This window comes from Rhipicephalus microplus, chromosome 6 (genome assembly GCF_043290135.1).
Source record: "Rhipicephalus microplus isolate Deutch F79 chromosome 6, USDA_Rmic, whole genome shotgun sequence".
NCBI classification, from domain to species: Eukaryota; Metazoa; Arthropoda; class Arachnida; order Ixodida; family Ixodidae; genus Rhipicephalus; species Rhipicephalus microplus.
The window spans coordinates 45,107,762-45,251,940 of NC_134705.1; positions in this window are offsets into that span (position 1 = coordinate 45,107,762).

The window sequence follows — 144,179 nt, forward strand, 5'->3', positions numbered from 1 at the left end:
AGCCTACGACCTTCGAGTAACGCGTTCGATGCTCTAATCTCTGAGCTAACACAACAGCCTTCCCTCCATCCACTTTTTGGGTTTATATGTGAATTTAGATGCACGAGTGTCAGTCAGCGCCATCTATAAGCCAAGCGGCGAGTGTGAAACACTCTTTTATGCGCATGTGTGGCGTCACGTAGCAGGTGAAATTATTACGAGCGGGCAGCTGATTAACACTCCCTCGCATACAACCTAATGACACCAAGTCTGCCAGTACGAGACCCTCGTTAATGAATAAGGGAAAGAAGCGTATACCTAAGGGTTCGTGTTTCCGTATTTTGTCACGATATTAATGATACCTAACAGACAGTTGTGCCATAGAATGTACAGGGGAAGTTATTAGAACCAATGGAATATAAATAGGTAGAAAGAAAGGTGGGTGAAAAAAACTAGCCGCGAGCTGGAATCGAACCTACGACCTTCGAATAACGCGTTCGATGCTCTACCCACTGAGCTACCACAGCGTCCTTCCCTCCATTCACTTCTTTGGGTGTATATGTGAATTTAGAAGTTGGAGTGTCAGTCAGCACCATCTATAAACCAAGCGATGAGTGTGAAACACGCTTTCATGCGCGTGTGTGGCGTCACGTAGCAGGCGAATTTATTACGAGCGGGCATCTGATTAGTTGTTCCTCGTATACAACCTAATGACACCAAGTCTGCCAGTATGACACCCTCGTTAATGAATAAGGGAAAGAAATGTATACCAAAGGGCTCGTTTTTCCGTGATATGACACAATAATTTTGAGATCTAACAGACAGTATTGCCAAGGAATGTACAGGGAATGTTATTAAAACCAATGGAATGTAAATAAGAAGAAAGAAAGGTGGGTGAAAAAATAACCAGCCGTGAGCAGGAATAGAGCCTGCGACCTTCGAAAAACGCGTTCGATGCTCTAATCACTGAGCTATCACAGCGGCTTTCCCTCCATCCACTTTTTTGGGTTTATATGGGAATTTAGAAGTAGGAGGGTCAGTCAGCGCCATCTATAAGCCAAGCGATGAGTGTGAAACACTCTTTATTGCGCAAATGTGGCGTCACGTAGTACGCGAACTTATTACGAGCGGGCAGCTGATTAATAGTCCCTCATTTACAACCTAATGACACCAAGCTTGCGAGTACGAGACCCTCATTATTGAATAAGGGAAAGGAGTGTATACCTAAGGACTCGTTTTTCTGAGTTTTGACACAATAATTATGAGATCTAACAGACAGGAACGTCAAGGAATGTACAGGGGCAGTTATTAGAACCAATGAAAATAAATAGGAAGAAAGAAAGGTGGGTGAAACAATATCCAGCCGTGAGCTGGAATCGTACCTAACGACCTTCGAATAACGCGTTCGATGCTGTACCCACTGAGCTATCAAAGCGGCCTTCCCTCCATTCACTTTTTTGGGTTTATATGCGAATTTAAAAGCCGAAGTGTCAGTCAGCGCCATCTATAAGCCAAGCGACGAGTGTGAAACACTCTTTTATGCGGATTTGTGGCGTCACGTAGCACGTAAAATTATTACGAGTGGGCAGCTGATTATTAGTCTCTCGCATACAACCTAATGACACCAAGTCTGCCAGTATGACACCCTCGTTAATGAATAAGGGAAAGAGGTGTATACCTCAGGGCTTGTTTTTCCATTTTTGACACAATATAAATGAGATCTAACAGACAGTAATGCCAAGGAATGTACAGGGGAAGTTATTAGAACCAATGGAATGTAAATGAGAAGAAAGAAAGGTGGGTGAAAAAATAACCTGCCGTTAGCAGGAATTGAGCCTACGACCTTCGAATAACGCATTCGATGCTCTAATCACTGAGCTAACACAGCAGCCTTCCCTCCATCCACTTTTTGGGCTTATATGTTAATTTAGAAGCACGAGTGTCAGTCAGCGCCAGCTATAAGCCAAGCGACGAGTGTGAAACACCCTTTATTGCGCATATGTTGCGTCACGTAGCACGCGAACTTATTACGAGCGGGCAGCTGAATAATAGTCCCTCATATACAACCTAATGACACCAAGTCTGCCAGTATGACACCCTCGTTAATGAATAAGGGAAAGAGGTGTATACCTAAGGACTCGTTTTTTCGTTTCTTTGACACAATATAAATGAGATCTAACAGACAGTAATCCAATAGAATGTACAGGGGAAGTTATGAGTACCAATGAAATATAAATAAGAAGAAAGAAAGGTGGGTGAACAAAACTAGCCGTGAGCTGGAATCGAACCTACGACCTTCGAATAACGCGTTCGATGCTCTACACACTGAGCTATCACAGCGGCCTTCCCTCTATTCACTTTTTGTGTTTACATGTAAATTTAGAAGTGGGAGTGTCAGTCAGCGCCATCTTTAAGCCAAGTGACGAGTGTGAAACACTCTTTTATGCGCAAATGTGGCGTCACGTAGCACGCGAACTTATTACTGCAGGCAGCTGATTAATAGTCCCTCATTTACAACCTAATGACACCAAGTCTGCCAGTACGAGACCCTCATTAATGAATAAGAGAAAGAAGTGTATACCTAAGGGTTCGTGTTTCCGTGTTTTGTCACGATAATAATGATATCTAACAGAGAGTAATGCCATAGAATGTACAGAGGAAGTTATTAGAACCAATGAAATATAAATAAGAAGAAAGAAAGGTGGGTGAAAAAAACTAGCCGTGAGCTGGAATCGAACCTACGACCTTCGAATAACGCGTTCGATGCTATAACTACTAAGCTATCACAGCGGCCTTCCCTTCATTCACTTTTTTGGGTTTATATGTGAATTTAGAAGTGGAAGTGTCAGTCAGCGCCATCTATAAGCCAAGCGAAGAGTGTGAAACACTCTTTATTGCGCAAATGTGGCGTCACGTAGCACGCGAACTTATTACGAGCGGGCAGCTGATTAATAGTCCCTCATTTACAACCTAACCACACCAAGTTTGCGAGTACGAGACCCTCATTATTGAATAAGGGAAAGGAGTGTATACCTAAGGACTCGTTTTTCTGTGTTTTGACACAATAATTATGAGATCTAACAGACAGCAATGTCAAGGAATGTACAGGGGCAGTTATTAGAACCAATGAAAATAAATAGGAAGAAAAAAAGGTGGGTGAAACAATATCCAGCCGTGAGCTGGAATCGAACCTAACGACCCTAATAATAACGCGTTCGATGCTCTACCCACTGAGCTATCAAAGCGGCCTTCCTTCCATTCACTTTTTTGGGTTTATATGTGAATTTAAAAGCCGGAGTGTCAGTCAGCGCCAACTATAAGCCAAGCGACGAGTGTGAAACACTCTTTTACGCGGATGTGTGGCGTCGCGTAGCACGTGAAATTAGTACTTGCGGGCAGCTGAATAATAGTCCCTCATTTACAACCTAATGACACCAAGTTTGCGAGTACGAGACCCTCATTATTTATTAAGGGAAAGAAGTGTGTACCAAAGGGCTCGTTTTTCCGTGATATAACACAGTAATATTGAGATCTCACAGACATTACAGCCAAGGAATGTACAGGGGAAGTTATTAAACCAATGGAATGTAAATAAGAAGAAAGAAAGGTGGGTGAAAAAATAACCAGCCGTAAGCAGGAATCGAGCCTACGACCTTCGAATAACGCGTTCGATGCTATAACTACTGAGCTATCACAGCGGCCTTTCCTCCATTCACTTTTTTGGGTTTATATGTGAATTTAGAAGTAGAAGTGTCAGTCAGCGCCATCTATAAGCCAAGCGACGAGTGTGAAACACTCTTTTATGTGATTGTGTGGCGTCACGTAGCACGCGAACTTATTACGAGTGTGCAGCTGATTAATAGTCCCTCGTATACAACCTAATGACACCAAGGCTGCCAGTATGACACCCTTGTTAATGAATAAGGGAAATAGGTGTATACATAAGGGCTCGTTTTTCCGTGTCTTGAAACAATATTAATGAGATCTAAGAGACAGTAATGCCAATGAATGTGCAGTGGAAGTTATTAGAACCAATGGATTTTACATAAGAAGAAAGAAAGGTCGGTGAAAAAATAACCAGCCGTGAGCAGGAATCGAACCTACGACCATCGAATAACGCGTTTGATGCTCTACCCACTGAGCTATCACAGCGGCCTTCCCTCTATTCACTTTTTTGTGTTTATATGTAAATTTAGAAGTGGGAGTGTCAGTCAGCGCCATCTTTAAGCCAAGTGACGAGTGTGAAACACTCTTTTATGCGCAAATGTGGCGTCACGTAGCACGCGAACTTATTACGAGCGGGCAGCTGATTAATAGTCCCTCATTTATAACCTAATGACACCAAGTCTGCGAGTACGAGACCCTCATTAATGAATAAGAAAAAGAAGTGTATACCTAAGGACGCGTTTTTCTGTGTTTTGACACAATATCAATGAGATCTAACAGACAGTATTGTCAAGGAATGTACAGGGGCAGTTATTAGAACCAATGAAAGTAAATAGGAAGAAAAAAAGGTGGGTGAAACAATATCCAGCCGTGAGCTGGAATCAAACCTAACGACCTTCGAATAACGCGTTCGATGCTCTACCCTCTGAGCTATCAAAGCGGCCTTCCCTTCATTCACTTTTTTGGGTTTATATGCGAATTTAAAAGCCGGAGTGTCAGTCAGCGCCATCTATAAGCCGAGCGACGAGTGTGAAACACTCTTTATGCGCATGTGTGGCGTCACGTAGCACGTGAAATTATTACGAGCGGGCAGCTGATTAATGGGCCCTCGCATACAACCTAATGACACCAAGTCTGCCAGTACGAGACCCTCGTTAATGAATAAGGGAAAGAAGTGTATACCTAAGGGTTCGTGTTTCCGTATTTTGTCACGATATTAATGATATCTAACAGAGAGTAATGCCATAGAATGTACAGGGGAAGTTATTAGAACCAATGAAATATAAATAAGAAGAAAGAAAGGTGGGTGAAAAAAACTAGCCGTGAGCTGGAATCAAACCTACGACCTTCGAATAACGCGTTCTATGCTCTACCCACTGAACTATCACAGCGGCCTTCTCTCTATTCACTTTTTTGGGTTTATATGTAAATTTAGAAGTGGGAGTGTCAGTCAGCGCCATCTTTAAGCCAAGCGACGAGTGTGAAACACTCTTTTATGCGCATGTGTGGCGTCACGTAGCACGCGAACTTATTACGAGTGGGCAGCTGATTAATAGTCCCTCGTATACAACCTAATGACACCAAGGCTGCCGATATGACACCTTTGTTAATGAATAAGGGAAAGAGGTGTATACCTAAGGGCTCGTTTTTGCGTGTTTTTAAACAACAATATTGAGATCTAACAGACAGTAATGCCAAGAATTGTACAGGGGAAGTTATTAGAACCAATGGATTGTAAATGAGCAAAAAGAAATGTGGGTGAAAAAATAACCAGCCGTGAGCAGGAATCGAGCCTACGACCTTCGAATAACGCGTTCGATGCTATAACTACTGAGCTATCACAGCGGCCTTCCCTCCATTCACTTTTTTGGGTTTATATGTGAATTTAGAAGCAGAAGTGTCAGTCAGCGCCATCTATAAGACAAGCGACGAGTGTGAAACACTCTTTTTTGCGCATGTGTGGCGTCACGTAGCAGGTGAAATGATTACGAGTGGGCAGCTGAATAATACTCTCTCGCATTCAACCTAATGACACCAAGTCTGCCAGTACAAGACCCTCGTTAATGAATAAGGGAAAGAAGTGTATACCTAAGGGTTCGTGTTTCCGTATTTTGTCACGATAATAATGATACCTAACAGACAGTATTGCCATAGAATGTACAGGGGAAGTTATTAGAACTAATGGAATATAAATAGGTAGAAAGAAAGGTGGGTGAAAAAAACTAGCCGCGAGCTGGAATCGAACCTACAACCTTCGAATAACGCGTTCGATGCTCCACCCACTGAGCTATAACACCGGCCTTCTCTCTATTCACTTTTTTGGGTTTATATGTAAATTTAAAAGTGGTAGTGTCAGTCAGCGCCATCTATAAGCCAAGCGACGAGTGTGAAACACTCTTTATTGCGCATATGTGGCGTCACGTAGCACGCGAACTCATTGCAAGCGGGCATCTGATTAATAGTCCCTCGTATACAACCTAATGACACCAAGTCTGCCAGTATGACAACCTCGTTAATGAATAAGGGAAAGAAGTGTATACCTAAAGGCTCGTTTTTCCGTGTCTTGAAACAATATTAATGAGATCTAACAGACAGTAATGCCAATGAATGTGCAGTGGAAGTTATTAGAACCAATGGAATGTAAATAGGAAGAAAGAAAAGTCGGTGAAAAAATACCCGGCCGTGAGCAGGAATAGAGCCTGCGACCTTCGAAAAACGCGTTCGATGCTCTAATACTGAGCTATCACAGCGGCCTTCCCCCCATTCACTTTTTTGGGTTTATATGCGAATTTAAAAGCCGGAGTGTCAGTCAGCGCCATCTATAAGCCGAGCGACGAGTGTGAAACACTCTTTATGCGCATGTGTGGCGTCACGTAGCACGTGAAATTATTACGAGCGGGCAGCTGATTAATGGGCCCTCGCATACAACCTAATGACACCAAGTCTGCCAGTACGAGACCCTCGTTAATGAATAAGGGAAAGAAGTGTATACCTAAGGGTTCGTGTTTCCGTATTTTGTCACGATATTAATGATATCTAACAGAGAGTAATGCCATAGAATGTACAGGGGAAGTTATTAGAACCAATGAAATATAAATAAGAAGAAAGAAAGGTGGGTGAACAAAACTAGCCGTGAGCTGGAATCGAACCTACGACCTTCGAATAACGCGTTCGATGCTCTACACACTGAGCTATCACAGCGGCCTTCCCTCTATTCACTTTTTGTGTTTACATGTAAATTTAGAAGTGGGAGTGTCAGTCAGCGCCATCTTTAAGCCAAGTGACGAGTGTGAAACACTCTTTTATGCGCAAATGTGGCGTCACGTAGCACGCGAACTTATTACTGCAGGCAGCTGATTAATAGTCCCTCATTTACAACCTGATGACACCAAGTCTGCCAGTACGAGACCCTCATTAATGAATAAGAGAAAGAAGTGTATACCTAAGGGTTCGTGTTTCCGTGTTTTGTCACGATAATAATGATATCTAACAGAGAGTAATGCCATAGAATGTACAGAGGAAGTTATTAGAACCAATGAAATATAAATAAGAAGAAAGAAAGGTGGGTGAAAAAAACTAGCCGTGAGCTGGAATCGAACCTACGACCTTCGAATAACGCGTTCGATGCTATAACTACTAAGCTATCACAGCGGCCTTCCCTTCATTCACTTTTTTGGGTTTATATGTGAATTTAGAAGTGGAAGTGTCAGTCAGCGCCATCTATAAGCCAAGCGAAGAGTGTGAAACACTCTTTATTGCGCAAATGTGGCGTCACGTAGCACGCGAACTTATTACGAGCGGGCAGCTGATTAATAGTCCCTCATTTACAACCTAACCACACCAAGTTTGCGAGTACGAGACCCTCATTATTGAATAAGGGAAAGGAGTGTATACCTAAGGACTCGTTTTTCTGTGTTTTGACACAATAATTATGAGATCTAACAGACAGCAATGTCAAGGAATGTACAGGGGCAGTTATTAGAACCAATGAAAATAAATAGGAAGAAAAAAAGGTGGGTGAAACAATATCCAGCCGTGAGCTGGAATCGAACCTAACGACCCTAATAATAACGCGTTCGATGCTCTACCCACTGAGCTATCAAAGCGGCCTTCCTTCCATTCACTTTTTTGGGTTTATATGTGAATTTAAAAGCCGGAGTGTCAGTCAGCGCCAACTATAAGCCAAGCGACGAGTGTGAAACACTCTTTTACGCGGATGTGTGGCGTCGCGTAGCACGTGAAATTAGTACTTGCGGGCAGCTGAATAATAGTCCCTCATTTACAACCTAATGACACCAAGTTTGCGAGTACGAGACCCTCATTATTTATTAAGGGAAAGAAGTGTGTACCAAAGGGCTCGTTTTTCCGTGATATAACACAGTAATATTGAGATCTCACAGACATTACAGCCAAGGAATGTACAGGGGAAGTTATTAAACCAATGGAATGTAAATAAGAAGAAAGAAAGGTGGGTGAAAAAATAACCAGCCGTAAGCAGGAATCGAGCCTACGACCTTCGAATAACGCGTTCGATGCTATAACTACTGAGCTATCACAGCGGCCTTTCCTCCATTCACTTTTTTGGGTTTATATGTGAATTTAGAAGTAGAAGTGTCAGTCAGCGCCATCTATAAGCCAAGCGACGAGTGTGAAACACTCTTTTATGTGATTGTGTGGCGTCACGTAGCACGCGAACTTATTACGAGTGTGCAGCTGATTAATAGTCCCTCGTATACAACCTAATGACACCAAGGCTGCCAGTATGACACCCTTGTTAATGAATAAGGGAAATAGGTGTATACATAAGGGCTCGTTTTTCCGTGTCTTGAAACAATATTAATGAGATCTAAGAGACAGTAATGCCAATGAATGTGCAGTGGAAGTTATTAGAACCAATGGATTTTACATAAGAAGAAAGAAAGGTCGGTGAAAAAATAACCAGCCGTGAGCAGGAATCGAACCTACGACCATCGAATAACGCGTTTGATGCTCTACCCACTGAGCTATCACAGCGGCCTTCCCTCTATTCACTTTTTTGTGTTTATATGTAAATTTAGAAGTGGGAGTGTCAGTCAGCGCCATCTTTAAGCCAAGTGACGAGTGTGAAACACTCTTTTATGCGCAAATGTGGCGTCACGTAGCACGCGAACTTATTACGAGCGGGCAGCTGATTAATAGTCCCTCATTTATAACCTAATGACACCAAGTCTGCGAGTACGAGACCCTCATTAATGAATAAGAAAAAGAAGTGTATACCTAAGGACGCGTTTTTCTGTGTTTTGACACAATATCAATGAGATCTAACAGACAGTATTGTCAAGGAATGTACAGGGGCAGTTATTAGAACCAATGAAAGTAAATAGGAAGAAAAAAAGGTGGGTGAAACAATATCCAGCCGTGAGCTGGAATCAAACCTAACGACCTTCGAATAACGCGTTCGATGCTCTACCCTCTGAGCTATCAAAGCGGCCTTCCCTTCATTCACTTTTTTGGGTTTATATGCGAATTTAAAAGCCGGAGTGTCAGTCAGCGCCATCTATAAGCCGAGCGACGAGTGTGAAACACTCTTTATGCGCATGTGTGGCGTCACGTAGCACGTGAAATTATTACGAGCGGGCAGCTGATTAATGGGCCCTCGCATACAACCTAATGACACCAAGTCTGCCAGTACGAGACCCTCGTTAATGAATAAGGGAAAGAAGTGTATACCTAAGGGTTCGTGTTTCCGTATTTTGTCACGATATTAATGATATCTAACAGAGAGTAATGCCATAGAATGTACAGGGGAAGTTATTAGAACCAATGAAATATAAATAAGAAGAAAGAAAGGTGGGTGAAAAAAACTAGCCGTGAGCTGGAATCAAACCTACGACCTTCGAATAACGCGTTCTATGCTCTACCCACTGAACTATCACAGCGGCCTTCTCTCTATTCACTTTTTTGGGTTTATATGTAAATTTAGAAGTGGGAGTGTCAGTCAGCGCCATCTTTAAGCCAAGCGACGAGTGTGAAACACTCTTTTATGCGCATGTGTGGCGTCACGTAGCACGCGAACTTATTACGAGTGGGCAGCTGATTAATAGTCCCTCGTATACAACCTAATGACACCAAGGCTGCCGATATGACACCTTTGTTAATGAATAAGGGAAAGAGGTGTATACCTAAGGGCTCGTTTTTGCGTGTTTTTAAACAACAATATTGAGATCTAACAGACAGTAATGCCAAGAATTGTACAGGGGAAGTTATTAGAACCAATGGATTGTAAATGAGCAAAAAGAAATGTGGGTGAAAAAATAACCAGCCGTGAGCAGGAATCGAGCCTACGACCTTCGAATAACGCGTTCGATGCTATAACTACTGAGCTATCACAGCGGCCTTCCCTCCATTCACTTTTTTGGGTTTATATGTGAATTTAGAAGCAGAAGTGTCAGTCAGCGCCATCTATAAGACAAGCGACGAGTGTGAAACACTCTTTTTTGCGCATGTGTGGCGTCACGTAGCAGGTGAAATGATTACGAGTGGGCAGCTGAATAATACTCTCTCGCATTCAACCTAATGACACCAAGTCTGCCAGTACAAGACCCTCGTTAATGAATAAGGGAAAGAAGTGTATACCTAAGGGTTCGTGTTTCCGTATTTTGTCACGATAATAATGATACCTAACAGACAGTATTGCCATAGAATGTACAGGGGAAGTTATTAGAACTAATGGAATATAAATAGGTAGAAAGAAAGGTGGGTGAAAAAAACTAGCCGCGAGCTGGAATCGAACCTACAACCTTCGAATAACGCGTTCGATGCTCCACCCACTGAGCTATAACACCGGCCTTCTCTCTATTCACTTTTTTGGGTTTATATGTAAATTTAAAAGTGGTAGTGTCAGTCAGCGCCATCTATAAGCCAAGCGACGAGTGTGAAACACTCTTTATTGCGCATATGTGGCGTCACGTAGCACGCGAACTCATTGCAAGCGGGCATCTGATTAATAGTCCCTCGTATACAACCTAATGACACCAAGTCTGCCAGTATGACAACCTCGTTAATGAATAAGGGAAAGAAGTGTATACCTAAAGGCTCGTTTTTCCGTGTCTTGAAACAATATTAATGAGATCTAACAGACAGTAATGCCAATGAATGTGCAGTGGAAGTTATTAGAACCAATGGAATGTAAATAGGAAGAAAGAAAAGTCGGTGAAAAAATACCCGGCCGTGAGCAGGAATAGAGCCTGCGACCTTCGAAAAACGCGTTCGATGCTCTAATACTGAGCTATCACAGCGGCCTTCCCCCCATTCACTTTTTTGGGTTTATATGCGAATTTAAAAGCCGGAGTGTCAGTCAGCGCCATCTATAAGCCGAGCGACGAGTGTGAAACACTCTTTATGCGCATGTGTGGCGTCACGTAGCACGTGAAATTATTACGAGCGGGCAGCTGATTAATGGGCCCTCGCATACAACCTAATGACACCAAGTCTGCCAGTACGAGACCCTCGTTAATGAATAAGGGAAAGAAGTGTATACCTAAGGGTTCGTGTTTCCGTATTTTGTCACGATATTAATGATATCTAACAGAGAGTAATGCCATAGAATGTACAGGGGAAGTTATTAGAACCAATGAAATATAAATAAGAAGAAAGAAAGGTGGGTGAAAAAAACTAGCCGTGAGCTGGAATCAAACCTACGACCTTCGAATAACGCGTTCTATGCTCTACCCACTGAACTATCACAGCGGCCTTCTCTCTATTCACTTTTTTGGGTTTATATGTAAATTTAGAAGTGGGAGTGTCAGTCAGCGCCATCTTTAAGCCAAGCGACGAGTGTGAAACACTCTTTTATGCGCATGTGTGGCGTCACGTAGCACGCGAACTTATTACGAGTGGGCAGCTGATTAATAGTCCCTCGTATACAACCTAATGACACCAAGGCTGCCGGTATGACACCTTTGTTAATGAATAAGGGAAAGAGGTGTATACCTAAGGGCTCGTTTTTGCGTGTTTTTAAACAACAATATTGAGATCTAACAGACAGTAATGCCAAGAATTGTACAGGGGAAGTTATTAGAACCAATGGATTGTAAATAAGCAAAAAGAAATGTGGGTGAAAAAATAACCAGCCGTGAGCAGGAATCGAGCCTACGACCTTCGAATAACGCGTTCGATGCTATAACTACTGAGCTATCACAGCGGCCTTCCCTCCATTCACTTTTTTGGGTTTATATGTGAATTTAGAAGTAGAAGTGTCAGTCAGCGCCATCTATAAGACAAGCGACGAGTGTGAAACACTCTTTTATGCGCATGTGTGGCGTCACGTAGCAGGTGAAATGATTACGAGTGGGCAGCTGAATAATACTCTCTCGCATTCAACCTAATGACACCAAGTCTGCCAGTACAAGACCCTCGTTAATGAATAAGGGAAAGAAGTGTATACCTAAGGGTTCGTGTTTCCGTATTTTGTCACGATAATAATGATACCTAACAGACAGTATTGCCATAGAATGTACAGGGGAAGTTATTAGAACTAATGGAATATAAATAGGTAGAAAGAAAGGTGGGTGAAAAAAACTAGCCGCGAGCTGGAATCGAACCTACAACCTTCGATTGACGCGTTCGATGCTCCACCCACTGAGCTATAACACCGGCCTTCTCTCTATTCACTTTTTTGGGTTTATATGTAAATTTAAAAGTGGTAGTGTCAGTCAGCGCCATCTATAAGCCAAGCGACGAGTGTGAAACACTCTTTATTGCGCATATGTGGCGTCACGTAGCACGCGAACTCATTGCAAGCGGGCATCTGATTAATAGTCCCTCGTATACAACCTAATGACACCAAGTCTGCCAGTATGACAACCTCGTTAATGAATAAGGGAAAGAAGTGTATACCTAAAGGCTCGTTTTTCCGTGTCTTGAAACAATATTAATGAGATCTAACAGACAGTAATGCCAATGAATGTGCAGTGGAAGTTATTAGAACCAATGGAATGTAAATAGGAAGAAAGAAAAGTCGGTGAAAAAATACCCGGCCGTGAGCAGGAATAGAGCCTGCGACCTTCGAAAAACGCGTTCGATGCTCTAATACTGAGCTATCACAGCGGCCTTCCCCCCATTCACTTTTTGGGGTTTATATGTGAATTTAGAAGTAGGACTGTCAGTCAGCGCCATCTATAAGACAACCGACGAGTGTGAAACACTCTTTATAGCGCAAATGTGGCGTCACGTAGCACGCGAACTTATTACGAGCGGGCAGCTGATTCATAGTCCCTCATTTACAACCTAATGACACCAAGTTTGTGAGTACGAGACCCTCATTATTGAATAAGGGAAAGGAGTGTATACCTAAGGACTCGTTTTTCTGTGTTTTGACACAATAATTATGAGATCTAACAGACAGTAATGCCAAGGAATGTACAGGAGAAGTTATTACAACCAATGGAATGTAAATTAGGAGAAACAAAGGTGGGTGAAAAACTAACTAGCCGTGAGCAGGAATCAAGCCTACGACCTTCGAATGACGCATTCGATGCTCTACCCACTGAGCTACAACAGCGGTCTTCCCTCCATTCACTTTTTTGGGTGTATATGTGAAATTAGAAGTAGGAGTGTCAGTCAGCACCATCTATAAGCCAAGCACCGAGTGTGAAACACGCTTTTATGCGCATGTGTGGAGTCACGTATCACGTGAATTCATTACGAGCGGACAGCTGATTAATAGTTCCTCGTATACAACCTAATGACACCAAGTCTGCCAGTATGACACCCTCGTTAATGAATAAGCGAAAGAAGTGTATACCAAAGGGCTCGTTTTTCTGTGATATGACACAATAATATTGAGATCTAACAGACAGTAATGCCAAGGAATGTACAGGGGAAGTTATTAGAACCAATGGAATGTAAATTAGAAAAAAGAAAGGTGGGTGAAAAACTAACTAGCCGTGAGCAGGAATCAAGCCTACGACCTTCGAATGACGCATTCGATGCTCTACCCACTGAGCTACCCCAGCGGCTTTCCCTCCGTTCACTTTTTTGGATTTATATGGGAATTTAAAAGCGGGAGTGTCAGTCAGCGCCATCTATATGCCAAGCGACGAGTGTGAAACACTCTTTATTGCGCATATGTGGCGTCACGTAGCACGCGAACTTATTACGAGCGGGCAGCTGAATAATAGTCCCTCGCATACAACCTAATGACACCAAGTCTGCCAGTATGACACCCTTGTTAATGAATAAGAGAATAGGTGTATACCTTAGGGCTCGTTTTTCCGTGTTTTGACACAATAATAATGAGATCTAAGAGACAGTAATGCCAAGGAATGTACAGGGGAATTTATTAGAACCAATGAAATGTAAATAGGAAGAAAGAAAAGTGGGTGAAAAAATAACCTGCCGTGAGCAGGAATTGAGCCTACGACCTTCGAATAACGCGTTCGATGCTCTAATCACTGAGCTAACACAGCAGCCTTCCCTTCATCCACTTTTTGGGTTTATATGTGAATTTAGAAGCACGAGTGTCAGTCAGCGCCATCTATAAGCCAAGCGACGAGTGTGAAACACTCTTTATTGCGCATATGTTGCGTCACGTAGCACGCGAACTTATTATGAGCGGGCAGCTGATTAATAGTCCCTCATTTACAACCTAATGACACCAAGTCTGCGAGTACGAGACCCTCATTAATGAATAAGATAAAGAAGTGTATACTTAAGGACTCGTTTTTCTGTGTTTTGACACAATATCAATGAGATCTAACAGACAGTATTGTCAAGGAATGTACAGGGGCAGTTATTAGAACCAATGAAAGTAAATAGGAAGAAAGAAAGGTGGGTGAAACAATATCCAGCAGTGAGCTGGAATCGAACCTAACGACCTTCGAATAATGCGTTCGATGCTCTAATCACTGAGCTAACACAGCAGCCTTCCCTCCATCCACTTTTTGGGTTTATATGTGAATTTAGAAGCACGAGTGTCAGTCAGCGCCATCTATAAGCCAAGCGACGAGTGTGAAACACTCTTTATTGCGCATATGTTGCGTCACGTAGCACGCGAACCTATTATGAGCGGGCAGCTGATTAATAGTCCCTCATTTACAACCTAATGACACCAAGTCTGCGAGTACGAGACCCTCATTAATGAATAAGATAAAGAAGTGTATACTTAAGGACTCGTTTTTCTGTGTTTTGACACAATATCAATGAGATCTAACAGACAGTATTGTCAAGGAATGTACAGGGGCAGTTATTAGAACCAATGAAAGTAAATAGGAAGAAAGAAAGGTGGGTGAAACAATATCCAGCAGTGAGCTGGAATCGAACCTAATGACCTTCGAATAATGCGTTCGATGCTCTAATCACTGAGCTAACACAGCAGCCTTCCCTCCATCCACTTTTTGGGTTTATATGTGAATTTAGAAGCACGAGTGTCAGTCAGCGCCATCTATAAGCCAAGCGACGAGTGTGAAACACTCTTTATTGCGCATATATGGCGTCACGTAGCACGCGAACTTATTACGAGCGGGCAGCTGAATAATAGTCCCTCATATACAACCTAATGACACCAAGTCTGCCAGTATGACATTCTCGTTAATGAATAAGGGAAAGAGGTGTATACCTAAGAACTCGTTTTTCTGTGTTTTGACACAATAATTATGAGATCTAACAGACAGTAATGTCAAGGAATGTACAGGGGCAGTTATTAGAACCAATGAAAGTAAATATGAAGAAAGAAAGGTGTGTGAAACAGTATTCAGCCGTGAGCTGGAATCGAACCTAACGACCTTCGAATAACGCGTTCGATGCTTTACCCACTGAGCTATCAAAGCGGCCTTCCCTCCATTCACTTTTTTGGATTTATATGGGAATTTAAAAGCGGTAGTGTCAGTCAGCGCCATCTATAAGCCAAGCGAGGAGTGTGAAACACTCTTTTATGCGCATGTGTGGCGTCACGTAGCACGTGAAATTATTACGAGCTGGCAGCTGATTGATAGTCCCTCGCATACAACCTAATGACACCAAGTCTGCCAGTATGACACCCTTGTTAATGAATAAGAAAATAGGTGTATACCTTAGGGCTCATTTTTCCGTGTTTTGACACAATATCAATGAGATCTAACAGACAGTATTGTCAAGGAATGTACAGGGGCAGTTATTAGAACCAATGAAAGTAAATAGGAAGAAATAAAGGTGGGTGAAACTATATCCAGCAGTGAGCTGGAATCGAACCTAACGACCTTCGAATAACGCGTTCGATGCTGTACCCACTGAGCTATCAAAGTGGCCTTCCCTCCGTTCACTTTTTTGGGTTTATATGTGAATTTAGAAGTAGGAGTGTCAGTCAGCGCCATCTATAAGCCAAGCGACGAGTGTGAAACACTCTTTATTGCGCAAATGTGGCGTCACGTAGCACGCGAACTTATTACGAGCGGGCAGCTGATTAATAGTCCCTCATTTACAGCCTAATCACACCAAGTTTGCGAGTACGAGACCCTCATTATTGAATAAGGGAAAGGAGTGTATACCTAAGGACTCGTTTTTCTGTGTTTTGACACAATAATTATGAGATCTAACAGACAGTAATGTCAAGGAATGTACAGGGGAATTTATTAGAACAAATGAAATGTATATAGGAAGAAATAAAAGTGGGTGAAAAAATAACCTGCCGTGAGCAGGAATTGAGCTACGACCTTCGAATAACGCGTTCGATGCTATAACTACTGAGCTATCACAGCGGCCTTCCCTCCATTCACTTTTTTGGGTTTATATGTGAATTTAGAAGTAGAAGTGCCAGTCAGCGCCATCTATAAGCCAAGCGACGAGTGTGAAACACTCTTTATTGCGCATATGTTGCGTCACGTAGCACGCGAACTTATTACGAGCGGGCAGCTGAATAATAGTCCCTCATATACAACCTAATGACACCAAGTCTGCCAGTATGACACCCTCGTTAATGAATAAGGAAAAGAGGTGTATACCTAAAGACTCGTTTTTTCGTTTCTTTGACACAATATAAATGAGATCTAACGGACAGTAATGCCAAAGAATGTACAGGGGAAGTTATGAGAACCAATGAAATATAAATAAGAAAAAAGAAACGTGGGTGAAAAAAACTAGCCGTGAGCTGGAATCGAACCTATGACCATCGAATAACGCGTTCGATGCTCTACCCACTGAGCTATCACAGCGGCCTTCCCTCTATTCACTTTTTTGTGTTTATATGTAAATTTAGAAGTGGGAGTGTCAGTAACGCCATCTTTAAGCCAAGTGACGAGTGTGAAACACTCTTTTATGCGCAAATGTGGCGTCACGTAGCACGCGAACTTATTACGAGCGGGCAGCTGATTAATAGTCCCTCATTTACAACCTAATGACACCAAGTCTGCCAGTATGACACCCTCGTTAATGAATAAGCGAAAGAAGTGTATACCAAAGGGCTCGTTTTTCTGTGATATGACACAATAATATTGAGATCTAACAGACAGTAATGCCAAGGAATGTACAGGGGAAGTTATTAGAACCAATGGAATGTAAATTAGAAAAAAGAAAGGTGGGTGAAAAACTAACTAGCCGTGAGCAGGAATCAAGCCTACGACCTTCGAATGACGCATTCGATGCTCTACCCACTGAGCTACCCCAGCGGCTTTCCCTCCGTTCACTTTTCTGGATTTATATGGGAATTTAAAAGCGGGAGTGTCAGTCAGCGCCATCTATATGCCAAGCGACGAGTGTGAAACACTCTTTTATGCGCATGTGTGGCGTCACGTAGCACGTGAAATTATTACGAGCGGGCAGCTGATTAATAGTCTCTCGCATACAACCTACAGACACAAAGTCTGCCAGTATGACACCCTTGTTAATGAATAAGGGAAATAGGTGTAAACCTAAGGGCTCGTTTTTCCGTGTTTTGACACAATATAATTAGATCTAACAAACAGTAATGCCAAGGAATGTACAGGGGAATTTATTAGAACCAATGGAATGTAAATTGGAAGAAAGAAAAGTCGGTGAAAAAATAACCTGCCATAAGCAGGAATTGAGCCTACGACCTTCGAATAACGCGTTCGATGCTCTAATCGCTGAGCTAACAGAGCAGCCTTCCCTCCATCCACTTTTTGGGTTTTTATGTGAATTTAGAAGCACGAGTGTCAGTCAGCGCCATCTATAAGCCAAGCGACGAGTGTGAAACACTCTTTATTGCGCATATGTGGCGTCACGTAGCACGCGAACTTATTACGAGCGGGCAGCTGAATAATAGTCCCTCGCATACAACCTAATGACACCAAGTCTGCCAGTATGACACCCTTGTTAATGAATAAGAGAATAGGTGTATACCTTAGGGCTCGTTTTTCCGTGTTTTGACACAATAATAATGAGATCTAAGAGACAGTAATGCCAAGGAATGTACAGGGGAATTTATTAGAACCAATGAAATGTAAACAGGAAGAAAGAAAAGTGGATGAAAAAATAACCTGCCGTGAGCAGGAATTGAGCCTACGACCTTCGAATAACGCGTTCGATGCTCTAATCACTGAGCTAACACAGCAGCCTTCCCTCCATCCACTTTTTGGGTTTATATGTGAATTTAGAAGCACGAGTGTCAGTCAGCGCCATCTATAAGCCAAGCGACGAGTGTGAAACACTCTTTATTGCGCATATGTTGCGTGACGTAGCACGCGAACTTATTATGAGCGGGCAGCTGATTAATAGTCCCTCATTTACAACCTAATGACACCAAGTCTGCGAGTACGAGACCCTCATTAATGAATAAGATAAAGAAGTGTATACTTAAGGACTCGTTTTTCTGTGTTTTGACACAATATCAATGAGATCTAACAGACAGTATTGTCAAGGAATGTACAGGGGCAGTTATTAGAACCAATGAAAGTAAATAGGAAGAAAGAAAGGTGGGTGAAACAATATCCAGCAGTGAGCTGGAATCGAACCTAACGACCTTCGAATAATGCGTTCGATGATCTAATCACTGAGCTAACACAGCAGCCTTCCCTCCATCCACTTTTTGGGTTTATATGTGAATTTAGAAGCACGAGTGTCAGTCAGCGCCATCTATAAGCCAAGCGACGAGTGTGAAACACTCTTTATTGCGCATATGTTGCGTCACGTAGCACGCGAACTTATTATGAGCGGGCAGCTGATTAATAGTCCCTCATTTACAACCTAATGACACCAAGTCTGCGAGTACGAGACCCTCATTAATGAATAAGATAAAGAAGTGTATACTTAAGGACTCGTTTTTCTGTGTTTTGACACAATATCAATGAGATCTAACAGACAGTATTGTCAAGGAATGTACAGGGGCAGTTATTAGAACCAATGAAAGTAAATAGGAAGAAAGAAAGGTGGGTGAAACAATATCCAGCAGTGAGCTGGAATCGAACCTAACGACCTTCGAATAATGCGTTCGATGCTCTAATCACTGAGCTAACACAGCAGCCTTCCCTCCGTCCACTTTTTGGGTTTATATGTGAATTTAGAAGCACGAGTGTCAGTCAGCGCCATCTATAAGCCAAGCGACGAGTGTGAAACACTCTTTATTGCACATCTGTGGCGTCACGTAGCACGCGAACTTATTACGAGCGGGCAGCTGAATAATAGTCCCTCATATACAACCTAATGACACCAAGTCTGCCAGTATGACATTCTCGTTAATGAATAAGGGAAAGAGGTGTATACCTAAGAACTCGTTTTTCTGTGTTTTGACACAATAATTATGAGATCTAACAGACAGTAATGTCAAGGAATGTACAGGGGCAGTTATTAGAACCAATGAAAGTAAATATGAAGAAAGAAAGGTGTGTGAAACAGTATTCAGCCGTGAGCTGGAATCGAACCTAACGACCTTCGAATAACGCGTTCGATGCTCTACCCACTGAGCTATCAAAGCGGCCTTCCCTCCATTCACTTTTTTGGATTTATATGGGAATTTAAAAGCGGTAGTGTCAGTCAGCGCCATCTATAAGCCAAGCGAGGAGTGTGAAACACTCTTTTATGCGCATGTGTGGCGTCACGTAGCACGTGAAATTATTACGAGCTGGCAGCTGATTAATAGTCCCTCGCATACAACCTAATGACACCAAGTCTGCCAGTATGACACCCTTGTTAATGAATAAGAAAATAGGTGTACACCTTAGGGCTCATTTTTCCGTGTTTTGACACAATATCAATGAGATCTAACAGACAGTATTGTCAAGGAATGTACAGGGGCAGTTATTAGAACCAATGAAAGTAAATAGGAAGAAATAAAGGTGGGTGAAACTATATCCAGCAGTGAGCTGGAATCGAACCTAACGACCTTCGAATAACGCGTTCGATGCTGTACCCACTGAGCTATCAAAGCGGCCTTCCCTCCGTTCACTTTTTTGGGTTTATATGTGAATTTAGAAGTAGGAGTGTCAGTCAGCGCCATCTATAAGCCAAGCGACGAGTGTGAAACACTCTTTATTGCGCAAATGTGGCGTCACGTAGCACGCGAACTTATTACGAGCGGGCAGCTGATTAATAGTCCCTCATTTACAGCCTAATCACACCAAGTTTGCGAGTACGAGACCCTCATTATTGAATAAGGGAAAGGAGTGTATACCTAAGGACTCGTTTTTCTGTGTTTTGACACAATAATTATGAGATCTAACAGACAGTAATGTCAAGGAATGTACAGGGGAATTTATTAGAACCAATGAAATGTATATAGGAAGAAAGAAAAGTGGGTGAAAAAATAATCTGCCGTGAGCAGGAATTGAGCTACGACCTTCGAATAACGCGTTCGATGCTATAACTACTGAGCTATCACAGCGGCCTTCCCTCCATTCACTTTTTTGGGTTTATATGTGAATTTAGAAGTAGAAGTGTCAGTCAGCGCCATCTATAAGCCAAGCGACGAGTGTGAAACACTCTTTATTGCGCATATGTTGCGTCACGTAGCACGCGAACTTATTACGAGCGGGCAGCTGAATAATAGTCCCTCATATACAACCTACTGACACCAAGTCTGCCAGTATGACACCCTTGTTAATGAATAAGGAAAAGAGGTGTATACCTAAAGACTCGTTTTTTCGTTTCTTTGACACAATATAAATGAGATCTAACGGACAGTAATGCCAAAGAATGTACAGGGGAAGTTATGAGAACCAATGAAATATAAATAAGAAAAAAGAAACGTGGGTGAAAAAAACTAGCCGTGAGCTGGAATCGAACCTATGACCATCGAATAACGCGTTCGATGCTCTACCCACTGAGCTATCACAGCGGCCTTCCCTCTATTCACTTTTTTGTGTTTATATGTAAATTTAGAAGTGGGAGTGTCAGTCAGCGCCATCTTTAAGCCAAGTGACGAGTGTGAAACACTCTTTTATGCGCAAATGTGGCGTCACGTAGCACGCGAACTTATTACGAGCGGGCAGCTGATTAATAGTCCCTCATTTACAACCTAATGACACCAAGTCTGCGAGTACGAGACCCTCATTAATGAATAAGAGAAAGAAGTGTATACCTAAGGACTCGTTTTTCTGTGTTTTGACACAATATCAATGAGATCCAACAGACAGTATTGTCAAGGAATGTACAGGGGCAGTTATTAGAACCAATGAAAGTAAATAGGAAGAAAGAAAGGTGGGTGAAACAATATCCAGCCGTGAGCTGGAATCAAACCTAACGACCTTCGAATAACGCGTTCGATGCTCTACCCTCTGAGCTATCAAAGCGGCCTTCCCTTCATTCACTTTTTTGGGTTTATATGCGAATTTAAAAGCCGGAGTGTCAGTCAGCGCCATCTATAAGCCGAGCGACGAGTGTGAAACACTCTTTTATGCGCATGTGTGGCGTCACGTAGCACGTGAAATTATTACGAGCGGGCAGCTGATTAATAGTCCCTCGCATACAACCTAATGACACCAAGTCTGCCAGTACGAGACCCTCGTTAATGAATAAGGGAAAGAAGTGTATACCTAAGGGTTCGTGTTTCCGTATTTTGTCACGATATTAATGATATCTAACAGAGAGTAATGCCATAGAATGTACAGGGGAAGTTATTAGAACCAATGAATTATAAATAAGAAGAAAGAAAGGTGGGTGAAGAAAACTAGCCGTGAGCTGGAATCGAACCTACGACCTTCGAATAACGCGTTCTATGCTCTACCCACTGAACTATCACAGCGGCCTTCTCTCTATTCACTTTTTTGGGTTTATATGTTAATTTAGAAGTGGGAGTGTCAGTCAGCGCCATCTTTAAGCCAAGCGACGAGTGTGAAACACTCTTTTATGCGCATGTGTGGCGTCACGTAGCACGCGAACTTATTACGAGTGGGCAGCTGATTAATAGTCCCTCGCATACAACCTAATGACACCAAGTCTGCCAGTACGAGACCCTCGTTAATGAATAAGGGAAAAAAGTGTATACCTAAGGGTTCGTGTTTCCGTATTTTGTCACGATATTAATGATATCTAACAGAGAGTAATGCCAAGAAATGTACAGGGGAAGTTATTAGAACCAATGGATTGTAAATAAGAAGAAAGAAATGTGGGTGAAAAAATAACCAGCCGTGAGCAGGAATCGAGCCTACGACCTTCGATTAACGCGTTCGATGCTATAACTACTGAGCTATCACTGCGGCCTTCCCTCCATTCACTTTTTTGGGTTTATATGTGAATTTAGAAGTATAAGTGTCAGTCAGCGCCATCTATAAGCCAAGCGACGAGTGTGAAACACTCTTTTATGCGCATGTGTGGCGTCACGTAGCAGGTGAAATTATTACGAGTGGGCAGCTGATTAATACTCTCTCGCATTCAACCTAATGACACCAAGTCTGCCAGTACGAGACCGTCGTTAATGAATAAGGGAAAGAAGTGTATACCTAAGGGTTCGTGTTTCCGTATTTTGTCACGATAATAATGATACCTAACAGACAGTAGTGCCATAGAATGTACAGAGGAATTTATTAGAACTAATGGAATATAAATAGGTAGAAAAAAAGGTGGGTGAAAAAAACTAGCCGCGAGCTGGAATCGAACCTACAACCTTCGAATAACGCGTTCGATGCTCTACCCACTGAGCTATAACACCGGCCTTCTCTCTATTCACTTTTTTGGGTTTATATTTAAATTTAGAAGTGGTAGTGTCAGTCAGCGCCATCTATAAGCCAAGCGACGAGTGTGAAACACTCTTTATTGCGCATATGTGGCGCCACGTAGAGCGTGAAATTATTACGAGCGGGCAGCTGATTAATAGTCCCTCGCATACAACCTAATGACACCAAGTCTGCCAGTATGACACCCTTGTTAATGAATAAGAGAATAGGTGTATACCAAAGGGCTCGTTTTTCCGTGATATGACACAATAATATTGAGATATAACAGACAGTAATGCCAAGGAATGTACAGGGGAAGTTATTAGACCCAATGGAATGTAAATAAGAAGAAAGAAAGGTGGGTGAAAAAATAACCAGCCGTGAGCAGGAATCGAGCCTACGACCTTCGAATAACGCGTTCGATGCTATAACTACTGAGCTATCACAGCGGCCTTCCCTCCATTCATTTTTCTGGGTTTATATGTGAATTTAGAAGTAGAAGTGTCAGTCAGCGTCATCTATAAGCCAAGCGACGAGTGTGAAACACTTTTTTATGCGCATGTGCGGCGTCACGTAGCACGCGAACTCATTACGAGTGTGCAGCTGATTAATAGTCCCTCGTATACAACCTAATGACACCATGGCTGCCAGTATGACACCCTTGTTAATGAATAAGGGAAAGAAGTGTATACCTAAAGGCTCGTTTTTCCGTGTCTTGAAACAATATTAATGAGATCTAACAGACAGTAATGCCAATGAATGTGCACTGGAAGTTATTAGAACCAATGGAATGTAAATAGGAAGAAAGAAAAGTCGGTGAAAAAATACCCGGCCGTGAGCAGGAATAGAGCCTGACACCTTCGAAAAACGCGTTCGATGCTCTAATACTGAGCTATCACAGCGGCCTTCCCTCCATTCACTTTTTGGGGTTTATATGTGAATTTAGAAGTAGGAGTGTCAGTCAGCGCCATCTATAAGACAAGCGACGAGTGTGAAACACTCTTTATTGCGCAAATGTGGCGTCACGTAGCACGCGAACTTATTACGAGCGGGCAGCTGATTAATAGTCCCTCATTTACAACCTAATGACACCAAGTTTGCGAGTACGAGACCCTCATTATTGAATAAGGGAAAGGAGTGTATACCTAAGGACTCGTTTTTCTGTGTTTTGACACAATAATTCTGAGATCTAACAGACAGTAATGTCAAGGAATGTAAAGGGGCAGTTATTAGAACCAATGAAAGTAAATATGAAGAAAGAAAGGTGTGTGAAACAGTATCCAGCCGTGAGCTGGAATCGAACCTAACGACCTTCGAATAACGCGTTCGATGCTCTACCCAATGAGCTATCAAAGCGGCCTTCCCTCCATTCACTTTTTTGTATTTATATGGGAATTTAAAAGCGGTAGTGTCAGTCAGCGCCATCTATAAGCCAAGCGATGAGTGTGAAACACTCTTTTATGCGCATGTGTGGCGTCACGTAGCACGTGAAATTATTACGAGCAGGCAGCTGATTAATAGTCCCTCGCATACAACCTAATGACACCAAGTCTGCCAGTATGACACCCTTGTTAATGAATAAGAGAATAGGTGTATACTTTAGGGCTCGTTTTTTCGTGTTTTGACACAATAATATTGAGATCTAACAGACAATAATGCCAAGGAATGTACAGGGGAATTTATTAGAACCAATGAAATGTATATAGGAAGAAAGAGAAGTGGGTGAAAAAATAACCTGCCGTGAGCAGGAATTGAGCCTACGACCTTCGAATAGTGCGTTCGATGCTCTAATCGCTGAGCTAACACAGCAGCCTTCCCTCCATCCACTTTTTGGGTTTATATGTGAATTTAGAAGCACGAGTGTCAGTCAGCGCCATCTATAAGCCAAGCGACGAGTGTGGAACACTCTTTATTGCGCATATGTGGCGTCACGTAGCACGCGAACTTATTACGAGCGGGCAGCTGAATAATAGTCCCTCATATACAACCTAATGACACCAAGTCTGCCAGTATGACATTCTCGTTAATGAATAAGAGAAAGAGGTGTATACCTAAGCGCTCGTTTTTTCGTTTCTTTCACACAATATAAATGAGATCTAACAGACAGTAATGCCATAGAATGTACAGGGGAAGTTATGAGAACCAATCAAATATAAATAAGAAGAAAGAATGGTGGGTGAAAAAAACTAGCCGTGAGCTGGAATCGAACCTACGACCTTCGAATAACGCGTTCGATGCTCTACCCACTGAGCTATCACAGCGACCTTCCCTCTATTCACTTTTTTGTGTTTATATGTAAATTTAGAAGTGGGAGTGTCAGTCAGCGCCATCTTTAAGCCAAGTGACGAGTGTGAAACACTCTTTTATGCGCATATGTTGCGTCACGTAGCACGCGAACTTATTACGAGCGGGCAGCTGATTAATAGTCCTTCATTTACAACCTAATGACACCAAGTCTGCGAGTACGAGACCCTCAATAATGTATAATATAAAGAAGTGTATACTTAAGGACTCGTTTTTCTGTGTTTTGACACAATATCAATGAGATCTAACAGACAGTATTGTCAAGGAATGTACAGGGGCAGTTATTAGAACCAATGAAAGTAAATAGGAAGAAAGAAAGGTGGGTGAAACAATATCCAGCAGTGAGCTGGAATCGAACCTAACGACATTCGAATAACGCGTTCGATGCTCTACCCACTGAGCTAGCACAGCGGCCTTCCCTCCGTTCACTTTTTTGGATTTATATGGGAATTTAAAAGCGGGAGTGTCAGTCAGCGCCATCTATATGCCAAGCGACGAGTGTGAAACACTCTTTTATGCGCATGTGTGGCGTCACGTAGCACGTGAAATTATTACGAGCGGGCAGCTGATTAATAGTCCCTCGCATACAACCTAATGACACAAAGTCTGCCAGTATGACACCCTTGTTAATGAATAAGGGAAATAGGTGTATACCTAAGGGCTCGTTTTTCCATGTTTTGACACATTATAATTAGATCTAACAAACAGTAATGCCAAGGAATGTACAGGGAAATTTATTAGAACCAATGGAATGTAAATAGGAAGAAAGAAAAGTCGGTGAAAAAATAACCTGCCATGAGCAGGAATTGAGCCTACGACCTTCGAATAGTGCGTTCGATGCTCTAATCGCTGAGCTAACACAGCAGCCTTCCCTCCATCCACTTTTTGGGTTTATATGTGAATTTAGAAGCACGAGTGTCAGTCAGCGCCATCTATAAGCCAAGCGACGAGTGTGGAACACTCTTTATTGCGCATATGTGGCGTCACGTAGCACGCGAACTTATTACGAGCGGGCAGCTGAATAATAGTCCCTCATATACAACCTAATGACACCAAGTCTGCCAGTATGACATTCTCGTTAATGAATAAGAGAAAGAGGTGTATACCTAAGCGCTCGTTTTTTCGTTTCTTTCACACAATATAAATGAGATCTAACAGACAGTAATGCCATAGAATGTACAGGGGAAGTTATGAGAACCAATCAAATATAAATAAGAAGAAAGAATGGTGGGTGAAAAAAACTAGCCGTGAGCTGGAATCGAACCTACGACCTTCGAATAACGCGTTCGATGCTCTACCCACTGAGCTATCACAGCGACCTTCCCTCTATTCACTTTTTTGTGTTTATATGTAAATTTAGAAGTGGGAGTGTCAGTCAGCGCCATCTTTAAGCCAAGTGACGAGTGTGAAACACTCTTTTATGCGCAAATGTGGCGTCAGGTAGCACGCGAACTTATTACGAGCAGGCAGCTCATTATTAGTCCCTCAATTACAACCTAATGACACCAAGTTTGCGAGTACGAGACCCTCATTATTGAATAAGGGAAAGGAGTGTATACCTAAGGACTCGTTTTTTTGTGTTTTGACACAATAATTATGAGATCTAACAGACAGTAATGTCAAGGAATGTACAGGGGCAGTTATTAAAACCAATGAAAGTAAATATGAAGAAAGAAAGGTGTGTGAAACAGTATCCAGCCGTGAGCTGGAATCGAACCTAACGACCTTCGAATAACGCGTTCGATGCTCTACCCAATGAGCTATCAAAGCGGCCTTCTCTCCATTCACTTTTTTGGATTTATATGGGAATTTAAAAGCGGTAGTGTCAGTCAGCGCCATCTATAAGCCAAGCGATGAGTGTGAAACACTCTTTTATGCGCATGTGTGGCGTCACGTAGCACGTGAAATTATTACGAGCGGGCAGATGATTAATAGTCCCTCGCATACAACCTAATGACACCAAGTCTGCCAGTATGACACCCTTGTTAATGAATAAGAGAAAAGGTGTATACCTTAGGGCTCGTTTTTCCGTGTTTTGACACAATATTAATGAGATCTAACAGACAGTAATGCCAAGGAATGTACAGGGGAATTTATTAGAACCAATGAAATTTATATAGGAAGAAAGAAAAGTGGGTGAAAAAATAACCTGCCGTGAGCAGGAATTGAGCCTACGACCTTCGAATAACGCGTTCGATGCTCTAATCACTGAGCTAACACAGCAGCCTTCCTTCCATCCACTTTTTGGGTTTATATGTGAATTTAGAAGCACGAGTGTCAGTCAGCGCCATCTATAAGCCAAGCGACGAGTGTGAAACACTCTTTATTGCGCATATGTTGCGTCACGTAGCACGCGAAGTTATTTCGAGCAGGCAGCTGATTAATACACCCTCGCACAACCTAATGACACCAAGTCTGCCAGTACGAGACCCTCGTTATTGAATAAGGGAAAGAAGTGTATACCTAAGGGTTCGTGTTTCCGTATTTTGTCACGATAATAATGATACCTAACAGACAGTAGTGCCATAGAATGTACAGGGGAAGTTATTAGAACCAATGAATTATAAATAAGAAGAAAGAAAGGTGGGTGAAGAAAACTAGCCGTGAGCTGGAATCGAACCTACGACCTTCGAATAACGCGTTCTATGCTCTACCCACTGAACTATCACAGCGGCCTTCTCTCTATTCACTTTTTTGGGTTTATATGTTAATTTATAAGTGGGAGTGTCAGTCAGCGCCATCTTTAAGCCAAGTGACGAGTGTGAAACACTCTTTTATGCGCAAATGTGGCGTCACGTAGCCCGCGAACTTAGTACGAGCGGGCAGCTGATTATTAGTCCCTCATTTACAACCTAATGACACCAAGTCTGCGAGTACGAGACCCTCAATAATGAATAAGAGAAAGAAGTGTATACCTAAGGAATCGTTTTTCTGTGTTTTGACACAATATCAATGAGATCTAACAGACAGTATTGTCAAGGAATGTACAGGGGCAGCTATTAGAACCAATGAAAGTAAATAGGAAGAAAGAAAGGTGCGTGAAACAATATCCAGCAGTGAGCTGGAATCGAACCTAACGACATTCGAATAACGCGTTCGATGCTCTACCCAATGAGCTATCAAAGCGGCCTTCTCTCCATTCACTTTTTTGGATTTATATGGGAATTTAAAAGCGGTAGTGTCAGTCAGCGCCATCTATAAGCCAAGCGATGAGTGTGAAACACTCTTTTATGCGCATGTGTGGCGTCACGTAGCACGTGAAATTATTACGAGCGGGCAGATGATTAATAGTCCCTCGCATACAACCTAATGACACCAAGTCTGCCAGTATGACACCCTTGTTAATGAATAAGAGAAAAGGTGTATACCTTAGGGCTCGTTTTTCCGTGTTTTGACACAATATTAATGAGATCTAACAGACAGTAATGCCAAGGAATGTACAGGGGAATTTATTAGAACCAATGAAATTTATATAGGAAGAAAGAAAAGTGGGTGAAAAAATAACCTGCCGTGAGCAGGAATTGAGCCTACGACCTTCGAATAACGCGTTCGATGCTCTAATCACTGAGCTAACACAGCAGCCTTCCTTCCATCCACTTTTTGGGTTTATATGTGAATTTAGAAGCACGAGTGTCAGTCAGCGCCATCTATAAGCCAAGCGACGAGTGTGAAACACTCTTTATTGCGCATATGTTGCGTCACGTAGCACGCGAAGTTATTTCGAGCAGGCAGCTGATTAATACACCCTCGCACAACCTAATGACACCAAGTCTGCCAGTACGAGACCCTCGTTATTGAATAAGGGAAAGAAGTGTATACCTAAGGGTTCGTGTTTCCGTATTTTGTCACGATAATAATGATACCTAACAGACAGTAGTGCCATAGAATGTACAGGGGAAGTTATTAGAACCAATGAATTATAAATAAGAAGAAAGAAAGGTGGGTGAAGAAAACTAGCCGTGAGCTGGAATCGAACCTACGACCTTCGAATAACGCGTTCTATGCTCTACCCACTGAACTATCACAGCGGCCTTCTCTCTATTCACTTTTTTGGGTTTATATGTTAATTTATAAGTGGGAGTGTCAGTCAGCGCCATCTTTAAGCCAAGTGACGAGTGTGAAACACTCTTTTATGCGCAAATGTGGCGTCACGTAGCCCGCGAACTTAGTACGAGCGGGCAGCTGATTATTAGTCCCTCATTTACAACCTAATGACACCAAGTCTGCGAGTACGAGACCCTCAATAATGAATAAGAGAAAGAAGTGTATACCTAAGGAATCGTTTTTCTGTGTTTTGACACAATATCAATGAGATCTAACAGACAGTATTGTCAAGGAATGTACAGGGGCAGCTATTAGAACCAATGAAAGTAAATAGGAAGAAAGAAAGGTGCGTGAAACAATATCCAGCAGTGAGCTGGAATCGAACCTAACGACATTCGAATAACGCATTCGATGCTCTACCCACTGAGCTAGCACAGCGGCCTTCCCTCCGTTCACTTTTTTGGATTTATATGGGAATTTAAAAGCGGTAGTGTCAGTCAGCGCCATCTATAAGCCAAGCGATGAGTGTGAAACACTCTTTTATGCGCATGTGTGGCGTCACGTAGCACGTGAAATTATTACGAGCGGGCAGCTGATTAAGAGTCCCTCGCATACAACCTAAAAACACCAAGTCTGCCAGTATGACACCCGTGTTAATGAATAAGAGAATAGGTGTATACCTTAGGGCTCGTTTTTCCGTGTTTTGACACAATAATAATGAGATCTAACAGACAGTAATGCCAAGGAATGTATAGGGAATTTATTAGAAGCAATGAAATGTATATAGAAAGAAAGAAAAGTGGGTGAAAAAATAACCTGAAGTGAGCAGGAATTGAGCCTACGACCTTCGAATAACGCGTTCGATGCTCTAATCACTGAGCTAACACAGCAGCCTTCCTTCCATCCACTTTTTGGGTTTATATGTGAATTTAGAAGCACGAGTGTCAGTCAGCGCCATCTATGAGCCAAGCGACGAGTGTGAAACACCCTTTATTGCGCATATGTTGCGTCACGTAGCACGCGAACTTATTACGAGCGGGCAGCTGATTAATAGTCCCTCATTTACAACCTAATGACACCAAGTCTGCGAGTACGAGACCCTCAATAATGAATAATATAAAGAAGTGTATACTTAAGGACTCGTTTTTCTCTGTTTTGACACAATATCAATGAGATCTAACAGACAGTATTGTCAAGGAATGTACAGGGGCAGTTATTAGAACCAATGAAAGTAAATAGGAAGAAAGAAAGGTGGGTGAAACAATATCCAGCAGTGAGCTGGAATCGAACCTAACGACCTTCGAATAACGCGTTCGATGCTGTACCCACTGAGCTATCAAAGCGGCCTTCCCTCCGTTCACTTTTTTGGGTTTATATGCGAATTAAAAAGCCGGAGTGTCAGTCATCGCCATCTATAAGCCGAGCGACGAGTGTGAAACACTCTTTTATGCGCATGTGTGGCGTCACGTAGCACGTGAAATTATTACGAGCGGGCAGCTGATTAATAGTCCTTCGCATACAACCTAATGACACCAAGTCTGCCACTATGACACCCTCGTTAATGAATAAGGGAAATAGGTGTATACCTAAGGGCTCGTTTTTCCGTGTTTTGACAAAATATTAGTGAGATCTAACAGACAGTAACCGTGGATGGAGGGAACCAATGAAATGTAAATCAGAAGAAAGAAAAGTGGCTGAAAAAATACCCGGCCGTGAGCAGAAATCGAGCCTACGACCTTTGAATAACGTGTTCGATGCTCTAATCACTGAGCTATCACAACAGCCTTTCATGCATCCAATGTTTTTAGGTTTATATGTGAATTTAGAAGAACGAGTGTCAGTAAGCGCCATCTATAGGCGAAGCGACGAGTGTGAAAGACTCTTTATTGCGCATATGTTGCGTCACGTAGCACGCGAAGTTATTACGAGCGGGCAGCTGATTAATACACCCTCGCACAACCTAATGACACCAAGTCTGCCAGTACGAGACCCTCGTTATTGAATAGGGGAAAGAAGTGTATACCTAAGGGTTCGTGTTTCCGTATTTTGTCACGATATTAATGATACCTAACAGACAGTAGTGCCATATAATGTACAGGGGAAGTTATTAGAACCAATGGATTATAAATAGGTAGAAAGAAAGGTGGGTTAAAACAACTAGCAGCGAGGTGGAATCGAACCTACGACCTTCGAATAACGTGTTCGATGCTCTACCCACTGAGCTATGACACCGGCCTTCTCTCTATTAACTTTTTTGGGTTTATATGTAAATTTAGAAGTGGTAGTGTCAGTCAGCGCCATCTATAAGCCAAGCGACGAGTGTGAAACACTCTTTATTGCGCATATTTCGCGTCACGTAGCACGCGAACTCATTGCAAGCGGGCATCTCATTAATAGTCCCTCGTATACAACCTAATGACACCAAGTCTGCCAGTATGACAACCTCGTTAATGAATAAAGGAAAGATGTGTTTACCAAAAGGCTCGTTTTTCCGTGATATGCCACAATAATATTGAGATATAACAGACAGTAATGCCAAGGAATGTACAGGGGAAGTTATTAGACCCAATGGAATGTAAATAAGAAGAAAGAAAGGTGGGTGAAAAAATAACCATTCGTGAGCAGGAATCGAGCCTACGACCTTCGAATAACGAGTTCGATGCTCTAACTCCTGAGCTATCACAGCGGCCTTCCCTCCATTCACTTTTTTGGGTTTATATGTGAATTTAGAAGTAGAAGTGTCAGTCAGCGTCATCTATAATGCAAGCGACGAGTGTGAAACACTCTTTTATGCGCATGTGCGGCGTCACGTAGCACGCGAACTCATTACGAGTGTGCAGCTGATTATCAGTCCCTCGTATACAACCTAATGACACCATGGCTGCCAGTATGACACCCTTGTTAATGAATAAGGGAAAGAAGTGTATACCTAAAGGCTCGTTTTTCCGTGTCTTGAAACAATATTATTGAGATCTAACAGACAGTAATGCCAATGAATGTGCAGTGGAAGGTATTAGAACCAATGGAATGTAAATTAGGAGAAAGAAAGGTTGGTGAAAAACTAACTAGCCGTGAGCAGGAATCAAGCCTACGACCTTCGAATGACGCATTCGATGCTCTACCCACTGAGCTACCACAGCGGCCTTCCCTCCATTCACTTTTTTGAGTGTATATGTGAAATTAGAAGTAGGAGTGTCAGTCAGCACCATCTATAAGCCAAGCACCGAGTGTGAAACACGCTTTTATGCGCATGTGTGGAGTCACGTATCACGTGAATTCATTACGAGCGGACAGCTGATTAATAGTTCCTCGTATACAACCTAATGACACCAAGTCTGCCAGTATGACACCCTCGTTAATGAATAAGCGAAAGAAGTGTATACCAAAGGGCTCGTTTTTCTGTGATATGACACAATAATATTGAGATCTAACAGACAGTAATGCCAAGGAATGTACAGGGGAAGTTATTAGAACCAATGGAATGTAAATTAGAAGAAAGAAAGGTGGGTGAAAAACTAACTAGCCGTGAGCAGGAATCAAGCCTACGACCTTCGAATGACGCATTCGATGCTCTACCCACTGAGCTACCACAGCGGCCTTTCCTCCGTTCACTTTTTTGGATTTATATGGGAATTTAAAAGCGGGAGTGTCAGTCAGCGCCATCTATATGCCAAGCGACGAGTGTGAAACACTCTTTTATGCGCATGTGTGGCGTCACGTAGCACGTGAAATTATTACGAGCGGGCAGCTGATTAATAGTCCCTCGCATACAACCTAATGACACAAAGTCTGCCAGTATGACACCCTTGTTAATGAATAAGGGAAATAGGTGTATACCTAAGGGCTCGTTTTTCCGTGTTTTGACACAATATAATTAGATCTAACAAACAGTAATGCCAAGGAATGTACAGGGGAATTTATTAGAACCAATGGAATGTAAAAAGGAAGAAAGAAAAGTCGGTGAAAAAATAACCTGCCATGAGCAGGAATTGAGCCTACGACCTTCGAATAACGCGTTCGATGCTCTAATCGCTGAGCTAACACAGCAGCCTTCCCTCCATCCACTTTTTGGGTTTATATGTGAATTTAGAAGCACGAGTGTCAGTCAGCGCCATCTATAAGCCAAGCGACGAGTGTGAAACACTCTTTATTGCTCATATGTGGCGTCACGTAGCACGCGAACTTATTACGAGCGAGCAGCTGAATAATAGTCCCTCATATACAACCTAATGACACCAAGTCTGCCAGTATGACATTCTCGTTAATGAATAAGGGAAAGAGGTGTATACCTAAGGGCTCGTTTTTTCGTTTTTTTGACACAATATAAATGAGATCTAACAGACAGTAATGCCATAGAATGTACAGGGGAAGTTATGAGAACCAATGAAATATAAATAAGAAGAAAGAATGGTGGGTGAAAAAAACTAGCCGTGAGCTGGAATCGAACCTACGACCTTCGAATAACGCGTTCGATGCTCTACCCACTGAGCTATCACAGCGACCTTCCCTCTATTCACTTTTTTGTGTTTATATGTAAATTTAGAAGTGGGAGTGTCAGTCAGCGCCATCTTTAAGCCAAGTGACGAGTGTGAAACACTCTTTTATGCGCAAATGTGGCGTCAGGTAGCACGCGAACTTATTACGAACGGGCAGCTCATTAATAGTCCCTCATTTACAATCTAATGACACCAAGTTTGCGAGTACGAGACCCTCATTATTGAATAAGGGAAAGGAGTGTATACCTAAGGACTCGTTTTTCTGTGTTTTGACACAATAATATTGAGTTCTAACAGACAGTAATGTCATAGAATGTACAGGGGCAGTTATTAGAACCAATGAAAGTAAATAGGAAGAAAGAAAGGTGGGTAAAACAATATCCAGCAGTGAGCTGGAATCGAACCTAATGACCTTCGAATAACGCGTTCGATGCTGTACCCACTGAGCTATCATAGCGGCCTTCCCTCCGTTCACTTTTTTGGGTTTATATGCGAATTAAAAAGCCGGAGTGTCAGTCATCGCCATCTATAAGCCGAGCGACCAGTGTGAAACACTCTTTTATGCTCATGTGTGGCGTCACGTAGCACGTGAAATTATTACGAGCGGGCAGCTGATTATTAGTCCTTCGCATACAACCTAATGACACCAAGTCTGCCAATATGACACCCTTGTTAATGAATAAGGGAAACAGGTGTATACCTAAGGGCTCGTTTTTTCGTTTCTTTGACACAATATAAATGAGATCTAACAGACAGTAATGCCATAGAATGTACAGGGTAAGTTATGAGAACCAATGAAATATAAATAAGAAGAAAGAATGGTGGGTGAAAAAAAACTAGCCGTGAGCTGGAATCGAACCTACGACCTTCGAATAACGCGTTCGATGCTCTACCCACTGAGTTATCACAGCGACCTTCCCTCTATTCACTTTTTTGTGTTTATATGTAAATTTAGAAGTGGGAGTGTCAGTCAGCGCCATCTTTAAGCCAAGTGACGAGTGTGAAACACTCTTTTATGCGCAAATGTGGCGTCAGGTAGCACGCGAACTTATTACGAGCGGGCAGCTCATTAATAGTCCCTCATTTACAATCTAATGACACCAAGTTTGCGAGTACGAGACCCTCATAATTGAATAAGGGAAAGGATTGTATACCTAAGGACTCGTTTTTCTGTGTTTTGACACAATATTTATGAGATCTAACAGACAGTAATGTCAAGGAATGTACAGGGGCAGTTATTAGAACCAATGAAAGTAAATATGAAGAAAGAAAGGTGTGTGAAACAGTATCCAGCCGTGAGCTGGAATCGAACCTAACGACCTTCGAATAACGCGTTCGATGCTCTACCCACTGAGCTATCAAAGCGGCCTTCCCTCCATTCACTTTTTTGGATTTATATGGGAATTTAAAAGCGGTAGTGTCAGTCAGCGCCATCTATAAGCCAAGCGATGAGTGTGAAACACTCTTTTATACGCATGTGTGGCGTCACGTAGCACGTGAAATTATTACGAGCGGGCAGCTGATTAATAGTCCCTCGCATACAACCTAATGACACCAAGTCTGCCAGTATGACACCCTTGTTAATGTATAAGAGAATAGGTGTATACCTTAGGGCTCGTTTTTCCGTGTTTTGACACAATATTAATGAGATCTAACAGACAGTAATGCCAAGGAATGTACAGGGGAATTTATTAGAACCAATGAAAGTAAATAGGAAGAAAGAAAGGTGGGTGAAACAATATCCAGCAGTGAGCTGGAATCGAACCTAACGACCTTCGAATAACGCATTCGATGCTGTACCCACTCAGCTATCAAAGCGGCCTTCCCTCCGTTCACTTTTTTGGGTTTATATGCGAATTAAAAAGCCGGAGTGTCAGTCATCGCCATCTATAAGCCGAGCGACGAGTGCGAAACACTCTTTTATGCGCATGTGTGGCGTCACGTAGCACGTGAAATTATTACGAGCGGGCAGCTGATTATTAGTCCTTCGCATACAACCTAATGACACCAAGTCTGCCAGTAGGACACCCTTGTTAATGAATAAGGGAAATAGGTGTATACCTAAGGGCTCGTTTTTCCGTGTTTTGACACAATATTAGTGAGATCTAACAGACAGTAACCGTGGATGGAGGGAACCAATGGAATGTAAATCAGAAGAAAGAAAAGTGGCTGAAAAAATACCCGGCCGTGAGCAGGAATCGAGCCTACGACCTTTGAATAACGTGTTCGATGCTCTAATCTCTGAGCTATCACAACAGCCTTCCATGCATCCAATTTTTTTAGGTTTATATGTGAATTTAGAAGAACGAGTGTCAGTAAGCGCCATCTATAAGCGAAGCGACGAGTGTGAAAGACTCTTTATTGCGCATATGTTGCGTCACGTAGCACGCGAAGTTATTTCGAGCAGGCAGCTGATTAATACACCCTCGCACAACCTAATGACACCAAGTCTGCCAGTACGAGACCCTCGTTATTGAATAAGGGAAAGAAGTGTATACCTAAGGGTTCGTGTTTCCGTATTTTGTCACGATAATAATGATACCTAACAGACAGTAGTGCCATAGAATGTACAGGGGAAGTTATTAGAACCAATGAATTATAAATAGGTAGAAAGAAAGGTGGGTGAAAAAAACTAGCAGCGGGGGTGAATCGAACCTAGGACCTTCGAACAACGTGTTCAATGTTCTACCCACTGAGCTATAACACCGGCCTTCTCTCTATTCACTTTTTTCGGTTTATATGTAAATTTAGAAGTGGTAGTGTCAGTCAGCGCCATCTATAAGCCAAGCGACGAGTGTGAAACACTCTTTATTGCGCATATTTGGCGTCACGTAGCACGCGAACTCATTGCAAGCGGGCATCTGATTAAAAGTCCCTCGTATACAACCTAATGACACCAAGTCTGCCAGTATGACAACCTCGTTAATGAATAAGGGAAAGATGTGTATACCAAAAGGCTCGTTTTTCCATGATATGCCACAATAATATTGAGATATAACAGACAGTAATGCCAAGGAATGTACAGGGGAAGTTATTAGACCCAATGGAATGTAAATAAGAAGAAAGAAAGGTGGGTGAAAAAATAACCAGCCGTGAGCAGGAATCGAGCCTACGACCTTCGAATAACGAGTTCGATGCTATAACTACTGAGCTATCACAGCGGCCTTCCCTCCATTCACTTTTTTGGGTTTATATGTGAATTTAGAAGCACGAGTGTCCGTCAGCGCCATCTATAAGCCAAGCGACGAGTGTGAAACACTCTTTATTGCGCATATGTTGCGTCACGTAGCTCGTGAACTTATTACGAGCGGGCAGCTGATTAATAGTCCCTCATTTACAACCTAATGACACCAAGTCTGCGAGTACGAGACCCTCATTAATGAATAAGATAAAGAAGTGTATACTTAACGACTCGTTTTTCTGTGTTTTGACACAATATCAATGAGATCTAACAGACAGTAATGCCATAGAATGTACAGGGGAAGTTATGAGAACCAATGAAATATAAATAAGAAGAAAGAATGGTGGGTGAAAAAAACTAGCCGTGAGCTGGAATCAAACCTACGACCTTCGAATAACGCGTTCGATGCTCTACCCACTGAGCTATCACAGCGACCTTCCATCTATTCACTTTTTTGTGTTTATATGTAAATTTAGAAGTAGCAGTGTCAGTCAGCACCATCTATAAGCAAAGCGACGAGTGTGAAACACTCTTTTATGCGCATGTGTGGCGTCACGTAGCACGCGAACTTATTACGAGTGGGTATCTCATTAATAGTTCCTCGTATACAACCTAATGACACCAAGTCTGCCAGTATGACACCCTCGTTAATGAATAAGGGAAAGAAGTGTATACCAAAGGGCTCGTTTTCCCGTGATATGACACAATAATATTGAGTTCTAACAGACAGTAATGTCATAGAATGTACAGGGGCAGTTATTAGGACCAATGAAAGTAAATATGAAGAAAGAAAGGTGTGTGAAACAATATCCAGCCGGGAGCTGGAATCGAACCTAACGACCTTCGAATAACGCGTTCGATGCTCTACCCACTGAGCTATCAAAGCGGCCTTCCCTCCGTTCATTTTTTGGATTTATATGGGAATTTAAAAGCGGGAGTGTCAGTCAGCGCCATCTATATGCCAAGCGACGAGTGTGAAACACTCTTTTATGCGCATGTGTGGCGTCACGTAGCACGTGAATATATTACGAGCGGGCAGCTGAATAATAGTCCCTCACATACAACCTAATGACACAAAGTCTGCCAGTATGACACCCTTGTTAATGAATAAGGGAAATAGGTGTATACCTAAGGGCTCGTTTTTCCGTGTTTTGACACAATATAATTAGATCTAACAAACAGTAATGCCAAGGAATGTACAGGGGAATTTATTAGAACCAATGGAATGTAAATAGGAAGAAAGAAAAGTCGGTGAAAAAATAACCTGCCATGAGCAGGAATTGAGCCTACGACCTTAGAATAACGCGTTCGATGCTCTAATCACTGAGCTAACACAGCAGCCTTCCCTCCATCCACTTTTTGGGTTTATATGTGAATTTAGAAGCACGAGTGTCAGTCAGCGCCATCTATAAGCCAAGCGACGAGTGTGAAACACTCTTTAATGCGCATATGTTGTGTCACGTAGCACGCGAACTTATTACGAGCGGGCAGCTGAATAATAGTCCCTCATATACAACCTAATGACACCAAGTCTGCCAGTATGACATTCTCGTTAATGAATAAGGGAAAGAGGTGTATACCTAAGGGCTCGCTTTTTCGTTTCTTTGACACAATATAAATGAGATCTAACAGACAGTAATGCCATAGAATGTACAGGAGAAGTTATGAGAACTAATGAAATATAAATAAGAAGAAAGAAAGGTGGGTGAAAAAAACAAGCCGTGAGCTGGAATCGAACCTACGACCTTCGAATAACGCGTTCGATGCTCTACCCACTGAGCTATCACAGCGACCTTCCCTCTATTCACTTTTTTGTGTTTATATGTAAATTTAGAAGTGGGAGTGTTAGTCAGCGCCATCTTTAAGCCAAGTGACGAGTGTGAAACACTCTTTTATGCGCAAATGTGGCGTCACGTAGCACGCGAACTTATTACGAGCGGGCAGCTCATTATTAGTCCCTCATTTACAACCTAATGACACCAAGTCTGCGAGTACGAGACCCTGATTAATGAATAAGAGAAAGAAGTGTATACCTAAGGACTCGTTTTTCTGTGTTTTGACACAATATCAATGAGATCTAACAGACAGTATTGTCAAGGAATGTACAAGGGCAGTTATTAGAACCAATGAAAGTAAATAGGAAGAAAGAAAGGTGGGTGAAACAATATCCAGCCGTGAGCTGGAATCGAACCTAGCGACCTTCGAATAACGCGTTCGATGCTCTACACACTGAGCTATCAAAGCGACCTTCCCTCCATTCACTTTTTTGGGTTTATATGGGAATTTAAAAGCCGGAGTGTCAGTCAGCGCCATCTATAAGCCGAGCAACGAGTGTGAAACACTCTTTTATGCGCATGTGTGGCGTCACGTAGCACGTGAAATTATTACGAGCGGGCAGCTGATTAATAGTTCCTCGCATACAACCCAATGACACCAAGTCTGCCAGTATGACACCCTTTTAATGAATAAGGGAAATAGGTGTATACCTAAGGGCTCGTTTGTCCGTGTTTTGACACAATAATAATGAGATCTAACAGACAGTAACCGTGGATGGAGGGAACGAATGGAATGTAAATCAGAAGAAAGAAAATTGGGGGAAAAAATACCCGGCCGTGAGCAGGAATCGAGCCTACGACCTTCGAATAACGTGTTCGATGCTCTAATCACTGAGCTATCTCAACAGCCTTCCCTGCATCAAATTTTTTAGGTTTATATGTGAATTTAGAAGTACGATTGTCAGTAAGCGCCATCTATAAGCCAAGCAACGAGTGTGAAACACTCTTTATTGCGCATATGTTGCGTCACGTAGCACGCAAAGTTATTACGAGCGGGCAGCTGAATAATACTCCCTCGCATACAACCTAATTACACCAAGTCTGCCAGTACGAGACCCTCGTTAATGAATAAGGGAAAGAAGAAGGGTTCGTGTTTCCGTATTTTGTCACGATATTAATGATACCTAACACACAGTAGTGCCATAGAATGTACAGGGGAAGTTATTAGAACCAATGAAATATAATTAAGAAGAAAGAAAGATGGGTGAAAAAACTAGCCGTGAGCTGAAATCGAACCTTGGACCTTCGAATAACGCGTTCGATGCTCTACCCACTGAGCTATCACAGGGGCCTTCCCTCTATTCACGTTTTTGGTTTATATGTAAATTTAGAAGTGGTAGTGTCAGGTAGCGCCATATATAAGCCAAGTGACGAGTGTGAAACACTCTTTATTGCGCATATGTGGCGTCACGTAGCACGCGAACTTAATACGAGTGGGTATCTCATTAATAGTTCCTCGTATACAACCTAATGACACCAAGTCTGCCAGTATGACACCCTCGTTAATGTATAAGGGAAAGAAGTGTATACCAAAGGGCTCGTTTTCCCGTGATATGACACAATAATATTGAGTTCTAACAGACAGTAATGTCATAGAATGTACAGAGGAAGTTATTAGAACGAATGGAATGAAATAAGAAGCAAGAAAGGTGGTTGAAAAAATAAGTAGCCATGAGCAAGAATTGAACCTTTAACCTTCGAATAACGCGTTCGATGCTCTAACCACTGAGCTATCACAGGGGCCTTCCCTCTATTCACGTTTTTGGTTTATATGTAAATTTAGAAGTAGAAGTGTCAGTCAGCGCCATCTATAAGCCAAGCGACAAGTATGAAACACTCTTTTATGCGCATGTGCGGCGTCACGTAGCACGCGAACTCATTACGAGTGTGCAGCTGATTAATAGTCCCTCGTATACAACCTAATGACACCATGGCTGCCAGTATGACACCCTTGTTAATAAATAAGGGAAAGAAGTGTATACCTAAAGGCTCGTTTTTACGTGTCTTGAAACAGTATTATTGAGATCTAACAGACAGTAATGCCAATGAATGTGCAGTGGAAGTTATTATAACCAATGGAATGTAAATAGGAAGAAAGAAAAGTCGGTGAAAAAATACCCGGCCGTGAGCAGGAACAGAGCCTGCAACCTTCGAAAAACGCGTTCGATTCTCTAATTACTGAGCTATCACAGCGGCCTTCCCTCCATCCACTTTTTGGGGTTTATATGTGAATTTAGGAGTAGGAGTGTCAGTCAGCGCCATCTATAAGCCAAGCGACGAGTGTGAAACACTCTTTATTGCGCAAATGTGGCGTCACGTAGCACGCGAACTTATTACGAGCGGGCAGCTGATTAATAGTCCCTCATTTACAACCTAATGACACCAAGTTTGCGAGTACGAGACCCTCATTATTGAATAAGGGAAAGGAATGTATACCTAAGGACTCGTTTTTCTGTGTTTTGACACAATAATTATGAGATCTAACAGACAGTAATGCCAAGGAATGTACAGGGGAAGTTATTAGAACCAATGGAATGTAAATTAGAAGAAAGAAAGGTGGATGAAAAACTAACTAGCCGTGAGCAGGAATCAAGCCTACGACCTTCGCATGATGCATTCGATGCTCTACCCACTGAGCTACCACAGCGGCCTTCCCTCCATTCACTTTTTTGGGTGTATATGTGAAATTAGAAGTATGAGTGTCAGTCAGCACCATCTATAAGCCAAGCACCGAGTGTGAAACACGCTTTTATGCGCATGTGTGGAGTCACGTATCACGTGAATTCATTACGAGCGGACAGCTGATTAATAGTTCCTCGTATACAACCAAATGACACCAAGTCTGCCAGTATGACACCCTCGTTAATGAATAAGAAAAGAAGTGTATACCAAAGGGCTATACCAAAGAAAGGTGGGTGAAAAACTAACTAGCCGTGAGCAGGAATCAAGCCTACGACCTTCGCAAGATGCATTCGATGCTCTACCCACTGAGCTACCACAGCGGCCTTCCCTCCATTCACTTTTTTGGGTGTATATGTGAAATTAGAAGTAGGAGTGTCAGTCAGCACCATCTATAAGCCAAGCACCGAGTGTGAAACACTCTTTATTGAGCATATGTGGCGTCACGTAGCACGCGAATTTATTACAAGCGGACAGGTGATTAATACTCCCTCGCATACAACCTAAAGACACCAAGTCTGCCAGTACGAGACCCTCGTTAATGAATAAGGGAAAGAAGTGTATACCTAAGGGTTCGTGTTTTCTTGTTTTGTCACGATAATAATGATATCTAACAGAGAGTAATGCCATAGAATGTACAGGGGAAGTTATTAGAACCAATGGAATATATATATAGGTAGAAAGAAAGGTGGGTGAAAAAAACTAGCAGCGAGGTGGAATCGAACCTTCGACCTTCCAACAACGTGTTCGATGCTCTACCCACTGAGCTATAACACCGGCCTTCTCTCTATTCACTTCTATGGTTTATATGGAAATTTAGAAGTGGTAGTGTAAGTCAGCGCCTTCTATAAGCCAAGCGACGAGTGTGAAACACTGTTTATTGCGCATATGTGGCGTCACGTAGCACGCGAACTCATTGCAAGCGGGCATCTGATTAAGGATCCCTCATATACAACCTAATGACAACAAGTCTGCCGGTATGACAACCTCGTTAATGAATAAGGGAAAGAAGTGTATACCAAAAGGCTCGTTTTTTCGTGATATGACACAATATTATTGAGATATAACAGACAGTAATGCCAAGGAATGTACAGGGGAAGTTATTAGACCCAATGGAATGTAAATAAGAAGAAAGAAAGGTGGGTGAAAAAATAACCAGCCGTGAGCAGGAATCGAGCCTACGACCTTCGAATAACGCGTTCGATGCTCTACCCACTTAGCTATCAAAGCGGCCTTCCCTCCGTTCACTTTTTTGGATTTATATGAGAATTTAAAAGCGGGAGTGTCAGTCAGCGCCAGCTATATGCCAAGCGACGAGTGTGAAACACTCTTTTATGCGCATGTGTGGCGTCACGTAGCACGTGAAATTATTACGAGCGGGCAGCTGATTAATAGTCCCTCGGATACAACCTAATGACACCAAGTCTGCCAGTATGACACCCTTTTTAATGAATAAGGGAAATAGGTGTATACTTACGGGCTCGTTTTTCCGTGTTTTGACACAATATAATGAGATCTAACAAACAGTAATGCCAAGGAATGTACAGGGGAATTTATTAGAACCAATGGAATGTAAATAGAAAGAAAGAAAAGTGGGTGAAAAAATAACCTGCCGTGACCAGGAATTGAGCCTACGACCTTCGAATAACGCGTTCGATGCTCTAATCACTGAGCTAACACAGCAGCCTTCCCTCCATCCACTTTTTGGGTTTATATGTGAATTTAGAAGCACGAGTGTCAGTCAGCGCCATCTATAAGCCAAGCGACAAATGTGAAACACTCTTTATTGCGCATATGTTGCGTCACGTAGCACGCGAACTTATTACGAGCAGGCAGCTGAATATTAGTCCCTCATATACAACCTAATGACACCAAGTCTGCCAGTATGACATTCTCGTTAATGAATAAGGGAAAGAGGTGTATACCTAAGGGCTCGTTTTTTCGTTTCTTTGACACAATATAAATGAGATCTAACAGGCAGTAATGCCATAGAATATACAGGGGAAGTTATGAGAACCAATGAAATATAAATAAGAAGAAAGAAAGGTGGGTGAAAAAAACTAGCCGTGAGCTGGAATCGAACCTACGACCTTCAAATAACGCGTTCGATGCTCTACCCACTGAGCTATCACAGCGGCCTTCTCTCTATTCACTTTTTTGTGTTTATATGTAAATTTATAAGTGGGAGTGTCAGTCAGCGCCATCTTTAAGCCAAGTGACGAGTGTGAAACACTCTTTTATGCGCGAATATGGCGTCACGTAGCCCGCGAACTTAGTACGAGCGGGCAGCTGATTATTAGTCCCTCATTTACAACCTAATGACACCAAGTCTGCGAGTACGAGACCCTCATTAATGAATAAGAGAAAGAAGTGTATACCTAAGGAATCGTTTTTCTGTGTTTTGACACAATATCAATGAGATCTAACAGACAGTATTGTCAAGGAATGTACAGGGGCAGTTATTAGAACCAATGAAAGTAAATAGGAAGAAAGAAAGGTGGGTGAAACAATACCCAGCTGTGAGCTGGAATCGAACCTAATGACCTTCGAATAACGCGTTCGATGATCTACCCACTGAGCTATCAAAGCAGCCTTCCCTCCATTCACTGTTTTGGGTTTATATGCGAACTTAAAAGCCGGAGTGTCCGTCAGCGCCATCTATAAGCCGAGCGACGAGTGTGAAACACTCTTTTATGCACATGTGTGGCGTCACGTAGCACGCGAACTTATTACAAGTGTGCAGCGGATTATTAGTCCCTCGTATACAACCTAATGACACCAAGGCTGCCAGTATGGCACCTTTGTTAATGAATAAGGGAAAGAGGTGTATACCTAAGGGCTCGTTTTTTCGTGTCTTGAAACAATATTAATGAGATCTAACAGACAGTAATGCCAATAAATGTGCAGGGGAAGTTATTAAAATCAATGGAATGTAAATAGGAAGAAAGAAAAGTCGGTGAAAGAATACCCGGCCGTGAGCAGGAATCGAGCCGGCGACCTTGGAAAAACACGTTCGATGCTCTACCCACTGAGCTATCAAAGCGGCCTTCCCTCCACTCACTTTTTTGGGTTTATATGAGAATTTAAAAGCCGGAGTGTTAGTCAGCGCCATCTATAAGCCAAGCGACGAGTGTGAAACACTCTTTTATGCGGATGTGTGGCGTCACGTAGCACGTGAAATTATTACGAGTGGGCAGCTGATTAATAGTCCCTCGCATACAACCTAATGACACCAAGTCTGCCAGTATGACACCCTTGTTAATGAATAAGGGAAAGAGGTGTATACCTCAGGGCTCGTTTTTCCATTTTTTTGACACAATATAAATGAGATCTAACAGACAATAATGCCAAGGAATGTACAGGGGAAGTTATTAGAACCAATGGAATGTAAATGAGAAGAAAGATAGGTGGGTGAAAAACTAACTAGCCGTGAGCAGGAATCAAGCCTACGACCTTCGAATGACGCATTCGATGCTCTACCCACTGAGCTACCACAGCGGCCTTCCCTCCATTCACTTTTTTGGGTGTATATGTGAAATTAGAAGTAGGAGTGTCAGTCAGCACCATCTATAAGCCAAGAACCGAGTGTGAAACACGCTTTTATGCGCATGTGTGGAGTCACGTAGCACGTGAATTTATTATGAGCGGACAGCTTATTAATAGTCCCTCGCATACAACCTAATGACACCAAGTCTGCCAGTATGACACAATTGTTGATGAATAAGGGAAATAGGTGTATACCTAAGGGCTCGTTTTTCCGTGTTTTGACACAATGTTAATGAGATCTAACAGACAGTAACCGTGGATGGAGGGAACCAATGGAATGTAAATCAGAAGAAAGAAAAGTGGGTGAAAAAATACCCGGCCGTGAGCAGGAATTGAGCCTACGACCTTCGAATAACGTGTTCGATGCTCTAATCACTGAGCTATCACAACAGCCTTCCCTCCATCCAATTTTTGTAGGTTTATATGTGAATTTAGAAGCACGAGTGTCAGTAAGCGCCATATAAGCCAAGCGACGAGTGTGAAACACTCTTTAGTGGGCATATTTTGCGTCACGTAGAACGCGAAGTTATTACGAGCGGGCAGCTGATTAATACTCCCTCGCATACAACCTAATGACACCAAGTCTGCCAGTACGAGACCCTCGTTAATGAATAAGGGAAAGAAGTGTATACCTTAGGGTTCGTGTTTCCGTGTTTTGTCACAATAATAATGATATCTAACAGACAGTAATGCCATAGAATGTACAGGGGAAGTTATTAGAACCATTGGAATATAAATAGGAAGAAAGAAACGTGGGTGAAATAAACTAGCCGTGAGCTGGAATCGAATCTACGACCTTCGAATAACGCGTTCGATGCTCTACCCACTGAGCTACAAAGCGGCCTTCCCTCCATCCAATTTTTGTAGGTTTATATGTGAATTTAGAAGCACGAGTGTCAGTAAGCGCCATATAAGCCAAGCGACGAGTGTGAAACACTCTTTAGTGGGCATATTTTCGTCACGTAGAACGCGAAGTTATTACGAGCGGGCAGCTGATTAATACTCCCTCGCATACAACCTAATGACACCAAGTCTGCCAGTACGAGACCCTCGTTAATGAATAAGGGAAAGAAGTGTATACCTTAGGGTTCGTGTTTCCGTGTTTTGTCACAATAATAATGATATCTAACAGACAGTAATGCCATAGAATGTACAGGGGAAGATATTAGAACCATTGGAATATAAATAGGAAGAAAGAAACGTGGGTGAAATAAACTAGCCGTGAGCTGGAATCGAATCTACGACCTTCGAATAACGCGTTCGATGCTCTACCCACTGAGCTACAAAGCGGCCTTCCCTCCATTCACTTTTTTGGGTTTATATGCAAATATAAAAGCCGGAGTGTCAGTCAGCGCCATCTTTAAGCCAAGTGACGAGTGTGAAACACTCGTGTATGCGCAAATGTGGCGTCACGTAGCACGCGAACTTATTACGAGCGGGAGCTGATTAATAGTCCCTCATTTACAACGTAATGACACCAAGTCTGCGAGTACGAGACCCTCATTAATGAATAAGAGAAAGAAGTGTATACCTAAGGACTCGTTTTTCTGTGTTTTGACACAATATCAATGGGATCTAACAGACAGTATTGTCAAGGAATGTACAGGGGCAGTTATTAGAACCAATGGATGTAAATAGGAAGAAAGAAAGGTGGGTGAAACAATACCCCGCCGTGAGCTGGAATCGAACCTAAGGACCTTCGAATAACGCGTTCGATGCTCTACCCACTGAGCTATCAAAGCGGCCGTCCCTCCATTCACTTTTTTGGGTTTATATGCAAATTTAAAAGCCGGAGTGTCAGTCAGCGCCATCTATAAGCCGAGCGACGAGTGTGAAACGCTCTTTTATGCGCAAGTGTGGCGTCACGTAGCACGTGAAATTATTACGAGCGGGCAGCTGATTAATAGTCCCTCGCCTACAACTTAATGACACCAAGTCTGCGAGTACGAGACCCTCATTAATGAATAAGGGAAATAGGTGTATACCTAAGGGCTCGTTTTTCCGTGTTTTGACACAATATTAGTGAGATCTAACAGACAGTAACCGTGGATGGAGGGAACCAATGGAATGTAAAGCAAAAGAAAGAAAAGTGGGTGAAAAAATACCCGGCCGTGAGCAGGAATCGAGCCTACGACCTTCGAATAACGTGTTCGATGCTCTAATCACTGAGCTATCACAACAGCCTTCCCTCCATTCACATTTTGGGTTTATATGTGAATTTAAAAGCCGGATTGTCAGTCAGCGCCATCTATAAGCCAAGTGACGAGTGTCAAACACTCTTTTATGCGCATATTTTGCGTCACGTAGCACGCGAAGTTATTACGAGCGGGCAGCTGATTAATACTTCCTCGTATACAACTTAATGACACCAAGTCTGCCAGTACGAGACCCTCGTTAATGAATAAGGGAAAGAAGTGTATACCTTAGGGTTCGTGTTTCCGTGTTTTGTCACGATAGTAATGATGTTCAACAGACAGTAATGCCATAGAATGTACAGGGGAAGTTATTAGAACCAATGGAATATAAATAGGAAGAAAGAAAGGTGGGTGAAAAAAACTAGCCGTGAGCTGGAATCGAACCTACGACCTTCGAATAACGCGGTCGATGCTCTACCCACTGAGCTATCACAGCGGCCTTCCCTCTATTCACTTTTTCGGGATAATATGTAAATTTAGAAGTGGGAGTGTCAGTCAACGCCATCTATAAGCCAAGCGACGTGTGTGAAACACTCTTTTATGCGCATGTGTGGCGTCACGTAGCACGCGAACTTATTACGAGTGTGCAGCTGATTATTAGTCCCTCGTATACAACCTAATGACACCAAGGCTGCCAGTATGACACCCTTGTTAATGAATAAGGGAAAGAGGTGTATCCCGAAAGGCTCGTTTTTTCGTTTCTATGACACAATATAAATGAGATCTAACAGACAGTAATGCCATAGAATGTACAGGGGAAGTTATGAGAACCAATGAAATATAAATAAGAAGAAAGAAAGGTGGGTGAAAAAAAACTAGCCGTGAGCTGGAATCGAACCTACGACCTTCGAATAACGCGTTCGATGCTCTACCCACTGAGCTATCACAGCGGCCTTCCCTCTATTCACTTTTTTGTGTTTATATGTAAATTTAGAAGTGGGAGTGTCAGTCAGCGCCATCTTTAAGCCAAGTGACGAGTGTGAAACACTCTTTTATGCGCAAATGTGGCGTCACGTAGCACGCGAACATATTACGAGCGGGCAGCTGATTAATAGTCGCTCGGATACAACCTAATGACACCAAGTCTGCCAGTATGACACCCTTGTTAATGAATAAGGGAAATAGGTGTATACCTAAGGGCTCGTTTTTTCGTGTTTTGACACAATTTTAATGAGATTTAACAGACAGTAATGCCAAGGAATGTTCAGGACAATTTATTAGAACCAATGGAATGTAAATAGGAAGAAAGAAAAGTGGGTGAAAAAATAACCTGCCGTGAGCAGGAATTGAGCCAACGACCTTCGAATAACGCGTTCGATGCTCTAATCACTGAGCTAACACAGCAGCCTTCCCTCCATCCACTTTTTGGGTTTATATGTGAATTTAGAAGCACGTGTGTCAGTCAGCGCCATCTATAGGCCAAGCGACGAGTGTGAAACACTCTTTACTGCGCATATGTTGCGTCACGTAGCACGCGAACTTATTACGAGCTGGCAGCTGAATAATAGTCCTTCATATACAACCTAATGACACCAAGTCTGCCAGTATGACACCCTCGTTAATGAATAAGGGAAAGAGGTGTGTACCTAAGGGCTCGTTTTTTCGTTTCTTTGACACAATATAAATGAGATCTAACAGACAGTAATGCCATAGAATGTACAGGGGAAGTTATGAGAACCAATGAAATATAAATAAGAAGAAAGAAAGGTGGGTGAAAAAAAACTAGCCGTGAGCTGGAATCGAACCTACGACCTTCGAATAACGCGTTCGATGCTCTACCCATTGAGCTATCACCGCGGCCTTCCCTCTATTAACTTTTTTGTGTTTATATGTAAATTTAGAAGTGGGAGTGTCAGTCAGTGCCATCTTTAAGCCAAGTGACGAGTGTGAAACACTATTGTATGCGCAAATGTGGCGTCACGTAGCACGCGAACTTATTCCGAGCGGGCAGCTGATTAATAGTCCCTCGCATACAACTTAATGACACCAAGTCTGCGAGTACGAGACCCTCATTAATGAATAAGGGAAATAGGTGTATACCTAAGGGCTCGTTTTTCCGTGTTTTGACACAATATTAGTGAGATCTAACAGACAGTAACCGTGGATGGAGGGAACCAATGGAATGTAAATCAAAAGAAAGAAAAGTGGGTGAAAAAATACCCGGCCGTGAGCAGGAATCGAGCCTACGACCTTCGAATAACGTGTTCGATGCTCTAATCACTGAGCTATCACAACAGCCTTCCCTCCATTCACATTTTGGGTTTGTATGTGAATTTAAAAGCCGGAGCGTCAGTCAGCGCCATCTATAAGCCAAGTGACGAGTGTCAAACACTCTTTTATGCGCATATTTTGCGTCACGTAGCACGCGAAGTTATTACGAGCGGGCAGCTGATTAATACTTCCTCGTATACAACTTAATGACACCAAGTCTGCCAGTACGAGACCCTCGTTAATGAATAAGGGAAAGAAGTGTATACCTTAGGGTTCGTGTTTCCGTGTTTTGTCATGATAGTAATGATGTTCAACAGACAGTAATGCCTTAGAATGTACAGGGGAAGTTATTAGAACCAATGGAATATAAATAGGAAGAAAGAAAGGTGGGTGAAAAAAACTAGCCGTGAGCTGGAATCGAACCTACGACCTTCGAATAACGCGGTCGTTGCTCTACCCACTGAGCTATCACAGCGGCCTTCCCTCTATTCACTTTTTCGGGATAATATGTAAATTTAGAAGTGGGAGTGTCAGTCAACGCCATCTTTAAGCCAAGTGACGAGTGTGAAACACTCTTGTATGCGCAAATGTGGCGTCACGTAGCACGCGAACTTATTCCGAGCGGGCAGCTGATTAATAGTCCCTCATTTACAACGTAATGACACCAAGTCTGCGAGTACGAGACCCTAATTAATGAATAAGAGAAAGAAGTGTATACCTGAGGACTCGTTTTTCTGTGTTTTGACACAATATCAATGGGATCTAACAGACAGTAACCGTGGATGGAGGGAACCAATGGAATGTAAATCAGAAGAAAGAAAAGTGGGTGAAAAAATACCCGGCCGTGAGCAGGAATTGAGCCTACGACCTTCGAATAACGTGTTCGATGCTCTAATCACTGAGCTATCACAACAGCCTTCCCTCCATCCAATTTTTGTAGGTTTATATGTGAATTTAGAAGCACGAGTGTCAGTAAGCGCCATATAAGCCAAGCGACGAGTGTGAAACACTCTTTAGTGGGCATATTTTGCGTCACGTAGAACGCGAAGTTATTACGAGCGGGCAGCTGATTAATACTCCCTCGCATACAACCTAATGACACCAAGTCTGCCAGTACGAGACCCTCGTTAATGAATAAGGGAAAGAAGTGTATACCTTAGGGTTCGTGTTTCCGTGTTTTGTCACAATAATAATGATATCTAACAGACAGTAATGCCATAGAATGTACAGGGGAAGTTATTAGAACCATTGGAATATAAATAGGAAGAAAGAAACGTGGGTGAAATAAACTAGCCGTGAGCTGGAATCGAATCTACGACCTTCGAATAACGCGTTCGATGCTCTACCCACTGAGCTACAAAGCGGCCTTCCCTCCATCCAATTTTTGTAGGTTTATATGTGAATTTAGAAGCACGAGTGTCAGTAAGCGCCATATAAGCCAAGCGACGAGTGTGAAACACTCTTTAGTGGGCATATTTTGCGTCACGTAGAACGCGAAGTTATTACGAGCGGGCAGCTGATTAATACTCCCTCGCATACAACCTAATGACACCAAGTCTGCCAGTACGAGACCCTCGTTAATGAATAAGGGAAAGAAGTGTATACCTTAGGGTTCGTGTTTCCGTGTTTTGTCACAATAATAATGATATCTAACAGACAGTAATGCCATAGAATGTACAGGGGAAGTTATTAGAACCATTGGAATATAAATAGGAAGAAAGAAACGTGGGTGAAATAAACTAGCCGTGAGCTGGAATCGAATCTACGACCTTCGAATAACGCGTTCGATGCTCTACCCACTGAGCTACAAAGCGGCCTTCCCTCCATTCACTTTTTTGGGTTTATATGCAAATATAAAAGCCGGAGTGTCAGTCAGCGCCATCTTTAAGCCAAGTGACGAGTGTGAAACACTCGTGTATGCGCAAATGTGGCGTCACGTAGCACGCGAACTTATTACGAGCGGGAGCTGATTAATAGTCCCTCATTTACAACGTAATGACACCAAGTCTGCGAGTACGAGACCCTCATTAATGAATAAGAGAAAGAAGTGTATACCTAAGGACTCGTTTTTCTGTGTTTTGACACAATATCAATGGGATCTAACAGACAGTATTGTCAAGGAATGTACAGGGGCAGTTATTAGAACCAATGGATGTAAATAGGAAGAAAGAAAGGTGGGTGAAACAATACCCCGCCGTGAGCTGGAATCGAACCTAAGGACCTTCGAATAACGCGTTCGATGCTCTACCCACTGAGCTATCAAAGCGGCCGTCCCTCCATTCACTTTTTTGGGTTTATATGCAAATTTAAAAGCCGGAGTGTCAGTCAGCGCCATCTATAAGCCGAGCGACGAGTGTGAAACGCTCTTTTATGCGCAAGTGTGGCGTCACGTAGCACGTGAAATTATTACGAGCGGGCAGCTGATTAATAGTCCCTCGCCTACAACTTAATGACACCAAGTCTGCGAGTACGAGACCCTCATTAATGAATAAGGGAAATAGGTGTATACCTAAGGGCTCGTTTTTCCGTGTTTTGACACAATATTAGTGAGATCTAACAGACAGTAACCGTGGATGGAGGGAACCAATGGAATGTAAAGCAAAAGAAAGAAAAGTGGGTGAAAAAATACCCGGCCGTGAGCAGGAATCGAGCCTACGACCTTCGAATAACGTGTTCGATGCTCTAATCACTGAGCTATCACAACAGCCTTCCCTCCATTCACATTTTGGGTTTATATGTGAATTTAAAAGCCGGATTGTCAGTCAGCGCCATCTATAAGCCAAGTGACGAGTGTCAAACACTCTTTTATGCGCATATTTTGCGTCACGTAGCACGCGAAGTTATTACGAGCGGGCAGCTGATTAATACTTCCTCGTATACAACTTAATGACACCAAGTCTGCCAGTACGAGACCCTCGTTAATGAATAAGGGAAAGAAGTGTATACCTTAGGGTTCGTGTTTCCGTGTTTTGTCACGATAGTAATGATGTTCAACAGACAGTAATGCCATAGAATGTACAGGGGAAGTTATTAGAACCAATGGAATATAAATAGGAAGAAAGAAAGGTGGGTGAAAAAAACTAGCCGTGAGCTGGAATCGAACCTACGACCTTCGAATAACGCGGTCGATGCTCTACCCACTGAGCTATCACAGCGGCCTTCCCTCTATTCACTTTTTCGGGATAATATGTAAATTTAGAAGTGGGAGTGTCAGTCAACGCCATCTATAAGCCAAGCGACGAGTGTGAAACACTCTTTTATGCGCATGTGTGGCGTCACGTAGCACGCGAACTTATTACGAGTGTGCAGCTGATTATTAGTCCCTCGTATACAACCTAATGACACCAAGGCTGCCAGTATGACACCCTTGTTAATGAATAAGGGAAAGAGGTGTATCCCGAAAGGCTCGTTTTTTCGTTTCTATGACACAATATAAATGAGATCTAACAGACAGTAATGCCATAGAATGTACAGGGGAAGTTATGAGAACCAATGAAATATAAATAAGAAGAAAGAAAGGTGGGTGAAAAAAAACTAGCCGTGAGCTGGAATCGAACCTACGACCTTCGAATAACGCGTTCGATGCTCTACCCACTGAGCTATCACAGCGGCCTTCCCTCTATTCACTTTTTTGTGTTTATATGTAAATTTAGAAGTGGGAGTGTCAGTCAGCGCCATCTTTAAGCCAAGTGACGAGTGTGAAACACTCTTTTATGCGCAAATGTGGCGTCACGTAGCACGCGAACATATTACGAGCGGGCAGCTGATTAATAGTCGCTCGGATACAACCTAATGACACCAAGTCTGCCAGTATGACACCCTTGTTAATGAATAAGGGAAATAGGTGTATACCTAAGGGCTCGTTTTTTCGTGTTTTGACACAATTTTAATGAGATTTAACAGACAGTAATGCCAAGGAATGTTCAGGACAATTTATTAGAACCAATGGAATGTAAATAGGAAGAAAGAAAAGTGGGTGAAAAAATAACCTGCCGTGAGCAGGAATTGAGCCAACGACCTTCGAATAACGCGTTCGATGCTCTAATCACTGAGCTAACACAGCAGCCTTCCCTCCATCCACTTTTTGGGTTTATATGTGAATTTAGAAGCACGTGTGTCAGTCAGCGCCATCTATAGGCCAAGCGACGAGTGTGAAACACTCTTTACTGCGCATATGTTGCGTCACGTAGCACGCGAACTTATTACGAGCTGGCAGCTGAATAATAGTCCTTCATATACAACCTAATGACACCAAGTCTGCCAGTATGACACCCTCGTTAATGAATAAGGGAAAGAGGTGTGTACCTAAGGGCTCGTTTTTTCGTTTCTTTGACACAATATAAATGAGATCTAACAGACAGTAATGCCATAGAATGTACAGGGGAAGTTATGAGAACCAATGAAATATAAATAAGAAGAAAGAAAGGTGGGTGAAAAAAAACTAGCCGTGAGCTGGAATCGAACCTACGACCTTCGAATAACGCGTTCGATGCTCTACCCATTGAGCTATCACCGCGGCCTTCCCTCTATTAACTTTTTTGTGTTTATATGTAAATTTAGAAGTGGGAGTGTCAGTCAGTGCCATCTTTAAGCCAAGTGACGAGTGTGAAACACTATTGTATGCGCAAATGTGGCGTCACGTAGCACGCGAACTTATTCCGAGCGGGCAGCTGATTAATAGTCCCTCGCATACAACTTAATGACACCAAGTCTGCGAGTACGAGACCCTCATTAATGAATAAGGGAAATAGGTGTATACCTAAGGGCTCGTTTTTCCGTGTTTTGACACAATATTAGTGAGATCTAACAGACAGTAACCGTGGATGGAGGGAACCAATGGAATGTAAATCAAAAGAAAGAAAAGTGGGTGAAAAAATACCCGGCCGTGAGCAGGAATCGAGCCTACGACCTTCGAATAACGTGTTCGATGCTCTAATCACTGAGCTATCACAACAGCCTTCCCTCCATTCACATTTTGGGTTTGTATGTGAATTTAAAAGCCGGAGCGTCAGTCAGCGCCATCTATAAGCCAAGTGACGAGTGTCAAACACTCTTTTATGCGCATATTTTGCGTCACGTAGCACGCGAAGTTATTACGAGCGGGCAGCTGATTAATACTTCCTCGTATACAACTTAATGACACCAAGTCTGCCAGTACGAGACCCTCGTTAATGAATAAGGGAAAGAAGTGTATACCTTAGGGTTCGTGTTTCCGTGTTTTGTCACGATAGTAATGATGTTCAACAGACAGTAATGCCTTAGAATGTACAGGGGAAGTTATTAGAACCAATGGAATATAAATAGGAAGAAAGAAAGGTGGGTGAAAAAAACTAGCCGTGAGCTGGAATCGAACCTACGACCTTCGAATAACGCGGTCGTTGCTCTACCCACTGAGCTATCACAGCGGCCTTCCCTCTATTCACTTTTTCGGGATAATATGTAAATTTAGAAGTGGGAGTGTCAGTCAACGCTATCTTTAAGCCAAGTGACGAGTGTGAAACACTCTTGTATGCGCAAATGTGGCGTCACGTAGCACGCGAACTTATTCCGAGCGGGCAGCTGATTAATACTCCCTCGCATACAACCTAATGACACCAAGTCTGCCAGTACGAGACCCTCGTTAATGAATAAGGGAAAGAAGTGTATACCTGAGGACTCGTTTTTCTGTGTTTTGACACAATATCAATGGGATCTAACAGACAGTAACCGTGGATGGAGGGAACCAATGGAATGTAAATCAGAAGAAAGAAAAGTGGGTGAAAAAATACCCGGCCGTGAGCAGGAATTGAGCCTACGACCTTCGAATAACGTGTTCGATGCTCTAATCACTGAGCTATCACAACAGCCTTCCCTCCATCCAATTTTTGTAGGTTTATATGTGAATTTAGAAGCACGAGTGTCAGTAAGCGCCATATAAGCCAAGCGACGAGTGTGAAACACTCTTTAGTGGGCATATTTTGCGTCACGTAGAACGCGAAGTTATTACGAGCGGGCAGCTGATTAATACTCCCTCGCATACAACCTAATGACACCAAGTCTGCCAGTACGAGACCCTCGTTAATGAATAAGGGAAAGAAGTGTATACCTTAGGGTTCGTGTTTCCGTGTTTTGTCACAATAATAATGATATCTAACAGACAGTAATGCCATAGAATGTACAGGGGAAGTTATTAGAACCATTGGAATATAAATAGGAAGAAAGAAACGTGGGTGAAATAAACTAGCCGTGAGCTGGAATCGAATCTACGACCTTCGAATAACGCGTTCGATGCTCTACCCACTGAGCTACAAAGCGGCCTTCCCTCCATCCAATTTTTGTAGGTTTATATGTGAATTTAGAAGCACGAGTGTCAGTAAGCGCCATATAAGCCAAGCGACGAGTGTGAAACACTCTTTAGTGGGCATATTTTGCGTCACGTAGAACGCGAAGTTATTACGAGCGGGCAGCTGATTAATACTCCCTCGCATACAACCTAATGACACCAAGTCTGCCAGTACGAGACCCTCGTTAATGAATAAGGGAAAGAAGTGTATACCTTAGGGTTCGTGTTTCCGTGTTTTGTCACAATAATAATGATATCTAACAGACAGTAATGCCATAGAATGTACAGGGGAAGTTATTAGAACCATTGGAATATAAATAGGAAGAAAGAAACGTGGGTGAAATAAACTAGCCGTGAGCTGGAATCGAATCTACGACCTTCGAATAACGCGTTCGATGCTCTACCCACTGAGCTACAAAGCGGCCTTCCCTCCATTCACTTTTTTGGGTTTATATGCAAATATAAAAGCCGGAGTGTCAGTCAGCGCCATCTTTAAGCCAAGTGACGAGTGTGAAACACTCGTGTATGCGCAAATGTGGCGTCACGTAGCACGCGAACTTATTACGAGCGGGAGCTGATTAATAGTCCCTCATTTACAACGTAATGACACCAAGTCTGCGAGTACGAGACCCTCATTAATGAATAAGAGAAAGAAGTGTATACCTAAGGACTCGTTTTTCTGTGTTTTGACACAATATCAATGGGATCTAACAGACAGTATTGTCAAGGAATGTACAGGGGCAGTTATTAGAACCAATGGATGTAAATAGGAAGAAAGAAAGGTGGGTGAAACAATACCCCGCCGTGAGCTGGAATCGAACCTAAGGACCTTCGAATAACGCGTTCGATGCTCTACCCACTGAGCTATCAAAGCGGCCGTCCCTCCATTCACTTTTTTGGGTTTATATGCAAATTTAAAAGCCGGAGTGTCAGTCAGCGCCATCTATAAGCCGAGCGACGAGTGTGAAACGCTCTTTTATGCGCAAGTGTGGCGTCACGTAGCACGTGAAATTATTACGAGCGGGCAGCTGATTAATAGTCCCTCGCCTACAACTTAATGACACCAAGTCTGCGAGTACGAGACCCTCATTAATGAATAAGGGAAATAGGTGTATACCTAAGGGCTCGTTTTTCCGTGTTTTGACACAATATTAGTGAGATCTAACAGACAGTAACCGTGGATGGAGGGAACCAATGGAATGTAAAGCAAAAGAAAGAAAAGTGGGTGAAAAAATACCCGGCCGTGAGCAGGAATCGAGCCTACGACCTTCGAATAACGTGTTCGATGCTCTAATCACTGAGCTATCACAACAGCCTTCCCTCCATTCACATTTTGGGTTTATATGTGAATTTAAAAGCCGGATTGTCAGTCAGCGCCATCTATAAGCCAAGTGACGAGTGTCAAACACTCTTTTATGCGCATATTTTGCGTCACGTAGCACGCGAAGTTATTACGAGCGGGCAGCTGATTAATACTTCCTCGTATACAACTTAATGACACCAAGTCTGCCAGTACGAGACCCTCGTTAATGAATAAGGGAAAGAAGTGTATACCTTAGGGTTCGTGTTTCCGTGTTTTGTCACGATAGTAATGATGTTCAACAGACAGTAATGCCATAGAATGTACAGGGGAAGTTATTAGAACCAATGGAATATAAATAGGAAGAAAGAAAGGTGGGTGAAAAAAACTAGCCGTGAGCTGGAATCGAACCTACGACCTTCGAATAACGCGGTCGATGCTCTACCCACTGAGCTATCACAGCGGCCTTCCCTCTATTCACTTTTTCGGGATAATATGTAAATTTAGAAGTGGGAGTGTCAGTCAACGCCATCTATAAGCCAAGCGACGAGTGTGAAACACTCTTTTATGCGCATGTGTGGCGTCACGTAGCACGCGAACTTATTACGAGTGTGCAGCTGATTATTAGTCCCTCGTATACAACCTAATGACACCAAGGCTGCCAGTATGACACCCTTGTTAATGAATAAGGGAAAGAGGTGTATCCCGAAAGGCTCGTTTTTTCGTTTCTATGACACAATATAAATGAGATCTAACAGACAGTAATGCCATAGAATGTACAGGGGAAGTTATGAGAACCAATGAAATATAAATAAGAAGAAAGAAAGGTGGGTGAAAAAAAACTAGCCGTGAGCTGGAATCGAACCTACGACCTTCGAATAACGCGTTCGATGCTCTACCCACTGAGCTATCACAGCGGCCTTCCCTCTATTCACTTTTTTGTGTTTATATGTAAATTTAGAAGGGGGAGTGTCAGTCAGCGCCATCTTTAAGCCAAGTGACGAGTGTGAAACACTCTTTTATGCGCAAATGTGGCGTCACGTAGCACGCGAACATATTACGAGCGGGCAGCTGATTAATAGTCGCTCGGATACAACCTAATGACACCAAGTCTGCCAGTATGACACCCTTGTTAATGAATAAGGGAAATAGGTGTATACCTAAGGGCTCGTTTTTTCGTGTTTTGACACAATTTTAATGAGATTTAACAGACAGTAATGCCAAGGAATGTTCAGGACAATTTATTAGAACCAATGGAATGTAAATAGGAAGAAAGAAAAGTGGGTGAAAAAATAACCTGCCGTGAGCAGGAATTGAGCCAACGACCTTCGAATAACGCGTTCGATGCTCTAATCACTGAGCTAACACAGCAGCCTTCCCTCCATCCACTTTTTGGGTTTATATGTGAATTTAGAAGCACGTGTGTCAGTCAGCGCCATCTATAGGCCAAGCGACGAGTGTGAAACACTCTTTACTGCGCATATGTTGCGTCACGTAGCACGCGAACTTATTACGAGCTGGCAGCTGAATAATAGTCCTTCATATACAACCTAATGACACCAAGTCTGCCAGTATGACACCCTCGTTAATGAATAAGGGAAAGAGGTGTGTACCTAAGGGCTCGTTTTTTCGTTTCTTTGACACAATATAAATGAGATCTAACAGACAGTAATGCCATAGAATGTACAGGGGAAGTTATGAGAACCAATGAAATATAAATAAGAAGAAAGAAAGGTGGGTGAAAAAAAACTAGCCGTGAGCTGGAATCGAACCTACGACCTTCGAATAACGCGTTCGATGCTCTACCCATTGAGCTATCACCGCGGCCTTCCCTCTATTAACTTTTTTGTGTTTATATGTAAATTTAGAAGTGGGAGTGTCAGTCAGTGCCATCTTTAAGCCAAGTGACGAGTGTGAAACACTATTGTATGCGCAAATGTGGCGTCACGTAGCACGCGAACTTATTCCGAGCGGGCAGCTGATTAATAGTCCCTCGCATACAACTTAATGACACCAAGTCTGCGAGTACGAGACCCTCATTAATGAATAAGGGAAATAGGTGTATACCTAAGGGCTCGTTTTTCCGTGTTTTGACACAATATTAGTGAGATCTAACAGACAGTAACCGTGGATGGAGGGAACCAATGGAATGTAAATCAAAAGAAAGAAAAGTGGGTGAAAAAATACCCGGCCGTGAGCAGGAATCGAGCCTACGACCTTCGAATAACGTGTTCGATGCTCTAATCACTGAGCTATCACAACAGCCTTCCCTCCATTCACATTTTGGGTTTGTATGTGAATTTAAAAGCCGGAGCGTCAGTCAGCGCCATCTATAAGCCAAGTGACGAGTGTCAAACACTCTTTTATGCGCATATTTTGCGTCACGTAGCACGCGAAGTTATTACGAGCGGGCAGCTGATTAATACTTCCTCGTATACAACTTAATGACACCAAGTCTGCCAGTACGAGACCCTCGTTAATGAATAAGGGAAAGAAGTGTATACCTTAGGGTTCGTGTTTCCGTGTTTTGTCACGATAGTAATGATGTTCAACAGACAGTAATGCCTTAGAATGTACAGGGGAAGTTATTAGAACCAATGGAATATAAATAGGAAGAAAGAAAGGTGGGTGAAAAAAACTAGCCGTGAGCTGGAATCGAACCTACGACCTTCGAATAACGCGGTCGTTGCTCTACCCACTGAGCTATCACAGCGGCCTTCCCTCTATTCACTTTTTCGGGATAATATGTAAATTTAGAAGTGGGAGTGTCAGTCAACGCCATCTTTAAGCCAAGTGACGAGTGTGAAACACTCTTGTATGCGCAAATGTGGCGTCACGTAGCACGCGAACTTATTCCGAGCGGGCAGCTGATTAATAGTCCCTCATTTACAACGTAATGACACCAAGTCTGCGAGTACGAGACCCTAATTAATGAATAAGAGAAAGAAGTGTATACCTGAGGACTCGTTTTTCTGTGTTTTGACACAATATCAATGGGATCTAACAGACAGTATTCTTTCTTTCTTTCTTTATTTTACCCTCAGGGCTTTACAGCATTGTAGAGGGGAGGGGCAAAAAGCAAAACATACACTTAATAAGTCAGCCAACGCACAAAAAGTACAAAAGATTCAATAAGAAAACGAGCAAAAGCACAACAAACAAAAAAGAGGCAAAAGCGAAACGGGCAAAAAGCAAAACATACACGTAAGAAGCCAGCCAACCCACAAAAGGTGCAAAAGATTCAATAATAAGAAAACGACAAAAAAATGCGGTGTGAAATACAAGTTACGAATACAATGAGGTACTATCGCGTGCGCGACATGTAATGCATTTTACATGGAAGATGTCAAGGCCTGACGGAACGCGTCAGGTTCAGTAATACTGGCGGTTGATGTTGACAGAAGATTCCAGTCGCGACATGTGTTAGGAAGGAAAGACTGGGAAAAGGTGACGGTGTTACTTCGAGGGATATGCACTTTGTGGAGGTGATCTATGCGGGATGATATGAAAGATGCAGGCTGCAATAAGCGCGATTTTAGAACGTGATTGTGATAGTATATTTTTTGGAACGCGCAAAGGCGAGCGATTTTTCTGCGCATGACAAGTGGAGGGAGATTAAGCCTGACCTTCATGGCAGTTACACTAGATGTTCGATTATAGCTGCAAAGAATGAAACGTGACGACCGGTTTTGGATTGCCTCTAATTTGTTAACGAGTGTTATATGGCCGGGATCCCATACACATGCGGCGTACTCCAGTAGAGGACGGATGTAGGTGATGTACAGCTGTTTCTTTAAAAAAGTCGGCGCAACAGGAAAGTTTCGTTTTAAGTAACCGAGCATGCGATTAGACTTGGATGTGACGTGATTAATGTGGTCGGACCATGATAGCGAGTTAGTAATGTGAACACCAAGATACTTATAAGATCGGACATATTCAAGAGGGGTTGCGTTCAGGCTGTATGAATAGTTATCGATAGATGTGTGGTTACGTGAAACTCTCATTGCTTTACATTTAGAAAGGTTAAGTTCCATTTTCCAAAGGTTACACCAATGTAAAATGTTGTTTAGGTCTGATTGTAAGGTTTCGTTGTCGTTATGATCAGTAATTTTACGGTAAATGACACAATCGTCAGCGAAGAGGCAAATAGGGGAGGATATGTTAGTAGGCAAGTCATTAATATAAATTAAAAATAGTAGTGGGCCTAAAACAGAACCTTGAGGTATGCCTGAACGCACGGGCACTTCAGAGGAATTAATATCGTTAGTACAAACAAACTGTGTGCGGTTAGAAAGAAATTCTTTTATCCAGTCAAGTAATAACGGGTCTATGCTCAAGCAATGTAATTTTAGTAGGAGCAGTTCATGGTTAACCTTGTCAAAAGCTTTGGCGAAATCTAGGAAAATACAATGAATAGTCGTACCTGAGTCAAGTGCAGCGTGGAGATCATTAGTAAATAGTATTAGTTGTGTTTCGCAAGAAAAAAATTTGCGGAAACCATGCTGAGAGTTATGAAAGAAGTTATTTGATTCCAAATGTTTAACGAGGTTTGAGTAAATTATATGCTCCATTAGTTTGCAAGGGACCGATGTGAGAGAAATAGGACGATAATTACGGGGGTTATGTCTTTCACCAGATTTATGGAGTGGGATCACCTTAGCGGTTTTCCAGTCTTTAGGTAGACAGTTATCTTGGAGCGATTTAGTAAAGAGGCAGCCTAAAATAATGGAACTGTATTCCTTAGTATTCTGAAGAAATTTAGAGTTAATTGAGTCAACTCCACATGACGATGATCGCTTTAGCTTATCAATTAGTGTCGCAATGCCGGTTGTATTAAAGGTAATGGGATCCATAGGAAGACAGTCAAGATTCTGTATGCATGGACGATTGTTAATGATGAAGTCGGAGAAAGAAGAAGCGAACGTTTCATTCAGTAACGAAGCACAGTGATCTTTTGGGACTGGATTACCAAGTTCATCAACAAGGCAAATAGTTGAGTCCTCTTTCGGCTTAAATGTGTTCCAAAACTGTTTTGGATTAGCTTGCAACAGTGCTGGTAGTGTGAAGTGAAAGAAATGGTGTTTGGCACTATTGAGAGCGTCATTGTAGGACTTAGCTGCCGTTTTATAGACAGACCAGCGTTCGGCGCTTTGTAATCGTTTCGCGGCACGAAACAGCCGTGATTTTTTATTCGACAACCTTTTAAGGTGCCTAGAATACCAAGGTGCGTTAGAATTGCTGTATATAGTTCTTAGAGGGACATGTTGGGCTGTTAGTTCAGCAACCTTTACTTTGAATGACTGCCATAGTATTTCAACGGGTTTGTGAGAATAATCTAAAAGAAATTCATCGAGAAAAGAGCAGAGACTGGAGTTTATAGCTTCAAAGTCTGCTTTGCTGTAGTCTCTTATCTGTTTCAACTGTCTACGTGGGTTTGGTGCAGGAAGGCTAATGGTAAAGTGAAGTATGTCATGATCGCTTAAGCCAGGGGTGTGTGTTACAGAAGAAGCGATATCAGGAACTGATGTTAGTATCAGGTCAAGTAAAGACGCTGTGGTGGGCGTTACACGTGTTGGCCGAGTTACCAACTGAGACAGATTAAAGTCCAGGCATGCATGAATAAAAGCGATAGCTTCCGCGGATGATGAAATGGAGGACAGGTAAGGTTCTGGCCACTGAATATGTGGAAAATTGAAATCACCAGCAAGAAAGACGGGCACAGCAGGAAACTTGACAGTGATTTCATTCACCGAGTCATGAAACGCCTCAGAAAAACCACTGGCACAACTTGGAGGACGATAACAGGCACCAAAAATTATTTTCTTGAAGTTGATTGTTAGACAGCACCAAATTATTTCCAAGCTACTCACAGTTGAAATTAGGAAACTCTCGAAGGTTTCATTTACAGCAATCAAAACACCACCACCAATCCTCTCGTCACGGTCACGTCGGTACACAACAAACTTTTTGTTGCAATAAAACAGCTCGTTGTTTTTTATTTCGTTTGACAACCAAGTTTCACTTAATATAACAACATCTGCTTCCGAATCGTTGATTAGAGCACTGAGACTCTCTTTTTTATTACTAAGGCTTCGGATGTTGGTATACAGAAGAGGTATAGGAAACAAAACGGCACCACCCCTCGCGGTATCCTATTTTTTTGTGGCATGCGTTCTACTAGAGCGCGTTAACCTAGGCGAGAGAGGGGCATTCTGACAAGAGCGGGAAGTTGACGTAGGCTTACACATATTGTCTGAAGGTACTTCGCGAACACGCTCATGCACACTGTCTTCGCCTGGATCGTAAATAAGGCACTTACCACCTGCGAGAAGTTTGTTGTGGGTTAACTTAGTGGCTATGTTAAGCGTTTTGCTGAACTCACTCAGTTTTTTCCGGGCAGTGCGCGTAGCGAGTGAATAGTCTTGCTTTATACTTAGTTCAGTTCCAGAAAGCAGAGAGCGCTTTGAGAAAACTAAATCTTTACTTTTGTCCGCAGCAAACTTAGCAATAATGGGTCTGTTACTCCCTGCTTTGTATCGTCCCAACCTATGGGCACGTACAATACTATCTGACGAAAGCTGCAGCTGTAGACTATCCGATGCAAGCGCGATAATTTTTGCTGATGATCGCTCCCAGATTTCCAGAGGATCATCTGCAATGCCAAAGAATAGCAGGTTGTCCCGCCTAGAACGATCTTCAGCATCTTCAAGTCTAGCGCGCAATGTGGTTAGTTCTTTTTGCATTGTAGTTACACATTCACGTGTGCGGCAGACGTCTCCCTGAAATCCCTCGAAACAAGCTCTTTGTTGTTCCACTGACTGCAAGCGCTCATTAATGCCCGATACAGTGGACACCAAAGAAGTGTGGGCAGCTTTAAGGTCGTCTATTGCTTGCGCAATGTTGCTTTGGTTTGCCTCAATTCGAATGCATCGAGCATTTGTTTCTTTCACCATTTTAAGTATTTCATCAGTAGGACCGGGATTTTGCTCGACGTCTCCGCACAACGCCAAAAACAAGGCACAGAAAGGTTCAAGCAGGACGCTGGGGCATGGAAGCACAACGACGAATCGGTTGTCCGATCGTAAAGATTTAAGAGGTGGTAATGAACTGCAACTAACCTGCGCAATGATGAACAAGAAACGTGAGTGCCACATTTTGGTTGTGCGTCCATGCCCACTGGCGATAAGATCCGTTAGATGGGCTTTTAAAGGGTCCGGTAGGCGTGTTGTCGATGTTGCTGTGGCTGTGGCACTCCGGGGAAAGGTGAACTGTGGGAAATTGTACATGGCATCGCTATCGGTCCTCAGCAACTGTGGTTGTGCGCCATGAATACACCAGCCAGGGGCGTTGCCTGAAGATCCCTTGTCGAAACCACCATCAGTCGAGTCCGTGGACGCGGCGCCGTCCGTGCAGTCGGCAAATCCAGCGAAACCAAGAAGCTGCGCAATGATGAACAAGAAACGTGAGTGCCACATTTTGGTTGTGCGTCCATGCCCACTGTATTGTCAAGGAATGTACAGGGGCAGTTATTAGAACCAATGGAAGTAAATAGGAAGAAAGAAAGGTGGGTGAAACAATATCCCGCCGTGAGCTGGAATCGAACCTAAGGACCTTCGAATAACGCGTTCGATGCTCTACCCACTGAGCTATCAAAGCGGCCTTCCCTCCATTCACTTTTTTGGGTTTATATGCAAATTTAAAAGCCGGAGTGTCAGTCAGCGCCATCTATAGGCCGAGCGACGAGTGTGAAACGCTCTTTTATGCGCATGTGTGGCGTCACGTAGCACGTGAAATTATTAGAAGCGGGCAGCTGATTAATAGTCCCTCGCATACAACTTAATGACACCAAGTCTGCGAGTACGAGACCCTCATTAATGAATAAGGGAAATAGGTGTATACCTAAGGGCTCGTTTTTCCGTGTTTTGACACAATATTAGTGAGATCTAACAGACAGTAACCGTGGATGGAGGGAACCAATGGAATGTAAATCAAAAGAAAGAAAAGTGGGTGAAAAAATACCCGGCCGTGAGCAGGAATCGAGCCTACGACCTTCGAATAACGTGTTCGATGCTCTAATCACTGAGCTATCACAACAGCCTTCCCTCCATTCACATTTTGGGTTTGTATGTGAATTTAAAAGCCGGAGTGTCAGTCAGCGCCATCTATGACCCAAGTGACGAGTGTCAAACACTCTTTTATGCGCATATATTGCGTCACGTAGCACGCGAAGTTATTACGAGCGGGCAGCTGATTAATACTTCCTCGTATACAACTTAATGACACCAAGTCTGCCAGTACGAGACCCTCGTTAATGAATAAGGGAAAGAAGTGTATACCTTAGGGTTCGTGTTTCCGTGTTTTGTCACGATAGTAATGATGTTCAACAGACAGTAATGCCTTAGAATGTACAGGGGAAGTTATTAGAACCAATGGAATATAAATAGGAAGAAAGAAAGGTGGGTGAAAAAAACTAGCCGTGAGCTGGAATCGAACCTACGACCTTCGAATAACGCGGTCGTTGCTCTACCCACTGAGCTATCACAGCGGCCTTCCCTCTATTCACTTTTTCGGGATAATATGTAAATTTAGAAGTGGGAGTGTCAGTCAACGCCATCTATAAGCCAAGCGACGAGTGTGAAACACTCTTTTATGCGCATGTGTGGCTTCACGTAGCACGCGAACTTATTACGAGTGTGCAGCTGATTATTAGTCCCTCGTATACAACCTAATGACACCAAGGCTGCCAGTATGACACCCTTGTTAATGAATAAGGGAAAGAGGTGTATACCTAAGGGCTCGTTTTTTCGTGTCTTGAAACAATAATATTGAGATCTAACAGACATTAATGCCAATGAATGTGCAGGGGAAGTTATTAGAACCAATGGAATGTAAATAGGAAGCAAGAAAAGTCAGTGAAAAAATACCCGGCCGTGAGCAGGAATCGAGCCTTCGACCTTGGAAAAACGCATTCGATGCTCTAATCACTGAGCTATCACAGCGGCCTTGCCTCCATCCACTTTTTGGGGTTTGTTTGTGAATTTAGAAGTAGGAGTGTCAGTCAGCGCCATCTATAAGCCAAGCGACGAGTAAGAAACACTCTTTATTGCGCATATGTGGCGTCACGAAGCACGCGAACTTATTAGGAGCGGGCATCTCGATATTGTTCCTCGTATACAACCTAATGACACCAAGTCTTCAGTATGACACCCTCGTTAATGAATAAGGGAAAGGAGTGTATACCAAAGGGCTCGTTTTTCCATGATATGACACAATAATATTGAGATCTCACAGAAAGTAATGCCAAGGAATGTACAGGGGAAGTTATTAAAACCAATGAAATGTAAATAGGAAGAAAGAAAGGTGGGAGAAAAAATAACCAGCCGTGAGCAGGAATCGAGTATACGACCTTCGAATAACGCGTTCGATGCTATATCTACTGAGCTATCACAGCGGCCTTCCCTCCATTCACTTTTTTGGGTTTATATGTGAATTTAGAAGTAGAAGTGTCAGTCAGCACCATCTATAAGCAAAGCGACGAGTGTGAAACACACTTTTATGCGCATGTGTGGCGTCACGTAACAGGTGAAATTATTATGAGCGGGCAGCTGATTAATACTCCCTCGCATACAACCTAATGACACCAAGTCTGCCACTATGACACCCTTGTTAATGAACAAGGGAAATAGGTGTATACCTAAGGGCTCGTTTTTCCGTGTTTTGACACAATAATAATGAGATCTAACAGACAGTAATGCCAAGGAATGTTCAGGACAATTTATTAGAACCAATGGAATGTAAATAGGAAGAAAGAAAAGTGGGTGAAAAAATAACCTGCCGTGAGGAGGAATCGAACCTACGACCTTCGAATAACGCGTTCGATGCTCTAATCACTGAGCTAACACAGCAGCCTTCCTTCCATCCACTTTTTGGGTTTATATATGAATTTAGAAGCACGAGTGTCAGTCAGCGCCATCTATAAGCCAAGCGACGAGTGTGAAACACTCTTTATTGCGCATATGTTGCGTCACGTAGCACGCGAAAGTATTACGAGCGGGCAACTGATTAATAGTCGCTCGTATACATCCTTATGACACCAAGTCTGCAAGTATGACACCCTCGTTAATGAATAAAGGAAAGAGGTGTATACCTAAGGGCTCGTTTTTCCGTTTTTTTGACACAATAATAATGAGATCTAACAGACAGTTATGCCGAGGAATGTACAGGGGAAGTTTTTAGAACCAATGGATTGTAAATAAGAAGAAAGAAAAGTGGTTGAAAAAATACCCGGCCATGAGCAGGAATCGAGCCTACGACCTTCGAATAACGCGTTCGATGCTCTAATCACTGAGCCATAACAGCGGCCTTCCCTCCATCCAATTTTTGGGGGTTTATATGTGAATTCAGAAGTAGGAGTGTCAGTCAGCGCCATCTATAAGCCAACCAACGAGTGTGAAACACTCTTTATTGCGCATATGTGGCGTCACGTAGCACGCGAACTTAATACGAGCGGGCAGCTGAATAATAGTCCCTCGTGTACAACCTAATGACACCAAGTCTGCCAGTATGACACCCTTGTTAATGAATAAGGGCTAGAGGTGTATACCAAAGGGCTCGTGTTTCTGCGTTTTGACAAAATAATAATGAGATCTAACAGACAGTAATGTCAAGGAATGTACAGGGGCAGTTATTAGAAGCAATGGAAGTAAATAGGAAGAAAGGTGGGTAAAAAAATATCCAGCCGTGAGCTGTAATCGAACCTACGACCTTCAAATAACGCGTTCGATGCTCTACCCACTGAGCTATCAAATCGGCCTTCCCTCCATTCACTTTTTTGGATTTATATGGGAATTTAAAAGCGGGAGTGTCAGTCAGCGCCATCTATAAGCCAAGCGACGAGTGTCAAACACTCTTTTATGCGCATGTGTGGCGTCACGTAGCACGTGAAATTATTATGTGTGGGCAGCTGATTAATAGTCCCTCGCATACAACCTAATGACACCAAGTCTGCCAGTATGACACCCTTGTTAATGAATAAGGGAAATAAGTGTATACCTGAGGGCTCGTTTTTCCGTGTTTTGACACAATATTAATGAGATCTAACAGACAGTATTGCCAAGGAATGTACAAGGGAAGTTATTAAAACCAATAGAATGTAAATGAGAAGAAAGAAAAGTGGGTGAAAAAATACCCTGCCGTGAGCAGGAATCGATCCTACGACCTTCGAGTAACGCGTTCGATGCTCTAATCACTGAGCTATCACAACAGCCTTCCCTGCATCCTATTTTTGTAGGTTTATATGTGAATTTAGAAGCACGAGTGTCAGTAAGCGCCATCTATAAGCCAAGCGACGAGTGTGAAACACCCTTTAGTGCGCATATTTTGCGTCACGTAGCACGCGAAGTTATTACGAGCGGGCAGCTGATTAATACTCCCTCGCATACAACTTAATGACACCAAGTCTGCCAGTACGAGACCCTCGTTAATGAATAAGGGAAAGAAGTGTATACCTTAGGGTTCGTGTTTCCGTGTTTTGTCACGATAATAATGATATCTAGCAGACAGTAATGCCATAGAATGTACAGGCGAAGTTATTAGAACCAATGGAATATAAATAGGAAGAAAGAAAGGTGGGTGAAAAAACTAGCCGTGAGCTGGAATCGAACCTACGACCTTCGAATAACGCGTTCGACTCTCTACCCACTGAGCTATCACAGCGGCCTTCCCTCTATTAACTTTTTCGGGTTTATATGTAAATTTAAAAGCCGGAGTGTCAGTCAGCGCCATCTATAAGCCAAGCGACGAGTGTGAAACACTCTTTTATGCGCATGTGTGGCGTCACGTAGCACGTGAAATTATTACGAGTGGGCAGCTGATTAATAGTCCCTCGCATACAACCTAATGACACCAAGTCTGCCAGTATGACACCCTTGTTAATGAATAAGGGAAATAGGTGTATACCTAAGGGCTCATTTTTCCGTGTTTTGACACAATATTAATGAGATCTAACAGACAGGAATACCAAGGAATGTACAGGGGAAGTTATTAGAACCAATGGAATGTAAATGAGGAAATGAAAATTGGTTAAAAAAATACCCTGCCGTGAGCAGGAATCGAGCCTACGACCTTCGAATAACGCGTTCGATGCTCTAATCACTGAGCTATCGCAGCAGCCTTCCCTCCATCCACTTATTTTGGGTTTATTTGTGAATTTAGAAGCACGAGTGTCAGTCAGCGCCATCAATAAGCCAAGCGACGAGTGTGAAACACTCTTTATTGCGCATATGTTGCGTCACGTAGCACGCGAACTTATTACGAGCGGGCAGCTGATTTATAGTCCCTCGTATACAACCCAATGACACCAAGTCTGCCAGTATGGCACCCTCGTTAATAAATAAGGGAAATAGATGTATACCTAAGGGCTCGTTTTTTCGTTTTTTTAACACAATACTAATGAGATCTAACAGACTGTAATGCCAAAGAATGTAAAGGGGAAGTTAGTAGAACCAATAGAATGTAAATAAGAAGAAAGAAAGGTGGGTGAAAAAATACCTTGCCGTGAGCGGGAATTGAGCCTACGACCTTCTATTAACGCATTTGATGCTCTAACTACTTAGCTATCACAGCGGCCTTCCCTGCATCCACTTTTTTGGGTTTAAATGTGAGTTTAAAACTAGGAGTGTAAGCCAGTGCCTTCTATAGGCCAAGCGACAAGTGTGAATCACTCTTTATTGCGCATATGTTGCGTGACGTAGCACACGAACTTATTACGAGCGGGCAGCTGATTAATAGTCCCTCGTATACAACCTAATGACACCAAGTCTGCCAGTATGACACCCTCGTTAATAAATAAGGGAAAGAGGTGTATACCTAAGGGCTCTTTTTTCCGTTTTTTTGACACAATAATATTGAGATCTAACTGACAGTAATGCCAAGGAATGTACAGGGGAAGTTATCAGAACCAATGGAATGTAAATACGAAGAAAGAACGGTGGGTGAAAAAATAAATAGCCGTGAGAAGGAATCGAGCCTACGACCTTCGAATTACGCATTCGATGCTCTAACTATTTAGCTATCACAGTGGCCTTTCCTGCATCCACTTTTTTGGGTTTAAATGTGAATTTAAAAGTAGGAGTGTAAGCCAGTGCCATTTATAGGCCAAGCGACGAGTGTGAATCACTCTTTTATGCGCATGTGTGGCGTCACGTAGCACGTGAACTTATTACGAGTGGGTAGCTGATTATTAGTCTCTCGTTTACAACCTAATGACACCGAGTCTGCCAGTACGAGACCCTAGTTAATGAATAAGGGAAAGAAGTGTAAACCCAAGGGCTCGTTTTTCTGTGTTTTTACACAATAATAATGAGACATAACAGACAATAATGTCAAGGAATGTACAGGGGCAGTTATTAGAACTAATGGAAGTAAATAGGAAGAAAGAAGGGTGGGTGATAAAATATCCAGCCGTGAGCTTGAATCGAACCTACGACCTTCGAATAACGCGTTCGATGCTCTACCCACTGAGCTATCACAGCGGCCTTCCCTCCGTTCACTTTTTGGGTTTACATGTGAATTTAGAAGTAGGAGTGTAAGCCAGTGCCATCCATAAGCCAAGCGACGAGTGTGAATCACTCTTTTAAGCGCATGTGTGGCGTCACGTAGCACGTGAACTCAAAAAGAGCGGGCAGCTGATTATTAGTCCCTCGTTTACAACCTAATGACACCAAGTCTGCCAGTACGAGACCCTCGTTTATGAATAAGGGAAAGAAGTGTATACCTAAGGGCTCGTTTTTCTGTGTTTTGACACAATAATAATGAGATCTAACAGACAGTAATGTCAAGGAATGTACAGGGGAAGCCATTAGAACCAATGGAATGCAAATAAGAAGAAAGAAAAGTGGGTGAAGAAATACCCGGCCATGAGCAGGAATCGAGCCTACGACCTTCGAATAATGCGTTCGATGCTCTACCCACTGAGCTATCACAGCGGCCTTCCCTCCATTCACTTTTTTGGGTGTATATGTGAATTTATATGTTGGAGTGTCAGTCAGCACCATCTATAAACCAAGCAACGAGTGTGAAACACGCTTTTATGCGCATGTGTGGAGTCACGTAGCACGCGAAAGTATTACGAGCGGGCAGCTGATTAATAGTCGCTCGTATACATCCTAATGACACCGAGGCTGCCAGTATGACACCCTTGTTAATGAATAAGGGAAATAGGTGTATAACTAAGGGCTCGTTTTTCCGTGTTTTGACACAATAATAATAAGATCTAACTGACAGTAATGCCAAGGAATGTACAGGGGAAGCTATCAGAACCAATGGAATGTGAATAAGAAAGAAAATTGGGTGAAAAAATTCCCGGCCGAGAGCAGGAATCGAGCCTACGACCTTCGAATTACGCGTTCGATGCTCTAATCGCTGAGCTATCACAGCAGCCTTCCCTCCATCCACTTATTTTGGGTTTATTTGTGAATTTAGAAGCACGAGTGTCAGTCAGCGCCATCTATAAGCCAAGCGACGAGTGTGAAACACTCTTTATTGCGGATATGTTGCGTCACGTAGCACGCGAACTTATTACGAGCGGGCAGCTGATTTATAGTCCCTCGTATACAACCTAATGACACCAAGTCTGCCAGTATGGCACCCTCGTTAATGAATAAGAGAAAGAGGTGTATACCTAAGGGCTCGTTTTTCCGTTTTTTTTGACACACTAATACTGAGATCTAACTGACAGTAATGTCAAGGAATGTACAGGGGAAGTTATTAGAACCAATGGAATGTAAATACGAAGAAAGAAAGGTGGGTGATAAAATAAATAGCCGTGAGCAGGAATCGAGCCTACGACCTTCGACTAACGCATTCGATGCTCTAACTACTTAGATATCACAGCGGCCTTCCCTGCATACACTTTTTTGGGTTTAAATGTGAATTTAAAAGTAAAAGTGTAAGCCAGTGCCTTCTATAGGCCAAGCGACGAGTGTGAATCACTCTTTTATGCGCATGTGTGGCGTCACGTAGCACGCGAACTTATTACGAGCGGGCAGCTGATTAATAGTCCCTCGCATACATCCTAATGACACCGAGGCTGCCAGTATGACACCCTTGTTAATGAATAACGGAAATAGGTGTATACCTAAGGGCTCGTTTTTCCGTGTTTTGACACAATAATAATGTGATCTAACTGACAGTAATGCCAAGGAATGTACAGGGGAAGCTATTAGAACCAATGGAATGTAAATAAGAAAGAAAAGTGAGTGAAAAAATACCCGGCCGAGAGCAGGAATTGAGCCTACGGCCTTCGAATAACGCGTTCGATGCTCTAATCACTGAGCTATCACAGCCGCCTTCCCACCATTCACTTATTTTGGGTTTATATGTGAATTTAGAAGCACGAGTGTTAGTCAGCGCCATCTATAAGCCAAGCGACGAGTGTGAAACACTCTTTATTGCGCATATGTTGCGTAACGTAGAACGCGAACTTATTACGAGCGGGCAGCTGATTAATAGTCCCTCGTATAAAACCTAATGACACCAAGTCTGCCAGTATGACACCCTCGTTAATAAATAAGGGAAAGAGGTGTATACCTAAGGGCTCGTTTTTCTGTTTTTTTGACAGAATAATATTGAGATCTAACTGACAGTAATGCCAAGGAATGTACAGGGGAAGTTATTAGAACCAATGGAATGTAAATACGAAGAAAGAACGGTGGGTGAAAAAATAAATAGCCGTGAGAAGGAATCGAGCCTACGACCTTCGAATAACGCATTCGATGCTCTAACTACTTAGCTATCACAGCGGCCTTCCCTGCATCCACTTTTTTGGGTTTAAATGTGAATTTAAAAGTAGGAGTGTAAGCCAGTGCCATTTTTAGGCCAAGCGACGAGTGTGAATCACTCTTTTATGCGCATGTGTGGCGTCACGTAGCACGTGAACTTATTACGAGCGGGCAGCTGATAATTAGTCTCTCGTTTACAACCTAATGACACCGAGTCTGCCAGTACGAGACCCTCGTTAATGAATAAGGGAAAGAAGTGTAAACCCAAGGGCTCGTTTTTCTGTGTTTTTACACAAAATTAATGAGATATAACAGACAATAATGTCAAGGAATGTACAGGGGCAGTTATTAGAACCAATGGAAGTAAATAGGAAGAAAGAAAGGTGGGTGAAAAAATACCCGGCCGAGAGCAGGAATCGAGCCTACGACCTTCGAATTACGCGTTCGATGCTTTAATCACTGAGCTATCACAGCAGCCTTCCTTCCATCCACTTTTTTGGGTTTAAGTGTGAATTAAAAGTAGGACTGTAAGCCAGTGCCATCTATAAGCCAAGCGACGAGTGTGAATCACTCCTTTATGCGCATGTGTGGCGTCACGTAGCACGTGAACTTGTTACGAGCGGGCAGCTGATTAATAGTCCTTCGTATACAACCTAATGACACCAAGTCTGCCAGTATGACACCCTCGTTAATGAATAAGGGAAAGAGGTGTATGCCTAAGGGCTCGTTTTCCGTTTTTTTGACACTATAATAATGAGATCTAACTAACAGTAATGCCAAGGAATGTACAGGGGAAGTTAATATAACCAATGAATTGTTAATAAGAAGAAAGAAAGGTGGGTGAAAAAAACTAGCCGTGAGCAGTAATCAAACCTATGACCTTGGAATAACGCATTCAATGCTCTAACCACTGAAATATCACAGCGGCCTTCCCTCTATCCACTTTTTTAGGTTTATATGTGAATTTAGAAGTGGGAGTGTTAGTCAGCGCCATCTATAAGCCAAGCGACGAGTGTGAAACACTCTTTTATGCACATGTGTGGTGTCACGTAGCACGTGAACTTATTACGAGTGGGCAGCTGAATAATAGTCCCTCGTATACAACCTAATGACACCAATTCTGCCAGTATGACACCCTTGTTAATGAATAAGGGAAATAGGTGTATACCTAAGGGCTCGTTTTTTCGTTTTTTTGACACAATAATATTGAGATCTAACTAACAGTAATGTCAAGGAATGTACAGGGTAAGTTAATATAACCATTGAATTGTTTATAAGAAGAACGAAAGGTGGGTGAAAAAAACTAGCCGTGAGCAGGAATCAAACCTATGACCTTGGAATAACGCATTCAATGCTCTAACCACTGAAATATCACAGCGGCCTTCCCTCTATCCACTTTTTTAGGTTTATATGTGAATTTAGAAGTGGGAGTGTTAGTCAGCGCCATCTATAAGCCAAGCGAAGAGTGTGAAACACTCTTTTGTGCGCATGTGTGGTGTCAAGTAGCACGTGAACTTATTACGAGTGGGCAGCTGAATAATAGTCCCCCGTATACAACCTAATGACACCAATTCTGCCAGTATGACACCCTCGTTAATGAATAAGGGAAATAGGTGTATACCTAAGGGCTCATTTTTCCGTTTTTTTGACACAATAATATTGAGATCTAACTGACAGTAATGCCAAGGAATGCACAGGGGAAGTTATTAGAACCAATGGAATGTAAATACGAAGAAAGAACGGTGGGTGAAAAAATGAATAGCCGTGAGAAGGAATCGAGCCTACGACCTTCGAATAACGCATTAGATGCTCTAACTACATAGATATCACAGCGGCCTTCCCTGCATCCACTTTTTTGGGTTTAAATGTGAATTTAAAAGTAGGAGTGTAAGCCAGTGCCATTTTTTAGGCCAAGCGTCGAGTGTGAATCACTCTTTTATGCGCATGTGTGGCGTCACGTAGCACGTGAACTTATTACGAGCGGGCAGCTGATTATTAGTCTCTCGTTTACAACCTAATGACACCGAGTCTGCCAGTACGAGACCCTCGTTAATGAATAAGGGAAAGAAGTGTAAACCCAAGGGCTCGTTTTTCTGTGTTTTTACACAAAATTAATGAGATATAACAGACAATAATGTCAAGGAATGTACAGGGGAAGTTATTAGAACCAATGGAAGTAAATAGGAAGAAAGAAAGGTGGGTGAAAAAATACCCGGCCGAGAGCAGGAATCGAGCCTACGACCTTCGAATTACGCGTTCGATGCTTTAATCACTGAGCTATCACAGCAGCCTTCCTTCCATCCACTTATTTTGGGTTTATTTGTGAATTTAGAAGCACGAGTGTCAGTCAGCGCCATCTATAAGCAAGGCGACGAGTGTGAAACACTCTTTTATGCGCATGTGTGGCGTCACGTAGCACGTGAACTTATTACGAGTGGGCAGCTGAATATTAGTCCCTCGTATACAACCTAATGACACCAATTCTGCCAGTATGACACCCTCTTTAATGAATAAGGGAAATAGGTGTATACCTAAGGGCTCGTTTTTTGTTTTTTTGACACAATACTAATGAGATCTAACAGACTGTAATGCCAAAGGATGTAAAGGGGAAGTTATTAGAACCAATGGAATGTAAATAAGAAGAAAGAAAGGTGGGTGAAAAAATAACTTGCCGTGAGCAGTGTGACAGGTTCAGTAAATAAAGCCAGTCGAGCTAGCTGTGAAACGTTAATCTCTCACGAGAAAAGGAAGTGAGCGTTTGATTTGCAAAAAAAATTATACTTTCACAAACACACAAAAAAACCACAAAAAGGAAAATACTAAGATCAGAAAAATGTTAACTAATTAGCACTGTCAGTTTCGTTAGCGAGCGGAAACCTCTAAGAGTCTAAACAGTCCTTTTCGTTAATGTCCTCGTGTTTGAGTCCGGACGCGAAGGAAGACGGATACGGCTCACCAGCGGTTCACGCCCTTCAATAGTCCATTGGGGATGCTGCCGTGGTGAGAGTGCATAAGCTCGGGCCCGTAGCCCGACGGCTTGCTCCCGCTCCCGGTAGACGTCATCTGCTGCGCTGTCTTCCGCTCGAACATCAGACCAAGGTCTTGCCAAGGATTCGCCAATAGCCGCTGCGGTTGAATGGTCACCAGGACCCCGTGGAAACAGTCGCCCGCTAGGTGGATGCCCTGACGCCCAGGAGGTACTCGCACCCGACGAGGTCGCACGCCGCCCCCTAGCCTTCTTCTCCCAAGCACGAGCCCGAATCTCCTCTTCCTCTTTCTTCGATGCCCTGGCTCTGGATTTTTCTCCCATTCCCTTGAATTTTCTTCTTTTTCCAATCGCCAGTGTTCGCCGCACTGGCGCAATACGCCATCTTGCACACATTGTCAGTAGTTCATCTTACGCGCCAAATTTGAAAGTCACTTGACTCGCGCACTTCACTCACAACAAGAGTCCCCCCTTTGAAAAGTTTCTTTTGCGAAGAAAAATAAACTGCAGTTCAGTGCGCGAGAAGTCACCACGCGTCGTCCATTCACAAGATGTCCTTAACAAACAAACAACTTGAAGTAGTCGCTTGTCTCGAGAAAACGTAAAAATTCACAACCGGCTCATATAATCTGCGCCGACATTATCAGAGCCTCTAATGTGCTCGACTCGGAATGAATATTCTTGTAACGCGAGGCTCCACCGTAATACCCTACTGTTCAGGTGTTTTGCCCTTAAGAGATACTGCAGTGGTTGGTGATCGGTCTGTACGACAAATGACGTTCCGTACAGAAAAACATGATACTTTTCTATCGCCCAGACCAACGCTAAGCATTCCCTCTCGATTGCTGAGTATCTCTTTTCGCGAGGCTGAAGTTGACGACTGGCATATGACACAGGGTGGAGGATGCCATCATGCTCTTGCATAAGGATAGCGCCTATACAAGAATCAGAGGCGTCAGACCGAAGCACGAATTCTCTTTTCAGATCGGGTGCTTTGACGATTGGCCCAGAAGACAAAGCCTTTTTGAGTGATTCAAACGCTTCTTCTCTATCCGTGGTCCACGTAATCTTGTTTTTCTCCATCTTCCTCGTCATCTCAGTGAGCGGCTGTGCTTTCTCGGCGTACCGAGGTATCAGGTCACGGTAATAGCCAGCCAGTCCAAGGAATGACCGGAGTTGCTTCTTTGTTTCAGGCTTAGAAGCACAGGTGATCTTCTGTATCGTGCTTTCGACTGGCCGTATGTTGCCATCTCCCAATCGATGTCCCAAAAAGGTGACTGTGCTCATAGCCACTTCACATTTCTGTGGCTTGATCCTTAGTCCGGCTTGTCGTATCCTGGCAAAAAATTGCTTCAAAGTTGTTAGATGTTCTTCCCACGTAGTGGTAGCCACCAGTACGTCGTCTATGTAATGAACGACGTTGGGTATTCCAAGCAATAACTTTCTCATCAGACGAGTGAAGACCGCGGATGCGGTCTTGATGCCAAAAGGCATATACAGGAAATGATAATGCCCTGATTGGCTTGAAAAGGCGGTCTTTTGCTGCGAGTCTTTTGCGAGAGGAACCTGCCAATATCCTTTAGTTAAATCAAACTTCGAGAACCATTTCTTTGTTCCCACTTCGGCAAACAAGTGATCAGTTCTGGGTATAGGTTCTGCATCAGATACCAGAACATTGTTTATACGGCGAAAGTCTATACAGGCCCTGTAGCCATTGTCTGGCTTTTTGACTAGTACCAAAGGAGAATTATATGGTGACTCTGAGGGTTCTATAATGCCAAGTTGCAACATGTCTTGCACTTCCTTTTCAACGACTTCCTTCATAGAGAATGGCAATGGGTATTGTGGGGTGTTAACTGGTTCTGAACTGGTCGTTTGTAACCGACACTCCACAAGGTTTGTTTTACCTGGGATCTCCGAGAATACGTCTTCGTAGGTACTTAAGATGTCCCGTATCTCCACCCGCTGTCGCTCCCCGATTTCATCTCCAAGCTTTATGGAGTCAATACCGCAGCTACCCTGTACTTTGAAAGTTGGTAGTGGTTTCTCAGACTCCTCTTCCTCCAGAACGACAAAAGATGATGTCTGAGGAAGCTGTTCTTCACGGCGTTCTTCATACTTTTTCAGCATGTTTATGTGGAAAAGTTTTTTGCTGTGTCCAAGGTCCAGCCAGTAGTCATAGTCGTTTTCCTTTTCTATGACTGGAAACGGCCCTTTCCAATGCATCAATAACTTGTTGTTGCTTGTGGGAAGCAAGATCAATGCACGGTCACCAGCTTTCAGGTCCCGTTGCTTGCTGTGGCGGTCGTAATACCTTTTCTGCGACACCTGTGCTCGGCTCAGGTTTTGTCGTACCAGCTCTAGTGTCTTCTCAATTCGCTCTCTTAAATCCAGGACATATCCGTACGTCGTCTTAAGTTCTTCGTTCTCCTGATCATGAGTCCATAGCTCTTTCAGGATGCTCAGAGGTCCTCGAATATGTCGGCCATAAATAAGTTCAAATGGTGAGAACCCGGAGCTTGCTTGTGGGGCTTCACGATAAGCAAACAAAAGAGGTGCTAGCAAGCGATCCCAACATTTAGGCTGTTCTTGAACCATTTTGCGGAGCATTTGCTTGAGTGTTCCATTAAACCTCTCTACCATCCCGTTGCACATAGGATGGTATGGAGTGCAGCTAAGATGCTTGACTGCCAGTAGTTCATTCACCTCCTTCATTAGATCTGAGGTAAAGCACGATGCCTGATCAGCCAAGACTTCTCGTGGAAAACCAATGCGAGAAAACATCTCGACAAGTCCCTCGGCCACTGTAGCTGAGTCAATTGCTGTCAAAGGCACTGCATCAGGGTAGCGAGTGGCGAAATCCACAAGAGTCAAAATATACCGATGGCCTTTTGCCGAGGCTGGAGTTATCGGTCCAATGATGTCGACCGCCACACGTTCAAAAGGGGTGTCGATCAACGGCATACGCCCTAGAGGCACCTTGCCCACCTTGCCTTTCGGTAAAGTCCTTTGACAGGCGTCACATGATCGGACATATCTGCGGATATCTTCTTGTACCCCAGGCCAGTAGAAGGCGTCCAGAACTCGATCTATTGTTTTTTTTACACCCTGATGACCTGACATGACATTTTCATGAGCCAAACGTAACACTTGGCCTCTCAGGGACTTCGGGACTATGGCTTGTTCAATGATCTTACCAGGGGACAGGAAGTATTGTCGGTAAAGAATACCATTCTTGGCTACGAAAGAAAAAGATGTCGAGCCCTTTCTAACAAACTTCTTACCCACTCTGGCTCTGCAGATGTCAAGCGTCTGGTCTTTTTCTTGTTCTTCGCGAAACATTTTGCGAGACATCTGGCCAGGGAGCCCAACAGAGATGGCCCTTCGCGAACTATTGAGACGTGCGGCACCAACCAGTTGAGAATTTGGGTGGTTACCTTCGTCCGCAGAATGAACTTTTTTCTTAATGAATTGATCTTGAGAAAGTTTCCGCGAAACGTCGGGGTCATTGGCGTCACGGGCCCCCGGTACGTTCCCAACTATGACGTCATACAGTGGCGACGGCATACACTTGACGATGGCCATGCCGGAAAAGTATGGAGATCTGATACGTATCTCCGCCTCAGGGGTTACGATGGTGCTGCCATCAGCCAACCACAACGTCGCGGTAGTGCCAGTTAGTGCTTCATCAGGTACTAATGACCGGCGTACTACCAACGTGTTGCTTCCGGTGTCCCTTAGGACTCGAACAATCTGTCCATTCACTTCCCCTGGTAACACTGGCATGGGACGTTTCTTACATTGCGCTTGCGTCTTCACCGTGCCCATAACATTGTCGTCTCGGTCCGAGTCGTCGCCATCAATCATGGATTGTTGTGGACCGGTCTCTTCTTTGGGTAGCATTAAACAAGATGTAGTTGATTTCGAAGTGCCAGTCATTTTCTGACAGCCCTTCACATCATGCCCCCACTTACGGCAGTTTGTACAAAATACTTGTTTAGGTTTACTTCGACAGTCAGAAGCCTTGTGCCCCTTACGGCCACAAACAAAACATTGCATCTCTGCTCTTGGGCTTGAAATCAATTTAGCCTTCCCAGTTGTGTCCTCACTCTTATTCTGAACTATTAATAAGTTCTTCAATCTCTTTGCCTCTATATATATATCAGCTGCCTCTGCCATGGCTTCCAGAGTCTTGCAGTTCTTCTCCCGTAAGAAGAGCGCCAGCTGACTACTGCAGTTCGCCATGAATTGTTCGGCTACAATCAAGTCACGGACTGAATCGAAATTCCTCTCTGTCTGAGACATTTCTATCCACCTGTCAAAGAAACTTTGGAGTCTCGTGGCATACTGTTTTCCAGTTTCGCCGTCTTCAGGCTTGCTTTTCCGGAATTTCTCACGGTAGCCATCAGCCGTGAAGCGAAAACGCTGGAGCAGTGCCAATTTGACTTCGTCGTATGACAGGGAATCGTTCGGTGACAACCGTCCAAATACCTTCAGAGCCTCTCCGCCAAGGCACAAACTAAGAGCCGTGGCCCACTTTTCCCGTGGCCAATCTTGACCTGTCGCCACTCTCTCAAACCTTTTCAGGTAGGCGTCAAGGTCGTCTCTGTCCTCGTTAAAAACGGGTATAAAGTTATGAGGGTTCACTACCATAGGCGCGTTCCTTTGGTTGCCCGTGTCAGCCACCGTAGGCTGACCGACACCGGCCTCAGCTACTCTCAGGCGCAGTTGCAGCGTCCTCTCTTCTACTTCCAAGTGTCGCTGGCTTGCTTCTCGGGTTTGGTTCTCCGTTTTTGCTACTTCAAGACGTAGCTGTAAATTGCGGCCTTCCAGCTCCAACTGTTCTTTCTTCGCGTCTCTCTCCGCGGCTCGTTCATCGCGCTCACGCGCTTCTCGTGCGTCAAACCAAGCCTGCAATTCTGCTCCCTCCAACCCCATGCGTTCTGCCAGCGCCATCAACTCTCGCGAGCCCATTTCACTTTTTCAGTTAGCCTTACTCAAATCTACTTTTTAGTGGCAAACACTCACGTCCTGTCGTAGCGGACGCCAATTTGTGACAGGTTCAGTAAATAAAGCCAGTCGAGCTAGCTGTGAAACGTTAATCTCTCACGAGAAAAGGAAGTGAGCGTTTGATTTGCAAAAAAAATTATACTTTCACAAACACACAAAAAAACCACAAAAAGGAAAATACTAAGATCAGAAAAATGTTAACTAATTAGCACTGTCAGTTTCGTTAGCGAGCGGAAACCTCTAAGAGTCTAAACAGTCCTTTTCGTTAATGTCCTCGTGTTTGAGTCCGGACGCGAAGGAAGACGGATACGGCTCACCAGCGGTTCACGCCCTTCAATAGTCCATTGGGGATGCTGCCGTGGTGAGAGTGCATAAGCTCGGGCCCGTAGCCCGACGGCTTGCTCCCGCTCCCGGTAGACGTCATCTGCTGCGCTGTCTTCCGCTCGAACATCAGACCAAGGTCTTGCCAAGGATTCGCCAATAGCCGCTGCGGTTGAATGGTCACCAGGACCCCGTGGAAACAGTCGCCCGCTAGGTGGATGCCCTGACGCCCAGGAGGTACTCGCACCCGACGAGGTCGCACGCCGCCCCCTAGCCTTCTTCTCCCAAGCACGAGCCCGAATCTCCTCTTCCTCTTTCTTCGATGCCCTGGCTCTGGATTTTTCTCCCATTCCCTTGAATTTTCTTCTTTTTCCAATCGCCAGTGTTCGCCGCACTGGCGCAATACGCCATCTTGCACACATTGTCAGTAGTTCATCTTACGCGCCAAATTTGAAAGTCACTTGACTCGCGCACTTCACTCACAACAAGCAGGAATCGAGCCTACGACCTTCGAATAACGCATTTGATGCTCTAACTACTGAGCTATCACAGCGGCCTTCCCTCCATCCACCTTTTTGGGTTTAAATGTGAATTTAGAAATAGGAGTGTAAGCCAGTGCCCTCTATAGGCCCGGCGACGAGTGTGAATCACTCTTTTATGCGCATGTGTGGCGTCACGTAGCACGTGAACTTATTACGAGCGGGCCGCTGATTATTAGTCCCTCGTTTACAACCTAATGACACCGAGTCTGCCAGTACGAGACTCTCGTTAATGAATAAGGGAAAGAGGTGTTTTTCAAACAGACAGTAATGTCAAGGAATGTACAGGGGAAGTTATTAGAACCAATGGAATGTAAATAAGAAGAAAGAAAAGTGGGTGAAAAAATACCCGGCCGCGAGCAGTAATCCAACCTATGACCTTCAAATGACGCGTTCGATGCTCTAACCATTGAGATGTCACAGCGGCCTTTCCTTCATCCACTTTTTTGGGTTTATGTGAATTTAGAAGTGGGAGTGTCAGTCAGCGCCATCTATAAGTTAAGCGACGAGTGTGAAACACTCTTTTATGTGCATGTGCGGCGTCACGTAGCACGCGAACTTATTACGAGATGGCAGCTTATTAATAGTTCTTCGTATACAACCTAATGACACCAAGTCTGCCAGTACGAGACCCTCGTTTATGATTAACGGATAGAAGTGTATACCTAAGGGCTCGTTTTTCCGTGTTTTGTCACGATATTACTTATATCTAACAGACAATAATGCCATAGAATGTACAGGGGAAGTGATTAGAACGAATGGAATGAAGTAGGAAGAAAGAAAGGTGGATGAAAAAATAACTAGCCGTGATCAGGAATCGAACCTATGACCTTCAAATAACGCATTCGATGCTCTAACCACTCAGCTATCACAGCGGCCTTCCCTCCATACACTTTTCTGGGTTTATATGTGCATTTAGAAGTAGGAGTTTCAGTCAGCGCCATCTATAGGCCAAGCGACGAGTGTGAAACACTCTATATGCGCTAGCGTGGCGTCACGTATCACGCGAACGTATTCCGAGCGGGCAGCTGATTAATAGTCCCTCGTATACAACCTATTGACACGAAGTCTGCCTGTACGAGACCCTCGTTAATGAATAAGGGAAAGAGGTGTATACCAAAGAGCTCGTTTTTCCGTGTTTTGACACAATAATAATGAGATATAACAGACAGTGATGCCAAGGAATGTACAGGGGAAGTTATTACAACCAATGGAATGTAAATAGGAAAAAAGAGAGTCGAGTGAAAAATAACTAGCCGTGAGCAGGAATCGAACCTATGACCTTGGAATAACGCGTTCGATGCTCTACTCACTGAGATATCACAGCGGCCTTCCCTTCATCCATTTTTTGGGGTTTATATGTGAATTCAGAAGTGGGAGTGTCAGTCAGCGCCATCTATAAGCCAAGCGAGGAGTGTTTAACACTATTTTATGCGCATGTGTGGTATCACGTAGCACACGAACTTATTACGAGAGGGCAGCTGATTATTAGTCCCTCGTATACAACCTAATGACACTAAGTCTGCCAGTACGAGACCCTGGTTTATGAATAAGGGAAAGAAGTGTATACCGAAGGGCTCGCTTTTCCGTGTTTTGACACAATATAGCGAGATCTAACAGACAATAATGCCAAGAAATGTACAGGAAAAGTTATTAAAACCAATCGAATGTATATAAGAAGAAACAAAAGTGGGTGAAAAAATACCCGGCCGTGAGCAGTAATCGAACCTATGACCTTCAAATAACGCGTTCGATGCTCTAACCATTGAGATTTCACAGCGGCCTTCCCTCCATCCACTTTTTTGGGTTTATATGTGAATTTAGAAGTGGGAGAGTCACTCAGCGCAATCTATAAGCTAAGCGACGAGTGTGAAACACTCTTTTATGTGCATGTGTGGCGGCACGTAGCACGCGAATTTAATACGAGAGGGCAGCTGATTAATAGTCCTTCGTGTACAACCTAATGACACCAAGTCTGCCTGTACGAGACCCTCGTTTATGAATGAGGGAAAGAATGCATACCTAAGGGCTCGTTTTTCCGTGGTTTGTCACGATATTAACAATATCTTACAGACAATAAATCCATAGAATGTACAGGGGGAGTTATTAGAACGAATGGAATGTAAATAAGAAGAAACAAAGGTCGATGAAAAAATAACTAGCCGTGAGCAGGAATCGAACCTATGACCTTCGAATAACGAGTTCGATGCTCTAACCACTGAGATATCACAGCAGCCTTCCCTTCATCCACTTTTTGGGGTTTATATGTGAATTTAAGAGTAGGAGTGTCAGTCAGCGCCATCAATAAGCCAAGTGACGAGTGTGAAACACTTTTATGCACATGTGTGGCGTCACGTAGCACGTGAACCTATTACGAGTGGGCACCTGATTATCTGTCCCTCGTATACAACCTAATGACACCAAGGCTGCGAGTATGACACCCTTGTTATTGTATAAGGAAAAGAAGTGTATACCTAACGGCTCGTTTTCCGTGTTTTGACACACTAAAAATGAGAATTAACAAACAATAATGCCAAGGAATGTACAGGGGAAGGTAATATAACCAATGAATTGTTAATAAGAAGAAAGAAAGGTGGGTGAAAAAAACTAGCCGTGAGCAGGAATCAAACCTATGACCTTGGAATAACGCATTCAATGCTCTAACCACTGAAGTATCACAGCGGCCTTCCCTCTATCCACTTTTTTAGGTTTATATGTGAATTTAAAAGTGGGAGTGTTAGTCAGCGCCATCTATAAGCCAAGCGACGAGTGTGAAACACTCTTTAATGCGCATGTGTGGTGTCAAGTAGCACGTGAACTTATTACGAGTGGGCAGCTGAATAATAGTCCCTCGTATACAACCTAATGACACCAATTCTACCAGTATGACACCCTCGTTAATGAATAAGGGAAATAGGTGTATACCTAAGGGCGCGTTTTTTCGTTTTTTTGACACAATAATAATGAGATCTAACAGACAATAATGCCAAGGAATGCACAGGGGAAGTTACTAGAACCAATGGAATGTAAATAAGAAGAAAGAAAAGTGGGTGAAAAAATACCCGGCCGTGAGCAGGAATCGAACCTACGACCTTGGAATAACGCGTTCGATGCTCTAACCACTGAGATATCACAGCGGCCTTACCTCTATCCACTTTTTTAGGTTTATATGTGAATTTAGAAGTGGGAGTGTTAGTCAGCGCCATCTTTAAGCCAAGCGACGAGTGTGAAACACTCTTTTATGCGCACGTGCGGTGTCACGCAGCACGTGAACTTATTACGAGTGGGCAGCTGAATAATAGTCCCTCGTATACAACCTAATGACACCAATTCTGCCAGTATGACACCCTCGTTAATGAATAAGGGAAATAGGTGTATACCTAAGGGCTCGTTTTTTCGTTTTTTTGACACAATAATAATGAGATCTAACTAACAGTAATGCCAAGGAATGTACAGAGGAAGTTAATATAACCAATGAATTGTTAATAAGAAGAAAGAAAGGTGGGTGAAAAAAACTAGCCGTGAGCAGGAATCACACCTATGACCTTGGAATAACGCATTCAATGCTCTAACCACTGAAATATCACAGCGGCCTTCCCTCTATCCACTTTTTTAGGTTTATATGTGAATTTAGAAGTGGGAGTGTTAGTCAGCGCCATCTATAAGCCAAGCGACGAGTGTGAAACACTCTTTATTGCGCATGTGTGGTGTCAAGTAGCACGTGAACTTATTACGAGTGGGCAGCTGAATAATAGTCCCTCGTATACAACCTAATGACACCAATTCTACCAGTATGACACCTTCGTTAATGAATAAGGGAAATAGGTGTATACCTAAGGGCTCGTTTTTTTCGTTTTTTTGACACAATAATAATGAGATCTAACAGACAATAATGCTAAGGAATGTACAGGGGAAGTTATTAGAACCAATGGAATGTAAATAAGAAGAAAGAAAAGTGGGTGAAAAAATACCCGGCCGTGAGCAGGAGTCGAACCTACGACCTTCGAATAACGCATTTAATGCTCTGACTAGTGAGCTATCACAGCGGCCTTCCCTCCATCCACCTTTTTGGGTTTAAATGTGAATTTAGAAATAGGAGTGTAAGCCAGTGCCCTCTAAGGGCCAAGCGACCAGTGTGAATCACTCTTTTATGCGCATGTGTGGCGTCACGTAGCACGTGAACTTATTACGAGCGGGCAGCTGATTATTAGTCCCTCGTTTACAACCCAATGACACCAAGGCTGCCAGTATGACACCCTTGTTATTGAATAAGGGAAAGAAGTGTATACCTAACGGCTCGTTTTCCGTGTTTTGACACAATAATAATGAGATCTAACAGACAATAATGCCAAGGAATGTACAGGGGAAGTTATTAGAACTAATGAAATATAAATAAGAAGAAAAAAAGGTGAGTGAAAAAATAACTTGCTGTGAGCAGGAATCGAAGCTTTGACCTTGGAATAACGCGTTCAATGGTCTAACCACTGAGATATCACAGCGGCCTTCCCTCCGTCCACTTTTTTGGGTTTATATGTGAATTTAGAAGTGGGAGTGTCTGTCAGTGCCATCTATAAGTTAAGCGACGAGTGTGAAACACTCTTTTATGTGCATGTGCGGCGTCACGTAGCACGCGAACATATTACGAGAGGGCAGCTGATTAATAGTCCTTCGTATACAACCTAATGACACCAAGTCTGCCAGTACGAGACCCTCCTTTTATGAATAAGAGAAAGAAGTGTATACCTGAGGGCTTGTTTTTTCGTGTTTTGTCACGATATTAAAGATATCTAACAGACAATAATGATATAGAATGTACAGGGGAAGTTATTAGAATGAATAGAATGTAAATAAGAAGAAAGAAAGGTGGATGAAAAAATAACTTAGCCGTGAGCAGGAATTGATTCTATGATCTTTGAATAACGCGTTCGATGCTCTAACCACTGAGATATCACAGCGGCTTTCCCTTCATCCACATTTCGGGGTTTATATGTGCATTTAGAAGTAGGAGTTTCAGTCAGCGCCACCTATAAGCCAAGCGACGAGTGTGAAACACTCTATATGCGCATGCGTGGCGTCACGTATCACGTGAACTTATTCCGAGTGGGCAGCTGAATAATAGTCCATCGTATACAACCTATTGACACCAAGTCTGCCAGTACGAGACCCTCGTTAATGAATAAGAGAAAAAGGTGTATACCAAAGGGCTCGTTTTTCCGTGTTTTGACACATTATAATTAAGATCTAACAGACAATAACGCCAAGGAATGTACAGGGGAAGTTATTCGAACCAATGGAATGTAAATAAGAAGAAAGAAAAGTGGGTGAAAAAAAACCCGGCTGTGAGCAGTAATCGAACCTATGACCTTCAAATAACGCGATCGATGCTCTAACCAATGAGATATCACAGCAGCCTTCCCTCCATCCACTTTTTTGGGTTTATGTGTGAATTTAAAAGTGGGAGTGTCAGTCAGCGCCATCTATGAGCTAAGCGACGAGTGTGAAACACTCTTTTATGCGCATGTGTGGTGTCACGTAGCACGGGAACTTATTACGAGGGGGCAGCTGTATAATAGTCCCTCGTATAAAACCTGTTGACACCAAGTCTGCCAGTACGAGACCCTCGTTTATGAATAAGGGAAAGAAGTGTGTACCTAAGGGCTCGTTTTTCCGTGTTTTGTCACGATATTACTAATATCTAAGAGACAATAATGCCATAGAATGTACAGGGGAAGATATTAGATTGAATGGAATGTAAATAAAAAGAAAGAAAGGTGGATGAAAAAATAACTAGCCGTGAGGAGGAATTGAACCTATGACCTTGGAATAACGCGTTCGATGCTCTAACCACTGAGATTTCGCAGTGGCATTCCCTCCATCCACTTTTTTTGGGTTTATATATGAATTTAGAAGTGGGAGTTTCAGTCAGCGCCATCTATAAGCCAAGCGACGAGTGTGAAACACTCTATATGCGCATGTGTGGCGTCATGTATCACGCGAACTTTTTCGAGCGGGCAGCTGATTAATAGTCCCTCGTATACAACCTATTGACACCAAGTCTGCCAGTACGAGACCCTCGTTAATGAATAAAAGAAAGAAGTGTATACTTAAGGGCTTGTTTTTCCGTGATTTGTCACGATATTACTGATATCTAAGAGACAATGATGCCATAGAATGTACAGGGGAAGTTATTAGAATGAGTGTAATGTAAATAAGAAGAAAGAAAGGTGGATGAAAAATAACTACCCGTGAGGAGGAGTCGAACCTATGACCTTCGAAAACGCGTTCGATGCTCTAACCACTGAGCTATCACAGCGGCTTTCCCTCCATACACTTTTATGGGTTTATATGTGCATTTAAAAGAAGGAGTTTCAGTCATGCCGTCTATAGGCCAGGCGACGAGTGTGAAACACTCTATATGCGCATGTGTGGCGTCACGTATCACGTGAACCTATTACGAGTGGGCAGCTGATTAACAGTCCCTCTTATACAACCTATTGACACCAAGGGTGCCAGTACGAGAACCTCGTTAATGAATAAGGGAAAGAGGTGTATACCAATGGGCTCGTTTTTCCGTGTTTTGACACAATAATAATGAGATAATAATGGGCGTGATTTTGGCAGGGCACTTTGGCAGCGGCGACGGCGAGGCAAGCACGTTGAATAACCTCTGCTGTGTTTTACAGGTTGGTTAAACTTCTCGTTCTTGTTCGTTTACGACTTTTCATTCGCTGTCGCTGCTGCCAAGCGATTTGTTTTGAGGACGAATGATTTTGGGGCCCAAACATGACAAAGTGTTGCGGTTGCAGAGCTGAAATTGAAGATGCCGCGATTGCTATTGTTTGCAGTGAGTGCGAATTCTGTTTTCATGCTTCGGTATGCTCAGGCATGAGTGAACAGGAGTATGCTGAAAAGAAAAAGTCGTTTAAGAAAAGAGCATGGAAGTGTGAGGCCTGCAGGCCGGGGGCATCCAAGAGTACCACACGGCCCGCTGATCAAATAGGAGATGCTCAGCTTAAGATTACGATCATGGACATAGACAAGAAATTAACTTCTCTCCTCACTTTGAATGAAAAGGTAGAGGGAATAGACAGGTCAATTCAGTTGCTGCCGGATCACTTTGATAAAATTCAAGAACGCTTGAGTGGGCATGACAGGGAAATAAAAAACATAAAATGCAAGATCGACAAACTTGAGAAGGAGGATCCAGCTAAGGGTCTCGCCCAGCTTCAGATTGATTTTGATGACCTCGAGTGGCGCAGCCGACGTCTAAATGTGGAGATACATAAAATTCCTGAGACTGCAGGTGAAAATCTTTTAAACAAGGTAAATGATCTTGCGAAAACCTTGAGTTTGATGGAACTTGCTCCGGCGGATATTTCCGCTATTCACAGGATGGCATCGAGGCCAGGTAGAGAGCGTGGAGTGATCCTTCGCTTTGTCTACCAGGACCTTCGAAATATGTGGTTAGAAAAAAGAAAATCCTTGAGGCAGAAACAAGAAAATGTCTACATAACTGAGAATATGACCAAGCGTTCCCGGGCTCTTTTATTAGCAGCTAAAACCTGGGCTAGGAGAGTTGGCTATGACTTTGCATGGCATTCCAATGGGAAGGTCTTGGTGCGTAGGAAGAGTGGAGAACGTGCGCAGGTCAACAGGTGTGAGGATGACTTGTCAGCGTTGAGCAATTGATGTTAGTTTTTTGTGCTGTTTCTTGGTATCTCTTTTTTTTTGTTTGTTTTTACTGCTCTGTAAAATGGATGACCTCGGATATATCGCCCTTCGTGAGTTATCGAAGCGGTTTGGAAACGTAAAAAGAGGTTTTCTCCGATGCTTCCATTTAAATGTACAATCATTGGGAAACAAAGTAAATGAACTCGAGTGTCTGTTTAATCAAATGAAAGGTTGTTTTGATGTTGTTATGCTAACGGAAACCTGGAAATTGGATATTTCAGAAGAATTTGAACTACCTCATATGAAAACGTTCTCTGTTTTTCGGCCAAGTCGTCGAGGAGGTGGTGTCACTATGCTACTTGAAAATTCTTTACCAGCCGTATTGCTCGAAAAGTTTACTTCAGTTACTGCTCATTACGAAATGTTATGTGTTCAGTTTCAAGATGTCATAGTTGCTGTGTGTTACCGGCCACCTGATGGTGACTTGTCTGATTTTTTGCATTTTTAGATGTTTTCTTAACATTTGTAAATCAACATCAATACACTGTTATATTGGGTAGTGATTTCAATATTGACATGGGGCATGAAAGCACGAGAAAGTGTGACTTTGAAACTATTATTGCATGCAACGGTTGCGAAAACATTATAAATAGATCCACTAGAATTAGTCTGTCTTCGGAGACCACCATAGACTTATTTATCACAAACTGTGATCTGTCGTGTGTTACCTGTGCTGTCCTTACGTATCCTATTAGTGATCACATGGCGATATGTTGTTCTGTAAAAACAGCTGTACCTACGTTAATTCAGAATGACATTCCTTATAGTTATCAGCATGTCTCGCCAGCTGCTTTAGATGCTTTCCGTTTAGAGATTGGCACTTTGCATTGGGACAATGTTTTTTACTCAAATGATGCAAACTCAGCCTATGACGCTTTTTTAGAATCGTTTATTTGTATATACAAAAAACACTTCCCTTATAAACAGCGGAAAAAACGTAAAGGTTGTCGGAAACCTTGGATGACACGTGAACTCTTACGTAAAATAGACAGAAAAAACAGATTATTCCGGAAATTCATACGTACGCGCGACGAGGCGGACCTAATTGCTTTCAAGCAGTTCCGAAATGCCTTAAGTAAAGACATGAAGAAATCAAAGGAGCTGTATCATATACAAGCATTTACTGTGTGTTCAAAACGAGCAGATGTTTTATGGAATAGAATAAATTCTTTGATGGGCCGAAATCCGAAAACAGAAGAAATTAAGGAGGTACTCCATGACGGAAACTTGGTCAGTGGAGAGGCTATGGTCAATGTTTTTAATGATTACTTCGTTTACAGAGACTTTAGCGACAGATCAACCGCTACTTGCCGAACTCTGGGTCCAGAAATTGCAAACACGTTTTTCTTAGCAGGTACTATCGAACCAGAAGTCCGCACAGTATTTCTCGGCTTAAAAAACAGTCGCAGCTGCGACGCTGATGGCATACAAATAAAACCAGTGAAATATGTTATCGATCAGATCAGTCCAGCACTAACACACATATTCAATCTCTGTATTTCGACAGGGGTTTTTCCTTCGAAAATGCAAACGGCACGCGTAATAGCTCTCTACAAAAAGGGGAACAAGCACAACGTTGCAAATTATCGACCGATATCTATTCTCCCCGTATTTTCTAAAGGTTTCGAAAAAATTATTTTTAGTCGCTTATCCTGTTTTTGCACCAAATATGTCCTAACAAAATCACAATATGGCTTCCAAAAACATAAGTCTACAGAACTCGCCCTACTGGATCAAAAAGAATATATTCTACAACAATTTGAACAAAAAAATAAAGTGGTCGGAATTTTTGTGGATTTCACACAAGCATTTGACTACATTCACCACGGCATTTTATTTGAAAAATTAAACCATTATGGCATTCGCGGGCTCCCACTCATGTTACTTAAAAGCTATCTGGCGCATAGATGTCAATTTGTTTCGATAAATGATTTAGTATCAGATAAGAAAAATATAATTTCAGGGGTACCACAAGGGAGCATTCTTGGCCCTTTATTATTCACTTTATATATTAATGACGTAGTCCATATCTCCCCAGAAGTTAAGTTTATTATCTATGCAGAAGACACGAGTATATTTGTCACCTCATCATCAGATGTTATTCTTTCTAATAAAGCTAATGACGTCTTACAGAAGTTAGACAACTGGACAAGTAACAATAAGTTAAAAATAAATGCAACTAAAACAAAAGCGGTAGTTTTTCATTCGAAAGGTCAACAAGTGACTTTGAAGAATAATATTGTATTTAGAGGCTCAGATATAGAAATAGTGAAGTCAGTGAAAGTACTTGGGGTACATTTCTCCAGTTCTTTGCAATGGGATGACCACGTAAATAATATTCAAATAAAATTAGGCCGGATAACTGGAATACTCAGCCGTATCCGGTACCTCATCCCCAATTCGGTGAAGTTATTGATATACAAATCGCTGTTTAGTTCTTATCTTAACTATTGCTATTTGGTTTGGGGAACAACTACAGAAACAAACTTAACAAAATTACTGAGAATACAGAAGAAAATACTGAGGCTGATAGACAACGCTACAGCTCTAGCACCTAGTGACCCACTGTTTAAAAAATATAAGATAATCAAAGTGAATGACCTATATCAATACAGACTACTACGAGAGTACTGCCTTAGCTGCAAACGCGCAAACTTTTTGTTTACGGAAATGGCGAATCTTTGCTTAAAGGAAAAGGCGTATGTAACAAGAAATACAGAAATGTGGAACGTTCCGTACTTTCGCACTAATTATGGTTTTCAGATGCTTCGATGTACTCTACCGCGAATTCTGAATACTTATATTAGCAAAGGTATAGATGTGTCTCATTTAAGTGTCGCAGAATTAGCGGCTCTTTTTGTTCTATAAACTATGTAGCAAACTACGTTATATGTTCTATAAACTATGTATTTATTCAGGTGCAGAAGATTGCTGCAAGTTTCTTTGTTGTGTAAGCTATGTATCAACTACGTTTTCAGGTTTCCTTCCTTTGTGGCATGATCTTTACGTAAAACAATGTGAAAGTGTATGATATTGTGATGTCCTTCATCTGCTGCCATTGTTCACAAAGGGGGCGGAGGATCCCTCAAGCCGTCATTACGGCTTTTCCCTCCGCCTCCTGTTACACTGTACTGTGACGAAGCAAATAAAGCAATCAAGCAATCAGATCTAACAGAAAGGGATGCCAAGGAATGTACCGGGGAAGTTATTAGAACCAATGGAATGTAAATAAGAAGAAATAAAGGTGGGTGAAAAATAAATAGCCGTGAGCAGGAATCGAACCTATGACCTTCGAATAACGCGTTCGATTCTCTAACCACTGAGCTCTCACAGCGGCCTTCCTCCATCCAATTGTTTGGGTATATATGTGAATTCAGAAGTGGGAGTGTTAGTCAGCGCCATCTATAAGCCAAGCGAGGAGTACGAAACACTCTTTTATGCGCATGTGTCGTGTCACGTAGCACGCGAACTTATTACGAGGGGGCAGCTGATTAATAGTCCTTCGTATACAACCGAATGACACCAAGTCTGCCAGTACGAGACACTCGTTAATGAATAAAAGAAAGAAGTGTATACCTAAGGGCTCCTTTTTCCGTGTTTTGACACGATAATAATGAGATCTAACAGACAGTAATGCCATAGAATATACAGGGGAAGTTATTAGAACCAATAGATTGTAAATAAGAAGGAAAAGTGGGTGAAAAAATAACTAGCCGTGAGCAGGAATCGAACCTATGACCTTCGAATAACGCGTTCGATGCTCTAACCACTGAGCTCTCACAGCGGCCTTCCTCCATCCAATTTTTTGGGTATATATGTGAATTTAGAAGTGGGAGTGTCAGTCAGCGCCATCTATAAGCCAAGCAACGAGTGTGAAACACTCTTTTATGCGCATGTTTAGCGTCACGTAGCACGCAAACTTTTTAGGAGTGGGCAGCTGTATAATAGTCCTTTGTATACAACCTAATGACACCAAGGCTGCCAGTATGACACCCTTGTTAATGAATAAGGGAAAGAGGTGTATACCTAAGGGCTCGTTTTTCCGTGTTTCGACACGATATTAATGAGATCTAACAGACAATATTGCCAAGGAATGTACAGGGGAAGTTATTAGAACCAATGGATGGTAAATAAGAAGAAAGAAAAGTGGGTGAAAAAATACCCGGCCGTGAGCAGTAATCGAACCTATGACCTTCAAATAACGTATTCGATGCTCTAACCATTGAGATATCACAGCGGCCTTTCCTTCATCCACATTTTTGGGTTTATATGTGAATTTAAAAGTGGCAGTGTCAGTCAGCGCCATCTATAAGCTAAGCGACGAGTGTGAAACACTCTTTTATGTGGATGTGTGGCGCCACGTAGCACGCGAACTTATTACGACAGGGCAGCTGATTCATAGTCCTTCGTATACAACCTTATGACACCAAGCCTGCCAGTACGAGACCCTCGTTTATGCATAAGGGAAAGAAGTGTATACCTAAGGGCTCGTTTTTTCGTGTTTTGTCACGATATTAACGATATATAACAGACAATAATGCCGTATAATGTACAGGGGAACTTATTAGAACGAATGTAATGTAAATAAGAAGAAAGAAAGGTGGATAAAAAATAACTAGCCGTGAGCAGGAATCGAACCTATGACCTTCGAGTAACGCGTTCAATGCTCTAACCACTGAAATATCACAGCGGCCTTCCCTCTATCCACTTTTTTAGGTTTATATGTGAATTTAGAAGTGGGAGTGTTAGTCAGCGCCATCTATAAGCCAAGCGACGAGTGTGAAACACTCTTTTATGCGCATGTGTGGCGTCACGTAGCACGTGAACTTATTACGAGCGGGCAGCTGAATAATAGTCCCTCGTATACAACCAAATGACACCAATTCGGCCAGTATGACACCCTCGTTAATGAATAAGGGAAATAGGTGTATACCTAAGGGCTCGTTTTTTCGTGTTTTTGACACAATAATAATCAGATCTAACAGACTGTATTGCCAAAGAATGTAAAGGGGAAGTTATTAGAACCAATCGAATGTAAATAAGAAGAAAGAAAGGTGGGTGAAAAAATAACTTGCCGTGAGCAGGAATCGAAGCTTTGACCTTGGAATAACGCGTTCGATGCTCTAACCACTGAGATATCACAGTGGCCTTCCCTCCATCTACTGTTTTGGGTTTATATGTGAATTTAGAAGTGGGAGTGTAAGTCAGCGCCATCTATAAGCCAAGCAACGAGTGTGAAACACTATTTATTGCGCATATGTGGCGTCACGTAGCACGCGAACTTATTACGAGAGGGCAGCTGATTATTAGTCCCTCGTATACAACCTAATGACACCAAGTCTGCCAGTATGACACCCTCGTTAATGAATAAGGGAAAGAGGTGTATACCAAAGGGCTCGTTTTTCCGTGTTTTGACACAATATTAATGAGATCTAACAGGCACTGATGCCATAGATTGTACAGGGGAAGTTATTAGAACGAATGGAATGTAATTAAGAAGAAAGAAAGGTGGATGAAAAAATAACTAGCCGTGAGGAGGTATCGAACCTATGACCTTCGAATAACGCGTTCGATGCTCTAACCACTGAGCTATCACAGCGGCCTTCCCTCCATAGACTTTTCTGGGTTTATATGTGCATTTACAAGTAGGAGTTTCAGTCAGCGCCGTCTATAAGCCAAGCGACGAGTGGGAAACACTCTTTTATGCGCATGTGTGGCGTCACGTAGAACTTGAATTCATTAAGAGAGGGAAGCTTATTAATAGTCCCTTGTATACAACCTAATTACACTAAGTCTGCAAGTACGAGACCCTAGTTTATGAATAAGGGAAAGAAGTGTATCTGAAGGGCTCGTTTTTCCATGTTTTGCCACAATCTAATGAGATCTAACAGACAATAATGCCAAGGAATGTACAGGAAAAGTTATTAGAACCAATGGAATGTAAATAAGAAGAAAGAAAAATCGGGTGAAAAAATACCCGGCCGTGAGCAGTAATCGAACCTATGACCTTCAAATAACGCGTTCGACGCTCTAACTATTGAGATATCACAGCGGCTTTCCCTCCATCCACTTTTTTGGGTTTATATGTGAATTTAGAAGTGGGAGAGTCACTCAGCGCCATCTATAAGCTAAGCGACGAGTGTGAAACACTCTTTTATGTGCATGTGTGGTGGCACGTAGCACACGAATTTAATACGAGAGGGCAGCTGATTAATAGTCCTTCTTATACAACCTAATGACACCAAGTCTGCCAGTACGAGACCCTCGTTTATGAATGAGGGAAAGAAGTGTATACCTAAGGGCTCGTTTTTCCGTGTTTTGTCACGATATTAACAATATCTAACAGACAATAATGCCATAGAATGTACAGGGGAAGTTATTAGAACGAATGGATTGTAAATAAGAAGAAAGAAAGGTGGATGAAAAAATAACTAGCCGTGAGCAGGAATCGAACCTATGACCTTCGAATAACGAGTTCGATGCTCTAACCACTGAGATATCACAGCGGCCTTCCCTTCATCCACTTTTTGGGGTTTATATGTGAATTTAGAAGTAGGAGTGTCAGTCAGCGCCATCAATAAGCCAAGTGATGAGTGTGAAACACTCTTTTATGCGCATGTGTGGCGTCACGTAGCACATGAACCCATTACGAGTGGGCAGCTGATAATTCGTCCCTCGTATACAACCTAATGACACCAAGGCTGCCAGTATGACACCCTTGTTATTGAATAAGGGAAAGAAGTGTATACCTAACGGCTCGTTTTCCGTGTTTTGACACAATAATAATGAGATCTAACAGACAATAATGCCAAGGAATGTACAGGGGAAGTTATTAGAACTAATGAAATGTAAATAAGAAGAAAGAAAGGTGGATGAAAAAATAACTAGCCATGAGGAGGAATCGAACCTATGACCTTGGAATAACAGGTTCGATGCTCTAACCACTGAGATAACACAGAGGCCTTGCTTCCATCCACTTTTTGGGGTTTATGTGTGAATTTAGAAGTGGGAGAGTCACTCGGCGCCATCTATAAGCTAAGCGACGAGTGTGAAACACTCTTTTATGTGCATGTGTGGCGGCACGTAGCACGCGAATTTAATACGAGAGGGCAGCTGATTAATTGTCCTTCGTGTACAACCTAATGACACCAAGTCTGCCTGTACGAGACCCTCGTTTATGAATGAGGGAAAGAATGCATACCTAAGGACTCGTTTTTCCGTGGTTTGTCACGATATAAACAATATCTAACAGACAATAAATCCATAGAATGTACAGGGGAAGTTATTAGAACGAATGGAATGTAAATAAGAAGAAACAAAGGTGGATGAAAAAATAACTAGCCGTGAGCAGGAATCGAACCTATGACCTTCGAATAACGAGTTCGATGCTCTAACCACTGAGATATCACAGCGGCCTTCCCTTCATCCACTTTTTGGGGTTTATATGTGAATTTAGAAGTAGGAGTGTCAGTCAGCGCCATCAATAACCCAAGTGATGAGTGTGAAACACTCTTTTATGCGCATGTGTGGCGTCACGTAGCACGTGAACCTATTACGAGTGGGCAGCTGATAATTCGTCCCTCGTATACAACCTAATGACACCAAGGCTGCCAGTATGACACCCTTGTTATTGAATAAGGGAAAGAAGTGTATACCTAACGGCTCGTTTTCCGTGTTTTGACACAATAATAATGAGATCTAACAGACAATAATGCCAAGGAATGTACAGGGGAAGTTATTAGAACTAATGAAATGTAAATAAGAAGAAAAAAAGGTGAGTGAAAAAATAACTTGCCGTGAGCAGGAATCGAAGCTTTCACCTTGGAATAACGCGTTCGATGCTCTAACCACTGAGATATCACAGCGGCCTTCCCTCCGTCCACTTTTTTGGGTTTATATGTGAATTTAGAAGTGGGAGTGTCTGTCAGCGCCATCTATAAGTTAAGCGACGAGTGTGAAACACTCTTTTATGTGCATGTGCGGCGTCACGTAGCATGCGAACATATTACGAGAGGGCAGCTGATTATTAGTCCTTCGTATACAACCTAATGACACCAAGTCTGCCAGTACGAGACCCTCCTTTTATGAATAAGAGAAAGAAGTGTATACCTGAGGGCTCGTTTTTTCGTGTTTTGTCACGATATTAAAGATATCTAACAGACAATAATGATATAGAATGTACAGGGGAAGTTATTAGAATGAATGGAATGTAAATAAGAAGAAAGAAAGGTGGATGAAAAAATAACTAGCCGTGAGCAGGAATTGATCCTATGATCTTCGAATAACGCGTTCGATGCTCTAACCACTGAGATATCACAGCGGCTTTCCCTTCATCCACATTTCGGGGTTTATATGTGCATTTAGAAGTAGGAGTTTCAGTCAGCGCCACCTATACGCCAAGCGACGAGTGTGAAACACTCTATATGCGCATGCGTGGCGTCACGTATCACGTGAACTTATTCCGAGCGGGCAGCTGAATAATAGTCCCTCGTATACAACCTATTGACACCAAGTCTGCCAGTACGAGACCCTCGTTAATGAATAAGGGAAAGAGGTGTATACCAAAGGGCTCGTTTTTCCGTGTTTTGACACATTATTAATAAGATCTAACAGACAATAACGCCAAGGTATGTACAGGGGAAGTTATTCGAACCAATGGAATGTAAATAAAAAGAAAGAAAAGCGGGTGAAAAAAAAACCCGGCTGTGAGCTGTAATCGAACCTATGACCTTCAAATAACGCGATCGATGCTCTAACCAATGAGATATCAAGGCAGCCTTCCCTCCATCCACTTTTTTGGGTTTATGTGTGAATTTAAAAGTGGGAGTGTCAGTCAGCGCCATCTATAAGCTAAGCGACGAGTGTGAAACACTTTTTTATGCGCATGTGTGGTGTCACGTAGCACGGAAACTTATTACGAGGGGGCAGCTGATTAATAGTCCCTCGTATAAAACCTGTTGACACCAAGTCTGCCAGTACGAGACCCTCGTTTATGAATAAGGGAAAGAAGTGTGTACCTAAGGGCTTATTTTTCCGTGTTTTGTCACAATATTACTAATATCTAAGAGACAATAATGCCATAGAATGTACAGGGGAAGTTATTAGATTGAATGGAATGTAAATAAAAAGAAAGAAAGGTGGATGAAAAAATAACTAGCCGTGAGGAGGTATCGAACCTAATACCTTCGAATAACGCGTTCGATGCTCTAACCACTGAGCTATCACAGCTGCCTTCCCTCCATAGACTTTTCTGGGCTTATATGTGCATTTACAAAGAGGAGTTTCAGTCAGCGCCGTCTATAAGCCAAGCGACGAGTGTGAAACACTCTATATGCGCATGTGTGGCGTCACGTATCATGTGAACCTATTACGAGCGGGCAGCTGATTAATAGTCCCTCGTATACAACCTATTGACACCAAGGCTGCCAGTACGAGACACTCATTTATGAATAAGGGAAAGAAGTGTTTACCTAAGGGCTGGTTTTTCTGTGTTTTGACACAATAATAATGAGATCTAACAGACAATAATGCCAAGGAATGTACAGGGGAAGTTATTAGAACCAGTGGAATGTAATTAAGAAGAAAGAAAAGTGGATGAAAAAATAACTAGCCGTGAGCAGGAATCGAACCTATGACCTTCGAATAACGCGTTCGATTCTCTAACCCCTGAGCTATCACAGCGGCCTTCCCTCCATACACTTTTCTGGGTTTATATGTGCATTTAGAAGTAGGAGTTTCAGTCAACGCCGTCTATAAGCCAAGCGACGAGTGTGAAACAATCTTTTATGCGCATGTTTTGCGTCACGTATCACGCGAACTTATTACGAGTGGGCAACTGAATAATAGTCCCTCGTATACAACCTACTGACACCAATTCTGCCATATGACACCCTCGTTAATGAATAAGGGGTAGAGGTGTATTCCTAAGAGCTCGTTTTTTCGTTTTTTTGACACTATAATAATGAGATCTAAGAGACTGTAATGCCAAATAATATACAGGGGAAGTTATTAGAACCAATCGAATGTAAATAAGAAGAAAGAAAGGTGGGTGAAAAAATAACTTGCCGTGAGCAGGAATCGAGCCTACGACCTTCGAATAACGCATTTGATGCTCTAACTACTGAGCTATCACAGCGGCCTTCCCTGCATCCACCTTTTTGGGTTTAAATGTGAATTTAGAAATAGGAGTGTAAGCCAGTGCCCTCTAAGGGCCAAGCGACGAGTGTGAATCACTCTTTTATGCGCATGTGTGGCGTCACGTAGCACGTGAACTTATTACGAGCGGGCAGCAGATTATTAGTCCCTCGTTTACAACCTAATGACACCGAGTCTGCCAGTACGAGACCCTCGTTAATGAATAAGGGAAAGAAGTGTAAACGCAAGGGCTCGTTTTTCCGTGTTTTGACACAATAATAATGAGATCTGACAGACAATAACGCCAAGGAATGTACAGGGGAAGTTATTAGAACCAATTGAATGTAAATAAGAAGAAAGAAAAATGGGTGAAAAAATACCCGGCCGTGAGCAGTAATCCAACCTATGACCTTCAAATAACGCGTTCGATGCTCTCACCATTGATATATCGAAGCGGCCTTCCCTCCATCCACTTTTTTGGTTTTATATGTAAATTTAGAAGTGGGAGTGTCAGTCAGCGCCATCTATAAGTTAAGCGACGAGTGTGAAACAATCTTTTATGTGCATGTGCGGCGTCACGTAGCACGCGAACTTATTACGAGAGGGCAGCTTATTAATAGTCCTTCGTATACAACCTAATGACACCAAGTCTGCCAGTACGAGACCCTCGTTTATGAATAAGGGATAGAAGTGTATACCTAAGGGCTCGTTTTTCTGTTTTTGTCACGATATTACTGATATCTAACAGACAATAATGCCATAGAATGTACAGGGGAAGTTATTAGAACGAATAGAATGTAAATAACAAGAAAGAAAAGTGGATGAAAAAATACCCGGCCGTGAGCAGTAATCGAACCTATGACCTTGAAATAACGCGTTCGATGCTCTAACCACTGAGATATCGCAGCGGCCTTCCCTTCATCCACTTTTTGGGGTTTATATGTGAATTTAGATGTAGGAGTGTCAGTCAGCGCGATCTATAAGCCAAGTGACGAGTGTGTAACACTCTTTTATGCGCATGTGTGGCGTCACGTAGAACTTGAACTCATTACGAGAGGGAAGCTTAATACTAGTCCCTCGTATACAACCTAATTACACTAAGTCTGCAAGTACGAGACCCTAGTTTATGAATAAGGGAAAGAAGTGTATCTGAAGGGCTCGTTTTTCCATGTTTTGACACAATCTAATGAGATCTAACAGACAATAATGCCAAGGAATGTACAGGAAAAGTTATTAGAACCAATGAAATGTAAATAAGAAGAAAGAAAAGTGGGTGAAAAAATACCCGGCCGTGAGCAGTAATCGAACCTATGACCTTGAAATAACGCGTTCGATGCTCTAACTATTGAGATATCACAGCGGCTTTCCCTCCATCCACTTTTTTGGGTTTATATGTGAATTTAGAAGTGGGAGAGTCACTCAGCGCCATCTATAAGCTAAGCGACGAGTGTGAAACACTCTTTTATGTGCATGTGTGGCGGCACGTAGCACACGAATTTAATACGAGAGGGCAGCTGATTAATAGTCCTTCGTATACAACCTAATGACACCAAGTCTGCCAGTACGAGACCCTCGTTTATGAATGAGGGAAAGAAGTGTATACCTAAGGGCTCGTTTTTCCGTGTTTCGTCACGATATTTACGGTATCTAACAGACAATAATGCCATATAATGTAGAGGGGAAGTTATTAGAACGAATGGATTGTAAATAAGAAGAAAGAAAGGTGGATGAAAAAATAACTAGCCGTGAGCAGGAATCGAACCTATGACCTTCGAATAACGCGTTCGATTCTCTAACCCCTGAGCTATCACAGCGGCCTTCCCTCCATACACTTTTCTGGGTTTATATGTGCATTTAGAAGTAGGAGTTTCAGTCAACGCCGTCTATAAGCCAAGCGACGAGTGTGAAACAATCTATATGCGCATGTGTGGCGTCACGAATCACGTGAACTTATTACGAGAGGACAGCTGATTAATAGTCCTTCGTATACAACCTAATGACACCAAGTCTGCCAGTACGAGACCCTCGTTTATGCTTAGGGGAAAGAAGTGTTTACCTAAGGGCTCGTTTTTTCGTGTTTTGTCACGATATTAACGATATCTAACAGACAATAATGCCATATAATGTACATGGGAAGTAATTAGAACCAATGAACTGTAAATAAGAAGAAAGAAATGTGGATGAAAAAATAACTAGCCGTGAGCAGGAATCGAACCTATGACCTTGGAATAACACGTTCGATGATCTAACCACTGAGATAACACAGAGGCCTTGCTTCCATCCACTTTTTTGGGTTTATGTGTGAATTTAGAAGTGGGAGTGTCAGTCAGCGCCATCTATAAGCTAAGCGACGAGTGCAAACACTCTTATATGTGCATGTGTGGCGTCACGTAGCATAGCACGCGAACTTATAACGAGAGGGCAGCTGATTATTTGTCCTTCGTATACAACCTAATGACACCAAGTCTGCCAGTACGAGACCTTCGTTCATGAATAAGGGAAAGAAGTGCATACCTAAGGGCTCGTTTTTCCGTGTTTTGTCACGATATTACTGATATCTAAGAGACAATGATGCCATAGAATGTACAGGGGAAGTTATTAGAATGAGTGTAATGTAAGTAAGAAGAAAGAAAGGTGGATGAAAAAATGACTAGCCGTGAGTAGGAGTGGAACCTATGACCTTCGAAAACGCGTTCGATGCTCTAACCACTGAGATATCACAGCGGCCTTCCCTCCGTACACTTTTCTTGGTTTATATGCGCCTTTAGAAGAAGGAGTTTCAGTCAGCGCCGTCTATAAGCCAAGCGACGAGTGTGAAACACTCTATATGCGCATGTGTGGCGTCACGTATCAGGTGAACTTATTACGAGTGGGCAGCTGATTAACAGTCCCTCGTATACAACCTATTGACACCAAGGGTGCCAGTACGAGACCCTCGTTAATGAGTAAGGGAAAGAGGTGTATACCAATGGGTTTGTTTTTCCGTGTTTTGACACAATAATAACGAGATCTAACAGACAGTGATGCCAAGGAATGTACAGGGGAAGTTATTAGAACCAATGGAATGTAAATAAGAAGAAAGAAAGGTGGGTGAAAAATAAATAGCCGTGAGCAGGAATCGAACGTATGACCTTGGAATAACGCGTTCGATGCTCTAACCACTGAGATATCACAGCGGCCTTCCCTTCATCCACTTTTTGGGGTTTATATGTGAAATTAGAAGTAGGAGTGTCAGTCAGCGCCATCTATAAGTTAAGCGACGAGTGTGAAACACTCTTTTATGTGCATGTGCGGCGTCACGTAGCACGCGAACTTATTACGAGAGGGCAGCTGATTAATCGTCCTTCGTATACAACCTAATGACACCAAGTCTGCCAGTACGAGACCCTCGTTTATGAATATGGGATAGAAGTGTATACCTAAGGGCTCGTTTTTCCGTGTTTTGTCACGATATCACTGATATCTTCCAGACAATAATGCCATAGAATGTACAGGGGAAGTTATTAGAACGAATGGAATGAAATAAGAAGCAAGAAAGGTGCTTGAAAAAATAAGTAGCCATGAGCAAGAATTGAACCTTTAACCTTCGAATAACGCGTTCGATGCTCTAACCACTGAGATATCACAGCGGCCTTCCCTCCATCCACTTTTTTGGGTTTATATTGTTACGGGAGAATAACTTTACTTTATAAAACGAGGAATAAACTCGGTGGTGGACAAGATGGCGCCCAGTTGGCTCACAGATCTGACAACATCGTCCTCCTCTTTGTCTTCTTCGTCGTTCTCATCCTACCGTTACATGATTTCCCCGGCGGCTGGAGCACCGACCCGGTGCTAATCAGGAGGCACTGGAGTAATACGGTTTGAGTCGCGTAACATGCACTACGTCAGTGTGAGGGTGAAGGATGGCGGGGTCCGTAGGGGTGATTTCGTATGTGACGTCAGTTACTTGGCGTAAGATACGGTAGGGACCTGAATAGCGTGGGAGTAACTTCTCCGAAAGTCCAACGCGGCGCGAGGGGAACCATAACAGAACGAGATCTCCGGGTGTGAAGTGGACGTCACGATGGCGGGCGTCGTATACGCTCTTCTGATTGTCCTGGGAGTCCAGTAAGCGTCGTCGAGCAACTTGGCGTGCCGCTTGGGCCTTCATTATTGCATCACGAGCGTACTGAGACTTGTCATTTAGTCCGGCCGGCAGGAGGGTGTCGAAAGGTAGCGCAGGGTCACGGCCGAACAACAGAAAAAAAGGAGAGAACCCAGCGGTGTCGTGTCTGGAAGAATTGTACGCGAATGTTACAAACGGTAACGTAGTGTCCCAGTCGCGGTGATCGGCGGAGACATACATGGAGAGCATGTCGGTGAGAGTGCGATTGAGGCGCTCCGTTAGACCATTTGTTTGTGGATGGTAAGCAGTCGAGAGCTTGTGTTTAGTGGCGCAGGAGCGGAGGAGGTCATCAACCACTTTGGAAAGGAAGTAGCTGCCTCGGTCGGTAAGGAGTTGTCGAGGGGCGCCATGATGTAAGATGACGTCCTCCATGATGTAAGATGACGTCCTTCAGCAGGCGAAAGAAGGCGGCTGGCATAAGCAACAACACGGTCTCGTCCTTGTTGTTTCTGGGCGAGGACTGCACCGATGCCATAGCCACTTGCGTCTGTACGAACTTCTGTTGGAGATGAAATATCAAAGTGGGCGAGGATAGGCGGAGACGTAAGCAGACACACTAGATTTTGAAACGCATCTGCTTGCTCAGGGCCCCAGATGAAGCCAGCGTCTTTTTTGAGAAGTTGAGTGAGAGGGCGTGCTACGTCGGCGAAGTTTTTAACAAAGCGGCGGAAGTAAGAACAGAGGCCAACGAAACTGCGAACGTCTTTGGTACAGGTTGGTACAGGGAAATCTCTTACTGCGCGTATTTTATCTTGATCAGGGCGAACCCCCACGGAATCAACGAGGTGTCCGAGGACAGAAATTTCACGACGGCCGAAGTGGCACTTTGCCGAATTGAGTTGCAGGCCCGCCTTACGAAAGACAGATAAGATTTTCGATAGCCTTTCAAGGTGCGTCGCAAAAGAAGGCGAAAAAACGATAACGTCGTCCAGGTAGCACAGGCAGATGGACCACTTGAAGCCGTGCAACAGAGCGTCCATCATACGTTCGAATGTGGCGGGCGCATTACATAAACCGAATGGCATCACTTTAAACTCGTAAAGGCCGTCGGGAGTGATAAACGCCGTCTTCTCACGGTCCATGTCATCAACGGCAATCTGCCAGTACCCAGAGCGGAGGTCAATGGAGGAAAAATATTTTGCGCCGTGAAGGCAATCCAGGGCATCGTCTATGCGTGGTAAAGGGTAGGCGTCCTTCTTCGTTATTTTGTTTAAATGGCGATAATCGACGCAAAATCTCCAGCTGTTGTCCTTCTTCTTTACAAGTACAACAGGGGACGCCCAGGGACTGCATGAAGGCTCGATGATATTCCGAGAAAGCATTTTGTCGACCTCCTGTTGGATGATGCGCCGCTCTGCATGGGAAACACGGTAGGGTCTCCGATGGATGGGACTCGTATCGCCTGTATCAATCCGGTGCTTAACAACGGACGTCTGGCCGAGTGGGCGGTCGCCAAGGTCGAAGATGTCCCAAAAAGATGCAAGCAGGGAACGCAGTTCGTTAGCTTGTTCTTTCGGCAAGTCGGGGGCAATCATCTTGGTTAACACACTTTGGTCTGATGGAGGAGTAGACGAAGTTTTTTCGGCACTCGGGATGCTGTCATAACTTAGAGTGCAAATATGGCACTCTGCCGCCGGCACGATCTCGGCTAGAGATATACCACGAGGGAGGACTTGTGTACATAGTGAAAAATTCACTAAGGGTAGGCAGGATGCATTGGCCGTAATAGTGATGACGGTGTGAGGAAACGCAACGTTGTGCGAAAGCAGGACGTCAACATTGGGGGACACAATATAAACACCGTCTGGGACAGGTGGAACAGGGGAGACGCCTATGTAAGCTACTGTTCGTTGAGGGAGACGCAGGTGTTCTGTAGAACAAAGCCGACTTGGAGGGCAACTTGGAGGATCAACAACATTAGGTAGAGCGAGTTGCACTATACCGGCAGAGCAGTCTATCAAGGCCGAATGTTCAGACAAAAAGTCTTGGCCCAAAATTATGTCATTAGGGCAGTGTTCTAAAACATAAAACAGAACTGATGTGTGGTGTCCGGCGACGCTGACGCGAGCTGAGCACACACCAATTACGGCGACTTTTCCACCATCGGCCGTTCGGACCACAGGAGTTGGGCCAGGAGTAAGGACTTTCTTCAGCCGTGCTCTAAGGTCAGCGTTCATGATAGACACGTGTGCGCCAGTGTCAATGAGGGCTGTAGTAGGTACACCGTCGACGTCAACATTGATAAGGTTCTGATGTGCGGGCAAGGTCAGTAGAGGATTTTGGGATCGGGTCGGTATTGCAGCATCACCTCCAAGAGCTGCTCCCGTCAGTTTTCCGGAGGTGAACGCCGGAACGAGCTTGGGGACGGCGATCGGCGAGATGGGGGCGAGCGGGAGAAACGGCGTTGTGGCGAAGGGGAGCGGCTGGATCGGGGGCGCGAGGAATTCTCAGGCGTTAGCGGCTCTGTTTTCGGTGATGAGCGTGAATTCCAGACAGGTGGGCGATGGGGCGGAGGGTGAGGCCACGGAGCAGAGCTGGACCAAGCACGGCAGTGACGCGAAATGTGGCCTATACGACCGCAATTGAAGCATATCGGCCGGTCGTCTGGGGTGCGCCATACCGCCGGGTCGCGATAATGTGGGCTGGCAGAAAAACGTCGGTTGGGCGGAACAGTCACGGGTGGATTTGGTGTGGCGTAGTCTGGACGATGAATGGAGCAGACGTTTAAGCCGGCGTTGGCCAGTTCTTGCCTCACGACGGTCTGTATGAGAGAGACGGTGGCGTGATAGCTTTCGGAGTTGGGGGAGGCTGACACGAGTGGAGCTGCGGCTTCTATTTCCCGACGGACAATACGGACAACGTCACCGGGACTTTCCGTAGAAGGCAGGCGAGGGTCTTCGCATGTGGATGTTGCAGCCGTGTTTGGAAGCCGGGCAAACTGGTGGAGAACACGGCGGCTCTTCGCTTCTTCAAAGCGCCGGCATTCAGAAATAATGTCGTGGACCGTAGATGAATTCTTGAACACAAGAAGGTGAAAGGCGTCATCTGCTATGCCCTTAATAATATGGCCAACCTTATCGGCTTCGGACATCTGCGAGTCTACCTTGCGGCACAAAGCGAGCACGTCCTGAATGTACGTGAGGTATGATTCGGTACACGTCTGAACTCGACGTGCGAGCTCGTTTTGGGCGGCGCGTTGACTTCCCACAGGCCTGCCAAATAGCTCCCGGAGCTTTTGCTTGCATAACTCCCAGCTAGTCAGTTCTTCCTCGTGCGTCTCGTACCAGACCTTTGCGGTACCTCTGAGATAAAAAATCACGTTGGCCAGCATGAGCGTTGGATCCCATCGCATACGTACACCCACTCGTTCGTATGACTTCAGCCAGGCTTCTACGTCAATGCCATCAGTGCCAGAAAAGGTACCTGGATCTCTCGGGGGCTCCAAGATGAGGGTTGACGGTCCAGTTGGAGAAAGCACGGACGTAGTTGGAGAAGGCACGGTAGTCGGGGAAGGGTCGGCATTGTTGACTGCAGTCGCCATGGGGGAGACCACTAGGCGCCCGCTACGAAGCTCCGTTTTGCGTGAAGTGAGTACCCAGCACCTCCACCAATGATGTTACGGGAGAATAACTTTACTTTATAAAACGAGGAATAAACTCGGTGGTGGACAAGATGGCGCCCAGTTGGCTCACAGATCTGACAACATCGTCCTCCTCTTTGTCTTCTTCGTCGTTCTCATCCTACCGTTACAATATGTGAATTCAGAAGTGGGAGTGTCAGTCAGCGCCATCTATAAGCCAAGCGAGGAGTACGAAACACTCTTTTATGCGCATGTGTCGTGTCACGTAGCACGCGAACTTATTACGAGGGGACAGCTGATTATTTGTCCTTCGTATACAACCTAATGACACCAAGTCTGCCAGTACGAGACACTCGTTAATGAATAAAAGAAAGAAGTGTATACCTAAGGGCTCCTTTTTCCGTGTTTTGACACGATAATAATGAGATCTAACAGACAGTAATGCCATAGAATATACAGGGGAAGTTATTAGAACCAATAAATTGTAAATAAGAAGGAAAAGTGGGTGAAAAAATAACTAGCCGTGAGCAGGAATCGAACCTATGACCTTCGAATAACGCGTTCGATGCTCTAACCACTGAGCTCTCACAGCGGCTTTCCTCCATCCAATTTTTTGGGTATATATGTGAATTTAGAAGTGGTAGTGTCAGTCAGCGCCATCTATGAGCCAAGCAACGAGTGTGAAACACTCTTTTATGCGCATGTTTGGCGTCACGTAGCACGCAAACTTTTTACGAGTGGGCAGCTGTATAATAGTCCTTTGTATACAACCTAATGACACCAAGGCTGCCAGTATGACACCCTTGTTAATGAATAAGGGAAAGAGGTGTATACCTAAGGGCTCGTTTTTCCGTGTTTCGACACAATATTAATGAGATCTAACAGACAATAATGCCAAGGAATGTACAGGGGAAGTTATCAGAACCAATGGATGGTAAATAAGAAGAAAAGTGGGTGAAAAAATACCCGGCCGTGAGCAGTAATCGAACCTATGACCTTCAAATAACGTATTCGATGCTCTAACCACTGAGATATCACAGCGGTCTTCCCTTCATCAACATTTTGGGGTTTATATGTGAATTTAGAAGTGGGAGTGTCAGTCAGCGCCATCTATAGCTAAGCGACAAGTCTGAAACACTCTTTTATATGCATGTGTGGCATCACGTAGCACGCGAACTTATTACGACAGGGCAGCTGAATAATAGTCCTTCGTATACAACCTAATGACACCAAGCCTGCCAGTACGAGACCCTCGTTTATGCATAAGGGAAAGAAGTGTATACCTAAGGGCTCGTTTTTTCGTGTTTTGTCACGATATTAACGATATATAACAGACAATAATGCCATATAATGTACAGGGGAAGTTATTAGAACGAAGGGAATATAAATAAGACGAAAGAAAGGTGGATAAAAAATAACTAGCCGTGAACAGGAATCGAACCTATGACCTTCGAGTAACGCGTTCAATGCTCTAACCACTGAGATATCACAGCTGCCTTCCCTTCATCCACGTTTTGGGGTTTATATGTGAATTTAGAAGTAGGAGTGTCAGTCAGCGCCATCAATGAGCCAAGTGACGAGTGTGAAACACTCTTTTATGCGCATGTGTGGCGTCACGTAGTACATGAACTTATTACGAGTGGGCAGCTGATTAATAGTCCCTCGTATACAACCTAATCACACCAAGGCGGCCAGTATGACACCCTTGTTATTGAATAAGCGAAAGAAGTGTATACCTAACGGCTCGTTTTCCGTGTTTTGACACAATATTAATGAGATCTAACAGACAATAATGCCAAGGAATGTACAGGGGAAGTTATTATAACCAATGGATGGTAAATAAGAAGAAAAGTGGGTGAAAAAATACACGGCCGTGAGCAGTAATCGAACCTATGACCTTCAAATAACGTATTCGATGCTCTAGCCATTGAGATATCACAGCGGCCATTCCTTCATCCACTTTTTTGGGTTTATATGTGAATTTAGAAGTGGGAGTGTCTGTCAGCGCCATCTATAAGTTAAGCGACGAGTGTGAAACACTCTTTTATGTGCATGTGCGGCGTCACGTAGCATGCGAACATATTACGAGAGGGCAGCTGATTATTAGTCCTTCGTATACAACCTAATGACACCAAGTCTGCCAGTACGAGACCCTCCTTTTATGAATAAGAGAAAGAAGTGTATACCTGAGGGCTCGTTTTTTCGTGTTTTGTCACGATATTAAAGATATCTAACAGACAATAATGATATAGAATGTACAGGGGAAGTTATTAGAATGAATGGAATGTAAATAAGAAGAAAGAAAGGTGGATGAAAAAATAACTAGCCGTGAGCAGGAATTGATCCTATGATCTTCGAATAACGCGTTCGATGCTCTAACCACTGAGATATCACAGCGGCTTTCCCTTCATGCACATTTCGGGGTTTATATGTGCATTTAGAAGTAGGAGTTTCAGTCAGCGCCACCTATACGCCAAGCGACGAGTGTGAAACACTCTATATGCGCATGCGTGGCGTCACGTATCACGTGAACTTATTCCGAGCGGGCAGCTGAATAATAGTCCCTCGTATACAACCTATTGACACCAAGTCTGCCAGTACGAGACCCTCGTTAATGAATAAGGGAAAGAGGTGTATACCAAAGGGCTCGTTTTTCCGTGTTTTGACACATTATTAATAAGATCTAACAGACAATAACGCCAAGGTATGTACAGGGGAAGTTATTCGAACCAATGGAATGTAAATAAAAAGAAAGAAAAGCGGGTGAAAAAAAAACCCGGCTGTGAGCTGTAATCGAACCTATGACCTTCAAATAACGCGATCGATGCTCTAACCAATGAGATATCAAGGCAGCCTTCCCTCCATCCACTTTTTTGGGTTTATGTGTGAATTTAAAAGTGGGAGTGTCAGTCAGCGCCATCTATAAGCTAAGCGACGAGTGTGAAACACTTTTTTATGCGCATGTGTGGTGTCACGTAGCACGGGAACTTATTACGAGGGGGCAGCTGATTAATAGTCCCTCGTATAAAACCTGTTGACACCAAGTCTGCCAGTACGAGACCCTCGTTTATGAATAAGGGAAAGAAGTGTGTACCTAAGGGCTTATTTTTCCGTGTTTTGTCACAATATTACTAATATCTAAGAGACAATAATGCCATAGAATGTACAGGGGAAGTTATTAGATTGAATGGAATGTAAATAAAAAGAAAGAAAGGTGGATGAAAAAATAACTAGCCGTGAGGAGGTATCGAACCTAATACCTTCGAATAACGCGTTCGATGCTCTAACCACTGAGCTATCACAGCTGCCTTCCCTCCATAGACTTTTCTGGGCTTATATGTGCATTTACAAAGAGGAGTTTCAGTCAGCGCCGTCTATAAGCCAAGCGACGAGTGTGAAACACTCTATATGCGCATGTGTGGCGTCACGTATCATGTGAACCTATTACGAGCGGGCAGCTGATTAATAGTCCCTCGTATACAACCTATTGACACCAAGGCTGCCAGTACGAGACACTCATTTATGAATAAGGGAAAGAAGTGTTTACCTAAGGGCTGGTTTTTCTGTGTTTTGACACAATAATAATGAGATCTAACAGACAATAATGCCAAGGAATGTACAGGGGAAGTTATTAGAACCAGTGGAATGTAATTAAGAAGAAAGAAAAGTGGGTGAAAAAATACCCGGCCGTGAGCAGTAATCGAACCTATGACCTTCAAATAACGCGTTCGATGCACTAACGAATGAGATATCACAGCGGCCTTCCCTCCATCCACTTTTTTAGGTTTATATGTGAATTTAGAAGTGGGAGTGTTAGTCAGCGCCATCTATATGCCAAGCGACGAGTGTGAAACACTCTTTTATGCGCATGTTTTGCGTCACGTATCACGCGAACTTATTACGAGTGGGCAACTGAATAATAGTCCCTCGTATACAACCTACTGACACCAATTCTGCCATATGACACCCTCGTTAATGAATAAGGGGTAGAGGTGTATTCCTAAGAGCTCGTTTTTTCGTTTTTTTGACACTATAATAATGAGATCTAAGAGACTGTAATGCCAAATAATATACAGGGGAAGTTATTAGAACCAATCGAATGTAAATAAGAAGAAAGAAAGGTGGGTGAAAAAATAACTTGCCGTGAGCAGGAATCGAGCCTACGACCTTCGAATAACGCATTTGATGCTCTAACTACTGAGCTATCACAGCGGCCTTCCCTGCATCCACCTTTTTGGGTTTAAATGTGAATTTAGAAATAGGAGTGTAAGCCAGTGCCCTCTAAGGGCCAAGCGACGAGTGTGAATCACTCTTTTATGCGCATGTGTGGCGTCACGTAGCACGTGAACTTATTACGAGCGGGCAGCAGATTATTAGTCCCTCGTTTACAACCTAATGACACCGAGTCTGCCAGTACGAGACCCTCGTTAATGAATAAGGGAAAGAAGTGTAAACGCAAGGGCTCGTTTTTCCGTGTTTTGACACAATAATAATGAGATCTGACAGACAATAACGCCAAGGAATGTACAGGGGAAGTTATTAGAACCAATTGAATGTAAATAAGAAGAAAGAAAAATGGGTGAAAAAATACCCGGCCGTGAGCAGTAATCCAACCTATGACCTTCAAATAACGCGTTCGATGCTCTCACCATTGATATATCGAAGCGGCCTTCCCTCCATCCACTTTTTTGGTTTTATATGTAAATTTAGAAGTGGGAGTGTCAGTCAGCGCCATCTATAAGTTAAGCGACGAGTGTGAAACAATCTTTTATGTGCATGTGCGGCGTCACGTAGCACGCGAACTTATTACGAGAGGGCAGCTTATTAATAGTCCTTCGTATACAACCTAATGACACCAAGTCTGCCAGTACGAGACCCTCGTTTATGAATAAGGGATAGAAGTGTATACCTAAGGGCTCGTTTTTCTGTTTTTGTCACGATATTACTGATATCTAACAGACAATAATGCCATAGAATGTACAGGGGAAGTTATTAGAACGAATAGAATGTAAATAACAAGAAAGAAAAGTGGATGAAAAAATACCCGGCCGTGAGCAGTAATCGAACCTATGACCTTGAAATAACGCGTTCGATGCTCTAACCACTGAGATATCGCAGCGGCCTTCCCTTCATCCACTTTTTGGGGTTTATATGTGAATTTAGATGTAGGAGTGTCAGTCAGCGCCATCTATAAGCCAAGTGACGAGTGTGTAACACTCTTTTATGCGCATGTGTGGCGTCACGTAGAACTTGAACTCATTACGAGAGGGAAGCTTAATAATAGTCCCTCGTATACAACCTAATTACACTAAGTCTGCAAGTACGAGACCCTAGTTTATGAATAAGGGAAAGAAGTGTATCTGAAGGGCTCGTTTTTCCATGTTTTGACACAATCTAATGAGATCTAACAGACAATAATGCCAAGGAATGTACAGGAAAAGTTATTAGAACCAATGAAATGTAAATAAGAAGAAAGAAAAGTGGGTGAAAAAATAACCGGCCGTGAGCAGTAATCGAACCTATGACCTTGAAATAACGCGTTCGATGCTCTAACTATTGAGATATCACAGCGGCTTTCCCTCCATCCACTTTTTTGGGTTTATATGTGAATTTAGAAGTGGGAGAGTCACTCAGCGCCATCTATAAGCTAAGCGACGAGTGTGAAACACTCTTTTATGTGCATGTGTGGCGGCACGTAGCACACGAATTTAATACGAGAGGGCAGCTGATTAATAGTCCTTCGTATACAACCTAATGACACCAAGTCTGCCAGTACGAGACCCTCGTTTATGAATGAGGGAAAGAAGTGTATACCTAAGGGCTCGTTTTTCCGTGTTTCGTCACGATATTTACGGTATCTAACAGACAATAATGCCATATAATGTAGAGGGGAAGTTATTAGAACGAATGGATTGTAAATAAGAAGAAAGAAAGGTGGATGAAAAAATAACTAGCCGTGAGCAGGAATCGAACCTATGACCTTCGAATAACGCGTTCGATTCTCTAACCCCTGAGCTATCACAGCGGCCTTCCCTCCATACACTTTTCTGGGTTTATATGTGCATTTAGAAGTAGGAGTTTCAGTCAACGCCGTCTATAAGCCAAGCGACGAGTGTGAAACAATCTATATGCGCATGTGTGGCGTCACGAATCACGTGAACTTATTACGAGAGGACAGCTGATTAATAGTCCTTCGTATACAACCTAATGACACCAAGTCTGCCAGTACGAGACCCTCGTTTATGCTTAGGGGAAAGAAGTGTTTACCTAAGGGCTCGTTTTTTCGTGTTTTGTCACGATATTAACGATATCTAACAGACAATAATGCCATATAATGTACATGGGAAGTAATTAGAACCAATGAACTGTAAATAAGAAGAAAGAAATGTGGATGAAAAAATAACTAGCCGTGAGCAGGAATCGAACCTATGACCTTGGAATAACACGTTTGATGATCTAACCACTGAGATAACACAGAGGCCTTGCTTCCATCCACTTTTTTGGGTTTATGTGTGAATTTAGAAGTGGGAGTGTCAGTCAGCGCCATCTATAAGCTAAGCGACGAGTGCAAACACTCTTATATGTGCATGTGTGGCGTCACGTAGCATAGCACGCGAACTTATAACGAGAGGGCAGCTGATTATTTGTCCTTCGTATACAACCTAATGACACCAAGTCTGCCAGTACGAGACCTTCGTTCATGAATAAGGGAAAGAAGTGCATACCTAAGGGCTCGTTTTTCCGTGTTTTGTCACGATATTACTGATATCTAAGAGACAATGATGCCATAGAATGTACAGGGGAAGTTATTAGAATGAGTGTAATGTAAGTAAGAAGAAAGAAAGGTGGATGAAAAAATGACTAGCCGTGAGTAGGAGTGGAACCTATGACCTTCGAAAACGCGTTCGATGCTCTAACCACTGAGATATCACAGCGGCCTTCCCTCCGTACACTTTTCTTGGTTTATATGCGCCTTTAGAAGAAGGAGTTTCAGTCAGCGCCGTCTATAAGCCAAGCGACGAGTGTGAAACACTCTATATGCGCATGTGTGGCGTCACGTATCAGGTGAACTTATTACGAGTGGGCAGCTGATTAACAGTCCCTCGTATACAACCTATTGACACCAAGGGTGCCAGTACGAGACCCTCGTTAATGAGTAAGGGAAAGAGGTGTATACCAATGGGTTTGTTTTTCCGTGTTTTGACACAATAATAACGAGATCTAACAGACAGTGATGCCAAGGAATGTACAGGGGAAGTTATTAGAACCAATGGAATGTAAATAAGAAGAAAGAAAGGTGGGTGAAAAATAAATAGCCGTGAGCAGGAATCGAACGTATGACCTTGGAATAACGCGTTCGATGCTCTAACCACTGAGATATCACAGCGGCCTTCCCTTCATCCACTTTTTGGGGTTTATATGTGAAATTAGAAGTAGGAGTGTCAGTCAGCGCCATCTATAAGTTAAGCGACGAGTGTGAAACACTCTTTTATGTGCATGTGCGGCGTCACGTAGCACGCGAACTTATTACGAGAGGGCAGCTGATTAATCGTCCTTCGTATACAACCTAATGACACCAAGTCTGCCAGTACGAGACCCTCGTTTATGAATATGGGATAGAAGTGTATACCTAAGGGCTCGTTTTTCCGTGTTTTGTCACGATATCACTGATATCTTCCAGACAATAATGCCATAGAATGTACAGGGGAAGTTATTAGAACGAATGGAATGAAATAAGAAGCAAGAAAGGTGGTTGAAAAAATAAGTAGCCATGATCAAGAATTGAACCTTTAACCTTCGAATAACGCGTTCGATGCTCTAACCACTGAGATATCACAGCGGCCTTCCCTCCATCCACTTTTTTGGGTTTATATGTGAATTCAGAAGTGGGAGTGTCAGTCAGCGCCATCTATAAGCCAAGCGAGGAGTACGAAACACTCTTTTATGCGCATGTGTCGTGTCACGTAGCACGCGAACTTATTACGAGGGGACAGCTGATTATTTGTCCTTCGTATACAACCTAATGACACCAAGTCTGCCAGTACGAGACACTCGTTAATGAATAAAAGAAAGAAGTGTATACCTAAGGGCTCCTTTTTCCGTGTTTTGACACGATAATAATGAGATCTAACAGACAGTAATGCCATAGAATATACAGGGGAAGTTATTAGAACCAATAAATTGTAAATAAGAAGGAAAAGTGGGTGAAAAAATAACTAGCCGTGAGCAGGAATCGAACCTATGACCTTCGAATAACGCGTTCGATGCTCTAACCACTGAGCTCTCACAGCGGCTTTCCTCCATCCAATTTTTTGGGTATATATGTGAATTTAGAAGTGGTAGTGTCAGTCAGCGCCATCTATGAGCCAAGCAACGAGTGTGAAACACTCTTTTATGCGCATGTTTGGCGTCACGTAGCACGCAAACTTTTTACGAGTGGGCAGCTGTATAATAGTCCTTTGTATACAACCTAATGACACCAAGGCTGCCAGTATGACACCCTTGTTAATGAATAAGGGAAAGAGGTGTATACCTAAGGGCTCGTTTTTCCGTGTTTCGACACAATATTAATGAGATCTAACAGACAATAATGCCAAGGAATGTACAGGGGAAGTTATCAGAACCAATGGATGGTAAATAAGAAGAAAAGTGGGTGAAAAAATACCCGGCCGTGAGCAGTAATCGAACCTATGACCTTCAAATAACGTATTCGATGCTCTAGCCATTGAGATATCACAGCGGCCTTTCCTTCATCCACTTTTTTGGGTTTATATGTGAATTTAGAAGTGGGAGTGTCAGTCAGCGCCATCTATAAGCTAAGCGACGAGTGTGAAACACTCTTTTATGTGCATGTGTGGCGTCACGTAGCACGCGAACTTATTACGACAGGGCAGCTGAATAATAGTCCTTCGTATACAACCTAATGACACCAAGCCTGCCAGTACGAGACCCTCGTTTATGCATAAGGGAAAGAAGTGTATACCTAAGGGCTCGTTTTTTCGTGTTTTGTCACGATATTAACGATATATAACAGACAATAATGCCATATAATGTACAGGGGAAGTTATTAGAACGAAGGGAATATAAATAAGACGAAAGAAAGGTGGATAAAAAATAACTAGCCGTGAACAGGAATCGAACCTATGACCTTCGAGTAACGCGTTCAATGCTCTAACCACTGAGATATCACAGCTGCCTTCCCTTCATCCACGTTTTGGGGTTTATATGTGAATTTAGAAGTAGGAGTGTCAGTCAGCGCCATCAATGAGCCAAGTGACGAGTGTGAAACACTCTTTTATGCGCATGTGTGGCGTCACGTAGTACATGAACTTATTACGAGTGGGCAGCTGATTAATAGTCCCTCGTATACAACCTAATGACACCAAGGCTGCCAGTATGACACCCTTGTTATTGAATAAGCGAAAGAAGTGTATACCTAACGGCTCGTTTTCCGTGTTTTGACACAATATTAATGAGATCTAACAGACAATAATGCCAAGGAATGTACAGGGGAAGTTATTATAACCAATGGATGGTAAATAAGAAGAAAAGTGGGTGAAAAAATACACGGCCGTGAGCAGTAATCGAACCTATGACCTTCAAATAACGTATTCGATGCTCTAGCCATTGAGATATCACAGCGGCCATTCCTTCATCCACTTTTTTGGGTTTATATGTGAATTTAGAAGTGGGAGTGTCAGTCAGCGCCATCTATAAGCTAAGCGACGAGTGTGAAACACTCTTTTATGTGCATGTGTGGCGTCACGTAGCACGCGAACTTATCACGACAGGGCAGCTGAATAATAGTCCTTCGTATACAACCTAAGGACACCAAGCCTGGCAGTACGAGACCCTCGTTTATGCATAAGGGAAAGGAGTGTATACCTAAGGGCTCGTTTTTTCGTGTTTTGTCACGATATTAACGATATACAACAGACAATAATGCCATAAATTGTACAGGGGAAGTTATTACAACGAAGGGAATGTAAATAAGAAGAAAGAAAGGTGGATAAAAAATAACTAGCCGTGAACAGGAATCGAACCTATGACCTTCGAGTAACGCGTTCAATGCTCTAACCACTGAGATATCACAGCTGCCTTCCCTTCATCCACTTTTTGGGGTTTATATGTGAATTTAGAAGTAGGAGTGTCAGTCAGCGCCATCAATGAGCCAAGTGACGAGTGTGAAATACTCTTTTATGCGCATGTGTGGCGTCACGTAGTACATGAACTTATTACGAGTGGGCAGCTGATTAATAGTCCCTCGTATACAACCTAATGACACCAAGGCTGCCAGTATGACACCCTTGTTATTGAATAAGGGAAAGAAGTGTATACCTAACGGCTCGTTTTCTGTGTTTTGACACAATATTAATGAGATCTAACAGAAAATAATGCCAAGGAATGTACAAGAGAAGTTATTAGAACCAATCGAATGTAAATAAGAAGAAAGAAAGGTGGGTGAAAAAAAATAGCCGTGAGCAAGAATCGAACCTATGACCTTGAAATAACGCGTTCGATGCTCTAGCCACTGAGATATCACAGCGGCCTTCCCTCCATCTACTTTTTTGGGTTTATATGTGAATTTAGAAGTGGGAGTGTCAGTCAGCGCCATCTGTAAGCCATGCAACGAGTGTGACACACTCTTTATTGCGCATATGTGGCGTCACGTAGCACGCGAAGTTATTACGAGTGGGCAGCTGATTATTAGTGCCTCGTGTACAACCTAATGACACCAAGTCTGCCAGTATGACACCCTCGTTAATGAAAAAGGAAAGAGGTGTATACCAAAGGGCTCGTTTTTCCGTGTTTAGACACAATAATAAGGAGATCTAACAGACAGTGATGCCAAGGAATGTACAGGGGGAGTTATTAGAACCAATGGAATGTAAATAAGAAGAAAGAAAGGTGGGTGAAAAATAACTAGCCGTGAGCAGGAATCGAAACTATGACCTTGGAATAACGCGTTCGATGCTCTAACCACTGAGATATCGCAGCGGTATTCCCTCCATCCACGTTTTTGGGTTTATATGTGAATTTAGAAGTGGGAGTTTCAGTCAGCGCCTTTTATAAGCCAAGCGACGAGTGTGAAACACTCTATATGCGCATGTGTGGCGTCACGTATCACGTGAACTTTTTACGAGCGGGCAGCTGATTAGTAGTCCCTCGTATACAACCTATTGACACCAAGTCTGCCAGTACGAGACCCTCGTTACTGAATAAAAGAAAGAAGTGTATACCTAAGGGCTCGTTTTCCGTTTTTTTGACACAATAATAATGAGATATAACTAACAGTAATGCCAAGGAATGTACAGGGGAAGTTAATATAACCAATGAATTGTTAATAGGAAGAAAGAAAGGTGGGTGAAAAAAACTAGCCGTGAGCAGGAATCAAACCTATGACCTTGGAATAACGCATTCAATGCTCTAACCCCTGAAATATCACAGCGGCCTTCCCTCTATCCACTTTTTTAGGTTTATATGTGAATTTAGAAGTGGGAGTGTTAGTCAGCGCCATCTATAAGCCAAGCGACGAGTGTGAAACACTCTTTTATGCGCATGTGTGGCGTCACGTAGCACGTGAACTTATTACGAGTGGGCAGCTGAATAATAGTCCCTCGTATACAACCTAATGACACCAATTCTGCCAGTATGACACCCTCGTTAATGAATAAGGGAAATAGGTGTATACCTAAGGGCTCGTTTTTTCGGTTTTTCGTCACAATAATAATGAGATCTAACAGACTGTAATGCCAAAAAATGTAAAGGGGAAGTTATTAGAACCAATGGAATGTAAATAAGAAGAAAGAAAGGTGGGTTAAAAAATAACTTGCCGTGAGCAGGAATCGAGGCTACGATCTTCGAATAACGCATTTGATGCTCCAACTACTGAGCTATCACAGCGGCCTTCCCTCCATCCACCTTTTTGGGTTTAATTGTGAATTTAGAAATAGAAGTGTAAGCCAGTGCCCTCTATAGGCCCGGCGACGAGTGTGAATCACTCTTTTATGCGCATGTGTGGCGTCACGTAGCACGTGAACTTATTACGAGCGGGCAGCTGATTATTAGTCCCTCGTTTACAACCTAATGACACCGAGTCTGCCAGTACGAGACCCTCCTTAATGAATAAGGGAAAGAAGTGTAAACCCAAGGGCTCGTTTTTCTGTGTTTTACACAATATTAATGAGATCTAACAGACAGTAACGTCAAGGAATGTACAGGGGCAGTTATTAGAACCAATGGAAGTAAATAGGAAGAAAGAAAGGTGGGTGAAAATATATCCAGCCGTGAGCTGGAATCGAACCTACGATCTTCGAATAATGCGTTCGATGCTCTACCCACTGAGCTATCACGGCGGCCTTCACTCCATTCACTTTTTGGGTCTATAGGTGAATTTGAAGTAGGAGTGTCAGTCAGTGCCATCTATAAGCCAAGCGACAAGTGTGAAACACTCTTTTATGCGCATGTGTGGCGTCACGTATCACGTGAACCGATTACGAGCGGGCAGCTGATTAATAGTCCCTCGTATACAACCTATTGACACCAAGTCTGCCAATACGAGACCCTCGTTAATGAATAAGGGAAAGAGGTGTGTATCAAAGGGCTCCTTTTTCCGTGTTTTGACACAATAATAATGAGATCTGACAGACAATAACGCCAAGGAATGTACAGGGGAAGTTATTAGAACCAATGGATTGTAAATAAGAAGAAAGTAAAATGGGTGAAAAAATACCCGGCCGTGAGCAGTAATCCAACCTATGACCTTCAAATAACGCGTTCGATGCTCTAACCATTGATATATGAAAGCGGCCTTCCCTTCATCCACTTTTTTGGGTTTATATTGTAATTTAGAAGTGGGAGTGTCAGTCAGCGCCATCTATAAGCTAAGCGACGAGTGTGAAACACTCTTTTATGTGCATGTGTGGCGTCACGTAGCACGCGAACTTATTACGACAGGGCAGCTGAATAATAGTCCTTCGTATACAACCTAATGACACCAATCCTGCCAGTACGAGACCCTCGTTTATGCATAAGGGAAAGAAGTGTATACCTAAGGGCTCGTTTTTTTGTGTTTTGTCACGATATTAACGATATATAACAGACAATAATGCCATATAATGTACAGGGGAAGTTATTAGAACTAAGGAAATGTAAATAAGAAGAAAGATAGGTGGATAAAAAATAACTAGCCGTGAACAGGAATCGAACCTATGACCTTCGAGTAACGCGTTCAATGCTCTAACCACTGAGATATCACAGCTGCCTTCCCTTCATCCACTTTTTGGGGTTTATATGTGAATTTAGAAGTAGGAGTGTCAGTCAGCGCCATCAATGAGCCAAGTGACGAGTGTGAAACACTCTTTTATGCGCATGTGTGGCGTCACGTAGTACATGAACTTATTACGAGTGGGCAGCTGATTAATAGTCCCTCGTATACAACCTAATGACACCGAGGCTGCCAGTATGACACCCTTGTTATTGAATAAGGGAAAGAAGTGTATACCTAACGGCTCGTTTTCCGTGTTTTGACACAATATTAATGAGATCTAACAGAAAATAATGCCAAGGAATGTACAAGGGAAGTTATTAGAACCAATCGAATGTAAATAAGAAGAAAGAAAGGTGGGTGAAAAAAAATTAGCCGTGAGCAAGAATCGAACCTATGACCTTGAAATAACGCGTTCGATGCTCTAGCCACTGAGATATCACAGCGGCCTTCCCTCCATCTACTTTTTGGGTTTATATGTGAATTTAGAAGTGGGAGTGTCAGTCAGCGCCATCTGTAAGCCATGCAACGAGTGTGACACACTCTTTATTGCGCATATGTGGCGTCACGTAGCACGCGAAGTTATTACGAGTGGGCAGCTGATTATTAGTGCCTCGTGTACAACCTAACGACACCAAGTCTGCCAGTATGACACCCTCGTTAATGAAAAAGGAAAGAGGTGTATACCAAAGGGCTCGTTTTTCCGTGTTTAGACACAATAGTAAGGAGATTTAACAAATAGTGATGCCAAGGAATGTACAGGGGGAGTTATTAGAACCAATGGAATGTAAATAAGAAGAAAGAAAGGTGGGTGAAAAAAACTAGCCGTGAGCAGGAATCAAGTCTATGACCTTGGAAAAACGCATTCAATGCTCTAACCACTGAAATATCACAGCGGCCTTCCCTCTATCCACTTTTTTAGGTTTATATGTGAATTTAGAAGTGGGAGTGTTAGTCAGCGCCATATATAAGCCAAGCGACGAGTGTGAAACACTCTTTTATGCGCATGTGTGGCGTCACGTAGCACGTGAAGTTATTACGAGTGAGCAGCTGAATAATAGTCCCTCGTATACAACCTAATGACACCAATTCTGCCAGTATGACACACTCGTTAATGAATAAGGGAAATAGGTGTTTACCTAAGGGCTCGTTTTTTCGTTTTTTTGACACAATAATAATGAGATCTAACAGACTGTAATGCCAAAAAAATGTAAAGGAGAAGTTATTAGAACCAATGGAATGTAAATAAGAAGAAAGAAAGGTGGGTGAAAAAATAACTTGCCGTGAGGAGGAATCGAGCCTACGACCTTCGAGTAACGCATTTGATGCTCTAACTACTGAGCTATCACAGCGGCCTTCCCTCCATCCACCTTTTTGGGTTTAATTGTGAATTTAGAAATAGGAGTGTAAGCCAGTGCCCTCTATAGGCCCGGCGACGAGTGTGAATCACTCTTTTATGCGCATGTGTGGCGTCACGTAGCACGTGAACTTATTACGAGCGGGCAGCTGATTATTAGTCCCTCGTTTACAACCTAATGACACCAAGTCTGCCAGTACGAGACCCTCGTTAATGAATATGGGAAAGAAGTGTAAACCTAAGGGCTCGTTTTTCTGTGTTTTTACACAATATTAATGAGATCTAACAGACAGTAACATCAAGGAATGTACAGGGGCAGTTATTAGAACCAATGGAAGTAAATAGGAAGAAAGAAAGGTGGGTGAAAATATATCCAGCCGTGAGCAGGAATCGAAACTATGACCTTGGAATAACGCGTTCGATGCTCTAACCACTGAGATATCGCAGCGGTATTCCCTCCATCCACGTTTTTGGGTTTATATGTGAATTTAGAAGTGGGAGTTTCAGTCAGCGCCTTTTATAAGCCAAGCGACGAGTGTGAAACACTCTATATGCGCATGTGTGGCGTCACGTATCACGTGAACTTTTTACGAGCGGGCAGCTGATTAGTAGTCCCTCGTATACAACCTATTGACACCAATTCTGCCAGTATGACACCCTCGTTAATGAATAAGGGAAATAGGTGTATACCTAAGGGCTCGTTTTTTCGGTTTTTCGTCACAATAATAATGAGATCTAACAGACTGTAATGCCAAAAAATGTAAAGGGGAAGTTATTAGAACCAATGGAATGTAAATAAGAAGACCGAAAGGTGGGTTAAAAAATAACTTGCCGTGAGCAGGAATCGAGGCTGCGACCTTCGAATAACGCATTTGATGCTCTAACTACTGAGCTATCACAGCGGCCTTCCCTCCATCCACCTTTTTGGGTTTAAATGTGAATTTAGAAATAGAAGTGTAAGCCAGTGCCCTCTATAGGCCCGGCGACGAGTGTGAATCACTCTTTTATGCGCATGTGTGGCGTCACGTATCACGTGAACCTATTACGAGCGGGCAGCTGATTAATAGTCCCTCGTATACAACCTATTGACACCAAGTCTGCCAGTACGAGACCCTCGTTAATGAATAAGGGAAAGAGGTGTGTATCAAAGGGCTCGTTTTTCCGTGTTTTGACACAATAATAATGAGATCTGACAGACAATAACGCCAAGGAATGTACAGAGGAAGTTATTAGAACCAATGGATTGTAAGTAAGAAGAAAGAAAAATGTGTGAAAAAATACCCGGCCATGAGCAGTAATCCAACCTATGACCTTCAAATAACGCGTTCGATGCTCTAACCATTGATATATCAAAGCGGCCTTCCCTCCATCCACTTTTTTGGGTTTATATGTGAATTTAGAAGTGGGAGTGTCAGTCAGCGCCATCTATAAGTTAAGCGACGAGTGTGAAACAATCTTTTATGTGCATGTGCGGCGTCACGTAGCACGCGAACTTATTACGAGAGGGCAGCTTATTAATAGTCCTTCGTATACAACCTAATGACACCAAGTCTGCCAGTACGAGACCCTCGTTTATGAATAAGGGATAGAAGTGTATACCTAAGGGCTCGTTTTTCTGTTTTTGTCACGATATTACTGATATCTAACAGACAATAATGCCATAGAATGTACAGGAGAAGTTATTAGAACGAATGGAATGAAATAAGAAGAAAGAAAGGTGGATGAAAAATTAACTAGTCGTGAGCAGAAATCGAACCTATGACCTTCAAATAACGCGTTCGATGCTCTAACCACTGTGCTATCACTTTGGGCTTTCTCCATACACTTTTCTGGGTTTATATGTGCATTTAGAAGTAGGAGTTTCAGTCAGCGCCATCTATAAGCCAAGCGACGAGTGCGAAACACTCCATATGCGCATGCGTGGCGTCACGTATCACGTGAACTTATTCCGAGCGGGCAGCTGAATAATAGTCCCTCGTATACAACCTATTGACACCAAGTCTGCCTGTACAAGACCCTCGGTAATGAATAAGGGAAAGAGGTGTATACCAAAGGGCTCGTTTTTCCGTGTTTTGACACAATAATAATGGGATATAACAGACAGTGATGCCAAGGAATGTACAGAGGAAGTTATTAGAACAAATGAAATGTAAATAGGAAAAAAGAGAGTCGAGTGAAAAATAACTAGCCGTGAGCAGGAATCGAACCTATGATCTTGGAATAACGCGTTCGATGCTCTACTCACTGAGATATCACAGCGGCCTTCCCTTCATCCACTTTTTTGGGTTTATATGTGAATTCAGAAGTGGGAGTGTCAGTCAGCGCCATCTATAAGCCAAGCGAGGAGTGTTAACACTCTTTTATGCGCATGTGTGGTATCACGTAGCACGCGAACTTATTACGAGAGGGCAGCTGATTATTAGTCCCTCGTATACAACCTAATGACACTAAGTCTGCCAGTACGAGACCCTAGTTTATGAATAAGGGAAAGAAGTGTATACCGAAGGGCTCGTTTTTCCGTGTTTTGACACAATATAGCGAGATCTAACAGACAATAATGCCAAGGAATGTACAGGAGAAGTTAATAAAACCAATGGAATGTAAATAAGAAGAAAGAAAATTGGGTGAAAAAATACCCGGCCGTGAGCAGTAATCGAACCTATGACCTTCAAATAACGCGTTCGATGCTCTAACCATTGAGATATCACAGCGGCCTTCCCTCCATCCACTTTTTTGGGTTTATATGTGAATTTAGAAGTGGGAGAGTCACTCAGCGCCATCTATAAGCTAAGCGACGTGTGTGATACATTCTTTTATGTGCATGTGTGGCGGCACGTAGCACGCGAATTTAATACGAGAGGGCAGCTGATTATTATACCTTTGTGTACAACCTAATGACACCAAATCTGCCAGTACGAGACCCTAGTTTATGAATAGGGGAAAGAAGTGTATACCGAAGGGCTCGTTTTTTCGTTTTTTTGACACAATAATAATGAGATCTAACAGACTGTAATTCCAAGGAATGTACAGGGGAAGTTATTAAAACCAATCGAATGTAAATAAGAAGAAAGAAAGGTGGGTGAAAAAATAACTTGCCGTGAGCAGGAATTGAGCCTACGACCTTCGAATAACGCATTTGATGCTCTATATACTGAGCTATCACAGCGGCCTTCCCTCCATCCACCTTTTTGGGTTTAAATGTGAATTTAGAAATAGGAGTGTAAGCCAGTGCCCTCTAAGGGCCAAGCCACGAGTGTGAATCACTATTTTATGCGCATGTGTGGCGTCACGTAGCACGTGAACTTATTACGAGCGGGCAGCTGATTATTAGTCCCTCGTTTACAACCTAATGACACCGAGTCTGCCAGTACGAGACCCTCGTTGATGAATAAGGGAAAGAAGTGTAAACCCAAGGGCTCGTTTTTCTGTGTTTTTACATAATATTAATGAGATCTAACAGACAGTAATGTCAAGGAATGTACAGGGGCAGTTATTAAAACCAATGGAAGTAAATAAAAAGAAAGAAAATTGTGTGAAAAAATACCCGGCCATGAGCAGTAATCCAACCTATGACCTTCAAATAACGCGTTCGATGCTCTAACCATTGATATATCAAAGCTGCCTTCCCTCCATCCACTTTTTTGGGTTTATATGTGAATTTAGAAGTGGGAGTGTCAGTCAGCGCCATCTATAAGTTAAGCGACGAGTGTGAAACAATCTTTTATGTGCATGTGCGGCGTCACGTAGCACGCGAACTTATTACGAGAGGGCAGCTTATTAATAGTCCTTCGTATACAACCTAATGACACCAAGTCTGCCAGTACGAGACCCTCGTTTATGAATAAGGGATAGAAGTGTATACCTAAGGGCTCGTTTTTCTGTTTTTGTCACGATATTACTGATATCTAACAGACAATAATGCCATAGAATGTACAGGAGAAGTTATTAGAACGAATGGAATGAAATAAGAAGAATGAAAGGTGGATGAAAAAATAATTAGCTGTGAGCAGGAGTCGAACCTATGACCTTCAACTAACGCGTTCGATGCTCTAACCACTGAGCTATCACAGCGGCCTTCCCTCCATACACTTTTCTGGGTTTATATGTGCATTTAGAAGTAGGAGTTTCAGTCAGCGCCATCTATAAGCCAAGCGACGAGTGCGAAACACTCCATATGCGCATGCGTGGCGTCACGTATCACGTGAACTTATTTCGAGCGGGCAGCTGAATAATAGTCCCTCGTATACAACCTATTGACACCAAGTCTGCCTGTACAAGACCCTCGTTAATGAATAAGGGAAAGAGGTGTATACCAAAGGGCTCGTTTTTCCGTGTTTTGACACAATAATAATGGGATAGAACAGACAGTGATGCCAAGGAATGTACAGAGGAAGTTATTAGAACAAATGAAATGTAAATAGGAAAAAAGAGAGTCGACTGAAAAATAACTAGCCGTGAGCAGGAATCGAACCTATGATCTTGGAATAACGCGTTCGATGCTCTACTCACTGAGATATCACAGCGGCCTTCCCTTCATCCACTTTTTTGGGTTTATATGTGAATTCAGAAGTGGGAGTGTCAGTCAGCGCCATCTATAAGCCAAGCGAGGAGTGTTAACACTCTTTTATGCGCATGTGTGGTATCACGTAGCACGCGAACTTATTACGAGAGGGCAGCTGATTATTAGTCCTTCGTATACAACCTAATGACACTAAGTCTGCCAGTACGAGACCCTAGTTTATGAATAAGGGAAAGAAGTGTATACCGAAGGGCTCGTTTTTCCGTGTTTTGACACAATATAGCGAGATCTAACAGACAATAATGCCAAGGAATGTACAGGAGAAGGTAATAAAACCAATGGAATGTAAAAAAGAAGAAAGAAAATTGGGTGAAAAAATACCCGGCCGTGAGCAGTAATCGAACCTATGACCTTCAAATAACGCGTTCGATGCTCTAACCATTGAGATATCACAGCGGCCTTCCCTCCATCCACTTTTTTGGGTTTATATGTGAATTTAGAAGTGGGAGAGTCACTCAGCGCCATCTATAAGCTAAGCGACGAGTGTGAAACATTCTTTTATGTACATGTGTGGCGGCACGTAGCACGCGAATTTAATACGAGAGGGCAGCTGATTATTATACCTTTGTGTACAACCTAATGACACCAAATCTGCCAGTACGAGACCCTAGTTTATGAATAGGGGAAAGAAGTGTATACCGAAGGGCTCGTTTTTTCGTTTTTTTGACACAATAATAATGAGATCTAACAGACTGTAATTCCAAGGAATGTACAGGGGAAGTTATTACAACCAATCGAATGTAAATAAGAAGAAAGAAAGGTGGGTGAAAAAATAACTTGCCGTGAGCAGGAATCGAGCCTACGACCTTCGAATAACGCATTTGATGCTCTATATACTGAGCTATCACAGCGGCCTTCCCTCCATCCACCTTTTTGGGTTTAAATGTGAATTTAGAAATAGGAGTGTAAGCCAGTGCCCTCTAAGGGCCAAGCCACGAGTGTGAATCACTCTTTTATGCGCATGTGTGGCGTCACGTAGCACGTGAACTTATTACGAGCGGGCAGCTGATTATTAGTCCCTCGTTTACAACCTAATGACACCGAGTCTGCCAGTACGAGACCCTCGTTGATGAATAAGGGAAAGAAGTGTAAACCCAAGGGCTCGTTTTTCTGTGTTTTTACATAATATTAATGAGATCTAACAGACAGTAATGTCAAGGAATGTACAGGGGCAGTTATTAAAACCAATGGAAGTAAATAGGAAGAAAGAAAGGTGGGTGAAAATATATACAGCCGTGAGCTGGAATCGAACCTACGATCTTCGAATAACGCGTTCGATGCTCTACCCACTGAGCTGTCACGGCGGCCTTGCCTCCATTCACTTTTTGGGTGTATAAGTGAATTTAGAAGTAGGAGTGTCAGTCAGTGCCATCTATAAGCCAAGCGACGAGTGTGAAACACTCTTTTATGCGCATGTGTGGCGTCACGTATCACGTGAACCTATTACGAGCGGGCAGCTGATTAATAGTCCCTCGTATACAACCTATTGACACCAAGTCTGCCAGTACGAGACCCTCGTTAATGAATAAGGGAAAGAGGTGTGTATCAAAGGGCTCGTTTTTCCGTGTTTTGACACAATAATAATGAGATCTGACAGACAATAACGCCAAGGAATGTACAGAGGAAGTTATTAGAACCAATGGATTGTAAATAAGAAGAAAGAAAAATGTGTGAAAAAATACCCGGCCATGAGCAGTAATCCAACCTATGACCTTCAAATAACGCGTTCGATGCTCTAACCATTGATATATCAAAGCGGCCTTCCCTCCATCCACTTTTTTGGGTTTATATGTGAATTTAGAAGTGGGAGTGTCAGTCAGCGCCATCTATAAGTTAAGCGACGAGTGTGAAACAATCTTTTATATGCATGTGCGGCGTCACGTAGCACGCGAACTTATTACGAGAGGGCAGCTTATTAATAGTCCTTCGTACACAACCTAATGACACCAAGTCTGCCAGTACGAGACCCTCGTTTATGAATAAGGGATAGAAGTGTATACCTAAGGGCTCGTTTTTCTGTTTTTGTCACGATATTACTGATATCTAACAGACAATAATGCCATAGAATGTACAGGAGAAGTTATTAGAACGAATGGAATGAAATAAGAAGAAAGAAAGGTGGATGAAAAATTAACTAGTCGTGAGCAGAAATCGAACCTATGACCTTCAAATAACGCGTTCGATGCTCTAACCACTGTGCTATCACTGTGGCCTTTCTCCATACACTTTTCTGGGTTTATATGTGCATTTAGAAGTAGGAGTTTCAGTCAGCGCCATCTATAAGCCAAGCGACGAGTGTGAAACACTCTATATGCGCATGCGTGGCGTCACGTATCATGTGAACTTATTCCGAGCGGGCAGCTGATTAATAGTCCCTCATATACAACCCAATAACACCAAGTCTGCCAGTACGAGACCCTCGTTAATGAATAAGGGAAAGAGGTGTATATCAAAGGGCTCGTTTTTCCGTGTTTTGACAAAATAATAATGAAATATAACAGACAGTGATGCCAAGGAATGTACAGGGGGAGTTATTAGAACCAATGGAATGTATATAAGAAGAAAGAAAGTCGAGTGAAAAATAACTAGCCGTGAGCAGGAATCGAACCTATGACCTTGGAATCACGCATTCGATGCTCTACTCACTGAGATATCACAGCGGCCTTCCCTTCATCTACTTTTTGGGGTTTGTATGTGAAATTAGAAGTAGGAGTGTCAGTCAGCGCCATCTATAAGCCAAGCGACGAGTGTGAAACACTCTATATGCGCATGCGTGGCGTCACGTATCACGTGAACTTATTCCGAGCGGGCAGCTGATTAATAGTCCCTCGTATACAACCCTTTAACTCCAAGTCTGCCAGTACGAGACCCTCGTTAATGAATAAGGGAAAGAGGTGTATATCAAAGGGCTCGTTTTTCCGTGTTTTGACACAATAATAATGAAATATAACAGACAGTGATGCCAAGGAATGTACAGGGGGAGTTAATAGAACCAATGGAATGTATATAAGAAGAAAGAAAGTCGAGTGAAAAATAACTAGCCGTGAGCAGGAATCGAACCTATGACCTTGGAATAACGCGTTCGATGCTCTACTCACTGAGATATCACAGCGGCCTTCCCTTCATCCACCTTTTTTAGTTTAAATGTGAATTTAGAAATAGGAGTGTAAGCCAGTTCCCTCTATAGGCCCGGCGACGAGTGTGAATCACTCTTTTATGCGCATGTGTGGCGTCACGTAGCACGTGAGCTTATTACGAGTGGGCAGCTGATTATTAGTCCCTCGTTTACAACCTAATGACACCGAGTCTGCCAGTACGAGACCCTCGTTAATGAATAAGGGAAAGAAGTGTAAACCCAAGGGCTCGTTTTTCTGTGTTTTTACACAATATTAATGAGATCTAACAGACAGTAATGTCAAGGAATGTACAGGGGCAGTTATTAGAACCAATGGAAGTAAATAGGAAGAAAGAAAGGTGGGTGAAAATATATCCAGCCGTGAGCTGGAATCAAACCTACGATCTTCGAATAACGCGTTCGATGCTCTACCCACTGAGCTATCACGGCGGCCTTCCCTCCATTCAATTTTTGGGTCTATACGTGAATTTGAAGTAGGAGTGTCAGTCAGTGCCATCTATAAGCCAAGCGACGAGTGTGAAACACTCTTTTAAGCGCATGTGTGGCGTCACGTATCACGTGAACCGATGGCGAGCGGGCAGCTGATTAATAGTCCCTCGTATACAACCTATTGACACCAAGTCTGCCAGTACGAGACCCTCGTTAATGAATAAGGGAAAGAGGTGTGTACCAAAGGGCTCGTTTTTCCGTGTTTTGACACAATATTAATGAGATCTGACAGACAATAACGCCAAGGAATGTACAGGGGAAGTTATTAGAACCAATGGAATGTAAATAAGAAGAAAGAAAATTGGTGAAAAAATACCCGGCCGTGAGCAGTAATCCAACCTATGACCTTCAAATAAAGCGTTCGATGCTCTAACCATTGATATATAAAAGCGGCCTTCCCTTCATCCACTTTTTTGGGTTTATATGTGAATTTAGTAGTGAGTGTCAGTCAGCGCCATCTATAAGTTAAGCGACGAGTGTGAAACACTCTTTTGTGTGCATGTGCGGCGTCACGTAGCACGCGAACTTATTACGAGATGGCAGCATGTTAATAGTTCTTCGTATACAACCTAATGACACCAAGTCTGCCAGTACGAGACCCTCGTTTATGAATAAGGGATAGAAGTGTATGCCAGGGCTCGTTTTTCCGTGTTTTGTCACGATATTACTGATATCTAACAGACAATAATGCCATAGAATATACAGGGGAAGTGATTAGAACGAATGGAATGAAATAGGAAGAAAGAAAGGTGGATGAAAAAATAATTAGCCGTGAGCAGGAATCGAACCTATGACCTTCAAATAACGCGTTCGATGCTCTAACCACTGAGCTATCACAGCGGCCTTCCCTCCATACACTTTTCTGGGTTTATATGTGCATTTAGAAGTAGGAGTTTCAGTCAGCGCCATCTATAAGCCAAGCGACGAGTGTGAAACACTCTATATGCGCATGCGTGGCGTCACGTATAACGTGAACTTATTCCGAGCGGGCAGCTGATTAATAGTCCCTCGTATACAACCCTTTAACTCCAAGTCTGCCAGTACGAGACCCTCGTTAATGAATAAGGGAAAGAGGTGTATATCAAAGGGCTCGTTTTTCCGTGTTTTGACACAATAATAATGAAATATAACAGACAGTGATGCCAAGGAATGTACAGGGGGAGTTAATAGAACCAATGAAATGTATATAAGAAGAAAGAAAGTCGAGTGAAAAATAACTAGCCGTGAGCAGGAATCGAACCTATGACCTTGGAATAACGCGTTCGATGCTCTACTCACTGAGATATCACAGCGGCCTTCCCTTCATCCACCTTTTTGAGTTTAAATGTGAATTTAGAAATAGGAGTGTAAGCCAGTTCCCTCTATAGGCCCGGCGACGAGTGTGAATCACTCTTTTATGCGCATGTGTGGCGTCACGTATCACGTGAACTTATTACGAGTGGGCAGCTGAATAATAGTCCCTCGTATACAACCCTTTACCTCCAAGTCTGCCAGTACGAGACCCTCGTTAACGAATAAGGGAAAGAGGTGTATATCAAAGGGCTCGTTTTTCCGTGTTTTGACACAATAATAATGAAATATAACAGACAGTGATGCCAAGGAATGTACAGGGGGAGTTATTAGAACCAATGGAATGTATATAAGAAGAAAGAAAGTCGAGTGAAAAATAACTAGCCGTGAGCAGGAATCGAACCTATGACCTTGGAATAACGCGTTCGATGCTCTACTCACTGAGATATCACAGCGGCCTTCCCTTCATCCACCTTTTTGAGTTTAAATGTGAATTTAGAAATAGGAGTGTAAGCCAGTTCCCTCTATAGGCCCGGCGACGAGTGTGAATCACTCTTTTATGCGCATGTGTGGCGTCACGTAGCACGTGAGCTTATTACGAGTGGGCAGCTGATTATTAGTCCCTCGTTTACAACCTAATGACACCGAGTCTGCCAGTGCGAGACCCTCGTTAATGAATAAGGGAAAGAAGTGTAAACCCAAGGGCTCGTTTTTCTGTGTTTTTACACAATATTAATGAGATCTTACAGACAGTAATGTCAAGGAATGTACAGGGGCAGTTATTAGAACCAATGGAAGTAAATAGGAAGAAAGAAAGGTGGGTGAAAATATATCCAGCCGTGAGCTGGAATCGAACCTACGATCTTCGAATAACGCGTTCGACGCTCTACCCACTGAGCTATCACGGCGGCCTTCCCTCCATTCACTTTTTGGGTCTATATGTGAATTTGAAGTAGGAGTGTCAGTCAGTGCCATCTATAAGCCAAGCTTCGAGTGTGAAACACTCTTTTATGCGCATGTGTGGCGTCACGTATCACGTGAACCGATTGCGAGCGGGCAGCTGATTAATAGTCCCTCGCCTACAACCTATTGACACCAGGTCTGCCAGTACGAGACCCTCGTTAATGAATAAGGGAAAGAGGTGTGTACCAAAGGGCTCGTTTTTCCGTGTTTTGACACAATATTAATGAGATCTGACAGACAATAACGCCAAGGAATGTACAGGGGAAGTTATTAAAACCAATGGAATGTAAATAAGAAGAAAGAAAAATGGGTGAAAAAATACCCGGCCGTTAGCAGTAATCCAACCTATGACCTTCAAATAAAGCGTTCGATGCTCTAACCATTGATATATGAAAGCGGCCTTCCCTTCATCCACTTTTTTTGGGTTTATATGTGAATTTAGAAGTGAGTGTCAGTCAGCGCCATCTATAAGTTAAGCGACGAGTGTGAAACACTCTTTTGTGTGCATGTGCGGCGTCACGTAGCACGCGAACTTATTACGAGATGGCAGCATGTTAATAGTTCTTCGTATACAACCTAATGACACCAAGTCTGCCAGTACGAGACCCTCGTTTATGAATAAAGGATAGAAGTGTATACCAGGGCTCGTTTTTCCGTGTTTTGTCACGATATTACTGATATCTAACAGACAATAATGCCATAAAATATACAGAGCAAGTGATTAGAACGAATGGAATGAAATAGGAAGAAAGAAAGGTGGATGAAAAAATAATTAGCCGTGAGCAGGAATCGAACCTATGACGTTCAAATAACGCGTTCGATGCTCTAACCACTGAGCTATCACAGCGGCCTTCCCTCTATACAGTTTTCCGGGTTTATATGTGCATTTAGAAGTAGGAGTTTCAGTCAGCGCCATCTATAAGCCAAGCGACGAGTGCGAAACATTCTATATGCGCATGCGTGGCGTCACGTATCACGTGAACTTATTCCGAGCGGGGAGCTGAATAATAGTCCCTCGTATACAACCCATTAACTCCAAGTCTGCCAGTACGACACCCTCGTTAATGAATAAGGGAAAGAGGTGTATATCAAAGGGCTCGTTTTTCCGTGTTTTGACACAATAATAATGAAATATAACAGACAGTGATGCCAAGGAATGTACAGGGGGAGTTATTAGAACCAAAGGAATGTATATAAGAAAAAAGAAAGTCGAGTGAAAAATAACTAGCCGTGAGCAGGAATCGAACCTATGACCTTGGAATAACGCGTTCGATGCTCTACTCACTGAGATATAACAGCGGCCTTCCCTTCATCCACCTTTTTGAGTTTAAATGTGAATTTAGAAATAGGAGTGTAAGCCAGTTCCCTCTATAGGCCCGGCGACGAGTGTGAATCACTCTTTTATGCGCATGTGTGGCGTCACGTAGCACGTGAGCTTATTACGAGTGGGCAGCTGATTATTAGTCCCTCGTTTACAACCTAATGACACCGAGTCTGCCAGTGCGAGACCCTCGTTAATGAATAAGGGAAAGAAGTGTAAACCCAAGGGCTCGTTTTTCTGTGTTTTTACACAATATTTATGAGATCTTACAGACAGTAATGTCAAGGAATGTACAGGGGCAGTTATTAGAACCACTGGAAGTAAATAGGAAGAAAGAAAGGTGGGTGAAAATATATCCAGCCGTGAGCTGGAATCGAACCTACGATCTTCGAATAACGCGTTCGATGCTCTACCCACTGAGCTATCACGGCGGCCTTCCCTCCATTCACTTTTTGGGTCTATATGTGAATTTGAAGTAGGAGTGTCAGTCAGTGCCATCTATAAGCCAAGCGACGAGTGTGAAACACTCTTTTATGCGCATGTGTGGCGTCACGTATCACGTGAACCGATTGCGAGCGGGCAGCTGATTAATAGTCCCTCGCATACAACCTATTGACATTAGGTCTGCCAGTACGAGACCCTCGTTAATGAATAAGGGAAAGAGGTGTGTACCAAAGGGCTCGTTTTTCCGTGTTTTGACACAATATTAATGAGATCTGACAGACAATAACGCCAAGGAATGTACAGGGGAAGTTATTAAAACCAATGGAATGTAAATAAGAAGAAAGAAAAATGGGTGAAAAAATACCCGGCCGTGAGCAGTAATCCAACCTATGACCTTCAAATAAAGCGTTCGATGCTCTAACCATTGATATATGAAAGCGGCCTTCCCTTCATCCACTTTTTTTGGGTTTATATGTGAATTTAGAAGTGAGTGTCAGTCAGCGCCATCTATAAGTTAAGCGACGAGTGTGAAACACTCTTTTGTGTGCATGTGCGGCGTCACGTAGCACGCGAACTTATTACGAGATGGCAGCATGTTAATAGTTCTTCGTATACAACCTAATGACACCAAGTCTGCCAGTACGAGACCCTCGTTTATGAATAAGGGATAGAAGTGTATACCAGGGCTCGTTTTTCCGTGTTTTGTCACGATATTACTGATATCTAACAGACAATAATGCCATAAAATATACAGAGGAAGTGATTAGAACGAATGGAATGAAATAGGAAGAAAGAAAGGTGGATGAAAAAATAATTAGCCGTGAGCAGGAATCGAACCTATGACATTCAAATAACGCGTTCGATGCTCTAACCACTTAGCTATCACAGCGGCCTTCCCTCCATACACTTTTCTGGGTTTATATGTGCATTTAGAAGTAGGAGTTTCAGTCAGCGCCATCTATAAGCCAAGCGACGAGTGCGAAACATTCTATATGCGCATGCGTGGCGTCACGTATCACGTGAACTTATTCCGAGCGGGGAGCTGAATAATAGCCCCTCGTATACAACCCATTAACTCCAAGTCTGCCAGTACGACACCCTCGTTAATGAATAAGGGAAAGAGGTGTATATCAAAGGGCTCGTTTTTCCGTGTTTTGACACAATAATAATGAAATATAACAGACAGTGATGCCAAGGAATGTACAGGGGGAGTTATTAGAACCAATGGAATGTATATAAGAAGAAAGAAAGTCGAGTGAAAAATAACTAGCCGTGAGCAGGAATCGAACCTATGACCTTGGAATAACGCGTTCGATGCTCTACTCACTGAGATATAACAGCGGCCTTCCCTTCATCCACCTTTTTGAGTTTAAATGTGAATTTAGAAATAGGAGTGTAAGACAGTGCCCTCTATAAACCCGGTGACGAGTGTGAATCACTCTTTTATGCGCATGTGTGGCGTCACGTAGCACGGGAACTTATTACGAGTGGGCAGCTGATTATTAGTCCCTCGTTTACAACCTAATGACACTGAGTCTGCCAGTACGAGACCCTCGTTAATGAATAAGGGAAAGAAGTGTAAACCCAAGGGCTCGTTTTTCTGTGTTTTTACACAATATTAATGAGATCTAACAGACAGTAATGTCAAGGAATGTACAGGGGCAGTTATTAGAACCAATGGAAGTAAAAAGGAAGAAAGAAAGGTGGGTGAAAATATATCCAGCCGTGAGCTGGAATCGAACCTACGATCTTCGAATAACGCGTTCGATGCTCTACCCATTGAGCTGTCACGGCGGCCTTCCCTCCATTCATTTTTGGGTGTATAAGTGACTTTAGAAGCAGGAGTGTCAGTCAGTGCAATCTATAAGCCAAGCGACGAGTGTGAAACACTCTTTTATGCGCATGTGTGGCGTCACGTATCACGTGAACCTATTACGAGCGGGCAGCTGATTAATAGTCCTTCGTATACAACCTATTGACACCAAGTCTGCCAGTACGAGACCCTCGTTAATGAATAAGAGAAAGAGGTGTGTACCAAAGGGCTCGTTTTTCCGTGTTTTGACACAATAAAAATGAGATCTGACAGACAATAACGCCAAGGAATGTACAGGGGAAGTTATTAGAACCAATGGAATGTAAATAAGAAGAAAGAAAAATGTGTGAAAAAATACCCGGCCGTGAGCAGTAATCCAACCTATGACCTTCAAATAACGCGTTCGATGCTGTAACCATTGATATATCAAAGCGGCCTTCCCTCCATCCACTTTTTTGGGTTTATATGTGAACTCAGAAGTGGGAGTGTCAGTCAGCGCCATCTATAGGTTAAGCGACGAGTGTGAAACAATCTTTTATGTGCATGTGCGGCGTCACGTAGCACGCGAACTTATTACGAGAGGGCAGCTTATTAATAGTCCTTCGTATACAACCTAATGACACCAAGTCTGCCAGTACGAGACCCTCGTTTATGAATAAGGGATAGAAGTGTATACCAGGGCTCGTTTTTCCGTGTTTTGTCACGATATTAACGATATATAACAGACAATAATGCCATATAATGTACAGGGAAAGTTATTAGAACGAATGGAATGTAAATAAGAAGAAATAAAAGTGGATAAAAAATAACTAGCCGTGAGCAGGAATCGAACCTATGACCTTCGAGTAACGCGTTCAATGCTCTAGCCACTGAGATATCACAGCGGCCTTCCCTCCATCTACTTTTTTGGGTTTATATGTGAATTTAGAAGTGGGAGTGTCAGTCAGCGCCATCTATAAGCCATGCAACGAGTGTGAAACACTCTTTATTGCGCATATGTGGCGTCACGTAGCACGCGAAGTTATTACGAGTGGGCAGCTGATTATTAGTGCCTCGTATACAACCTAATGACACCAAGTCTGCCAGTACGAGACCCTAGTTTATGAATAAGGGAAAGAAGCGTATACCGAAGGGCTCGTTTTTCCGTGTTTTGACACAATATAGCGAGATCTAACAGACAATAATGCCAAGGAATGTACAGGAGAAGTTATTAAAACCAATGGAATGTAAATAGGAAGAAAGAAGAGTGGGTGAAAAAATACCCGGCCGTGAGCAGTAATCGAACCTATGACCTTCAAATAACGCGTTCGATGCTCTAACCATTGAGATATCACAGCGGCCTTCCCTCCATCCACTTTTTTGGGTTTATATGTGAATTTAGAAGTGGGAGAGTCACTCAGCGCCATCAATAAGCTAAGCGACGAGTGTGAAACATTCTTTTATGTGCATGTGTGGCGTCACGTAGCACGCGAACTTATTACGACAGGGCAGCTGAATAATAGTCCTTCGTATACAACCTAATGACACCAAGCCTGCCAGTACGAGACCCTCGTTTATGCATAAGGGAAAGAAGTGTATACCTAAGGGCTCCTTTTTCCGTCTTTTGACACAATAATAATGAGATATAACAGACAGTAATGCCATGAATATACAGGGGAAGTTATTAGAACCAATAGATTGTAAATAAGAAGGAAAGGTGGGTGAAAAAATAACTAGCCGTGAGCAGGAATCGAACCTATGACCTTCGAATAACGCGTTCGATGCTCTAACCACTGAGCTCTCACAGCGGCCTTCCTCCATCCATTTTTTGGGTATATATGTGAATTTAGAAGTGGGAGTGTCAGTCAGCGCCATCTATGAGCCAAGCAACGAGTGTGAAACACTCTTTTATGCGCATGTTTGGCGTCACGTAGCACGCAAACTTTTTAAGTGGACAGCTGTATAATAGTCCTTTGTATACAACCTAATGACGCCAAGGCTGCCAGTATGACACCCTTGTTAATGAATAAGGGAAAGAGGTGTATACCTAAGGGCTCGTTTTTCCGTGTTTCGACACAATATTAATGAGATCTAACAGACAATAATGCCAAGGAATGTACAGGGGAAGTTATTAGAACCAATGGATGGTAAATAAGAAGAAAGAAAAGTGGGGGAAAAATACCGAGCCGTGAGCAGTAATCGAACCTATGACCTTCAAATAACGTATTCGATACTCTAACCATTGAGATATCACAGCGGCCTTTCCTTCATCCACTTTTTTGGGTTTATATGTGAATTTAGAAGTGGGAGTGTCAGTCAGCGCCATCTATAAGCTAAGCGACGAGTGTGAAACACTCTTTTATGTGCATGTGTGGCGTCACGTAGCACGCGAACTTATTACGACAGGGCAGCTGATTAATAGTCCTTCGTATACAACCTAATGACACCAAGCCTGCCAGTACGAGACCCTCGTTTATGCATAAGGGAAAGAAGTGTTTACCTAAGGGCTCGTTTTTCCGTGTTTTGTCACGATATTAACGATATATAACAGACAATAATGCCATATAATGTACAGGGAAAGTTATTAGAACGAATGGAATGTAAATAAGAAGAAATAAAAGTGGATAAAAAATAACTAGCCGTGAGCAGGAATCGAACCTATGACCTTCGAGTAACGCGTTCAATGCTCTAGCCACTGAGATATCACAGCGGCCTTCCCTCCATCTACTTTTTTGGGTTTATATGTGAATTTAGAAGTGGGAGTGTCAGTCAGCGCCATCTATAGGCCAAGCGAGGAGTGTTAACACTTTTTTATGCGCATGTGTGGTATCACGTAGCACGCGAACTTATTACGAGAGGGCAGCTGATTATTAGTCCCTCATATACAACCTAATGACACTAAGTCTGCCAGTACGAGACCCTAGTTTATGAATAAGGGAAAGAAGCGTATACCGAAGGGCTCGTTTTTCCGTGTTTTGACACAATATAGCGAGATCTAACAGACAATAATGCCAAGGAATGTACAGGAGAAGTTATTAAAACCAATGGAATGTAAATAGGAAGAAAGAAGAGTGGGTGAAAAAATACCCGGCCGTGAGCAGTAATCGAACCTATGACCTTCAAATAACGCGTTCGATGCTCTAACCATTGAGATATCACAGCGGCCTTCCCTCCATCCACTTTTTTGGGTTTATATGTGAATTTAGAAGTGGGAGAGTCACTCAGCGCCATCAATAAGCTAAGCGACGAGTGTGAAACATTCTTTTATGTGCATGTGTGGGGGCACGTAGCACGCGAATTTAATACGAGAGGGCAGCTGATTATTAGTCCTTCGTGTACACCCTAATGACACCAAGTCTGCCAGTACGAGACCCTAGTTTATGAATAAGGGAAAAAAGTGTATACCTAAGGGCTCGTTTTTCCGTGTTTTGTCACGATATTACTGATATCTAACAGACAATAATGCCATAGAATGTACAGGGCAAGTTATTAGAACGAATGGAATGAAATAAGAAGCAAGAAAGGTGGAGGAAAAAATGAGTAGCCATGAGCAGGGATCGAACCTTTAACCTTCGAATAACGCGTTCGATGCTCTAACCACTGAGATATCACAGCGGCCTTCCCTCCATCCACTTTTTTGGGTTTATATGTGAATTCAGAAGTGGGAGTGTCAGTCAGCGCCATCTATAAGCCAAGCGAGGAGTACGAAAATCTTTTATGCGCATGTGTGGCGTCACGTAGCACGCGAACTTATTACGACAGGGCAGCTGAATAATAGTCCTTCGTATACAACCTAATGACACCAAGCCTGCCAGTACGAGACCCTCGTTTATGCATAAGGGAAAGAAGTGTATACCTAAGGGCTCCTTTTTCCGTCTTTTGACACAATAATAATGAGATATAACAGACAGTAATGCCATGAATATACAGGGGAAGTTATTAGAACCAATAGATTGTAAATAAGAAGGAAAGGTGGGTGAAAAAATAACTAGCCGTGAGCAGGAATCGAACCTATGACCTTCGAATAACGCGTTCGATGCTCTAACCACTGAGCTCTCACAGCGGCCTTCCTCCATCCATTTTTTGGGTATATATGTGAATTTAGAAGTGGGAGTGTCAGTCAGCGCCATCTATGAGCCAAGCAACGAGTGTGAAACACTCTTTTATGCGCATGTTTGGCGTCACGTAGCACGCAAACTTTTTAAGTGGACAGCTGTATAATAGTCCTTTGTATACAACCTAATGACGCCAAGGCTGCCAGTATGACACCCTTGTTAATGAATAAGGGAAAGAGGTGTATACCTAAGAGCTCGTTTTTTCGTTTTTTTGACACAATAATAATGAGATCTAACAGACTGTAATTCCAAGGAATGTACAGGGGAAGTTATTAGAACCAATCGATTGTAAATAAGAAGAAAGTCGAGTGAAAAATAACTAGCCGTGAGCAGGAATCGATCCTATGACCTTGGAATAACGCGTTCGATGCTCTACTCACTGAGATATCACAGCGGCCTTCCCTTCATCTACTTTTTGGGGTTTGTATGTGAAATTAGAAGTAGGAGTGTCAGTCAGCGCCATCTATAAGTTAAGCGACGAGTGTGAAACAATCTTTTATGTGCATGTGCGGCGTCATATAGCACGCGAACTTATTACGAGAGGGCAGCTGATTAATAGTCCTTCGTATACAACCTAATGACACCAAGTCTGCCAGTACGAGACCCTCGTTTATGAATAAAGGATAGAAGTGTATACCTAAGGGCTCGTTTTTCCGTGTTTTGTCACGATATTACTGATATCTAACAGACAATAATGCCATAGAATGTACAGGGCAAGTTATTAGAACGAATGGAATGAAATAAGAAGCAAGAAAGGTGGAGGAAAAAATGAGTAGCCATGAGCAGGGATCGAACCTTTAACCTTCGAATAACGCGTTCGATGCTCTAACCACTGAGATATCACAGCGGCCTTCCCTCCATCCACTTTTTTGGGTTTATATGTGAATTCAGAAGTGGGAGTGTCAGTCAGCGCCATCTATAAGCCAAGCGAGGAGTACGAAAATCTTTTATGCGCATGTGTGGCGTCACGTAGCACGCGAACTTATTACGACAGGGCAGCTGAATAATAGTCCTTCGTATACAACCTAATGACACCAAGCCTGCCAGTACGAGACCCTCGTTTATGCATAAGGGAAAGAAGTGTATACCTAAGGGCTCCTTTTTCCGTCTTTTGACACAATAATAATGAGATATAACAGACAGTAATGCCATGAATATACAGGGGAAGTTATTAGAACCAATAGATTGTAAATAAGAAGGAAAGGTGGGTGAAAAAATAACTAGCCGTGAGCAGGAATCGAACCTATGACCTTCGAATAACGCGTTCGATGCTCTAACCACTGAGCTCTCACAGCGGCCTTCCTCCATCCATTTTTTGGGTATATATGTGAATTTAGAAGTGGGAGTGTCAGTCAGCGCCATCTATGAGCCAAGCAACGAGTGTGAAACACTCTTTTATGCGCATGTTTGGCGTCACGTAGCACGCAAACTTTTTAAGTGGACAGCTGTATAATAGTCCTTTGTATACAACCTAATGACGCCAAGGCTGCCAGTATGACACCCTTGTTAATGAATAAGGGAAAGAGGTGTATACCTAAGGGCTCGTTTTTCCGTGTTTCGACACAATATTAATGAGATCTAACAGACAATAATGCCAAGGAATGTACAGGGGAAGTTATTAGAACCAATGGATGGTAAATAAGAAGAAAGAAAAGTGGGGGAAAAATACCGAGCCGTGAGCAGTAATCGAACCTATGACCTTCAAATAACGTATTCGATACTCTAACCATTGAGATATCACAGCGGCCTTTCCTTCATCCACTTTTTTGGGTTTATATGTGAATTTAGAAGTGGGAGTGTCAGTCAGCGCCATCTATAAGCTAAGCGACGAGTGTGAAACACTCTTTTATGTGCATGTGTGGCGTCACGTAGCACGCGAACTTATTACGACAGGGCAGCTGATTAATAGTCCTTCGTATACAACCTAATGACACCAAGCCTGCCAGTACGAGACCCTCGTTTATGCATAAGGGAAAGAAGTGTTTACCTAAGGGCTCGTTTTTCCGTGTTTTGTCACGATATTAACGATATATAACAGACAATAATGCCATATAATGTACAGGGAAAGTTATTAGAACGAATGGAATGTAAATAAGAAGAAATAAAAGTGGATAAAAAATAACTAGCCGTGAGCAGGAATCGAACCTATGACCTTCGAGTAACGCGTTCAATGCTCTAGCCACTGAGATATCACAGCGGCCTTCCCTCCATCTACTTTTTTGGGTTTATATGTGAATTTAGAAGTGGGAGTGTCAGTCAGCGCCATCTATAAGCCATGCAACGAGTGTGAAACACTCTTTATTGCGCATATGTGGCGTCACGTAGCACGCGAAGTTATTACGAGTGGGCAGCTGATTATTAGTGCCTCGTATACAACCTAATGACACCAAGTCTGCCAGTACGAGACCCTAGTTTATGAATAAGGGAAAGAAGCGTATACCGAAGGGCTCGTTTTTCCGTGTTTTGACACAATATAGCGAGATCTAACAGACAATAATGCCAAGGAATGTACAGGAGAAGTTATTAAAACCAATGGAATGTAAATAGGAAGAAAGAAGAGTGGGTGAAAAAATACCCGGCCGTGAGCAGTAATCGAACCTATGACCTTCAAATAACGCGTTCGATGCTCTAACCATTGAGATATCACAGCGGCCTTCCCTCCATCCACTTTTTTGGGTTTATATGTGAATTTAGAAGTGGGAGAGTCACTCAGCGCCATCAATAAGCTAAGCGACGAGTGTGAAACATTCTTTTATGTGCATGTGTGGCGTCACGTAGCACGCGAACTTATTACGACAGGGCAGCTGAATAATAGTCCTTCGTATACAACCTAATGACACCAAGCCTGCCAGTACGAGACCCTCGTTTATGCATAAGGGAAAGAAGTGTATACCTAAGGGCTCCTTTTTCCGTCTTTTGACACAATAATAATGAGATATAACAGACAGTAATGCCATGAATATACAGGGGAAGTTATTAGAACCAATAGATTGTAAATAAGAAGGAAAGGTGGGTGAAAAAATAACTAGCCGTGAGCAGGAATCGAACCTATGACCTTCGAATAACGCGTTCGATGCTCTAACCACTGAGCTCTCACAGCGGCCTTCCTCCATCCATTTTTTGGGTATATATGTGAATTTAGAAGTGGGAGTGTCAGTCAGCGCCATCTATGAGCCAAGCAACGAGTGTGAAACACTCTTTTATGCGCATGTTTGGCGTCACGTAGCACGCAAACTTTTTAAGTGGACAGCTGTATAATAGTCCTTTGTATACAACCTAATGACGCCAAGGCTGCCAGTATGACACCCTTGTTAATGAATAAGGGAAAGAGGTGTATACCTAAGGGCTCGTTTTTCCGTGTTTCGACACAATATTAATGAGATCTAACAGACAATAATGCCAAGGAATGTACAGGGGAAGTTATTAGAACCAATGGATGGTAAATAAGAAGAAAGAAAAGTGGGGGAAAAATACCGAGCCGTGAGCAGTAATCGAACCTATGACCTTCAAATAACGTATTCGATACTCTAACCATTGAGATATCACAGCGGCCTTTCCTTCATCCACTTTTTTGGGTTTATATGTGAATTTAGAAGTGGGAGTGTCAGTCAGCGCCATCTATAAGCTAAGCGACGAGTGTGAAACACTCTTTTATGTGCATGTGTGGCGTCACGTAGCACGCGAACTTATTACGACAGGGCAGCTGATTAATAGTCCTTCGTATACAACCTAATGACACCAAGCCTGCCAGTACGAGACCCTCGTTTATGCATAAGGGAAAGAAGTGTTTACCTAAGGGCTCGTTTTTCCGTGTTTTGTCACGATATTAACGATATATAACAGACAATAATGCCATATAATGTACAGGGAAAGTTATTAGAACGAATGGAATGTAAATAAGAAGAAATAAAAGTGGATAAAAAATAACTAGCCGTGAGCAGGAATCGAACCTATGACCTTCGAGTAACGCGTTCAATGCTCTAGCCACTGAGATATCACAGCGGCCTTCCCTCCATCTACTTTTTTGGGTTTATATGTGAATTTAGAAGTGGGAGTGTCAGTCAGCGCCATCTATAGGCCAAGCGAGGAGTGTTAACACTTTTTTATGCGCATGTGTGGTATCACGTAGCACGCGAACTTATTACGAGAGGGCAGCTGATTATTAGTCCCTCATATACAACCTAATGACACTAAGTCTGCCAGTACGAGACCCTAGTTTATGAATAAGGGAAAGAAGCGTATACCGAAGGGCTCGTTTTTCCGTGTTTTGACACAATATAGCGAGATCTAACAGACAATAATGCCAAGGAATGTACAGGAGAAGTTATTAAAACCAATGGAATGTAAATAGGAAGAAAGAAG